At 41.3% G+C, this 144,179-nt stretch overlaps 3 protein-coding genes across 7 annotated transcripts in view; 2 read left to right on the top strand and 1 right to left on the bottom strand.

The window, feature by feature from the left end:
• The first annotated feature begins 37,438 nt into the window (after positions 1–37,438).
• Positions 37,439–52,450, top strand: LOC135448634 (probable inactive 1-aminocyclopropane-1-carboxylate synthase-like protein 2). The gene is made up of 15 exons (XM_064714833.1): positions 37,439–38,281; positions 39,359–39,972; positions 41,483–41,542; positions 44,142–44,212; positions 44,745–44,814; positions 45,906–45,972; positions 46,494–46,591; positions 47,166–47,243; positions 48,252–48,352; positions 48,989–49,078; positions 50,051–50,096; positions 50,224–50,365; positions 50,975–51,117; positions 51,500–51,653; positions 51,856–52,450. Exons 1-15 carry the CDS (start codon positions 37,645–37,647, stop codon positions 52,152–52,154), a joined length of 2,670 nt encoding a protein of 889 aa, XP_064570903.1. The 5' UTR covers positions 37,439–37,644; the 3' UTR covers positions 52,155–52,450.
• A 6,347-nt stretch (positions 52,451–58,797) lies between these two features.
• Positions 58,798–134,405, top strand: EXT2 (exostosin glycosyltransferase 2). 4 transcript variants are annotated; one of them, XM_064714641.1, is made up of 15 exons: positions 58,798–58,900; positions 59,632–59,766; positions 61,900–62,459; positions 62,630–62,719; positions 67,469–67,585; positions 70,983–71,178; positions 74,489–74,628; positions 75,544–75,637; positions 93,866–93,997; positions 102,793–102,982; positions 115,887–116,053; positions 122,992–123,135; positions 123,656–123,784; positions 124,968–125,050; positions 131,641–134,405. In XM_064714641.1, exons 3-15 carry the CDS (start codon positions 61,924–61,926, stop codon positions 131,777–131,779), a joined length of 2,157 nt encoding a protein of 718 aa, XP_064570711.1. In that variant the 5' UTR covers positions 58,798–58,900; positions 59,632–59,766; positions 61,900–61,923; the 3' UTR covers positions 131,780–134,405. The 4 variants fall into 4 exon arrangements, with proteins under 4 accessions (XP_064570711.1, XP_064570713.1, XP_064570709.1 ...); XM_064714640.1 differs by lacking the exons at positions 58,798–58,900; positions 59,632–59,766 and adding exons at positions 59,963–60,036; positions 60,583–60,718; XM_064714643.1 differs by lacking the exon at positions 59,632–59,766 and having other exon boundaries at positions 58,886–58,900.
• Positions 134,406–143,113: 8,708 nt separating this feature from the next.
• ALX4 (ALX homeobox 4) overlaps positions 143,114–144,179 on the bottom strand; it is a 40,310-nt gene continuing 39,244 nt past the window's right edge. For both annotated transcript variants that reach the window (XM_064715453.1, XM_064715454.1), the window contains one exon: positions 143,114–144,179. This exon is cut by the window's right edge and continues 816 nt beyond it. The gene's annotated coding sequence lies outside the window, so the exon portion shown is untranslated.

Below are 144,179 nucleotides of genomic sequence, written 5' to 3'. Positions count from 1 at the left end.
CAATTCTGTTTCACTCTGTTTCCACAGATGCATTGGCAGTTGAGCAGGGCAGTCTTTAAACAGTGGAAAGAGTAGGGGATGACTCACTGCTGCAGCAAGCTGAGGATGCTTCTGCTCACTGCACTGCCTCCAGACTAATTAATTTATCATGAAAGTGGAGGAGTTTTGCTGAATGTCGCCATGCTCGTTTTGCCTGCCTGGGCTTCCCCCATTATTTCTAGGTGGATCTTTAATGGAAAAATTTGGTCTGCCACCTGTAAGTGCACCCATCTCTTGGATGATGCTGCAGGCCTAAATGGGAAACCCCAGCAGCATTTTTGCTTGCATGACTCCAGGCCCTGCACCATGACAGCATGCCCAGGACATGTCAGAGACCACTCTGCTGAGACTGGGGATAGCACCTGAAGGCCCGTGGAGAAGGCAGCTGCTCCTGGCTCGCTGCCCCACATTCTTGGCTGCTTCCTGCCTTGGTGCCTTACTTGTTGTGCCAGCTGGAGCCTTGGGAGAGCTGCTGCTGATTTAATCGCTCAATAAATTCCCCAGTGCAAATACAGATGAAAGCATCCCCCTCTCAGGGAGGGCTGGTGCCAGCAGGGTCAGACAGCAGTCCAAATAGTTTCATGGAAAGCTGGAAAGGACATTTTATGATCTTACCAACAGGTTTGAGTCACAGATGTCTTTCCACTCATGCACTCCTGAATTCAGAGCCTGAAGTGCCAACTGCCTTGTCACAGCTATTCCTACTCATGACAAAGATGGATTTACCCTGATGCAGATTTTTCATGGAAGTCAGCTTTGATATATGTGTCATGTAGTAAAGCTTGGACATCCTTGTGACTACTAAAAGTTCTACAATGCTTTCAGCTGGGGAATAAACCCACCTTTTTCATCTTGGCTCAGCTGAATTCTCTCCCCTGCATTCTCAGGGATAGGTGCTGCTCCTCACCTAGGGAGGGGGCATTCAAGGGGGCATTGAATTTAAGTAGAGGGTTTAGCATTTAGAATTAAAAGAAAATTTGCATCTCTGAACATCTAAAGTGATAGCTGATGAAATAAAACTGAGTACTTGTGGGGAAATCTTTATAGGCCAAATGAGAAGGGATGATCTCTGACAGTTCATATTTGACTTCACCATCTGCAAAAGGTCACAGGCTCCATTTTACATTGAGGAAATGCTGAGGGTAGACTGTGAGAAGGAAAGAGCAAGCAAGTAGAGGCTTAAGGAATAAAAGGAGAGGAAGCCAGAAATGACACTTGAAGGCTGGTGACTGGTGGACAGTGTCAACTCCTTACACTCACAGTGTTGCAGAAACAAAGGGGAGATCTTACCTGAGCAATGAGGGGAGCAAGGTCTGTGTATCTGGGGGTTGTATTTGTTTAGGTTTTTTGAAAATGCACTTAATGTTTGGTTTTGTCTTTGGATAAACATATAAACACAGGGGTAGAACTTTTCATAAAAGGTTCTCATTGCAGTCTGGTAAGCAAAGATTCCTCCTCGTTTCCCAGAGTTCCCTTAAAGTCAGCTCCCAGGGCAGCAGCAGGACACAGCGTGCGCATATTCCGGGGGTGGCAATACAGAAATGAGTAAGCAAAGGGCTGCCTCTTGCTTGGAGTTCAGAGCACTCGGACATGCTGTCCTGGTGGCAGCACACACCAGAGACAAGGGGCAAAGTTTGCTCTTTTCCCGACAGGCCAGATCTGTCTTTAGCATCTGAGTTCCCACCCTGTTCTCCACCGCCCTCTTGTAAAGGGCATTTGGACAGAACACTTTTTTGGATGGGTTTCCAGAGACCTTTTAAGGCTGCGGGGTTTTTCCTTTGTAGCTGCAATTTACTGGTAAAACTTGTCTGAATTATGCAGGCTTTTTACGGTGAAATGGGCTCAAGAACCTCTATTTTTAGTCCAGCTCTAAACAAGTACAAGAATTACTGCCTGCTAGTCCTGTGTTCCTGTGTGGCCCTTTCCCTCACCAGGGCTGTCAGCTTTCTGTGCCAGGTAGCTGTAAGGTGGCAGGAACAGTCAGAGAAACTGGACTATTTAGTCTGAAAGAAATCTGCTTTTCCAGGACTGCAGAAAGCCCATCAATCCTCTTGATTTGTCACAACAAGCTGATGTGACATTAACTAGCAAGTCCGAGTTGCTCTCCAAACCCGAAAAATGTTCTGGCTTTTGGGAGGTTGTTGGTCAGGAGGGAGCATGAGGTAACTGTAGGGATGTAGTTCTGGAGCAGTGAGGGTGCATGTGCACTGTTGGGATGTAGTTCTGGAGCAATGAACGTGCATGTGCACAGTTGGGATGTAGTTCTGGAGCAGTGAGCGTGCATGTGCACTGTTGGGATGTAGTTCTGGAGTAATGAACGTGCATGTGCACAGTTGGGATGTAGTTCTGGAGCAGTGAGGGTGCATGTGCACTGTTGGCACAGCGATGTGTCTGTGTGCAATGCATTGCCGATATTCCACACGCACATTCCTCGACAGGAAGAGCTGTACTTGAAAAGCCATTTGCAATCATAACAAGGACTTGGGCTGACCTGCAGAAATGTTAACTGTGGCAGAGTTCCTTACTCCAGTATCTGTTTATATAAAGCATGTATGTGCTGTCCCTTTGTTTTATATACAAATTGACATGGAGTCCATCCCAGGAAGTTTATGGTCTAGGCTTAGCACTAAAGGATGCTGACTGTGGCATGGATGGGAATGGCTGGAAAACACACAGGGCCCGCCCTCAGAAGAGACAGTGATTGCCATGAGCCCGCTGTGCTAATCCCCACCCACATTGTTTCTCATTTGAGCCCAGCTACAGCAGGTACCAAGCAAGCTTGCAGCACACCTGCAGCCAGCTGCCCCAGGAAGAGCCCTGGGGAGCAGGAATGCTGGGCCAGACCATTCTGAGGCTGCCTCTGCAGCACACACATGTGTGTCCCATCCCGCACCAAACCAACCTGTTGCCTCCTCCTCAAGGCTCAGCTTGAACTAATCCACCAGTAATTCCTTATATACATCTCCTTGGAGAGAGGATTTTGTAGGCTCTGTAAAAGCCATGAAAATAGCTCCAGCCTTCTGCTTCCCATCTTGGCACAAGGGTGGTCCTTGGCAGCACAGGAAATGTGCAGCCACCTTGCAAAGGCCATTCCCTACCTGCTGGACTCCCACTGCTGGCTTTATGGCTGAAGCTGCCAGGCTGCTGCTGCTCTATCAGGTACACCCCTGTGGCTGAGGGTGGGCTGGTGCTGTGAGAGATGGCAAGCCCCAGGCTGGGGGCTTGACTTTGGATGGCTGGACTGTGTCCCAGGGCTCCTGTGTGTCACTTGATGTAACTTGAATCCTTATGGGCAAACAATTTTGCAGACCAAGCAGAGAGGCTCACAGGGCCTGTGTGGAGTTGGTTTCAAGGGGCTTTCTCACACAGAGTAAGGTGTACATGGAGGGAGGTGACATGCTTCCTGAAAGACTGCGGCCCTCAGCTCTTCTCCCTTGGGTCTAAGTAGTGAAAAACCACGGGGACTTCAGTAGGTAAAACCTGTAACTGGCAGATCATCTTTGCCTTCTGTTGCCAAAAGACCGCTGAGAGCTCAGGACAGGCCCTGTTCTCCCTCCTGGGGACACCTGTTAAAGTCTTGCCTTGTCTGTCCCACCTCTCTTCTTGCGCCTCCCTCCACACTTCCCCAGCTCATGAGCAGTTCTGAGGATGTGAAAGGAAAGGCACACTTTATGCCAGCTCCCAGAGCACATGCCTTGTGATGCACCTAGGGCTGGAAGAGCAACAGCAGTAGTCATTGGCAGGGTGCAGCTCTCAGGCTGTGGGCCAGCTTGGCATGGCACAGCCTCCTGAGTTGTAAATCCCAGGGGTGAGTTCCATGTGGATAACTGCCTCTCTGCTTCCTGCAGAGCAGCACTGCGGCATCTGTTGCTGCTTTTCTGCTCAAAATCTATTCATCTGCAGACCGAAATGAGAACCAGCTGGTGGTTGTTGGGATTTATTTTAGAAAAAAAAAATCTTCTGTAAAGCATGATTCTGTTTTGAGTTCCTGTTTCCTTTCCCATCTGCCCAGGAGCGGGGTTGGTGGGTCTCCCACTGTCTGCACGTCCTCGCTCACGGCACGGCTCCTGTGTGCTGGGCCCCAGTGTGGCTCCAGTGGGAAAGGCCAGGGTTACACTTCTCCCTCAGACTATGCACAGGGGAGCTTGTGCAAACTCTGTTTGTTAGTTGGGTATGTTTTCATCTGCTTATGGTTTCCCTCCTCCCAAGTTTCCTGGATTTGAGCAAACCCAGAAATCTCAAAGCAAAACACCACTGAAGCACCATCTGGTTTCACATCAAAACAGCACTTGCCAGGCAATCCTGTGCCAGAGCTTGAGTCTCCCTTGCAGCCTGCAACTGCACATTGTCACTGGCACCAGCACACAGGGGTGGTTTGGTGGTATTCTGCAACCACAATTCCTCTGCAAATATACAAAAGCATGAGGCACAAGGCCAGCTTTCAAAAACTGGGGAGAGCAAACTGAAAACATGGAGCAATCTCTGGACTGTAATTTTTACACCTTCCTTTGTTTTCTGTGTTTGATTTTATGAGAGTACAAAACTCTTTCTTATTTGTTTAAAGTAGTAGGCCAGGTGTTGCTCTAAGTTGCACCAAAATTATTCTACACTTACACTCAGGTTTTGCAGAGAAGGAATACTTCTGTGACCTCTTTTTTGTTTTCTACAGACGTCCTTCCTTTTTCTTCAGTTGTTGGCAGCTACGTGAAGGATTTACTCACTGGATTTTTAATATTTATTAAAGAAATTGTGGCTTTCAAAAAGATTTCATGTTCTTTTGCAACTTCTAATAGTAATTAAAATCTCTTTCATAACACAGCACAATTTGTTCAGATACAGTTCAGTGCTTTCAGAGGTCTTTTCTGTTCTTCCTGGGCACTTTTCATATTTTTAAGACCAGAGGGACCTTTACGATTATCTGTTCTGACAATAAATCTCACCCAATAATTTCTGCTCCAACATTTCTTGAGATGCATTGTATCTTTGAAAAAAGGCTGTTTTGTCTTCAGTTCAAGGTCTCAAACTGTGGCAGCTTATCCCATTCCTATGCAAATGGTTCTAATCGGTAATGGCCTTCGTTAAACAGTGCTCCCTATGGTTCCTCTGAATTTGCTTGTCTTCTAACCACTCATCAAATTATATTCTTGGGTTTTTTTCTCTACCTAATTAGAAAACCTTATTTATTATAATTTCTTCTGGTGCTGGTAATTACAAATAATCTTATGACCTTCTGTTGGGTAAACTTGGGTTGACCTTCTTAAGATTGTTGCTAGAAGTATGTTTTCCAGATGTGTCTTTCTTGAAGCTCTTCCCTGAACTCTTGACCATTTGTGTTGTTTTTAGACTGTGAACACTGACATAAAACTACACATTCTCTTTTGATACAGTGGAGTAGTTTCTGCTGCTGCTTCAACAGCAATGTATACTAAGATAATGCCACATCTCTGCTATTGCAGGACTATTTGTGCTTTTATGTGCAAGAATCACATTTGTTCTAGCAATAGGATCATGTTTTACTATGTACCATGACTCTTGGGTAGAGTCAGATTTTAAACATCCCTTATGGACATGCTATTTTGTGAGGAACTGCCTTCCACTGTATCCATGTAACCCTCACCATCCTTTCCTACCATATGATTGATCCAAATTTGGATGCATTAACTACCTTAATGTGCAATTTAATTTGTCATGTTGGACAGGCTTTTAGTTACATCTGAGCATGCTCCTTGTCTTTCCAAGCTCACCATTTTTGTGTCATAGTTAATGCTACCTGCTTTCCTTGAGCAATACTAATGCTTTGGATTGCTGTTTTCATATGGTAGTGTCAAGGGAGGCTGTAAAATTACTCCTGGCATAAATGTACTCAGAGAGTTAGTTAGCTACATAAAATAAACTAGTGATGTCACCAAATATGGGACTGTGTTTTAATAAGACTGGATCCCATAAAAAGATAAGCACCTTTCCTAGAGAGAAAGTGGAATTTTTGTCTCTACAGATACTAAAATTGAAGCAGACAAGTCCTCAAACAACCTCACCACCTAATCACACCTGTTTGTGCAGAAGCTTAGATGAGGTGACTTCCATAAGTCCCTCCCAACTCCAATTTTTCTGTAATTATGTAATTGTGACTAATTAGGTCACTATTTTTAATAACTGTCACTGTTCTCTACAGTCACCTTTCTGCATTTCACCCTGTTCAAAAGACAGGTTAACTGGAATAGGCCCTTCAGATTTAAATATCTTTTCTATCAAATCTACTTAAAGAATGTGCTTATGGATGAAATAGAGAGCACTTCATGAGCAGGTAATCCTGCTCATGCCAAATACAAAACAGAGGTGCTTTCCAAGGATGTGTTTCTCTTCAGGCTGACAATGTTGTGGTGGGTGTCCTCTGTGAGTGTGACTTGGGTGCCTGCAGAGGTTTGTCAGGGGCCTCTCTCCTGCCCTCTGGCCAAACAGAGGCAACCACAGCCTGTGGCTGGGCTCCAGCCTCCAGGAGAGGTCACTCCTGCCTGCCAGAACCTGCACTGCCTCTGCAGAACCCTGCTCTCACCTCCGCAATGTGGAAAGCATGGTGGGCAGCAAAGACATCTCTTGGAGGTGGAGAAAGACTTTCTCCTCACTCTGGCTTTCTCATTCTGCATGCATCCAGCAAAATCAGGAATGTCAGGCATGTGACTGGCCTGTGATTTCAATAAAACCTATTTGATCAAGTTCATTTTAATAGCAGAATACTTACAAATCATTCTGCATTTGGTTTGTCCCCCTGATCGCCGTTCTCTTCCTAAGGACTGTGAATAGCCACTCTCAAGCTCCTGTTTGATTCCAATTCTTAAGGGTAGCTTTTGATCAAACACCACTGTTCTAATTTGGACTGGAAGATATCTCTGAAGATCACCTGGTCCTTCCATCCACTCAAAGCAAGACCAACTGCAAAGCCACTTGGGGTCATGTTTGGCTGATTGCTGAATATCTTCAATAATGGTGAATTCACATCTTCTCCAGGAGTCTCTTGCACTGCTTGACCAGCTTCATCAGGGTTTGTTTTGTGTCTTAATAGCCAAGGAAAATGCCCTTACTCTGTCCTTTGTTGAGTCTATGTAATCCCATTGTTGTGCTCTTTACTGAGATATTCTGAAGTATTTCCCTATCAGCTTTCCCTTCCATTTCCCATATTGATCTTGCTGCCCTTCTTGAAGTATCTGAACTAACAGGGGCCAAGGATGTACTTACTGTGCTTGGGGAGGTGTGGGGCACTACAGCTCTGCAAATGTGCTTCATATGGAGAAATATGCTCTGGTGCTAGAGCAGGAGGGAGCTGGAACTCCTGGGAGCTCCAGAGGGGCCTCTGGGGTGACACGGGGGACCACATGCCCAGGGCTGTGTTTGTGCAGCCATCTACCCACCTCTGTGAAACAGCTGCTGCTTGGTTGCTGCTGCCTGAGCCAGGCATTGTGCTCTGGCTGCCTCCCCTGTTTGTTTTCTTCCTTGTGGGTTCAGTTGTTTTGCATCTGTAAGGCTGAGTGGGTGGTGTGTAGTTTCTGTACACTCTGTTCTTTTAGTGGGCTTGGTTTAGTCTGTGTTTTTAAAAGCAGGTAGTGCTTCTCAGTAGGAACATTACTGTCATTGAATGGCATCATCCATCCAAATACCTGGTTTAGATTTTACACCAGAAAATCTGATGAGATACAAGCTGACATCTTCTTTTCTTCATCTGGTTAGAGGAAGTCACGATGTTTTTTCAGGGAAATCTTTATTCAAAGACCTCAGAATATATAAACAAGTAGATAGTTCCTCTGCTTTCCTTTGTCAGGCTGTCAGAATTTTCTCAGGCCACACTGCTTTGTGTTTTTCACTTGTTATTCCTTCTTTTGGATGACAACAGAGAAATGAGTTGACAGGCAGTGGTATCTGAGGCAGAGATATGCTCTGGGGAGACAAGCACTCAGCTTTAAAGAAAACTTTGCTGTACTTTTGTCAAGGCTGGATCAGTGACCCTGCCACAGAGCAATGATGACTTTTGTCCAAGGGTATTCACATTGCTAAAATGTACAAAATGCCTGAAAGAGCTGGTCCCTGCGACTGTCCTTTGTGGATGGGAAGGTGTGCATGGCTTTTTTCCAAGGGATATAGGCAAGGCTCAAACCTGAAAACAAAAGCATAGGCTGACTTATACAGCCAATCTCCTGCCAACAATACAAATAGTATATTGCTTTCCAGACTCCTGAGTGTAGGTCCTTACCTTTCTTCTGCTCTCACTTACACTTTTATTCCATCAATATGAAGTGCTGAACCAGTAAAAGGGCAGGCTCAAGCCATAGGCTCCTCACCAGTTTGTTTTGTTTGGACCCAGTCAGGAGCTGGAAGGCTGAGTGCAGAGAAACAACTGGGACAGCTGATGTCTCTCTGGTCTTTGACTTTCAGTAGACCTTAGCAAATCACAGCATCTGACTCTTGTTAGATTGGAGCAGGAAGGGATGACTCAAACTTGCATGGTTATATTGTGTTGCTTTGAGCTTAAAACAGCAAAGGATGGGGAGCAGTGGCTGGTAGGGTTGTGCTACTGTGTAACATGCTCGTGTTGACTGGAGAGAGCAGGCATTGGGGAAAGGGACTTTGTGGGCTCACGAGAGAGGAGCAGGCAGAGGAGAGCTTTAGCCATTGGATGGAAAGGGCTTGACTCAGGTGTAATGTGTCTTGTGTTCTAGAAGCCCATGTGATGAGTTGGAAGAGTTGCAGGCTGTGAAAAGAGAGAAGGGTGAGAAGTAGAATGTGAGGGCAGAGAAAATGAGATGGGAAAGAAAGTAGAGAAAAGACGGACTGGTACAAACCCCTTGAAAAGGGAGTGGTCAGGCAGGTGAAAGATTTTGTTTTGTTTGTTGAAATTTGTGATGTCATCCAAATCTGTGCAGTCAGACATAAGTGACATGCAGGGAAGCTCAGGTCTCAGGACTGTGACTTGTCCACTTGCCTTGTCTCTTCTACTTGTTCTTCCTTCATCTGTCAGCTCACACTATGGCTGAACAAAGCTGGAAGTCTCTAACCTTCTGCACACGAGTCCTCTGCAGAGGGCAGGGCTGGCTTCTTCCCCTCCTTGCTCCAGGGAAGGACTCATCATTGCTGTGAGGCACACTGGAGCGTGTCAGGCATCTTCTGAGCCTGGCAACATCCAATCAGTTATGTCCATGAGAAACTAGTGACCAACAAAGGGCGGGGAGTTATGGGGATGAACATGAAGAGTGTGGGGAGGGAGGGATGCACTCTGTGGCTTTTGTTGCTTGAGGTCGTCAGGGAAGTACCCAGCAAGGTGTTGTGTACTCAACCGTCTTTTTGGCAAGGTGCCTTGCCAAAATCCACAACAGATGCCAGTGTTGCCTGGGCCATTGGCATGGCAATAGGCATGGCCATTCCTCTGTTAACCTTCAGCATCCCTTATGGGACTATGTGTAGGAGGGAATAAAAGCCAAAGGCACACACAGTGGTTCTCCCACAGTGGGTGTGAAGCCACAGAAAAATGTTCTCTAGCCCCATACAGAGGTTACTTGGCAGCTGTCTGACAGAATTTTGTTCCTGTTAGAGGTGGGTGTTGTTGAAAAGTCAGAGCAGAGTAATGCACCTCCCCAGAGAGCTGCCTTGCCTGTTCTGGAGGTCCTGGGTGTGCTCTGCTGAGCCCATGCTGCATGCTGTGGGAGTCAAATGTGCCATGCCTCATGTCCTGGACTGAGAGCACAGAGTTGGACCACAGGCATAGCAGCAGCTGTGTGGCAGGGCAGGGGCACCCTGGCTCCCTGGGCCCACCACTGGACAGTGGTGCCTTCCTGTAATGCCCAGGTCCATCTTTCATGGGCTTCATTATTTGCAGGCATGAAGAGACACCTCCCTGATGTAGACTCACAGCTGGCTGTGGTTCATGGCATGCATCAGCCTGTTATTGTTATGACACTGATCATGTATTTCCTTCTCTCACCCACTGCCTGTCCAAGGGGAAGCTGTGATAATGACAGGTCTACTTGTTCTTTGTCACAGAAATTGGGTATAATTGCTCCATTTTGGCGGCTTTAAAATGTGCAGCAAGGGAACAGGCAGGGTTCTTTCTGGAGGCATCAGTCATCTGAAGCATTTGGTAGATGGCACATCAGAGCTGGGAAATGACTCAGCCATCTTTGTTAAAAGCAATCATTCAGCTCTGGGAATAAAATTAGAGGAAGAGAGCTGAGGGAGGTGCAGGAGGGGAAAGGACACTTGAGCAACAAAAACAGCGATGCTGCATTCTGTGTCACTGTCACAGCACAAGAGTTTCTTCTTGCTAGAGCTGTATCTGAATCATCCTTTCAGTCAAGGAGCTGTTCATCAGCCAGCCTACCCAGAGCACAAAAGGGTGAGGTGTCCAGAGGGCAGAGGAGGTTGGTGGGTGCGGCTGGGCCCAGCACAGCCATGCTGCCTCTGTTAGCAGCATGAGGATGCAGGGCTGAAGCTCCTTCAAGAGTGACTGCAATAGTGTAATTTCTGTGAGGGCATTGGGGTGAGCTCAAACCTCTCTCCTAAACCTCTGGAATCCCTTAGAGAGGTGTGTGGAAGTGAGTGCTCTGATGTCTGCCTAAATCTTGTATATCTCTTGTTTTCAGCTTAGTGTTGAGATCCCAGCAGAAGAACTCCAGCTTCCCACCACTGTCTGAGCCAAGATGGGCTGTTATTAGTGGAAAACCTCTTTAAGGGAAGTGGGGATTGCCAGGGAATTACATGGTCTGATTAAACTGGCTTCCTGTTCTCAACTGACGTGGTGTGTTGGAATCAGGGCAGCCTCCAGGTTCGCCCCCTGCCCAGGGAGCCTCTAGCTGCTGGGGTGCTGCTGGGAGCCATTCCTCCTCCTGTCTGGCCTCACAGAAACCTAGATGGGCTGCTCTTGCCTGTCAGTGAGTCTTTGCAGACCTTGTGTGACAAACTGTTCATGGCAAAACAAGCTGCTTCTCAGTGGGTGTAGCAAGGACTGGCTTGGTTTGTTTTTCCTGCTGCCAAGGCCTTGCTTATCTAACCTCCATTTCAGTTCTGTTTTGAGTGGAAATATTCTTATTTATGCAGCTGGGGCAGAGGTTCTTTTTGTTTTAACTCTTCTAAGTTTGAACTTGTGGAAGAGAAAATCTGTCTTTGTGGCTCTGCCTTCTTCTGGATGAAATGTGGCACCTGATAGAGTTGTAGAGATAAGCACAGGTCAGTAAATATTCCCCTGGTCTGTAATGAGCCACAGTTATTTCTTCAGTGCATTTATGCATCTATTTAATTGGATCTAGTAGAAATTAATTTGGGCCTTCTTGGTCTAGGTGACCCCCATGTCAGTAACATCCAGAGGCTTCAGGCCTGGTACAAGTTATACATAGGAAACAATCCTTGCTCCAAACAGAACTCAGAGGTGTGCCACCATAGCTGAGGGATTCCTTGCAGAGCACCCTGATGTCATCTCAGTGTGGGTTTGGAGTCCATCTCCTGGGATGTTCTGTGCTTGGGCACATCCATTTAGGCTGTTCTGCAGCTGGGCTGGGGGCTGCTCATGAGGAGGCAGGTCGCTGAGCACACTGTGCCTGTAGCCACCCATACCGTATGAGAAGGTGTAACCATATATCTAGGAGACCTTATCCCTTTGTCCCACTGTTTCTGTCCTTACTCTGGGTACCAGCATCCCTGGTGGATGGCCAACAGTGACTTGGCAAGGACTGTTGTGACAGTGGGGACCTGATGGTCTTTGCACACCTGTTTGATTGTGGGAACCAAAGTGACTGGGTTTTCTGTTATACAGAAGGAACTCTATTTTTTCTAATAAAAAATTCAGTAATTTGCAGAGTATCCGATGCCTCCTGCATGGCCTGCTGCCGTGTGAGAGCTCCATGTCCCCAGCATTGAGGCTGTACCCAGTACTGTGCATTCCTAGGTGATACTGTGAAAATATGCAGAAACGTGATTTCTTATAGATTGCTTCCTTTTACGGTCTCTCAATGCACTGCTTTGTGTTTTTGTTTAAATACTTCAAGATCTAGGTTTGCTTTGTTCAGCACAGTCTGTTCAACACAAAGGAAAGTCAGTCATTAGTGATTAATTGGAGCAGGCTTTCCTTCCTTAGCTGGGCTTTTATGGACCATGCAGGTGCCTATTTCCAAAACAAAGTTTGTCTCTGTGGCTCCACTCTGAAAAGCACCTTCCTGTGCTAGGTTATGATTCCACAGTAATTAATGAAGTGTTGCAGAGCTGGTCATTGCTGTCTATTTAGTGTGGCCAGTGTGTTTCTAAGTACTGTGACAAATTGGTTAAGGGAGCACATGTACGCCATTTGCTACAGCTGAGGAATGACAGTAACATAATTACCCTGTCCATTTGCATGCCCAAAGGATCTTGATAAGGCCTTAATGACACCTCTCCTGTTGCTTGTATGAGAAGAAATTGTAATTTTGGGAGCAAGCAGAACTAAGTAGAGCTTGTTTGTGCAAGCTGAGTAGGACCTGCGTAGGAATGTTTCACCAAAGCTGATGCAGTTAGAAAATGTGTATGTGCTGAAGTAGAAATGTTGCATGGAAACACATGTGGTTTGACAAATTTTAATTGTCAGTTTCATGTTGGATAACTTGCCTGTTGTATCACATGCTTGATCTGAGAACTGCACAGAAACAAAGCTGCTGAGGTTTGCCCAGGAATTGCTGCCCTGTAGTCAGTCCTGCATCCTCTGGCTGGCAGAAGTGGGACTTCTTTTGCTCCTTAGAACCTGGAAATTTGATTCTTGCGTGAGGCTGATGTGAGTCTCCAGTTTTGTTGCTCCACGCTCCCAAATACATTTGCCATTGTTATTCAGTGCTGCACAGCCGTGACATTGGAAAAACACCCAGATATGGTCATTTTGCTCAACAGCTACTGAAGTCCTGGCCTGCATCTAATATTTTGTATGTATTAGCATTTCTGAAATAACATGTCAACGGATTTTAGCTTTATAGAAAACTTGTAAACTTTTTAAATGCTTATTTGAAATTACATTTCAAGTTATTGAAAATGTCTACAGAAAGGAAATCCTATTAGTCAGCTAGCTTGAGACCTGATTTTCACCTTATTGTTGCTGAAATTTTGAGCAGATATGCCTGGAAGTGTTGTGACAACCACTATACTCTTAGATATAAGTTGCTTTTATTGCTATTTAAAATATAATTTACACTGAAGTTTACTTGCACACAGGCTCCAGAGGCTCATCCAGTGGAGACTGAGGGCAGAACAAGTCTGCCCATTTTTAAAATTCTTTGCAAGAAAGAAAATTGTTTTACAGGTTCTGATAAGATATAGGTCAGTTCTGTCTCTACAGAATGAGTTTGAAGCTCAACAGAACCAAGAAAAAATAGTGTTAGTATTTTCTATATTCAGGAGATGTTCCTTTCTTTGGAATTTGGTCACAGGTATATTTAGGGCTTGAATAAAACTCCACTTCAGAGAGCCAAAACCTCTAGGGAAGTTTAATTGTTGGCTAAAGAGATCCTATGACCCAATTCTATGTAGTCATCTCAAATCTGAAATATTGTGCCTCTAAAGCCTTGGCACGCCTACTGCTTCATTTCCAAGTGGCTTCACAGGATATTGACATTGTACTATCTGTGGGATGCTTGAGTTTCTCTGTGTGCAATTTTGCTGCCCATAAGTACACAGAGACTGAGATCTTAATGAAGTAAATTCCAAGAACTGCAGTTCTGTAAGAAAAATGAAAAGCTCACCCAGAGCCATCAGTATTTACCTTCTAGATCAAATCTCAGGTCAGGCTTGGGATAAGCTGTTAAGAATTAAAGTCCTGACCGAGGGACAGGACAACTAGTTTTGGGTCAGCTGTTCTGTCATCAGTTTTATGTGATAATTTGGGCAAACAGTTACATTTCACCTGTTCTTGGCTCCTCATTTTCAACGCGGGGGCAGTAATATCTTTCTGTCTCGCAGGCGTGGGAACACAGTACAGCTTGTGAGGCTTGGTCATTACTGGTTTGGAAGTAGGACAAATCCACCTGTTCTCCTGATTTTACAGATGGCAAAGGCAACGTGGGGAGCTGGCTTTGTCAGAGGCTGTGCTAGAAATGATGGACTAATCAGTGTAGTCTGGGAATAGCATGTTCTGATGCCAGATCCCTGCTTTGGCCATCCTGCTGCTGTCTCTGCTATGCTTGGCTTTGCATCTGAGGTGCAGAGGAGTTTCACCTGGGGGAGTAAATGGATATAAAAACCTCTAGTTTCTCTCCTTTACCAGATGCATTTTTTTTCCTGGAACAGTTTAAGATTAGCTCAGTCATTAGACTCTCTAATTCCTTTAAAAATGGTTTGTTTTTGCTTTCACATGCTGACAACATGCTGATGCTTGTCACTTGACTTGGCTGCGTAGCACTTCCCATGACCCCAGTGAGATATTTTGGAAAGGATAATAAAACAAGCATAAATTGGCCCTGAAGAAGAGCATGTTCAGTAAGTGTGTGTTGCAAGCACTTACGTCAAAGAAGCTAGAAATCTGTGCAGAACTTTTCTGTCCCTGCAAACCTTGTCATGAGGTAATTTTCTGAGGTGCTGACTGCTGACACAAAAAGACCTTGATGTTGTTTATGGAAAATCTGGTTATCTTTCCCTCTAGTATTTACAGCACCCTCATAGATCCCAAATAACCTTGTTGATCCCACATATCAGTGGAACATAGGAGGCTTTGCTCACGTATCTGTTGGAGCAGTGCACATCTGCCTGGTACCACACAATTTGGGTTCTGCCACATAGTTGGTTTGCCTGTTCAAATGTTACTGACAGAGCTGCATGTGGTCAAAAAAATTGTGTCCATTTTCATCACTGACAAAAGCCAGTGAAAGAATAATTAATGCAAAGATACAAGAAAAATTAAATCCAGAAATATGTCCATATTACATTTTTTTGCTCCACCTTACCAGATTTTGTTTTAATTTTGCCAAAGACTGCAGTACCCAATTGCTCAAAATGATTGACTAGTTTATGTAAAAATAAGCAGATTGTTTTGTCTATCTATGCCTGAATGTAGACTGATCCATTTTTTGATGTTTCTGTAACAGGATGTTTCATGTTTTGCAGACTGGGTTTCCTATGCAGAACTGGCTAGAAGTTACTGCTGGATTTCCCAGTCCACCCACTAGGGCAGAAGATATTTTGGTGTGAGACCCACATCCAAGCCTCCTTTGGCAAAGGCTGATGCCCAAGTGCTTTGGTCACCAGGGGGTCTGCATTAGGTTTGATTGTACAAATGGGGGATGGCTTCAGGAGAAAGCCTGAAATACACAGGGAGATATCTGATGTTTCCTTGATTGGGAGCTCTAAGAGAAAGGGTGATTAGGGCAGATAGAAGTCCATGAACCTGGATGCTCTCCTACATGATGAACAACCACTGCCAGGGTTGCTCTGCCTTCTGTCTCTGCTGAAGCTGCTCCTCTTCATTTCCAATAACTTCTGAGGTCAAAGGGGGTTCCTTAGCCAGGTGCTTCATTCAGCCCAAGTGCTACCATCTCTCTTCTGTAGCCCAGGAACAGTTTCTGTCCTTTTGGGAATCCAGCCATTCTGGCTGATTCTTTAGGCTTTTGTAGAAAATGCCTCCCAAGGGAAATTACTTGATTTCCACCTAATAAAACATTTCACTTAATCTGAAGCCAAATGTTTTCAATTTACCAGATATTCCAAAATAAGTAATTCTCAGGGGGACCCACAACAACATTTCCTTTTTTTTCTCCTCCTGTTCCATGACAGAACAGAATTAAGTAACTGGTGCCTCACCTCCTCTCATGCTAAAGGTGAGGTGGCAAAAGCAGCAGCACTATCTGCCCTTGCCTTGCAAAATGTGCTCAGGCTGAGGGAACCTCTGGGGGCAGTGACAAGGGGGCACTCTCCAACCCTGAGGTCGAGCTCATAATTGAGTGAGTCACTCCTGCCTGTTTGCTTCCCAGTGAAAAAGCAGCCCTGCATTAGAGAGGTAAGTGGTTCGGAGGTTCAGGGCTGTCCTCTGACAAACAGATGAGCTTCTCAACACCATCTGTCCTTTGGGCACCTTCATCTCTACCCACTGACAGCTGAGCTGCTCCTTTCACATGTCCTGGGGCCACTGAAGTGCTCCTTCTTTTGAGTTGTCTGTCTTGCTTGAACAGTATGGAGGACTGAAGTTCCTGCTGCCATGAGAGTGACCTTCCTCCAGGCACCACAGAAAGTGTGCAAGGAAGGATTGTGAGCTCAGTTACATTCCTCCCCTGCAGCTGCTGCCTCTGGCTCTCTTGTTTCGCAGCTACTCTGCCTGCAGGCACGATGCCTGTCTGTGTTATGGGGATGCCTTCACCTCAGCCTCCAATGTCAAATCTGTGATTTCACTCATCAGTCTTTTCTCTCCTGATCTGTCATTTGGGCTGTGATAACCCCCTATGCTCCTCAGGAGGGCTAAATGAGGGAGAGGAGGGACAAACTGTCTTCCAGCAAGGCAGGAACATAAAGCTAGAGTTGCAATTGCAGTTAGAGAGCACATAAAAGCCATAATTTCTTTGCTAGTGCACAGCCCAGAGACAAAGCCTCTGCAAACCCTGCTGGCAACCACCCCAGACAGAGACATCTGTGTGGCACATCCCTACGGGGGTGCAGAGCAGAGGGGATGAAATGTCTCTACTCTGCAATTAAGGCTCTCATTTTGTCACTTTTATTCCCTTCTTGTGGAAGTGGGTAAAATGCTCTGCTTTTCCCAGCTCCCACCCTCAGTGCAGAGCTTCATGGTGCTTGGGTGCTACCTCCCCGCTCCACAGAGCAGCTGCCACCACATCCACCTGTCCCCACTGCCCTGGCAGAGCTGGGTGACCTGCCCCTCTGCCTGCCTGCCTTCAGCTGAGTGATGGTGTTCCAGTGTTCCTGAGCACCGCTGCAAGGCACTGACCAGCACAGGACCCTGCCTCTGGGAAGCCACTGCACACAGCCTTGCTCTGAGGCACACTGCAAAGGCTTTCATTAGGTGTGCTTCTTTCGTGTGGCTGACCAGGCCTTTCCCCGTTTCTTGTTATTTTTTAGAGAATTTTTTGGGTGAATCCTCTGTTTCTATGTCTGTGATTTAAAGCACCGGGCTATAACCACTTGCTTGTGCAGCTCTCCTGTTCCGCCTGGCGCTGTGCTGCCAGGGCACACCAAAGCGCTGAACTCTGAGTAGATGGGCTGCACTGATCAGCTGCTCAGATGCACAACAGCTGCTTCTGGGATGTTATTGATCTGTTGTGATCATGATTTCACAGAGACTGAAATCTGGACAGACTCTGGGAAGGAATCAGGTCTGCTGCACTTCACTGTCCCAATGCACCATCATGAGTTGCAGGTTTTCTCTCTTCTCACCTGCAAGATGATGTTGTACATCCTTTATCCATCATCTTTGTACCCTCACATACAAAGATCACCTCCAAGCAGAGCTGTATTTCTCAGCATTCTAAATGAGGAGTCACCAGGCAGAATGAGTCACTAGTGCAATTTTCCATAGCCTGATCTAAACTTTTAGGGCCTGATTTCATTATTATTGCTTACTTTAAGTGGTTTCTTCCTTTGTGCTGAAATCAGCAGGATTTCTTGTTCACTTGGGTGGAAAGTTTTTAAAAAACACACAGGTTGTTTCAGGTCAAGGTTCAGTTGGGGGGTGAAGAACAGGAAAAATGCTGGGCACGTAAACAGCTGGTGATGAAAGCTGGCTTCAGGTAACCTTCCCTCTGCTGCATGTTCTTTTGTGTTAAACACTTGAGTGATTTTGTAACTTCTGTGAGCTCCAGGCTGATGGGCTGGCATGCAGTAGGGTAGAGAGATAGCGTTCAGTGGACAGCTAAGAAATGCCCACTGAAAATGGTAAGAATTTCCACATCTCTTGTGGAAATGTGAAGATTTCAGAGAGCAGGGAGTTAGATGCAGTACTGTTCTTCACGTCTCCTTTTCCAATAAATCCTCACTTGGGAAATGGAATAACCATCTGACCTTCAGAACTGAGTACTCCAGAAAAAGCATTTAGGTCTTTGAAGGAACCCAAGGACCTGATGCCCTTTCCTCACACATCACAAAATGCATCTCTGAGTTCTCAGGATGTGTACAGGGATGCCATTATGTCATGTAGAAAGAAAATTAGAAAAGCAAAAGCTCAGCTAGAACTCCATCTGACCACTGCTGTGAAAGATAATAATTGTAAGTGTTTTTCTGAGTACATTGGATGGAAGGCAGGAGGAAACAGTCCCCAAGGATGAGGAAAAAGCCAAGGTACTTAATGCCTTCTGTGCCTCAGTCTTTAAAGGTGGTTATCCTCAGGGCAACTGGCTCCCTGAGCAGGTAGACAGTGACAGGGAGCAGAACAGGCCTCCTGTGATGCTCACAAGTCTTTGGGACTGAATGTGCTACATCCAAGGGTGTTGAGGGAGCAGCAGCAGGGTTTGCTGAGCCACTCTGCATCATTTATTAACTGCCCTGGCTGACTGGGAGGGGCCCAGATTATTGGAGGTTGGCCAGTGTGATGCCCACCCACAAGACCGTCCAGAGGATCCAGGGAACTACAGGCCTGCCAGCCTCACCTTGCTGCATGAGCAGGTTATGGGATGATTTTGAGGACAGATAATTTTGAGTGAGATCACATGGCAGACACAGGAAAACCAATAGTTCAGGCCCATCCAGTGTGGGTTTGAGAAAGGCAGTCCTGCCTGACCAACCTGATTGACTTTTATGACCAGGTGACCTGCCCAGTGAATGAGGGAAAGGCTTTGGGTGCAGCTAGCAACCAGACAAGAGGACATAGTCTTAGCTGCTCCAGGGAAAGTTCAAATTGAACATCAGGAGGATTTTCTTCAGAGAAAGGGTTGTTAAACGTTGGAATGGACTGCCCAAGGAGGTGGTGCAGTTGCTGTCCCTGCAGGTGTTCAAGAAAAGACTAGTGCCATGACCTAGTTGAGAAGGTGGTGATTGGTAAAAGGTTGGACTCAATGATCTCAGAGGTCTTTTTCAACCTAATTTATTCTGATTTCCCAGCATCACAGATTGTTACTTTCCCCTCCTGTCCTTTCTGCTAAAACAAACTCAGTTCCTCTGCAGGATTTCTTAGTATCATGGCCAGTCTGATTTGAAAAATACTCTAGAATTGAATCTTTCAGACCTACTGTATTACATTACCTTCACCCTACTCACATCTTTCTCTTTTTTTCAGGTAAAGTCCTTTCCACATGCATCAAAAAAATCTTTCGCTTATTTTTGCCATATCTGCAGACTTAGGAGTATACCTGGGGTGGGGGTTTTTTTTGGTTTTTTGGGTTTTTTTCAGCCAAACAGCAGATAGAGCTCAATTCTGAGAGTGGCAAGAGTTTATTTTTCCTCTCTGAATTTGTGCTTTCATAACGTCTTACTAGCAATGTGCTATACACTGGTAAGTGAAAGTATCCCAGAGAACATCACCCACAGATCTTATCCAGAAGGATAGTTCCTTCTGTCCTTCAGGGCAGGATATGTTTTCTCGGATTCTGTCAAGAAAACTTTTGCAGAATAACTTTCCCCCACTACCACAGACAGACTTGACTTTTTCAGGTTTAGCTGAGGAAGACTTTGACCCTGCCAGATCTAGGGCAAGAGACCCCTGGGGATACCAAACCAGGTCGTGGACCCCCACTGCACTTGTGCCAGAGTACTGGTGAGTCAGGTTGGTTACTGTGTTCCCCAGTGAGCTCTGCCCTACTTTCTTTCCTTTCTTTATCCCTTTTTCTCTGTTCCTTTTCTCATGGCAGAAGAAATTCAGCCCCTATTTCTTCAGTTAGTAACTTATTTTTATTTTTTTTTTAATTCAGTCCAAACTTCCCACACTGCAGAGATTTTTTTCATGCTGGCCATGATATCATTCTGTATGTAGACTCATCTATTTCTGTAACCCTTGAAAGTGTGGCTGAAAATAGTAGAGTACATTCAAATATTTTGAGAAAGCATATAATAATAAAAAGCTAACAAATGATTAGCAGAAAATTCAATGTTCTAACTCTCAAAATGATTAGATAATAGAGTAGGTCAAAACTATGCCTGCCCCACCTTTTTTTTTTCTCTGCTCTTTCCTTATGTCCTATTTCCATAGCTTTTAATCCTTATAATAGCTAATCCTTTGGGAGTAAGGATGAATCCCTTGATACTAGTGGACTTGGAAGGCCTGTAACTTTTCCTTTTCCTGAAGCAAATACTAACTTTACCAAGCTGCGTAATCCCTGAGAATAGTCTCTCTGGCAGCCTATATAACCCATAGGATCTTCCAGGTTGTTATTTGCAGTCAAAATTGGTTAAGAGCAAAGGCTGTGTTTCAGATGGAGTGAGCCCTGGTTTTTAAGCTTAGGCACATGGGTGATGAGTAAGAATTGCCCTTGCACATTATCCCAGGAAAGTGCATGCACTCTTTGATATTTTTTGTGAAGGAGTAGCATCTCTGTCCTAGTTTTGGCCATGAGACAGTTGTTAGTCTGTACCACCTCACATGGTTGTTGAGGGTAGAGGAAAGGAACTCTCTGGGTTAGTAAAAGAAGGGTGTGGCTTCTGGCCAAAAAAATGTGGTGGGCAGGAGGGGAGGATAAGCTGTCCACCATTCTTCATTGTCTTGGGGTCTGTGGTGAGCATTTTTGCATGTGAATCACCCTCTCTTTTGTGTACTTTTGTAATAAACATTGTTGCTGTTACTGTTTTTTTCTTATATCATTGCTGTTTCCAGTAAATTGTTCTTATCTCATCCCATGATCTTCATCTTTTGTGTCTCAATTCTCCATTCCATTCCACCAGAGCAGGAACAGGGAGGAGAAGGGAGAGCAAGAGAGTACCATGTGATTTGAGAGTCTCAGTAGGGGCACTGAACTGGGGAGTAGCATTCCTAAGCCATGACAAACACATAGGTGAAATCCAAACCGAAGGAGAAGGGGACTAGAAGTCGGGCAGAAGGCAGGCTGGTTTATGAATAGAGTAGAAAAGGGAAAGCTTTTCCTGGTTTAGCAGAAAGTAAATGAGGAGTGATGAGGGGGATGATCAGAGCCAGACCTGAGCTCTTCCCAGATTTGCAGGTGATACCTGGGGGTCCAGCAGGACCCCATGGGACAGCAGCTGTTATGGCTTCCCCTTTGGCTCTGTGCAGCCTCACAGCTGGAAAAGTCTCACGGGCTCCTGAGGCTCCACCTGCTCCCTGTTTGTACTGCGATACGCGCCGCGGGGCCGTGCGCAAGGGACCTGCTGAAACACGGAGTCTCTGCAGATAAAACATCCCTTGTGACTCGGTGTACTTCTGCTGTACAGAACAGGCATAAAGCTGCTCCCTCTTGCCAAAACCTCCACTGGCTCAGACCTCCTCTGAAAAGACAAAATGCCCAAGTGTTTGTTTGTTACAGCTGTAGGTTTGAAAAATACCTGTGTGTGTTGTCTTTTGGGATCTGACACAGAGGTGTGAGTCTGTATACATGGTGTACCACCTTCTACAATATTTACCAGGATCTAAAAAGCTAAAACCCTTAGAGGAAAAGTTGTACTTCCAGAGAGACTTTCCAGACCAGGCAGCTCTCAGAGATGGGGCTGAACTTGCTAAGTTAAATCTCTCATACAGGTCTTTGTTATTGCTCCAACACAGTTGTATCTGGAAGGGGGTTTTGGGCAAGTTCTGCTTTGCTCATTCTTATTGAGATCAAAATTTTCACATGCCTGTCCAAACTGTGGCCTGAAATTCCAGCTCAGAGCCTGGCTCACAACCCAGCCCACCCAGGGAAATGGGAGTGAAATTCTCAAATTCTCAACAACTGTGGCTGCCCTGAGCTGCCAGGATATTAATTGAGCTCTCACACACGAAGCGGATTTCTTCTCAGAGGGGAAAAAAAAAAACAAACCCAACAAAAAAACCTTCAAAACAAAACTAAAAAAAAACCCAAAAAACTTTCTTGATCTCTCCACACTGCACATTTTTTCGTCTCAAAACAGTCAGATGTGATTAAAGCATGACCTGGTTTGTCAAAGCATTGGTGAACTTGAGCAGACCTGGCCTTCACTTGCAGTGAAACCCTGAAGCAGGAGCTCATAGCCTGGTTCCAGCCTGGGCTTCACTCAACAGCTGGGATCAGGGCAGCCCCAGCCAATTGGGTTTAATTGCTGCAGACGCCGTACGCTGTGCAGTGGGATGCAAAGTGGAAAACAGGCTTTCAACCCCTCGTGTTCTCAACAGACAAACACGAAAGGGATCCATGGCTTCAAAGGACAGAGGGTTTGGATGGGAGTTCCAGGGAATTTGCAGGGGGAATTCTGGTGGAGCTAGGTTTGCACAGGGGCCAAGAGCATTCCTGGAGCAACACTGTTGATGTCAGTGCCTCGTGCGTTCGGTGTCGGATCCTCATTTGTATTTCCTCCTGAGCTCACAGGGCCTGGCATCTAGTTTGTGCTTTTGTTTCAGCAGCTGTTACTGGTCTGGCTGCCCCAGTAATTTCCCCAGTCCCTGGAAAACCCACCCATGAGTCCATTCTAGAGCTCTGTGATTGCTCTCTTAGGCATGCGGTTCCCAGATTGACTCCCTCTCCACAGACTAATTCATCTGACTAATTTCCCCCTTCTTGGTGCTAGTTTGTTTTGAATGCAGAAATTTGGCCATTGCAATTTATTCTATTCTTTAAAATTCCAAAGTCATTGAACAACGAAGAATAGAAAAATCCTTAATTCAAATTCAGCAGAGAACAGAGGCAGCCTCTCTCATTGACCTGGCACGTGAGGCTGTCTTTCCTGAAAAGGTGAGGCTGTGGCCCCAGAAATTCAGCTGCTTCAGACAAGTCAGACAGGAGGCTCCTCTTGTCCAGTACTGCAGCAAGCACTGCTTGCAGGCACTTTCTTGAGCAATAAACAGACAAATTATTGGGAGATTTTTTTCAGTGGGAAACATGAAGCAAAACCAGTGACTCCTGGAAAGGAAAAATGGATTTCCCTTAGTGGATTAGAACAAAAAATATATATCAGCACCTTATCAGTGCAGCACTCTAGCACAGGAATTGGCACAGTGGCTTACACAAAAGTTTTGTCATCGAGCCCATCTCTTATTGCTTCAGAGGACAGCACAAAATACCACTAAAACAGGCATTGGGTAGCACCATGTTAACAACCATGTTTGACTATGAAGAGTACTTCTGCTGTCCATAAATCTCTGCTGGGTACTTTTGCATTCCTGTGAGCACTATTTCTCAAGCAAGATCTCAAGACAAGGGCCATATCTTTCAAATTCCTGTGGAGCTATGTTTTAATTTGAGGTCATTAGGGATGCCCAAATGATCTCTTACATGGGTGTGCTTATGTCTGCCTTCTTCTATTCTTGCTCATCTGCTTTCTTTTGCTTGTAAAAGAATCTTTTCTCTAGATCCCTCTCTATGTTTTTATATGGATTTTCAAATCTTTCTAGTTGCCTCTCTACAAATTTCAATTTAATTTTGATATTTCTTCTGAAAAAGGATAATGAACACTGTTATTTCAGTGGTTAATTTTGTTCTTAAAACACCAGCAAAGGCAATTTGCCCAGGTCTCCTAATAAGTTATGACCTTCTGAAAATCTTACTTTTTCTTAATGTCAGGGGTAAATGATGTGCTTCCCAGTTCAGATACCTCTATGCCAAAAATGACTGCTTATGCCAGATTTCCACCTGCTGCATTTTTGCTTAAATGAGTATTTTGAAATTATCCGGATGAGCATTCTTATCCCAATCTACTTTCAGGGAACCCTGGTTATGCCCCTCTGAAAGTAACTCGCAGACATTCCTGCTTTCTAGGACTATGACTACAATGATGTTTTAGTTTCATGGAAAGTAAGTTAAAGCTAAAATTCCCTGAAGGAGCACAACAGATTGAGTCAAAGTCCATGAAAATCTTGTTATCTCAAGGCAGCCCTGGAATGAAGGATGATCTTTTTGCTTCTGTCCCCTTCTTGACTCTTTCTTGAGGTCATAGCAGTCAGGCTCTCACCTGGTGTTGTTTAGCGGCATGTCTCAGTCATGTTCCCTGGGGCAGTACTGTTCAGACAGAAACCACCACAGCTTCTGTCTCATAGATCACATCAGAAAGTGAAGTTTTGGGGAGAAATGGAGTTTGTTGCTTTCTGATCTGTAGATGAAAGATTGCATCCCTTTCCACTTACCTTAAACATGCTGGTTTAAAAGAGATTGTTTTATTATTAAAGTAAATTATTAGCTCAGGAGGTTGCCTTGGTAGGTCTCTCTCAGGTTTCTTCTCCAAAACTCTGTAAAATGTAAAGTGACTTGTACACAAAATACTTGCTGTGGTTAACTGTAGAGAGGACCTGTGAAGCCAGAATCAGAAAATGGTGGGGGAAAAAGAGCAGTGAGATATGGTCATGGAGAAATGAAGAGAATTCCTATGAATGGAAGACTTCCTATAAAAGGCCACACAGTACTACCTGCTTATCCCCATTTGTCTCCCTGGAAAGTTTTAGATTGTGATGGAATACAACTTTTTCACATTCTTTTCTGTCTACCAAGTTATCTGCTTCCTCTGTTCCCTTTCCCCCATCTCTAATATTTGTGTTTGAGTTAAAGCTGGACATAAGGGGAGTGATATTTGGGTTCCCCACTCCTCTTCCCCCATGATCTCTTATTTATTTGTGTAAATGTTTTGTTTTATTGATGCACATTTGCCAGAGAAATGCTGGGCTCAGCTCCAGGCAGTCTCATTTCCCTCTTCCATCTTGAGACATTCCAGACCCAAACAGCATAAGCTTGCACAGCTAAATATTTTGGAGAAAGCAACAAATCTGTGTGACCAAGAAGCTCTAAATATCCCTCATAATTTAGTATGTGCAGAAGAAGAAATAACACACCATTTCTATGGAAAATCTTGGATCAAATTAGGAAAGGTTTATATTTAAACCACGAATCATTGTAATCAGCATAGCATCTCACTTCAGTCTGATATCAGATGTAAAACACCACCATACTCAACTCACTTCTAACACCAGAGCACTGAATTACCAGTGTACTGGAGACTCTTTCACTGAAGATCAGCATCTTTATGCTGTTTCCTCTCATTCTTCTTTTAATCTTTCAGTACTTTCTATGAACACGGAGAGGAATTATGGACCAGCACACTTTGTTTGGAGCAAAGGCATTGTACTGCTCACCTTTGTTGAGACAAACATAACCTACTGCTATGGGTGCTGGACCTGACACCAGCAACTTGGTCTGCAAAGGTTTCTGAAATTCCCAAACTTCTCTTAGAAGTTGGTGCAAAGTTTGCCCTAGGTTGCCACAACCCATAGGAGTGGTGAACTTCAGCAGGAAAGTGAAGAATACAGACTGTCTGCCTTGCTTATACTGTTGCAGCTAATTTTGACAGAGGCTGTGAACCAAAGCAAAAAGTCTGAAAAAAGTACCAGAGGTTTGGAGTATCTTCTTTGGACTTTAGTGCTTCTATGAATCAAGCCTTCAGACTGGACATGTCCTTGACTGCCACATGGCCTGGACGTGAAGGCAGTAGAGGAAATGGAAAGCAAATGGGATTCTGGAGAATGAGGTCCAATTTATCCTCAGTGATGCTGGAGTAACCCAAAATGGAGGATCCTTCATGTCCAAATGCATGAGAGAGACAGTGTCTGGCTGCCTGGCTGTGCTTGCTCTGCCTGGTAGTGACTGGAGCATGCTCCAGTTGCCTCCTGTCCACGGTAAAGGTTTTTAGAGCTTCTCTCATCAAGTAAGAGCAACACCATATTTAATCATTTTCCTGTCAGCTGGCACAATGCCTTGAAATAGTTTGGAGAGGAGGGAATGCAAACATTGCATGCCTGCTTCCAGCCTCTGCCCAAAATGCACTCAATCACACCAGCGCTATCATTGGGTTTGATTCTGGGCTACAACCAAGTGTTGAGACAGCGCTACATGTTACACAGATGTGCAGTATCTCTGCATCAGCCCAGGCACAGCAATGCCCTCAGTTTAGCTCCTCAGCTCGTGGCAAACATCTAAAGCTGGTCACATGCAAATAAATATTCCCAGTGGATAAGAGGGAGGAAAAAGAGAGAGAAAGAGGGAAGAGCTAAGGCGATTGTTTTTGCTTTCCTTAATGCCCAAGCTTTATGGAGATCAATGTTTATTTATTATTATTATTTAAATAATTTTAAAATATTTTCTAACACTATTTTGATGGAAAATAGATGCTGGTTTAATTTCTAATTTTTTATTGGAATAGGGATACACAAATACTGAGAAATTACACATTTTTGTGTCTATTAATATATGTATTTTTCTTTTAGCTGAGCACCTGATGGAGAAAAAACCCAAAATCTGAAAGATGTAAATAAAAATTCTTTTCTTCTTCCCTTCTTGCAAATTGTTCTGTAAATAACTATGATTGGTTTTAGACCGGAGGCCAGACCTTGACCACCTAATCAGTGGATCAGCTGTGCCTTTTCCCCAGCATCACTTGTGAGCATCTGGCATATTCTCTCTGTGGGACAGGCATGTGGCTTGCACCTGGGTTTGGAAGTGAGACAGCGATAATCTTGCTCTTCCCCCAGTGGATTGGAGCACAAGAGAGTGAAACAACACGGCTAAGGTGGCTCCAGCTTGGGCACCCGAGGTCTTCCATGCCTTCCACTCCTGGAGATATGTAAGTGACAGTGCTGCCTCTGGGGTACTGAGTGACCACTGCCATTCAGCAAAGTCCCTGTGGCAAGGGTCAGTAATGCAGCGGAAATGGGGAGTGGTTTGAAACTAGCTGCTGTTATTAAAGGAGATAATATTAGCTTAAACAGATGCTGGTGCTTTCTGAAAGGTGTATCCTTCTGTTTGCAGACAAAGAAGTCCAAAGTATCCTAATGAGGGGGGCTGGTTTGGAAATTTGTGATGTCTTTCAGAACATAACTATACTCTGGTTTCTCTCATTTTGTATATTTGAATTGAGTGAAGTTTAAGGAGTTTGATGAAGATAGAATAAATGAAATCCCATCAGACTGAAGGAGCCTGGGTACAGGCAGAACACATTTCAATGTATGCTGCCTTTGCTTGCCAAGGAAGCATACATTGAAGAAAACTAATTGGAAGAAAGCAAGTTCCCTCATGGGACAGACAGCCTGCTTGAGTCATGACCTCTGGGCCAACAACAGACTTAATGTTTTTTCTATTACGTATTCATCATTCCTAAATAACTGACTCGAAGTGCAACTAATTTCCTTCATAAAGGTTTCTGTAATTTTGGTCATTTCTAAATGAAAGCAGCGTCACTCAAACAGGAAAAAACAGGAAAGCAGAAAGCAGAAAGATGGCCATAATGCATACATTCCAAATTGAAAGTAAATGTGTGTATTCCTTCATAATTCCTTCCTATTCAGCTGCTATGGTGGCAAAACTGCAGAGAAGAAGGGGTGAAGGCACATGAACTAAATGTGATCAGTAAGATAACTTTAGGGTAGTCTCAAGTTTGGGTTCAGTTTAAACAAAATCTCTTTAGGGTGAGGATACTCAAGGAGTGCACAGTCAGATGACTGGACAGACTGAAAGGACAAGAAATTGGGGAAATGATGTGAAGACTCTTTGTAAGTCTTTGACAGTACTGCAGGTGAGATCATGTTCCCTCTCTCTCACCTGTTCTTGATTTACAGCAGGTGAAAGCTGCCACTACAGTCTGGGTTATAGGCATCTGACTCAAATTCAAGCCAAGCAGCTCACATCTTTAATACTGGTGAACTCTATTTCCTTCTGTCTGTCAGCAAGGGTGGTGATGGTCCTGGACATGTTCCAGCAGTCTGGAGGGGAGATTTAGGTGGAACTGGCCCCTGCTCAGTTTTCACTGCGCAACTCCCATGACACAAAAGCAGCTCCCTTTCTGAAGTCTTGCCAGATGCTTTGAAGGCTTAAATAGAAAAAAACCTATTTTATCTCTGGCAGTCACCCACCAGTTTTAAGCTGTGCAGTGGTGGCAAGTTGCACAGGGAAATCTTCCTTTGTTGGCTGAACATGACATGCCCTTTCTGGCTGCACTCAGGGTATGATACCCCGACACAGATCACTGCACTTACCTACTATTTTAAGAAACAGCTTACTAAACCAGAGGAAATTCTTTTGCTCCTACAGTGTATCACATTTGGAAAGTGACCTCAACATGTGAGCAGCAGAGACCCGGTAGGCTTGAGACACACACCTGCAAAGGGTGCTGGGCCTCAGCTTGACAAAGCTTGATCAGCTTTGCAAAGAGGGGTTTCAAGTATTCCCTCAGGCTCTGGGGTGGGGATTTGCTGTGACAGTCTTGGGTTAGGAGATGATCTCTGCAGAAGCCCTCTTTGCAATTCTGAAGTGAGAGGCTGAAAACCAGTAAGCATTGGCATTCTTCAAGGCACCAATCTGATTGTTATTAACATCTCAACAAGTGAGTAGATGAACACCTGTCATTTGTTGACCTAGAAGTACTTTCTTATATGTTTCTAGAACCTTTTATGAAGTCCCCTAGAATTAATCACTGTTTGAAAACAGTTTAGTAAACATCTTAGAGTTAAAATGATTTGAACATAACACAGTTCAAACTAAGATTGAGTTTTCAAAGAAAAGGTTTGCCAGAAACTGCAAAACAAACTTTTCTTTTTCCTAATGTAATAAAACACCAGTCAGCCTCCAAAGAACCAGATTTTCAGAAGTTTCTAGCAATAGCTGTGAATTCTGCATGTTCCCTTCCACCCTAGAAGGCACACACCTGATGATTGATAACCTGCACGCATTCTGCTCTTTAAGTACTGCAAGGAAGCCATCTGACTCAAACCAAGGCTACAAGGACATGGCCTCTGATTGGGAAAACCATCCAAGGGGGGGTGTGATTCTCACACATGCTTTTCTGGGAGCTCTTTGATGCAATCTGTTGAACGTACCTGACAAAGTAAATAAACATCAAAGAGAGCATTTCCTCAGCCTTTTTCCAGAGTTATAACTGCACCTGTATGCGAGATCATAAGGCAAAATCTGACTGTCAGTCCATTTCCTCTTCCAGTAAAGTCTACAGGTAAGAGCAAACTATTATTATCTTCCTCCAGTTGTGTTTTGCTTCAACTGTAAGGTATGGAGAATTATTTTTTTGTTTGCTTTAGACAATGGGTAGAGTTAATTTCTGGGGCATTCTAGTTCTGGATAAATGAAACTGTTATTATCATGAGGCACTGAACTCTGAAAAGACATCCAGCATCTTTTGTTGGTACTTTTCCACAAGAAAAATTTTTGCTTAGTATTTCTTTTAACCTGTGACAAGTCACTGAATTGCCTCTCTTTGTAAAGTGGAAACAAGCTGTATGACTCTGTTGTAATGCTGCAGTCATAAACACACAAGGCATTTGCCTATTCTATAGTAGACAATGAGATTGGGGCGACCACAAACTGTATTTTTAAGAGTAATTATTTGCATCTGCTAACCTTTTTGGAATTGGACCAATGTGGTGGGATGCATGTTGGTCAACTCACCATTGTTTGGTACGTAGCGAAGAATATGCTGTTTATTGGGATGGAGAAGCTGCATGTCGAACCAAACCAGACTCAGGACCAGCAGATCTAAGCAGCTTTGTAGCAGTCTCCTGGATGGATCTGCACCCCTGCAATGTGCACTAGTGAGAAGAAATAGTGGGGTCTGGCAGAGATAAGGAGGTCAGACTCAACATGCCCACATGTGGTTGTTGTGCTTTAAGAACTGGGTTGGCTCATGATCAGTGTCAGTGGGAATGGGCCTCTAAGAGACTGGAACTGGATTTGTGTAGTTCCACATAACCCTAGATTGTTCAGGCCCTGCTCAGATACACGTCTTCATGCACACTTGATAAGTCCAGCATTAAGGGAACTGACTGAGAAATATTAGGAAATATCTCTGAGCTATCAGAGATAATGCTTATCAGATGTGATGGTGGTGTCATGCTGACGAGCATACAAGCACATGGGAGAGCAGGGTCAGAATTCAAAGGTGTCTTCAGGTGTTGGAGGATCAAATGAAATAATATTCAATATGGAGAGGTACAAAATAGGAATTAATAATCTACTGCACAAATACAAAGTCGGTGACAGCTTGCAGGACAGCAAGAAGGTTTTAGTGATTTTAAGTGATCACAAAGTGAATGTTTCAAGTGCTTTGCTACTACTGTTAAGAGACCATTCTTGTCCTGAGACAAACAGACATGAATAGAGTCTCTGAAACAGCCTCCTTTCTCTGCTTCACACTGGTGGGGTTTTGGATTGAGTGTTGTGCCTAACTGTGGATTGCAGGTTTCACAAAAGCCATGGATTAGTTTAGGTGTGTTGAGACAAGAAAAAAAAATCAGATGTCTAGAGAAGATTTTCTCTACATTTTTTCAATTTGTTGACAAGGCTGTACACTAACCTCTCAGCTTGTTGTGAAAGAAGAAAAGCAATTTTCTGAGTCAGTGCTAGATTGGATAAGAACTCTCCCTTACAACTTACATTGTAAGTTGGGAGAGAGAGTTTGGGAGTCTTTTAAGTGAAATTTCAAAAACACTGTATCTTCCAGGAATTGTCATGGTAGTGCTGCCACAGGTAGAGATGTAAATAACAAGAGAACAACAGGGAACCCAGACAGGGTAGCTGTGCAAACACAAGAAGCCTTTGGGCAAGCAAGTTTGTTTTCCAGTCTCAAGCCATTGATAATCTTACTGTGGAACAGACCAGACAGAGTCCCTGCCAAGGGACTCTGTCTAGGCCAAGGGTAGGAGAAATTACTCAGTAAGAAAAGAGGTGTTTGTCAGCCTGCTTACAAACAAAGTTAGCAGCACCACCTGCACACTTCTGTTGACTGTTTCTGTCTTATTTTAGTCTGCAAATACTAATGACAGGTTGTACAACTGTTGGAACAAGGAGGATCTTCTCCCCAGCTTAAATTTAAGTATCCAGGGGCCACTGGTTTTAAAGGGATTTCAAGTTCTGGTTCTGGATCCATGTGAGAAATTGGAAAGATTTCCAGTCTTGGGAGACTTGACTTCCATCCCAACCACTTCTACATTTCTTTTCCTGACCAATTTTTTTCATCCATGCGCTGCTTTGAAGGGAAGATAAGCTCTTAGAAGCATTGGCAAATATCTACTTACAGCTATCAAAACCTTGTGCTAATCCCACTTCTGGTTGTCTCTTCTTTCCAGACAGAAATCAATCCAGTGTGGTTATTTTAATATAAATATTAGCACAAAATTTCTGCTAGCCTTACATAAAAAGTTATTTCAGGCAGCTCAAAAACCTCCCTCTCATTCACTCCCTTTCACAGCTGGACAGTGGTGGTTCTCCCAGCCTGTTCTCAAGAAGTTTACATTAAAACAATTTTTAAAAACAGGACTTTATTTTTGGTCCACATCAAGTTCAGATAATGATAGCATAGCTGGATGAGACACCAAAGAGTTGTGCAGATCAGGCAGTTGCCATTACACCAGGCAGTGTTGACCCACAGGGTCTCAGGCTGTTTCCTGAGATACTGCTAATTACACAAGGACAATAATGTTCCTGGGAGCAATTGCTGACTTTTTAAGGGCAACATCATTGAGGCTCTTGCAAAAGATAGGGAGAATGAGGGAAGGAGAATAGAAAGGTTTCTATCTCTCATGAACTGACTCCAAAGAAAAGTTTAAAAAGACAAAAATAATTAAAGAGTATTTAGTAATAGTTGCTAAGAAAGCATGGCAATATGTGAGGGGACCATTCCTTTTTGGGGAGTATATTTGGCTCAGGAAAGCAGAAGCTGAGCTGTCTCTGTAGCTCTCTCTGTGCAGTTACAAGTTTTGTGGCTCAGCCTCAGACACAAGGCTACCAGTAAGTGTCAGCACCATTTGTTATTCTCAGGGCTGGCAGAGCAGAAAAGAAGGCCAGGGTGAGGACGATGATCTGCTGTCAGTGCAGCGAGGCTGGAGCAGAAAAGCTGTGGGGCTCTGGCAGAACTGAGCTGCACTGGCAGAGCCCTGTAAAAGCCAAGGACACCTGTAGCAGTGGCTGGCCTCAAAAAACTGCACTGATACCATCAGCCCTCCCTAGAAAAGGCTCTGTGTGAATGAACAGGTCATTTTGGGGGTCATTAGAAGTATCCTGCTTGGCTTTTAGTTATGCTACAGGAAACAAGATCCCAGTTTCAGCTCCCAGTTAACTCAGGCAAAAGCAGTATAAGCTCCTCACTATTATAAATTAAAATACAGAAGAATTCTCACCCACGGTTTTATATAGGAATTGAATTCCAACTGTTTATTGTATAAGACCAAACATGGAGGTCTCTGTGTCTATCTTTAGCATCAGATAAGGGCAGTTAGCCTGCTCTTCCTTGAGTCTGGCTTTTCTCTTTTAAGGCAAATACAACAGATCCTGAATATGCCTTACGTAAAACTAGAGAGACCAAATCATGGCACCTGAAGGGTACAGGGGAGATAAACAGGATGACACCTGATTTTGTTGTGTTGTTACTTAAGGAATTTTATCTCTTGTATTTACCTTAGTGTTCAGTGAATCTGAGTTTGGAGGCCACAAAAAGGAGGGGTTTTTGGCTTGGTATCTGTGGGTTCTGAAATGACCCTCGTTGTTTTCTGGCAGTAGAGAGGGAGAAAATATTTGCAAAGAACTCCCAGACCAGAGTCAGCCCAAGAAGCAGCGATGGCCAAAAAAGAAAGAAACCAGACAAAAATGCATGCCTGACTAATACAAACAATATGTTAAGAGGGAAGCAACTTCTAGTGCCCATTTTCTAGATAGAGCCAGTAGCTCTTCTTTACCTCTACTCCCTTGAACGTGGTTTTTCCTTGCAGTCCTCTTTCCCTATCAGTGACTATGAAGAAATTGCAAACAGAAGTCTCTTTGTCGGATGCCACACCATGTCTTTCATGGTGAAGCCTCACAGGGTTTTTTTTCTCTAGAGTAATGCAAAATTTCTGTTGTTTAGAAAACGACAATTTCAATGACCCCTGCAAGGAACTTAAATGTATGTGTGAATGTGCAAGTGCTGAGTTGCCTATGCTTGCCTTGGCCTTGAGTGCCTGGCAAGGCTTAGTGGTGAGCATGAAGCACTGCAAGAGCTTTCTCTGCATATAGGATGACAAATATCAGTGTCATATGGAAAGTTAAATTTATTTGCCCTAACAGATATATTTGGTTTGATTTCTTGCCTGTGGCATCAGTGTTACTTCACCCTGAAGAAGAAAAGGCCCTGTCACTCACTAGTGGTGTGCTTATAAGTTTAGCAGAAGTGTAATCTGCTCCGGCCCTGAAATTTGCCACCATTTAATCTGTACCATAAGCACTTATTCAGTCACAACTTACAGAAATCATATTATGGCAGCTAAATCTACAGAAATTTAGATATCTTGAAGAAGAGAATGGTTTATAGGAATCTATATCAATTTTTTCTCTTCAATCCCTCTAAAAAATTACTTTAGACCTTAGATTCCCTTTATCTCTGTTTGGTTTTAGTCACAGGGTTAGCCAGTACTTGGAACACCCCCAGTCTAACCACCACTTCCTGCTCCAGGGAATACCATTAAATATTTGCATGGGATGAGTAAGCAGACTTATCAAAGTAATTTCCACAGAAGGTGTATAAACCACAAATCCTTAATTGTTTGTGTAGCTGTTACACTGACTTTGAGGGTGGAAAACACTCAGCACTTCCAATAGCTCCCTCTGCTTGCAGTGGGACAGGTCCCGTGGGTCTGCTCAGGATTTCACTGGAAATGCAATGTGCTGTTTAATCGTGTACAAAACTGACACTTGGGAAAACAAGAAGAATCAGTCCCATAAAACCTAGGAGCTGAACAGCTTGTCTCTTCTTTTCTTCTGCAGTTTTCTTTTCTCTTTCTTTTTTCTTTGTCCAACTCCACTTAACAAAGTATCTTTGAAGACCGTCCTACTGCCCTCTGTGGGCTTTACTGTGAAGTACCTTAAATAACCCTGGGGGCATGTGTTGGGATATGACTCCCGCAGAAACTTTTGCTTCTCTTCTGTCATGCCCATGCCCTGCAGCTGCTTATTGAAGTGATACCTTAATTTAGCAAAGCAATTGTACACTCCCCACCCCTTCATGTGCCTGCCAATGCAATAAGAAGCCTAAGAAAGGCAACTGTAATGGCTGTTTGGTCTTGCTGGTTCTGAAAGGCAAGGAGATATAATAAACTCGTCTCCAAATAAACATACAGAAATAGAAGAATTAGTAATAACTTTGGAGGGAAGATCCTGGTACGTATGAGATCCTGCCTTAGTTTTGGTTGAGGTGCTTTGTTTCAATCAGTATTTTGTGGTACTCAGAGGCCGGCCTGAAAGGTTTTGCAGGAAATCAAGTGGATAATGAACATTACTAATAAGCTTTACAACTAGGAAGTCTGTGAAGCAGAAAGGGTGTTTTCCATTTCTTTACAATGGTCAGTTTTTAAAGAATGTAAAAATAAAAGCTGCTTTGGCTTCAGCTGTGTAGTGCCTCTTGGCAATCTGGGGAATCAGATGCAGAACAGAGAGTGCCTGGGAGTGCACTTCTGTGCCATCCCTGGCCAGAGCAGTAGCTCAGATCCAGACGAACTGGCAGAATTAAGAGAGTTTAAACTTGTTCCCATTTGCTTGATAACATTGCAAAATATTATATTTATTTATTTAAACTATCTACCAAACTAGGGAGATGCATGAAGTTTTATGCCTCAGTGGTTGACTTGGACTTTAATTTGTAAACTGCAATTATGGCAATGAATTTTTGTTAGAGTCACCTCTTGAGAAATAGCCCTCAGTCTGCTCAACTTGTCTGGTTCCAAGGCAGTATGTGAATGGGCATCAGGTGGTTGTGGTTTTGGTCACAGTGTTTCTGGGCTTTGCTTAAGTGCTGCCAGCAGCCACTACACATCCTGGGAAGTAACCTTCCTGTGATCTAGAGCATTGTAAGAGCCAACCCAGCCCCTTTCCCGTGCCAGACACTCCTGTGTTTCACTTGGCTGCAGCAGAAACTTCCCTTTCCACCCAGCCATGGAGAGCCATGTACTGAACTTTTGGAAAACGAGCCTGCTGGGCAACTGGCCCTCCTGTAAAATCTCTTGCTAACGCACTCTCAGCCTGCCAGAGCCCTCCGCATGTTCCTTCCCACCCGCAGGTTTCCACGCACACCCACCGTGGCAGGCAGAGGAAGGTAGCTGGGGCTGGAGCACCCTCTGCAGGGACCTTCCTCCCGTCTGCCTGGAAGGGACAGCCCAGCCCCAGCCCACCGCGCTGCCACGGTGGATGGAGCCGAAAGGTCAGAGAGGTCCTGCTGTGCTCAGCCTTGGCCTCTCCGCTGGCAGGCCATGCCAAGAGCATTCTTTGGGAGAGGGAAGCAGCGTGACAGCGGAGATGCTAACCCACACGCTGCTTGTATGAGCCATCCTCTTTGCAGCACGAAGGCATTTATGGTTTTAAGGCTTCATCGTCATCCTCATTATTATTATTATTATTATTATTATTATTATTATTATTATTATTTCCTATGTAATAACAAAATAATTTATTGTTTTATCAGTGAAAACAACAGAGCCATGAAAACTAGTTCAAGATTTATTGTATTTTTTAATATAGTGAATCTAAGTTCCATTCCTTTCAATGTTTGCATTTTGAAACTGTGGCTTTTCCTGATGCCACGATCTATGACAAGTTACTTTTGAGAATACTCTGCTGATGCCTGGCTAAGTTATGGCCCTCAGGTATAACAGGCTCTAGCCAAGCTCTCAGGCTTATTTGAAAAGCTTTTTAAAAAGGCTATTTCATGCTGCCTTTAATCTATATTTACTACTTAACTTCTGTCATCAATGACTCTACTCATGGTTGCCCTGGTCTTTGTGTACTCCAGTATACAATCTATATAAAAGTCCTTATGTAATTAAGTATGTACTTGTAGAGCATAGAGTGCCATTCCCATGAAAAAAAGCCAGGAAAGTAAAAGCACATCTTATGGACATGTGGAAATACAAACTCTAGTTCAGCAGATCACTAAAAAATCCAAACTACTCTCTTTGGTCATCACACCATATTAAGAAAGATAGTGTGATTTTTAAAACTAAGTCTTTTTTTGTTTTTAGTCTTTTTGCCTCTTTTTTTTTATTGCCCCTGCCCCCAAGACAAAGTATTTAATGAAATTTAGCCAAGATCAAGTTTTCTGTTTCCTTTTCACAGACTGAGAAATGGAATCATAGAGGCTGTGAATGATTTATTAAAATCCAGAATGAAGGTATTACAGTTGGATAAAAACCCTAGTGCTGCAATGAAGTTGATCTCTTGGTCTAAGAGGAAAATTAGAAACTTAGTGTGTGCTTCACCACCTGTACGTTGGCCACAGGTGATACAGGGTATGGACACACTGTATCATTCTGGTTTCCTCATTAATTACTGGTTTGTGTTTGTACTTGGTGCCTCAGGGCACCTTAGATCCTCATCCTGCCGGACTGGGGTCTGGACTGAGATTTCGGCAGCGATGTAGCACGGTGCTGCCAGCTCTGTCCTGCAGTGTGCCTCGAGGCCACCTTCATGGCTGATGCGGCAGGAAAGCTCCGTGAAGTCGAGTTCCGCAATCACAGATCCCTGCAGGGAATTCCAGCTGGTGTGGAGGAAAAGGAAGAAATCTTGCATTCACTCTCTGCACTCCTTCAGCCCAGTTAGAGATGTGGTTGAGGACGGAGTGCGTACTCGATCTGACGGTGGCGTGTAAACAAAGGACCGAACTGGTGCAATGCCTGGTCGCTCGGGACGGCCAGGCTGGAGGCACAGATCCTCCGCTGGTGTCCAGGAGCGCTGGGCAGTGCCCCAGCGCGTGTCCCCGAGCGCTGCTGTCCCCGAGGGACACGGGGGCAGGGGGAACAGCCGCTGTCAGGGGCCGCCGCCGACCCCCGCAGCTCTCGCCAGGCCAGGCCCGCCCCCGGCAAAGGCGCGGTCAGTGACCCGGGCCCGGGGGCGCGGTGGGAGCGCGGCCGGCCGCTCCACCGCCGGCATTCGGCGGCACCGCTCCCGATGTCTCCGCCCGCCGGGGCCGGAGCCGGGGGTGTTGCGGGCGAAGCCGTGCCGGGCCGTGCCTGGCAGCGCCGGGCGGGGCGGGGCGGGGCTGCGGTGCCGAGCGCCGTGAGGGGGGGCGCGGCTATGGCGCGGCCGTGGCTCGGCACGGCCCGGCACGGGGTGATGCGGCACGGCACGGCCGGTGCTGCCTCCTCCCGGGCCGGGGCGTGCGGAGGGACGGACGGCAGGAGGCAGGGAGGCAGGAAAAGAGGCAGGGTGGGAGGGACCCCACGGCGCCGCTCGGAGCCCGGCCCGGCCCCGGGAGAGCGACAAGCGCCTGGCACGGGATAAAGTTATCCCGGAATAAGGCTGCACGCATGTGCGTCACCCCGGATGTGAACATGCCGGCCCGGCTCCCCGCTAGCTCGCTCCGCCTGGCTCCAGCGGATGGGCTGAGCCGTGCCGTGCCGAGCCGAGCCGTGCCGAGCCGTGCCCGAGGCCCTGCAGCCCGGTAGGGGCTGGGGGAGGCCGGGCCGCCCGGGCGCCCTCGAGGGCCGAGGTGCGAAAGCCCCTCCCGGCGGGCCCGGGGCAGGTGCGCAGCCGGGGGCGAGCGGCGGGCGCGGCCCCGGGAGCGATGGATTTTCGTGGGAAAAAGTACGAGCGCGGCAGTAACTGGTCGGACCCCGAGGTGGTGGAGCTGCTGCAGCTCTGGGCCGACGAGTCGGTGCAGATAGAGCTGGAGAGCTGCTTGCGCAACCAGCACGTCTTCAACCGCATCGCCGAGGTGCTGCGGGAGAAGGGCATCCACCGCACGGGAGACCAGTGCCGGGAGAAGATCAAGAAGATGAAGCTGGAGTACCGGCGGATCAAGGACAATAGCAAGGCCCCGCGGGGCGGGCGGACGTGGAAGTTCTACGAGGTGATGGACCGGGTGCTGACCAGCCGGCCGGCCCTGGCCTATGGCTCCCTGAGCGGCAGCATGATGGCTCAGCAGGTGCTGCAGGGCAGCATGGTGGAGAGCTACCACCATCAGTTCACCTCCTCCGCCCTGCCCTTCGGACACTCCCAGCACCCTGAGCTGATGGAAATCAAATGTGAGGAGGTGAACTCTGATGACCACAGCTTGACCCCAGAGCCCCCACAAGCCATGCCTTACCAGCAGGGCTCCCCTGAAGAACAGGAGATGGAGAGAGCCTTCTTGGAGAGGGCCCAAAACGACTCTCCCATCTCCAGGGTGGAGATTCCCATTGAAACCAGTGTTTCACCTTCAGGTAGGGATAGCCTTTTACATTCCAGCATAAGGTTTCTGCCCTTTTTCCCAGAAAGAGAAGATTAATTCTGGTGCAGAGATAGACACCTGGTTTTCTCAATGACATTTGGATCCTTGCTTTTCCACATCCCAGAAAGCTTTAAAGTAGAAGGCTGATATCTGAATTTATGGTGTTTTCACCATTCCCAAAATGCAGGTATCTCACTGCAGGTAAATATAATCTAGAATTACTGAGCTAGGTGAAATACTGTGTATGAAATCCAAAGAGCTCCATAAGTTGGGCTAGTTAGATTTTGTATATAATGCTGACAGTAAAAAACTCATTTGCATGCTCCTATGGTAACACTTGAACATAACCAGAGCTGTCTGCTGTCCTCATGCTGAATTGTATCATGACACCCTCTTCTGCCACGGTTGCACTGTAAACTGTCCTTGCTTTGTTTTAAAATAATGTTCCAGATCTTACATTTTAGCCCACTCAACACTGAAGAATACTTGGGAGTAATCATTGCCTGACTTTCTAAGCTATTTGGTGGGACTTGCACAGAAGGTGTTTGTGCAAGTCACTGGCAGAAACCGTGTTTGTTTACAGGTGATGTGTTTCCTGCACTGAAAATGCAGCTGGCATTACTTAGCTACCAGGAAGGGTATAGTCTGGGAATCCTGGGGATTTCAAACCAGTCTAGGACAGGCTGATGGAAGACCATGAATTGTTGGAGAAGAAGAGATGATAACAAATGTGAGGTTCATGTCTGAGTTCAGGAAGAAGTTGTATGTCCTCTTGGCTGTGGTGCTTACAAAGTTAGCCTAGTGGAGGGAACTGATGATTATTCAGGTTATTGCGGAGACCATGTAAGGGGCTGGGGCCGGCATCATCATGGTGTGCCCAATGTGTGATGTTAAAAACAAACTTCAAAACTGTTTGCAAACCTCAGGATGTATCTGATAGGTTTTACTTTGTTTGTTCTATAAACTCTACGGTAGATAAAAGGTTGTTCTTATGACAGGCAGGAGAAGGAAGCGAGGTGTGCCACTATGCTTGCTGCACTTTTTCTTCGTTGCTTTTGTGTATTCACAGGTTTCAGTGAGCCAAACATGGCAAACTCATCACGGATCCAGAACGTTGTTCCCCGGCCTGGCTTCTCTGCCTTGCATCGGCTGAGAAAGAAGCGGAAAGGGCAGCGCATGAGGGACCCACTGGATGATCTGCTGCTGAAGACTCTGACATCCCAGCGCGCCATGGAGGAGCGCTTCCTGCAAATGGAAGAGCGCCGCTTCCAGCGAGATCTGGATGTGGAGGAGCGCCGGATGCAGCTGGAGCAGCGCCGCTTTGAACTGGAGAGGGAACATGAGTTTCGCATGTTCAATGTCTTTGCTCAGATGCTCAGCATCCTAAAGCAGAGCCATAGCGGCTCCTCCTCCTCTGTTGCCATGCCTCAGGGTTTGGACTTCAGCCAGGCACTCTCTGAAATTGAGGGAATGGGAGGAAGAGGGAGCAACCTGCAGGAGATGAGGCTTCGACCGCTTGCCAAGAGGAGGGTTGACCTGCACAGCTTCTGTAACCCCAGCGGCTTCCAGAGAAGCCCCTACCTCTCTGCTCGTGGCAACTTTGCCTGCGCTTTTCAGGGCTCCACTGAGGAAGGGTACAATGCCTATCATGCTGACAAGTATGATGAAGACAAGAACCCCAACGTGAGTAAGAGCCTCAAAGTGTTTTCCTGGCTTCCTTGCTAGGAAAAAAAGTTTCTTAGAAGTTTGCTGGCAGATGTGCTAAAAGTGTGGGGTTTTTTTTTTGATCTTAGTAATACAAGTTGAATAAAACTGCTTGTTTGAGGAAAAGAAATTAAAAGTAGCTTTGTGGATCATCTAGATACCAAGGATGAATGCTTGTGTTCAGCTCAGGTTTGCACACTCTGATTTTTTAATCAGGGTAGTAATAGCAGTAGCAGACCTTGAAAAATGTAAGCAATCTGCAGGAGGAGAGCTCATGTTGCTCCTTCCACCTCATGACCTCTATTGCCCACTGAGGACTGTCTCTGATTATCTGATTATATCTGATTATTCCACGTCATGGGTGCAGGAAGCAGAACTACTAAGTAGTAGCCTTTTTTTTTAATTACTGTTAATAACACTCAGCACTTTCTGCCCATTTACACTCAGCTGCTTGGTTTTAAGTAGCTCATCATAGCCCTCTTGTGGCACAAAGGCTGTGTTAATAGTTCATGGCAAACTATTACTGAGTAACAAATATAGTAAATGTAAATAATTTATATGTGGATTACTTTTATTTGGATCCTTCATTCACATACTGAACTAACTTCTTGAAACATTAAAAATATTCTATTACCAGCCCTGACTTAAGTTGCGCTGTGTTGCAGGGATGAAAATTAGATTGTTAAACTAGAAATACACTGGGAAGTTTTTGTTACAAGGTGTATTATGAGGTACAGGATTCTGCTTCTGCAAACTGTTGTCTGTGTAGGAGGTAGGTTTTTTAAACAAATACCTAAAATTAGACTTGTACTTTAATAACATCAGAAGTGTATAGTTGTTTCAATTTTCTTTCACATAATAAAATTTTATTTACCCAAACTCTTCTAATAATGAGAATGTACTAGTAAATTTGAACTCTTCAGGATCTAATGCCATATTATATATGGCCAAATCATAAACCTGGAACTGTAGGGTCATCTCTCCAGAGGGGAAAATTCAGTATTTTAACTACTTATCATGACTACATGTTTATATGTTTCTTGAGCAAATCAGTAGAGTGGGATAGTAATTAATGGTAAACAAATGCTTTTAAGATAAAGAAACATATCCAAAACCTTGTTTAAAACTGCTGTTGAAGTGTTAACCTTGTTTTTTTCAGAGTTGTTTTAGGGTTTCTTTTTTTAGTTACATATCATAGTGAGTGAATTCAAGATAAGGTTAAATGTGTTCTGTAAAGAAGTATAAACTATTAGTACATGTTCATTTACAGACAGTTTATTATTATTGACTAAGAAGCCAAGTGCTTGGAATATATATGGAAATGTACACACGTAGATGCATGTCTTGAGTTTTACATGGTGAAGTTTATGAGAACTCTGTTTTGACTTTTCCTTGGTAAGCTTTTTGGAGGCAGTTTAGTGAGGTGATAGCTAAGGTGATGTACTCACATGTTTTATGTGTCTATAAACAATACTGTTTCTATTTCTAGGGTATAATAAACTTTGGCACCAGTGAGAATAAGCTCTGCTTTGACCTGATGTCCAAGCGGGTAAGTTCTATTCCAAAATAAAGCACTGAATTTGCTGTGCAGTCCCTCTTCAAAGCTTGCACTTTCCTAGAGTTACTGCTGTTACTCAGGTTTCTCTGGTGAAGTTTTTCATTGCGGATTTTAAATTTGGTGGAAGTCACTTTTGAATACAACTACTTGTACATTTATTTATTTTATTTTTCCAGGAGAATAGGAACATGAGTGTTTTTCTCTTCCTCTTCATGATGGGTTTTCCTCTGGGGATGTACTTATTAAGGAAAACTAGATTAAAATAAGATGAATTTTATTTTCCCTTGCTCACAGTGGTTATTTAATACATATATTTTGAAATTACTTTTGAAATCTATTTAATTTTGAATATCTTTACACCTGTCCATTATAAAGTCACACAACTTGGACACCTGGTTGTGAACTCACCTGAAATGTGCAAGTGTGGCAGCAGTGAAATCTGTCAAAATCAGAGTGGGTCAGCTGCTACCTGCTGGCTTTGCATCAGGCAGAGAAGTGCAACACATAGCAGAACTGAAAAAGTAGAAAAAGCTGAAAGGAAACAAGAGAACTATGCTGTAGAGGAATGCTTCTAGATTTCCATTAAAATCACTGCCCGTGGCAAGCAGCCTTTGAGGTGGGCAGGTAGCACTTTTCCTACCTGTGGTTGTGTGGGGGGAGGAAAGGTGCCTCAGGGTTGGACAGTTGGACAGTCTCTGCAGTTTGAAGTTCATGGTTTCTCCCATTGCACCACTTTCCACCCTCAAAGTGTTCCCTGTTTTATTTCTCCCTGCTACTCCACTGGCTCGGGGGATGCTACCCCACCACTCCTCCTTCCAGCTAAAAAAACAGATAAGGCAGAGCTGCTGCCTGCACAGAAAGGTCTTCTAGGCTGTGTAGGTGGTGCCTTCCTTCCTTCCTTCACTGTCCCTTCTCCTTTAAACTAACACCATGTCTGCAGTAAGTAGTGCAGAGGGAGACAGTAGTCAGCTGCATCTTAATTAGCCCTTCTATGAAAGTGAGTTGAGACTTTGTCAGGTACAGTGTTCATGCTTGTGGCAACAAGCAGAACAAAAATGTTGTTGCCAGCTTCTCAGTCCTTGCAGCCTTGAGTAACAGTATGGATTCACTGAAGCTGGTGCAGCATCAGCTGGGATTGTAGGCAAATTTTTTTTTTGCTATTTGGGATTAAAAATACTTACTGCTGCCAGTGAATAATGCATCCAGTTTCTGTTTTCAACTTTGGACCCTTGAATTAGAGAACACTTAACACATTGCTTTTAGGGTTCTCCTCTTATTAATTCAGAGTCATTTTTGGCCAAGTCTGCTGGTATGTTTGGTGTTTCATTCTCTAGATAAGTTTAGGAGAGAGATGTAAGGAAGCACAGTTCTTGAAGCTACATAGACTCCAAGAACATCTACAGCAGAATGAAGGAACTTTTATCCTATACTATCAGGTTGTAATTCTGCATGGGATAAGGACATTGTCTTTAATCTCCAGAGCTTGGCACCAGTTATTAAAATACCTCTAGAAAATGTTATCAAGTGTGAAACTTTCACACTGCATGTGGAATTTCCCTCCTCCTTTGCACTATCACCTACTTGTGTCACCTCCACCTTTACTTTTTTTAGTGTTAACTCATAGATTTGGTTGCCATTAAATGTTTGGAAGAGGCATTGTATATAATACTTGTTTATTGCCTTTTGTTTATCTGAAATGTTCCCTCAGCCTGTATCAATGCTGTGCTTTCCCTTACAACTTCACAGAACTGGATTATGTGAAACTCTGATATTTAAAACCTTGAAAATATTTAGGTAAAAGCAGTGTGCACACTTTATCTAATTATAAATATTGAGAAGGACCTCCACAGTTCAGGTCAATCTGTCTTTGGGATCAGAATGAGCTTCTTATAAGGAACAAAGTGCCTGCCCTGGGGAATAATTATTAGGAAGATAATTTCAATCTTCTTGTGTGTTTTGAAAGCTCCTGTTACACTTCAGCATTTACCAAACTGATCAGAAAAATAAATCTGAAGAATCTGCCATAACTTTGAACTGAGACATAAATGAAAGCTGTAATTCCTTAAAAAATTAATAGATTGAAAGTTAATTAAGGAAAATGCCTATCTGACTCCAATTCAAATTACTTTCTAACTCTTTCTGACAGTTTGGACCTGAGCTTTCACAACTGCCACTTATTTTTCCAGCCAAAACCTGTTGTCCTCAAAGCTTGGTTTGGGCAAGTTTGGGCAAAACATTCTTGGTTTTCCTTCATTTGCTGAGAAAGTCTTTTGTAGAAACCTTGGTTATGGGCATCGTATGTTGCCTGTTCTGCATCCTTTTTGTAGATTTCTGTGCAGAGAACTTTTGGCTGCAGTAGCTTAGCAGAAATCTGTAGTTCATACAACCTGAAGGTATCACAGATCAGTTTGCTAGTTCTTGCTTCTCCAAGGTGCATTAATTTTGATGGTCAGTAGCTTTCCCAATCCAGTTTTACAACTGAAATTGCACAAGTGTCTGTGCAGATGTGTGCCTGTGCAAGGATCCTGTCTATCTCCATATTTCCCTTACCAGTAACTGGGCTTTTAATGATTCTTCTCATTTTTCCCAGCTGACACAGGCTGATATGAATCTGATGGACCCTTCACTGCTTCAGTATCCTGACTGGAAAGGACATCTGTTGTAAGTCAGAACACTTCTCTTTTTGACTACTTGTTTAATAAACAGAATGGATGAATACAAACCTTTTCTGCTACATCCTCGAGTTAAAATATTTCTAGGTCACTTAAATAGTCTTTTTCTTTGCAAAACTTTACATTAGCTGTCCTATCAGCTCATCCAGTTAAAATCCTTTTATGTGAGAGAAGATGCAAATTTTCTAAACCAGAGTTTTAAGAACACTTGGATACATTAACAAATTGGATAACTCCAAACAATTCTTTGAAACATAGTGAGCAATTGGGGTTGTTAATCCTTTTCTGTGCCAGATTAAAGCTCATCAGAAATGTGCCATTGTATGTGCCATTATAGACATTATCTGCGGCACCTCTGCTGGGTATAAAAATCATGTCTGTTCCAGGGGCCAGAGCTATCCTGTTTTCTAGCTATTTTCACCAGACTGTACTATCCCTGACTTGACTTTCCTAGGATGTGAACCTGGTTTGGAAGCCTCTTGGAGAATATTTCAATCAGTATTTGCTTTTGTGTTTTTCAGTTTACGGGAAGAAGTGGCTCGATTTTTGACCTATTACTGCAAGGCCCCTGCACCTCTCAAAGCAGAGAATGTAGGTGACCCTGTGCTGGTTGGTGTCTGATCTAATGTGTTGCCATTTGTTGGGAAAAAGTTTCAAATTCTGTTTTTTTTAAACAAATGATTTGGTAAGAATGCAAGGTGTTATCATGTAAATGAGGTTGATTCTGCATTTCAGTAGCTTTTGATGCACACTTCCGCCAGAACACTTCAGGCCTACTGCATATTTGCCTCATGTTTCACTTCTGTGTGCCAGCTCCTCCTGCTGGTACTCTCAATGGGGCTTTACATTTTGATCTCCCTATTTAGCTCAGGGACCTATCTGCCTGTATCCCTCAGCCTTGACAAAGAGTGCCCACTGTTTCAGTTGAGTTCCATGTCATCACATTCCTCTGTTACCTCAAGACAGAGATTTGTAATTGAACCAGGAGTTAGTTTTAGCCTGTGAAATTTGTGGCAGTGTTGCTAGAAAGACATCAGGACCTGAATCTCTGCGGTACTTACTGACTTGTGAGAGATACAACCTGGATAAAGGGGCCTATGCAGGTCAGGAGCTCCTGTCTGTGCTGAGTGCTGAAGGCAGCAGGAGCTGGTGCAGCCATTGCTTTTCTGGCTGCAGTAATTCAGCAGAACCCCACACTTCCTGTGAACTGAGGTTAACACTGATCAGATTGCTGATCACTTCCTCTTCAAGGCACCAGATTTGTCCTGATACTTGGAATGAAACTCATGGTACCTGTGAGCATTTGTCCAAGACAGTAGTTTCCACTTTTGCACAAATTTGGCAGGACATCAGAACTGCTGTTACCATGAAGAAATGATGATACATTAACTGTTGAAAAGTATTTTGATTTACTAGCATCTCAGAACTACTCCCCAGCTTTTTCACTACTTTAAGCCTATTCTTTTTCTAAATTGCTTATTAGTATGAAAAATAGCACTAGAACAAAGTGTCTATGAAAGAACAGGATTAAAGTTATTCTGGTAGAAGTGGGATTTCAGCAGGAAAATTCTAATGGAGAATTAGAGAGGAAATTTATTTCAGTGATATTGTCAGGGATACTGCTTTATAGTGTTGACTTTCTATGTATGGATTTATCACTAGCATTTCTCTTTCTTCTGTAGGTGATTGTTTTAAATGGTTGTGGCTCTTTATTTTCTGCATTAGCTACAGTCCTTTGTGATCCAGGGGGTAAGTGGATGGTTGGAACATAGTTTTGTTTTGGTTTGGTTTTTTTCTGCTGGGAAATAATGTTACTTTGTTTAAATACTGTTAGACAGTAGTGAAGTAGTGGAATTGGCATTGGCCTGCTGCAAAGTTCTTGTTTCCTGCAAAGTTGTGCTGTGAAATTCTTCATTTCTGTGGTCTGCAGATGTCATGCACGCACACTTGGTGCCTGCCCTGTCTGCCTTCACTGTTTTTGTGGTACACTTTTTTAGCTTGCCAGACTACACATGGGCTATACTTACAGTGTATATGAGTATGTATATATATATATATATATATATATATATATATATATATGAGGCTATATCTGGGCACTTGCAGAAGATTAAAGAATTAATTAATGTAAACATAAAGTGAAGAAAGAGCAGTAGAATTGCAGTGTTTCCAAGGGACACAGCTGTAAAAATGCTTTCATGTTTAGCTAAAGCACATTAGGAGAGAAGACTGTGACCTGTTGGTAACTAACTTTGTTTTCTTGGTTCCAGAAGCTATACTGATTGCTACTCCCTGTTATGGTGGTATTATCCAGAGTATCTTCCTCTATGGTAATGTCAAGCTGGTGTATGTCTATTTAGACAGTAAGGTAAGATCTGGGAGAAGAGAATAACAACCTCTGCAGTTAAACTGGAAAGCTGAGCTTTGGGAATGTGTGCAAGCAGTTCTCAGAACAAGGGTACACCACAGCCCGTGGACATTTACACAGTTTATTGCTGGGAAAATGGACACATGGTTTACAAGAAAGTCACTTGAGACCATGAATCTGGATTCCAGTTTTGTAGTTTTCTTGTATCTTACTCCCAATAAAAGTCCTTGAAAGGAAAAAAATTACCGTTTTGAACCTTGGAGAGAGAAGTTATCCTACGTGTCCTGGGACTGAAGGTGGTCCCAGGGTGCAAGAGCAGATGGAGATCTTGCATTGCTTTAGTTATTCAAGGATAGCAAGAAAATTCTGGTTTTGGCCAGCCTGTGATGGACTTTACTTTGATTTTACTTATTGATTTATTTATTCTCTCTGTATATAGGAGGATAAGAAGATGGTTGCTAGGTCATTATTGTTGGGAATTTATTTTCTTTCAGGGAACATTTGTCAGTGGATTGGCCCAAGGCAGTCTCTATTGAAACAACTTTGCCTTTTCAATCTTTTCTATGTCTTTCAGATTACTGGAACAAGTACTCGACCCTTTCAGCTTACAGTGGAAAAACTGGAAAAAGCCTTGCAGGATGCCTGGGCAGAGGTGAGTTTAGCTAAGCTTCACATTACCAGCTAAGTTTACAATATATTGGAGATGTCACATCCCACACTTGGCCTAAAGATCAAAGCATTTTCAAAACCTCGCACCTGGCTTTCTGGTTGTCCTTGTAGACCATCTGAGATGATGGCTTGTGAACTCAGGGGCACTTCTAGGGGGAATGTCTCAGTGTTGTGTCTGTCCAGTTTTGGTCACAGCACAAGAGGATAAACCAGACAATTCACAAAGCACTGGAAGCTATTCATATAACCAAAAATAATGTACTTGGGCATGCACTAAAATTTGGGACTACCCAGGATTTCCCCTCAGAAAGGCAGCTGAGTTACCTGAAAACTGTTTGCTCTACACAGCAGGGCAGATGAATACACTAAGAATGCCGAAAATTTTTGCAGGAGAGAGCTCTAGAGAATAAAATGCAAGTGAATATCACTTTTCTGAAGAGTTAGTCTGTAAGTTTGGCATTGTCCTAAATCCCATATATGTTAAGCTGCATCTTTGAGTTACCAGCTCTGACATCTCCAGCCAAGTGTGCTTTAGATGAGTACACTTTGCATTCACCTAACTCAAATTCTCATCTTTCTTGCCACTTTCATGGGCAGTCTTCAGTAATTTATTATTTCCCAATTACTAATGAAACTCAGAAAAAGTACTTCCATACTGAGAAAATGTGAGACCATCTTTGTCATTAATTGGTTGACCAGATGGCAACCAATTACTTGGTAGTGGCAATTCCCTCTTTTCAAAATCATAGATTAATTCTATAATATTTTGCTCATTTCACTTTGCAAATGAATTAATTGTAAACAAAAAAAAAATTTCTTATTTGTGGCTGAAAGTTTTCTCATACATATTTAACTTTGAGGTGAAAAGTCATAGTGGAAGCTTCAGGGGAATCCTGTGTCACACTCAAGTGAGGGACTGCTCAAGTAGAGGGACTGAAAATTTATCCCATGGTAGGCACTCTCTTAATACTATGGTATTTGTATTCTGTAGGGTGTCACTGTAAGGGCCTTAATTCTTTTGAATCCCCAAAATCCTCTTGGGGACATCTACTCCTTGTCAGAGCTACGGGATTACCTGGAATTTGCTAAAAGGTATGTCACTTTGGAAAGCTGAGATATCCTGAGTCAGATACAGCTTTCACACTCTGATGGACTACTTGCTGTCCCTGAATTTATCTGTGAATATCTTTTAAGTCTGTTCTTCATACACATTGGTGGACTTAGGAAAGGAGAGGGGAATGCTGGGATCATGGACCCTGCAGTCATCTGGGCTGGCAAAGCAGCTTGTATCAAGGAATGCAAGTTTTATTTTTCAGTGATCTGAGGAAACACTATGGCACTGGGCTTCCCTGGTAGAAAGCTGTGTTCTTTTCCTCCCAGTTTCTCAGTACCTGTAAAGACAAAGAAGTGTATGAATATGGTTTCATCATGGATCATAATACTGTTTGAGATTCGGATTCTATGAGATGCTGAGTGGATGGAATTAATTTTCACATTGGCAATTATAGGATCTTTGTCTTGTTACACGGTTACAGTGGGTGACAAGTGGATATACCTCAAATCATTTCAATGTACACAAAGTAGATCTAAATTGAGAAAAGTTTCTTTAGTTCTGCAAAATTTGGCATCCCCTCTTCTTTGTATAAAGCAAGTATTTGGAGGTCTGAATTTATCTCTATTAAACCAGAAGCAGCCTTCTTTTGTAATCTCCATTTTGTCCTTTTGCAGACATGAATTGCATGTGATAGTAGATGAGATCTACATGCTGTCAGTTTTTGATGAATCAGCCACGTTTCACAGTGTCCTAGGCATGGACAGGTAAAAGCAGCTCCTACTTCCCTGGCCATCTTCCAGTGACAGTTCAACATGATGCCTTGCTGAGAACTTGTGACTGGAAGTTAAGTCATGAGCTAGTAAATTCTGAATCCACCTTACATTGATTTATGCCCTTTTTTCTTTTTCAGTAGTTACTGAATGGCAAATGCATTTTGTCAAGTACAATCTAGCAAGTAAAAAATGGTAGCTAGCTTTTCATTGTGGTATACTTCTCAATGTGTGCATCAGTATTTGGTTATGACAGTCCCCAAAACAGAAAACAGATTTTTCTTTTGTTGAAGATGATGCTCTTCTTCCTACCTAAACATCTTTTTCCCATGTTTCTGTTGATGCTTGTAAACACTTTCAATTGGTGTTTACTTCCTAATTTTCCATAGAGTAGTCCCAGATCACAGTAGTATTACAGACTGGATAATGGCTTTTATTAGGTATTGTTTTAATGAGATGAAGAACTTTAAAAATATTTTTAAAAACATGGTGTGTTGTTGAGTTGTTTGGTTTTTTTTTTTTAATTTTTAGTCTTCACCAGTGCTGCTAGCTATCTTTTTGTGCTCAGTTGCAAGGAAATTAAATATACTTGGTTAAGTGTTAGCTCAGTCTTGCTGGGCTTAGATGTAAAGGAACATCACTTTTGATTCTTGACAAAATACATTGGCAGAAGCCTGATTTCTAGCATTAAATGTATGAACTTCAGGAAATCTGCATGTAAAATGTAGCACTTGTAAGCACCTGTGTCTTTGAAATATTTGAAAACTGTGTCTAAAGCTACTTCCAAGGGGTTCCTAGCTTCTAAAGTTAGGTCACATTTGAATTTTCCCTGCTTGACTGCTGTTCAGTGGTGCACTGTCTGTCATTGTGTAATGCTGCCTCTCTGTTTCTGCAATGCTGCACTGGTGATCCAAAAGCTTCAGCACCTATGACACTAACTGCCCATCTGCATCCTTCTACATACAGATTGCCTGATCCACAGCGGACTCACGTGATGTGGGGCATAACCAAGGTGAGTGCTGGTTGTTATCATGCTCTGCCTTTGTGGCTGCTGTTCCTCATGCTGGAAAGATCAAGTTAGTAGTAATAGGATCCCAGTTGTTCTGTGTAATAAAGTAGTCTCTCTGTGCCTTCTGCAGGATTTTGCTGTTTCTGGGATTCGTTTTGGTACTTTATATACAGAGAACCAAGATGTTGTTAATGCAGTGGCTTCTTTGTGTTATTTCCATGGGGTTTGTGGACCTGTCCAGCACAAGGTTGCACAGCTGCTTAGAGACAGAGGTGAGTCAGTAGCTCCATGTACAATCTTCTGCCATTCTGTGTGTCTTAGTACTTGGAAGATCTTCCCTTCCCTTACGTTCCCTAGTGGTCTCCTCTTTGTACACCTTAACTGACAGTCTTCCATTACCCTGAAGCTGCCCATGCAACACAAGGCTGACAGCTCTGCAGAAAAGCACCGTTTATGCAGAGCTTCTGATCAGCAGAGTTAGAGGAGCAGCTTGGAGGAAGCATGGTAGCTATTTATACAGAAATTGCAAGAGTTACCTAGAACCAGATGAGCAGAAACAAAGAATACAGGCTTGTAGGACAAGGGAAATGGAAATGGGCTTCATACTCTGCTCAGGGTGGAATGCTAACAGTCCATGATGACTAAGAACTATAAATGTAGGGAAACTTCCTCAGGAAGGTCAGGGAGATACACTTCTGCACAGACATGAAACTGCAAAATACTTCTTGGCTGTCCTTTTATTATTTGAGGAAACAGAAAACAAAAGAAGGAGGTAAAGTGTGAAGCAGAAAAAGACTACTGGGCGTTTTCAAAGATTCAACAGATCTGAATGCTTCCTCAGTTTGTGATTCTTTTCTTTATCTTCTTCTTCTTCTGGTCAGACTGGATCAACCAGGTGTACCTGAGGGCCAACCATGCCCGCCTAAAAGCTGCCCACACGTATGTGACAGATGAGCTGAAGACACTCGGGGTTCCTTTTCTCAACCGCAACGCAGGCTTCTTTGTCTGGATGGACTTCCGAAAGGTTGGTACTTTTGGGAAGTGAGGCTTCTTCTGGGGTGAGGGCAGGCATGTAGTGCAACTGCGTCTAGAGGAAGAGTTAATATTGTGACAAGCATTTTGTTTCAACAAATCTGTCATCTGATGAGGAGAGGGAAGTACTGCCAGGTGTTTCAGTCTGATCTTTTCCTTTTGTCAATCTGTGAACTTCCCTCCTTGCAGGAATCTTACTGCTCTCAAGCCACTTCCCTCCCCATTTCTTCCTTTGTATCACAACTGATGTACTTCTGAGGTAAAAGGTGTCTCCCTTGGCCTTTGCAGACTTTATGGGAATCACAAATTCATGAGGATCTCAGTGATGTAGTCTATATGGTACTAACCTCTGGCCCTTCTGATGACTCTCCTAGTACCTTAAGACAGGCACATTTGAGGAGGAGTTGCTGCTCTGGAAGCGTTTTCTGGATAATAAGGTCCTCCTGTCCTGTGGAAAAGCCTTTGAGTGCAGTGAACCTGGATGGTTCCGCATCATCTTTTCTGACAAGACCCACCGGCTGCAGTTAGGTGAGTAATGTTCTTTTCCCTCCCACCACAATTTCTGCAGCACTATTCCCATCTCTTCTCAATCCTAAACTTAGGCTATTATTATCCTCTTGTCTTCTCTGGTTTTTTCTCCCTTACTCCATTATCCTTTCCTGGATCTGATGGATTTGGAGATGCTTGTGGCTTAAATCCACCAGTGTTTGTCCTCCTTGTTCCACTGCAGGCATGCAACGGATACGCAAGGTTTTGGAAGAGCGCGAGCAGGAGTTACTGGCTGAGGAGAAGGAGCAGCCTTGTCAGTCAGATCAGGATGGCAAAGCAGATAGCACAGATGAAGTCATTTTTGTATCCCGCCACCAGGACCCTCTCTGTGCCAGTAGCTCCAGCCTTGGTGACCTCATTGGCCTCCTGCAGCAACAGATGCGTTCATCTGACTGGCTACAGAAAAACACAGCTGAGCAGTTTGCCCAGGAAAAGCCAGAGATCTATGATGTGTTCAGCAAACTGGTGGGGAAGCAATAGGGGTCAGTGTGCCTCCAGGGGCTTTCCTGAACACTAACTGACCCCTAACAACTCAGTAGTGACTTCCAGCAAATAATATATTTTCTGTATAGCAAGAAAATTACTTTGTAGGCCCCCTCCTCTCCCCTCTGTTTAAGATCTCTGATTTGTACTATATACTTGTGTTTCCTTGGATTGGGGTGAGGGTAGGGAAGGGGGGGTGTCTTGTTTGTGTGCTGCTCTCTGTTCTGCAGCATCATTGTATTTTATATTTAATTAATTTCTAATGAATATGCTCTTAACTCTCTTATAAGGTCCTGTGGTGTAATTTTTTATTCTTCTTCACACTTTCCAAAAACAGATTCTAGATTAAGTTATGTGAGGTGGGGGCCAGCTGTCTCAAAGAGGTGTTTTTGGGAGATAGAATCTAGTGTCAGCCCTAACTTAGCCCTAGCTAAGGGTAAATAAACATGTACATAGATTCATCTTCATGACTGAGGCTCTTAGGACCATAGTCATCTAGACTGAGTTCTGTAAATCATTTTGTTTGGAGTTGGTTTCCAGTTTGACCTCAGATCAGACAGTATCCACTACCCTTGGCTGGTGAAATGCCTGGTTTTGTTTCTATTCTTCTTTTTTGTATTCCTATAAATAAAATGCACTCATTGGCCTCTTGGCAAAATGTCCAGAAAAGAGCTACAAATGGAGAGGCAATAGAAAGTAGATGTTGTTTTTGCATTTTTCTATTCCTGGAAGTCCATCCCTTGTGGTTAACAACAACATATATTGGCAAAAGAGTGCAGAGAATGCTTCTGCCCATGCTAGGTGTACCTGCAGGTACAGCTGCTTCTGTCACCTACCACAGGCATCCAAGGATGCACCTTCCACCATTGTCACAATATTGAATGCAATTTTTTCTGTGTTTCTCAGTTTGCAGGGTAATTTTTTTTTTTACTAAATGGTATTCTTCTGTCTCCTCCTCTTTCCCATTTTAAGAAACTGTTTTCTGTATGCTGGTGATAGAGTATTTCAACTGGAAGGCCTCTTTCACAGATAAAAAACTATTTAACTTCTGGTGCTATAAAATTTAGGTATCCTAAAGGAATTGGAGCTTGTTTTTCTGCATACATATTAATCAAGAGTTGAAGGAAAAATGAATAGAAGTGCATAATTTTCCTCCTCATAGATTTTGGCAGATGGGCATGAGTGACAAAAGCACATCTGCATCATAAACCAAATTACCAAAGCATAGGCAATTAATGCAACCACAGTTTGCTGTGTGGTGATGGCAGAGAACTGCTTGGACAGGGGAAGGAAAGTCTGAGCAGTGGCTGAAGAGAAGATGGTGCTGCTTGTGACTGCTGTGAGCAGTAACCAGCTCCCCCCTCAGCACTGAGACCAGGCTGGTGAGGTGACAGGTAAGATCAGTGTAAGGGACAGTTATAAACAGAGTATTTGCTAACTAGTTTGGCATTTGTCCATGGACAGTATTTCTAAGTCCACAAAGAAAGCTATAGCAGAAGACAGATGTCGTTAATGGAATGGGAAGTGCGATGTACAGCCAAATCACAAATGGACTTCCTGGTTTTCCCCCCTTATTTATGTACCCCAAGAAGGACATGAGCAACAAAACTTTAGGAATTGAGCTCTTTGAAATCAAGAACAAGGTAAGGCATTAGTTAACGTGATATTTTAGGGAATCCCTGTAGCAAATTCAACCCATTAATTACTCCTCATTTTCTTTTGTTCTAGTCATTCTTTCTGTTGGAGTATATGAATATATAAAAGTAACAATTTATATAATATTTTTCACCCATATATATTTACTGCTCAGGAAGCAGGTTTATTGTACTGTTTCTGTGTGGATTCAGCTAGTAAAGCACACCTCTGCAGGAAAGAGGGTATGATGTGCTTTCAGAATCCTCACAGCTAGTACAGTATGGCTGACAGTCACATCTGAGCTTGCTGTAACTCAACAGAACACACACATAGAGTATTTTCTATGTTATTTTGAATTTTAACACCTGCCTTAGGATCTGTCCACTGAGGAATGTTAGTTTGGTCACAGAAAATATAAATATAACTGGAAATGAGGCAAGAAAGAAACATGGTCATGAGATTGCTGTTGGAAAAAAAATGGGGTTTTTTGATTGTGCAAACCCCATAAATTTTGTAAATGGCCTTAACTGGTTTACAAAAAGTGGTAAACATGTAGAAAGTCCTGTGCATATGTGTATAGAAACTAAATCAATTCCTATTTGCTCTAAGATTTGCTCTAAGATTACCCCTAGAGGAAAAACACAGGTTCTGCCTGTACAAATTGTTTGTTCTTTCTGCTACCTTCATGTTAGATGTTTTCTCTACTTGATGTATCTCATAGTTCTCCTTAATGGCCTTTTCTTTTTCTTTATGGCAAACCTCTACTGACAAAAAACATCGCAAAAAGATTAAAGATTCTTCCATGCTGTCCCTGCCCTCACTTTTTTTTTTTTTTTACCTGTTTGTCAAGTGATAGCCAAAGAGAGCAGCACTTCAAATGTAGCCAGTCAGATCTATGTTTTTAAAACTTCTGCATTTCATCTAAAACAAGAAATGCCATCAAAATGAGTATAACACTGTGCCTTCATTTCTTGTATTCATTGTAATCATACAAGGGGATAAAATCCACTTTGCATACAATATTTACATTCCAGTTATCATTCATTTTAGCACAGAAAGGATGCTAGATGATTTCAAGGTCCTTGCCATGTTCCAGTCACTCTCTCTGTCCCCCTCCTTCTCTGTCCCCCTCCTTTGCCCCCTCGCCCATTCTGTCTCTCTTCTCCAGGGAAGTATTCAATACTTTTAGGGTAGAGGTGGGAATTTCCTGTCCAGGACTGCTCTCTGTCATAGAAACTTCCACAGCATACATTTCAGGTATACACTTGACATTTCATGTTTCTGGGAAGGAAAAGATCTGTAAATCTCGAAATTATTAACCTGTGTTACATTGCAGTTAAGCAGGCAACATAAGTGGACCCCATTCAAAATAAGTATTTATGAAAAATCATGCATACTTACAGAAAGAATCTGTGAAAGTAAGTTTTCCCTTACAGAAATTTAATAGGTCCTAAGCAAAATACCTGTAAGGGAAAATATTCACTGATAATTTAAGAGTTTTCCACCTTAACTGAAGAAAGGAAGTTGCTCAAATGTACTGTGTGATAAACTATATTTTTTTTTAAATAAATGTTAATCCTTTAATTGTTGCCTTTCTATCGTGGAACATCCAACAGGTCATACAGTTGGGCTGACTGCTGTGTGTTTCCCCCAGCCCCATAATGACTCAGTTTCTTGAAACCTGCCTTGGGGTCAAACTATCATTTATACTGACAATTTCTCTGCAGTCCTCTTCCAGTTACTTGGTTACAGAATCCCTCTGTTGCTCTCATCCTGCTGGCAGAGTGGTGATTTCATTTCATCAGAGAGATAGTGGCACACAGGGGCTCTATGCTAAAAAACCTCTCATGGAGGAAGCCATGTGAATCGCACCCCTGAAAATTTCTGCATCTGAAGTATCAGGCATAGAAAACTGCTTTTGCTCTTTAATTACTTATGCAGCTATTTTTGTAAGATTGGCTGACCTAACAAGAAGTTGTTTTGGTTATTTCTGACCACATAATGAAGAATAGGGCAAGGTAACCTACAAGGATTATATGCAGAATGATATGTGTTCCATCTGAGAAAATCAGAGTGGCAAGATATACTCATTTTCCATTCCAATTAATGCTTTATTTATTACTGACTTACATAAAACACTGGCAACTGACTGATGACAAGATCCTAGATTATTTGCAGCCAGCAAATGTACTAAAGAGTCTGAGGAGGTTATAAATACTTTTTGTCCTCAGTTTGCCGGGATTGGTTATTTTTAGCAAATAGCCAGTCGACCTTATCAAAATGAAGAATCAAAAATAGTCTGGAAAAACACTGCAAGGAAAGGCTATTTTTAGCTCTCTGTCTATTCCCTGCTGCTATCCAGCAAGGTCTGATGGCACAGCTCATGCACGACTGCTTAGTTATTCTAGGCGAGTGCTTGTTATGACCTGTCCTTTCCCTGGATGCCTCTCTGCAGAAGGCATTCAATTGATTAAAGATTAATGCCTCTGCAGACCGTGACAGCTGAAATCTTTAGGGAGGGGGGAACACACACTGGCAGATTGTTTCTATCTGCATCTTTCTGCCACATTAATAGTTTCTTTAAGGGAACTCTTTCCTAACTGAATTTCCTTGTGTCTCTTATCCCTCAGTGGGAGCTATTGCAGCACCCCTTCTAAGTATATTTGCACCTCTTTTTCCTTTCAGTTCAGGAAGGGAGTAAGGAAAGTAAGAGTTAAAACATAAATCAAATCACTGTTTTGACCAGTGTCATCCATCACAAACCAGTAGCACTGGAGGTGTATGATGGACTGGATCAAGACAGAAAACCATATAATTGGCTGCTAGATAGTTTATTGATCAGACTAGTTAAAAACTGATACAAATAAGGGTACCATTTTGTTGTAAGACTTTAACCAGAACAGTGAACCAAAGCAAGGACCTGGCTGCTACAATATTTCTTTCTCTTATAATAGAAACTCTTTAATTTAGTTCAGTACCCTATGTATTGGCAATAGCCAATAACAAAATTTTCAGAAGAATGAACTGAATGATGAGTTTTTAGTTGTTATGCCATAGGTAGAAAATAAGGTTGAAAAGATGTCCTCAAACCATTAGATTTCCTCTTCATATTTGCCTTTTAAAATTACCTCCTTGTACTCATTGTAATCATACAAGATGGAGGCAGAATGTGCTGCTTCCATCACTGCACAAGGTGCACCACAATCTCACATGCAGCTTCTTTACACATGGAGACACAGTAGCTAGCAAAAGGTTCTCTTCTGTACACTGATCATCCCAGCAGAAAATGCAGGATGCTGTATGCGACAGCAGGCAAATGTATGGTGACACGGTAAAGCCCTTAAATTCTAAATGATCCCAAAGAACCACATAAGGCAGAACATAAAAGGGCAAAACAAAGAGAAGTGAAATATCTGATTTCTCCTGTTCTTTTATAAAAATTGATAGCTGGTTATCCACATGCTGATGAATATTTTCACAAGCTATAAATGGCAACCTGGAGTCTAAAAATAGATGCTGTGCCGCAGACTTGTCTGGCTTAGCTACATCACTAGAATATAAACAGGCTCCCTGGTGTGGTTTCAGGGAAATCTCTAGCAAGACAGACTACATCCTCCATTTTTCTTGCTACATAGCTGATGCCTCTTGAATGTGTTTAATATAGCTTTTAATAAAATTGCATCGATTTTCAAATTTTCCTACAGGGATAAAAGGATCATCAAGTCTCCGTGAATATTTCAGCCGCAATTGATTCGATGCACTTTCTTCTCCCCGGCGGAGCCGGGATGCGGAGGAGGCGCCCGCGGGCGCTGCGTGGGCTGGCGCAGGCTGGCTCGGTGACCCCCTCCCTCCTCCCGCCGCTGCACGTGGCCCAGCCAGTGTCCCTGTCACAGCGCTGGGATCCCCTCTCCTTGGCTCCGGCACATCCAGGCACCGCTCATGCTGCTGAGTCCCATCACTGCAGGGATCCAGCGCTCATCCGAGCGACCCCAACGTGTGAATGGGGCACCTTCCAATTCACAAAACCAGACACAGAACCATCCTCCCGAAGGAGGGCTCCTGCCTCTGGTTTATGAATGGGGCAGCTTGCGGCAATTGGAAACTGATGGGTTACGCCCAGAAACATTAAGTGCCGTAACAAACCCGGGTAACTTGTATTTGAGGGGAAGAAACAAGCCTGTGCCAGAGGAAAAAGCCAGTACCAGGGCTCGGAAAGGTGCTTTGAGATCTGTGAATGCTGTCTGTTGTTGGTTTGAATGTCACATTCATAAAAAGAAGAAGGTAGCAGTGAGTCTGAGGAGAATGCTACATCACCTGCAATGCCACGTGTGTGAGGAGAAGTTGAAAGGAGGAGGAGAAAGCACTGCAGTGACAGTGTTCTGCCTTTTTTGTGGGAGCACCGAGCTCTCTGTGCGTGCATGTGGATGGCTTTGCAGAAAGCAGTTTTCCCAAGGGCAGGTGAAGTGAAAGAGAACTAATCTGTTGCTGCCAGTCAAGGCTGTTTAAGGACACTGTACTGTGTGTGTGACAGAGAGATTCAGTTTAGAGGCTTAGAGCAGGGATAGGTGCAAACCCCCATCCTTTCACAAACACATTATAGGACAGCACATCATCACATCACCATTGTACATAAGATACAAATCTATAAAAATGGCTACAATAACAGTTGAAAAGGGGAAAAATACAAAAGCTGACACTGACATGAGATACTCATGGTAAGAGTCTTTTAAAGCACCAAGGATTACAAGATAGAAGCAGAGCTGCTCTGCATTTTATCCCAGGGGGCAGAGAGACTGGAAATGCTTCTGGCTCAAGGATCAGGGGGCTGAAGGGGCTGCAGCAGGAGAACTTTTTGAGGCAGGACATAATTGTTGAAAACTTAATGGTTAAACTGTAACAGTTGAAACAGTTACAGTCCTAACAGCTGAAAGTTGTTTACAGGTGAGAGATACAGAGTCAGCCTTGGGTCTGCTGTTCGAGCCCAGAGAGCAGAGAGGGATGAAGGACACGGTGTCACAGGCAGGGACACCAGGCTGCTGCTGCTGGAACGTCTCCATTGCACCACTGCCCTGTGCACGGTTCAGCTGCAGCATTTGGGGATTGCTCAGGTGGGGAAGAGAACGCTCTGGGGGGGCCTCAGAGCAGCCTGAAGGGAGCCTACAAGAAAGCTCGAGAGGGCTTTTTGCAAAGGCATGTAGTGAAGGGGTAAGGGAGAATGGCTTCAAACCGAGAGAGGCTTTAGATCAGGTATGAGGAAGAAATTCTACACTGTGAGGGTGGTGAGGCACAGGTGGCACAGAGAAGCTGGGAATGCACCATCCCTGGAAGTGTTCAAGGCCAGGTTGGAGGGGCTTTGAGCAAACTGGTCTGGTGGAAGTGTCCCAGCCTATGGAAGAGAGGTTGGAAATAGATGATCTTTAAGATGGCCTCTTTCAACTAAAACCATTCTGTGATCTTACCTACTTGAGTGGGGTTTTTTGTTTGTTTGTTCTTGTTGCTTTCTTTTCTGCCTGTTTTTTGGGGGGAGGAGGCGGTTGTTGTTTTTGTTTTTGTTGGTGGTTGGTTGGCTTTTTAAAATTTTTTTTTGGGTTTTTTCATTTGTTTAGCTTTGTTTTCGTTTTTTGTTTGTTTTGGGTTTTATTTGGCTTACAGACCAGGTCAGCTCCCATTTTTGGGAATGAAACCAATGTCTCTGATTCCCACACAGCTGGAGTTTTGTGCAACAAATTTTCCTTCTCTATCTTCTGTTTGAAGAAGATACTTCCAGTTACTTTTATGAAGGGTTTGGGGAAGGTGTAGATTTGAGATATTTCCTTACTGAAGTAGTGTGATCCAGCAGAAAGTGGCACATGACCCAAACGTCCTCTGTCAACGAGAAAGCCCAGTAAGGTTTTGAAAAGGCACACGGGACTGGAGAACGCGGATGTGTTGGAAAGCAGGCTGGCGGCGGCTCATGGGAACAAGTGTTGCACAGGTAGATGATGGCTCAGGTGCTCCCCATGCCCTCTCCGCCGGGAGAAGCTCCAGTCCCGTCCCGTTCCGTCCCATGCCATCTCTGTGGGGAGACCCCCGCTGACCGGGTCCCGCTGCACGCCCGCCCTCCCGCCGCGAGGGGGCGCTGGGTGGGCGGGGCCGCTGGGCGGGCGGGGCCGCGCGTGCGCACCGGCGGAGCCGGGCCGGGGGCGGCGGTGCGGGCGGGCCCCGCACGGAGCGGCCGGGACGGCCCCGGCAACTGTGGGCGGCGGTGAGTGCGGGCGGCGGGGGCGGTCTGTGCGGTTCCGGCGGGCGTGCGGGAGAGCAGGGGCTGCGGGAGCCACAGCGGGGTGGCGGCGCGGCTGCTGCCGGCCGGGTTCCGTACTGGCTTGGGCCCGCCCGCCGCGTCGCTCGGAAGGCGGCCCGGCTCGCTCCGTCCCGTCCCGTTCAGTCCCTCGGCCCTTGCGGCCCGTCACGCTGTTGCCGCCTCTGTGTGTGCTACGTCTTGCTCCCGTTACTTCCCGCACCCCAAGCCCGTACGGCTTGTGCCGTGCTTGCAGCTGCCCAGGGGGATTGTTGCTGTGTGAGAGGGAAGGTTTCCGTGCATGGAGGGGTACCTTCCATTGAGGGCTCTTCCAGCCGGGCTCCGGGCTGGACAGGTTTGAAATGCTCGCTGCAGAGTGTCAGCACATAGCTGGTTCTGGTGCTGTGGCAGAATGAGGAATAAAGAACGTGGTTAACAGTCGGAAGCATATGGGAAGTTTTTAGTTGTAAAGCTGACTGTAATGTAGCATTCTGGCTTCTGTCCTGATAACAGCATGACACGTGGATTGCCTTGTACAGGAGATTTTAGAGGCTTCCTCCAGAATCAGATTGTGGACATAAAGTGATGAGAAGAGCCGTTAAAAGTGGAATATTTATTAGCATCTGAGATTATTTTAGTGCTACTGTGTGTAAGTACAGTCAAGTCATGCATTAGCCACCCCATCCTAACAGTCTTTTATTAAGAACACAAAATAAACATAATTCAGTTTGTTGCATCTTTTGATTAATAATGAAATTAATGCTTCTTTTGTTCATTTATACTTATTTTATTCATATTTGATGTCTACTGGATAGTTGACATGTCAGACTTTCTTTTTAGCTTACAGAGCAAGAAAACATCCCATTTTTTCAAAAGAAAAACACATAATTATACCGTTCACATTCTTTTTCTGGAAAACGTGCTTACTACTCTTACAAAGTTCTCATTACGGAGAATTCAGGTTGAATTTACTTATTGAAAGTTTTAGCTGAAAACCTAACCAAGTTGTTGCTTGCTGATTTTTCAGTCTGTAGTAAATGTAAATTGTCTTTTGCAAGAACCACAATTCTTTGTGCAGGAGCTTGTAAGAAATATCAAAGATGACAGTAGTTTGTGATACTTTATATTACATCATGTTTTTCATTTCAGCTGTAGTTCAGGCTGTAGTGAACTGATTAAATGCTTTTCTCAATGTGGCTGCAATGGCAGCTCGTAGAACAATTTTGTGCCCCACAAGGCACATTTACAAAGATGACAAATCAATTCGTTTTTCTTGCCAGAAGTAGTTTGCCATCATTTTAATCAGATATGGTGGGACTCCTATGAAATTCTGTTTAGAAGCACCTTTACCTTAGAAACAGCATCATGGTCCTAAGTTGTGTGTGATGCCCCGTTATAAGCCCTTTGTAGGTATCCAGGCTGTTTCTCCTGTAGATGAGCATTTTGTTTTTTTATTAGCGTTCCTTCTGACTATGCTTTGTTGTAGGTGTAGCGGGACTTATGAGGCATCACCACTTCTGCAGTGTCTGAGATTTCCTCTCCCTCTCTCTGCCCAAGCTGTGCCTTTTTCTGGCCAGTGGTTGTTGACTGGCCCACATCATTTCATTCCAGCCAGGCCCAGCAGATCAGCCTCAGCTGGTGCCTGCCAAGTGGCAGACCCGGTTGGCATCCTGTTTTCCAGTGGGACTCATGGGCATCTGAAGAAAGCCTACTTCAATCTGCTGAGGCAAAGACCTTTTCCTGAAAGGAGTAACTGCATCTTTCTCTGCATTGTGATAACTGTGTCTCTTTTGTAGAGTTCCTCCTAAAACCTCTCTCTCTGTTTTGTAGTGACAAGAGATAATCGATGCCATTATGTGTGCCTCGGCCAAATACAACACCCGGGGTCCAGCCCTCATCCCAAGGATGAAAACCAAGCACCGCATCTATTACATCACTCTCTTTTCCATAGTTCTGCTTGGCCTCATTGCCACAGGAATGTTCCAGTTCTGGCCTCACTCCATTGAATCATCCAGTGACTGGACCGTTGAAAAGCGCAGTGTCCATGATGTGCCTGTGGTCAAGCTTCCTGCCGATAGCCCCATTCCTGAGCGGGGAGACCTCAGCTGCAGGATGCACACCTGCTTCGATGTCTACAGGTGTGGCTTCAATCCCAAGAACAAAATCAAAGTGTACATCTATTCACTGAAAAAGTATGTGGATGAATATGGGACGTTGGTGAGCAACACCATTTCCAGGGAGTACAATGAGCTGCTGACGGCCATCTCTGACAGCGAATTCTACACAGACGATGTCAACCGGGCCTGCCTTTTTGTGCCATCCATAGATGTCCTCAATCAGAACGCCCTCCGGATCAAAGAGACAGCTCAGGCTTTGGCACAATTATCCAGGTATGTGCTGAAACTTCAGTGTGTGAATGTGAAGAACACAAAGTGAAAAAATTGAGTCTAATGCAGAAGGGGAGAATGCAGTGAGTTAATGCAGTGAGTAGGCTTTGACAGAACTTGTCTCTATGTAGAGAACGCCTTTCTAACTGCAGTTTGTTTCTTTTTTGCTGCAGGTGGGATCGAGGCACAAATCATTTGCTCTTCAATATGCTGCCTGGAGGGCCACCAGATTATAACACTGCCCTAGATGTTCCTAGAGATAGGTATGTGTTGTGCTGTGTGATGGATAGATCTGGGTTTAAGTGCCGCTGAAGAAGCAGCAAGTTCAGAAGGGCAATTGGTAGCAAAGGACGTGCTCCTTAAACTTTGCAAAGATAGACTATTACTTGCTTGCTTCTCAATAAAAGAAAGTAAAGCCTTGTATAGAAGAGGTATTTACTTTTGAAATTTGATAGTTTAGCCCCATCCTTAAATTTATAAGGATTGTGGCTGATAGTTTGCTTTTAACTCTTGGACTTGCTATAAAGTTGGAGAACCTTGATCTGGTGTGTAACTGATTATGAATGCTTTACAGAATGTCCCATTTGATGCAAATTAGAAATTCAAAGATGACTGTAGCAGCAGCTTTCTAATAGAAGTCAGGTGCTTCAAGGACATTTTAAAGCAGCTGCTCTGCTTGACAAAACTATGCTGAATTTCAATAGTTTTTGTTATCTTAATAATTAGACTATATTAGTAATTGGACAAATGCTGTTAGTTGTTCTCTGGCAAGTGTGCTTTAAAAATATTTGTCAGGAACTTAAAAGGCATACATTCTGAGCTCAATTTTCACTTGCCGGATAGTTTAGTTTTGGAAGAGGAAAGGAGGTTGCAAGGCAAAGAAAATTGGAATTAGAGCAAGGCGATACTGTTGCTGAAGATGTTTCTAATATGTCAGCCTGTGTGTGCTTAGTTCTGCTGAGTTAGGTCCGTTGTAACCAGTGCTTTTCCTGAAGGTCAAAGTTAACTTTCTTCTGCCAAATGTTAATAAAATCTTGCCTGAGATGTGGGACCTTTGCTAAGATGGTGGTCTGTGAAGTGTATCTTGATTTCTTTTCAGCAAAGACAATTTAAAACATCCTCCAGTACCAGAACAGATTTTTTTCCTGCACATGTTTAAACAGTAAATTTCCTCATTGTAATTACATCACTGTAAAATATGTGTAAGTTTTTTCCTCCTCTGTATGAAACATGTTATATGTATGGATTAGCCTGGAGAGGGCAGTCGAGCATCAGTCTCCTGCAGACAAGTCCGTTAATCTGTTAATAAATACTTGAATTTGTTACCTTAGATTTATACTTAAGGAGAATTTTCATTTGACAATGGCATGGACTGCATGCTTATGGATACATGTGTCTATCAAGGAATTGAATATATTAACTGAAAGTAGTAGATATGCAACAAAGCTTTTTATTTTTACTTTTTGATCTCAAATCTCTGTTTACATTTGGCCTTGCATGCCTTGGCTTAGCAGGCAGGAAGCCTATTCTTTTGGTAGGTGTTTCTCCAAACTGTTTGTCATGCTAACATGGAAAACTGAGTAATTTAAGTAAAAAACTGAAGTCTTTTTTGGCATTCAGCTGATGTAGTTTGCCAGTCTGACTCAGTCCACAGCAGTATGATCATGAGCTGTAATACATTAGAGAGGCAATAAGAGTGCTTGGGATGGAAGAAAAAGAGGATATTCCTTTTTGTAGGCAGTCAGCAGTTGGGCTGTTTGATGTACAGAACCTATTCTACAGGTCACAGGTGTGAAGACAAGGGGCCTGTGAAAGAAGCTGGGAGTGTGGACCTAGTCCTGGAGAGGCCTGAGGGTGCAGTGTGAGCTTTCAGTATGATTTTGGAGACCTTTGGAGTTCTTAGTTCATGTCTAACAGAACAAGCAATGTGGGTGTGTTTTCTTAATTTGAGAATATTTAAAGGTGTTAGGAATGGGTACACCTATGAAAGACAATTGTTTGTAGCATCACAGGGTGAGAAGCTGCTGGCCAAAATAAAGGCATGCTGGCAAAGTTCAGTTGGTTTTGAATGACTTCTCTGAACTGCACCATGACAACTCTAGAAGGACTGCATTTGTGGGAGTTTGTGGATCACTTGTGAAATCCACAGGTAATATTTGTGTAGTTTGCACAGGAGTGTGGCCTGCCTTCTAATCAACATGTCTGAGACATCATGCACAGTTGAACTGTAGTGGATCATGAAGTTTAATAGACTTGTGTTCCAATCATTTGCTGCAGAATGTTGATCCAGATAAAGTAAGACCTTATACACAGGGGGGCACTTGAGTTATATAATAATTTTACATCTGGAAAAGTTCTTGGCTAAGATACTTCACTAAGGTTGTTTGTTTATTAAATCTTTAAATCCAATTTCCAAGGGCAGTGTAAAAGTGCTTTATTCCATAATTTCAAAGGTGAAAGTTTGCCTTGTGGGCATGGAGTTTATGTTGCTAGTATTAGCTGCCGTAACATTTCTATCTCCTGCCATAAAACTTAAAAGATAAGCTCTATATTGTCTGTTAATTAGTGCTGTTGGATTCAGTACAATGATTAGGTTGAAAGGATTTCTTTTGCAGAGAAATTCTGGTGCTGTAGAATTGAATTTATGAACTAAGATACTTTTTATTTATTTCTGTTTCAGTCCGTGAATTGGGTTCAGTGCCTTGTGAAGTGTGGCAGAAAGCTACTGCAGGTGGCAGTTGGACAGAAACATTTAGAGTACAGGCCAGCTGGAGCACTTCATAGAGAGAAAGAAGGATCAATATTTGAAAAGTGGTGAAAAGTTGCTCAGGGACAGTCATTCCTTGCTGATCAGTGCAATTTAAAGATTATTTGTCTTGAGTACATTAGGAGTTAATATCCCTACTCTCTTAATGCACTGTACAATGAAAATCCAAGTGGAGTTACTTAACTGGTGTTGGTTCCCTGTGGATTTATTTAGGTAAAAGTCTGCATGACGCACACCTGCTTTCTCAAGGCTGATGAGGTGCTGTCGTGTTTTCACTGGATCCTATTAAAACAATCTGGTTCTGGTTTCCCAGTTTGGGGGGAGGGGGTGTAAAAAAGAGAAGGGAGATATAAACTGCAAGAACAGTAACACTCAAGCCAATTTTTTTTCTCTCTTCTTGTAACTGAATTAATATGGAAAAGATATAGAACATGCAGCTTCCACTGTGAGACCTAGTCATAGCAGTGTTGTACATGTCACCAAAAGCAGGGGGATGGGGGACATTGGAAAGGAATTAGAAATTATTTGGAACCTAAACTCAGCATGTACTTAATTTATCATCTGGTTCTCTAGTTGTTTTTTGTTCCTATCATAGTTTGTGTTCTGAATGAAGAGTCACATTTATGGCCAAGTGTGATCGTGGTGTTTGAGCACTGAACAATTGTGCTGCAGGTCAGAACAGGAGGTGAAGTATCTGTGGGCCATCTGATGGGGATTAGAACAGGCACAACATACTGGTGTTCATCCTGAGTGTCTTGTTCTGATGGGAAAAATCTTGGGTGATAATTCGGTATAATGGTTATCTCTTGTATAACGTTTGTGGAAAACTGCTTTTCCAAACACCTTACCAAGGATGTCATTCAGTGATATCTGAAAACAAGAATAGTAGCTAATGGATTGTTGGTGCCTCTTCCAGTCTCATGTTGACATTTTGTTCCTGTGTGTGTCCTGATTACTGAGACCTGTGCCTGCTGTGACCTGAGCTGTGACAGTAAGGCTTCTCACTGCAATCATAGCTGCAACAATGGGTACAGCTCCTCGAGATCCTTTCTTTAGTGCCTTGTCTAGTAATGTATTTGTGTCCTGCTCCTTTCCACAGGGAAGGAGACAAACTGGAATTGAGAAATATGGTACCTCAAGCAGAACCAGTATCCCAGAAGCAGCTAAAAGTATAGCACACCCTCCTGTTGAGTGGCAAAGGACTGAAAGTTTGATCAGCTCTTTGAGAAGTCTCACAAAAGAAGCTGAATCTGGGCTTCTTTTGGAGCTAGGATGATGTGTTCCTGATGCCACCTGGTCACTGGACATGAAATGACAATGGAAAAACTGTTGTCCTGTTCTAGCATATTTTAAAGAGGCTTGGTTTGTGATAGGAGATAGTAGCAAACCTTTTTTTTTTCTGGAATTCTGCATGATATATTGCTTTCTTCTATATGTATTGTTCTCTTCTGTTTCTTAAAGCACTTCTGTGTGGCAAAAGGTTGTCCCATCTAGGAAAAGGCACTATGCAGGTCATCCTTTTGGAAGGTTGAATTGCATTTTAATTTATCAGTCCTTGATTTTTGCCTTGCTCTCTAGAATATAGTGTCACAAGCAACCTCTCCTGTTGGAACTTAGTGTCATAACATACAGATTTCTTGTTTTCATGTTTTCTGTTTATAGAATTTTTGTGTAATATAAAAATGAAATAAATTTCACTAGTATGATAACTTTGAAAATACAGTTGCAAATAATTTCCATCCTGAGACATCCAAAGTCACTATAAGATACTAAAATACTCTACTGTGATTTGTATCTGAAATACAGCTTGTCTCAAACAATTTAAGAGTTGTGCTATACTCAATTTTAGTACAGGCATCAAGGAATATCTTAACTAGTATAAATAATTCAGAATGTGTTTCTTCAGATTAAAATTGTCTTAGGATATGGAACTTGGAAATTGCAACAATAACAGCAATATATTAATTTCCCTATATTAATGCAAAAATGGTCCATTCCTCAGTGATCCTACACAATTGTAAGCACTCTGTTAGAATGCTTACAATTACTCGACCCGATTTAGCAGTAAACCAAGATGACAAAAACTAAAGTCAGCCTAAAACCAGCATGAAAACATGCCACTGACAATGCTGAGGGAAAAGCTTATCTCAGAGCACGTGCCTTCTTGTTCTGGTAATGACAAGCAGTGAATCACTGGAATTTGAATGTTATACATTGTCAGTTTAAACTTTCTTGTATTTTCCAGAGCTCTGTTGGCTGGTGGAGGCTTCTCCACCTGGACCTACCGGCAAGGCTACGACGTCAGCATTCCTGTTTACAGCCCATTGTCAGCAGAAGTGGATCTGCCAGAAAGAGGACCAGGGTAAAATAATTCCCATGAATTGTGCAAAGTATATTCAGTATTATATTCAATTCAATATCATATTTCATATTGATGATTATGAAATATAAATATAGCTAATAACTTTATGGTGAGCTTGGGCAATTTTGTAAGTGTTGTTTTTAACAGCTCTTGCTATTAAAATAGATGATGCTTTCAATGCTGATGGTTCCAGTGGTGATGGTTCAGTTGGCAACTGCTCCCTCTAATAACTTTATACTTTTCTTATATTGTGGTGCCCAAAACTGTGCAGAGGACTCAGAGTGGAGCAGTCCCCTCCTTTGGCCAGCTGCCTGATGCACCCCAGGACATGGCTGGCCCCCCTGGCTGCCAGGGCACTGCTGACTCATATTCAGCTAGCCATTGACCAGGACCCCCAGGTCTCTTTCCACAGGGCTGCTCTCCAGCCTCTCGTTTCCCAGTCTGTCCATACATCCAGGTTTGCCCTGTCCCAGGTACAGCCTGGCATTTGCCTTTGTTAAACTTCATACTGTCGGTGATTGCCCAGCCCTTTGATTTGTTACAATCTCTCTGCAGGGCTTCTCTGCCTTCAAGAGAGCCAAGAGGTCCTCCCAATTTTTTGTTGTTGACAAACTTACTTAGTATCCCTTCCAGTCCTGTGTCCAAGTTGTTTATGAGGATGTGGAAGAGCTCAGGCCCTAGGCTGGAGCCCTGAGGAGCCCCACTGTGACTGGTTGGCTGCCTGATGTAACGCCCACCATTTGCACCTGACCTGTCATTAGGCTCATAAAAAAGGAGGATGAAAACTTGTATGTGTGATTAAGGGAATACATACATCTGGAGCTTAGAAAACTGATTTGATTTGTTTCTTTTTTTAAAGTAATGGAGTAAGAGATAAACACAAACAACACAACCCTCCCCTACCTGAACCTTGTAGTTGGAAATAAAGCAAGACAGTTGGGAAATAAAGCACTGATTTTCTAAGAACATGTAATTAGCCATTGAAATTAACTATCCTGGCAATGGTGGCTTCTCTAATCTGTTCATGTCTTCAGAATAAGAGGAGGTAGAAGTTTGGAAGACATGCTTTAACTGGTTATGGAAGGTTCTTTTAATATTTCATAAATCTTCTAATTACACAGCTGGAAAAGTTCCACTGTAACAAGGTCTTACTCTATTATGGTTTAAAAGATGAGCAGACAGAGGCAATGGGGATCAGTGATCTGTCTGCTATTGTCAACATCAAGTTGACAAATGTAGAAGCTTTAGGTCCTTTTCTTCTTACAGTGTTCTGAAGAGAATATAAATTTTCAAAGTGGAAAACTGATTGAAATGATGCATCCTGTGTTGGACACAAAAGTTATCAGTCTTTGGGCTCAGTTGTCTTTTCTGGTAAGGGCAGTGCTCTTGCTGTTGCTCTTGGCTGCTCCAAGTACAGTAATGCAGTCAGTTGGGACAAACTTGTGCAGCAGTGGTTTACTTTGCTCACACCCTTTGTGTCCCTGCTTTGTGATGCCTTGGACCAGGCCAGTGAGTGGCATCTGGCTGCATCCCAGCTGATTGTTCGTAGGTCTCAGGTGTTACTGCATTGTGACACAGACTGAAAGCAAGCTTTGTGTTTCTGTCTGGGGAGCAGGAATGTGATGATAGGCTCCAGCATGTATAGAGCCAGTTGTAAAGAGAGAAGCAGTCATATTGTTCATGTCCATATAGTCAAATACTGTGTCTCGTTCTGGGTCGAATAAGAGAAGTAGGTCTTGTGTTCAGTAAAGGTGTTGGAGATTCCGTTTCTCAAAACTGTTTTTTTTTTTTAAATTGTGTTGGGCAGCCTGGTGTCCGGAGTGCCATCCAGTGGCCAGTCAGCGTTACTAGTGAGACGGGTTCCCAGCCTCGACTGCTTTTTGCAGGAGGGATGGGATGGGGACGCACTGCCCAGAATCCAGGCTTGCTTGGGATAAACCTTTTCATCACACTGTGTTAGTGTGTTGTTTCTTGGGAGATGGCCTGTTCTTTCCTTTCTAGCAATGTTTGATAAGCTAGATTTTGAGTGTCATAGTGTGATGACAGTTTCAAGGCAAAATTTGCTTTTAAATGTGTACACAAACAAACCTAATTTTTTTTTTAGCTGGTTATATGCATTTATTATCACTCATCTGTATCATTATTTCCTTTTTTTAAGGCCTCTTACAGAGCTGAACTGAGGGGGTTTGATTTACTTGCCTTTTTAATTGGATTGCTTAAAATCCACTTCTGCTGGTAGCAAGTTGGTAGCAGCTGGAGACTTGTGAAAAAGAATGTTTAAAAAAAAATACTATGCATCTGTTAATTGGAACAACTAAAGTGACCAGCATGAAAATGAGTAGAAGAGGTGAGAAGAGCAGCAGGAGAGGTCTGACTTTATAAAGTGTGTATGTTTGTGTGTTTTCAGAGCTGTAAATTAAAGATAGCATCACATGGAGTAGAACTGGAACCCTAAGTACAGGCCTCGTGCTTCCTGTGTTCTTTTGGCAGCATGAGGGCACTCACTCACTATGTGTGTTCCTTTCACTGGGGAGTGGTTGGAGCAGTCTGACTTCAGCTGACCTGTTTTAAAAGGAAACCCAAGTATAACAATTATATGACATGCTATTTTCCAGTATTAGTATAACTTTTTTAAGCAGCAAGCACCTAATTTGAGCTTGTATTCCTGTATGGTTTACCTCCAGTGTTTTTAAACATGTCAGTATTTAAAATGTTCAGCACATTTTAAATATTCATGGTTTTAGAGCATGGTAGGAGTTGAGAGTGTATGAGATAACATACACCATATGGACCTTCAACTTTTCATTGGAAATGTTGCCTCTATATTGCCCCAAGGGACAGAACTGAATCACAGTTAAAAAGATGAGCTTGTGCTATTGATGCTGTCACCATATCAAGACTAAATAAGCTAAATACTAAATACTGAGTTGTTAGTTCAGCATCTTTTCTCAATTAAAAATCATGAGAACATATATGGGAGGAGAAACTAGAAGCACTCAGCACTCAGTGTCCTATCTACTTTATTTTAGTACACAAACACCAAACAAAAGTACACACAATCCTGGCATCAGTAGCAGGCTGTTTTAAAATGCAGCTAAATAATGTTTCTCTAAGTTTGTGATAGAAGTTATAATGCAGGTGCCTATTCTAATGTAATCAGCACTCTTACCAAGTACAAATAAATTCAGAATTGTAAATGATGTTGAGCCACTTGCTATCCCAGACTTAATTATATTTCATCATTACCCTTTCCAGTGTTGTCTGAAAGTCTGGTCTTGGCACCATGTCCACATTTAGTAAATCTTGTTCTGCTTCTCCAGAATGGAGGGAAATGTGTTCTTGAGATCTTGGAAGTAAACTTGCAGTGCAGTCAGGTGACCTGGCTATGTGTTTTCAGCCCTCGCAGGTATTTCATTCTCTCATCTCAGATGGCTCTGCACCCAGAGTACCGCCTGGAGCTGGAGGCTCTTCAGGCTGAGAATGGGGAGTCAGTGCTGGTCCTGGACAAATGCTCAAACCTGTCAGATGGGGTCCCTGCTGTTCGCAAGCGCTGCTACAAGAATCAAGTCTTTGATTATCCTCAGGTGCTTCAGGTAAGGCTGTCTGTCCTGCAGACTCCCCTTCCCAGCAGTGTCTGTCTTAGCTGTGATTCTGTTCCTCTTTAGCAGTGGTAGGGTACTTCCTTGTGTTTAATTAATATGCTCAATATCTTTTAAAACTGCATAATTTGTTATGTTACCTTGAGTATTATATCCTAACTTCATCCTTATTTTTAAGAGGGCCAAAAACGATGTGCTCAAACTTATATGCAGACTATGATTATATGAGACTGGTCATGGTGGTTTAGTAACACAAGACAGTGTTATGTAAACTAAAAAAATTACACAGGGGATGCTGTCAAATCCAGCAGCAATGGGAGGCTAAAATGGAGGAAGGGAAGGAAAAACTTTTAGAGGCAGATAAAGTTGCTCACTTCAAAACTGGAGAGGAACATTGGAATCTACATCTTCCAAAATAGATGGCAAAATGGCTTTCAGCAGGCACGAATTTGGAATTAATTTCTCAGCTGTGACAATCCAGGCCTTGCTAGATGAAGCTTGGAGCTGAAGATGGCTTTGTCAATTGGATAGAAGGTTAAAATGAACTTTAAACGGCAAGAGTGTTACATGTAAGTAGAATTAGTCAGATTACATTTTTTGTATGCAGCTTAGTAGTTAAATTGTACAAAACTATCTGTGTAGATATGACAGACTGAGCTAGAAGGCTTGTCAGCATGCAGCTATGAAAACATCTAGGTGAAATGTGTTTCATGGCCTTGGCCCAACTTCCAGAGGCCTTTTGATGTGTCAGTGAAGATAAAACTAGATAGTGTTCTCAGACCCCTGTGTCTCTTGGCAGTTCACTAGCAGAGGTGCTTTGGCATGCAGTGTGGTGAAGTGAGTTATGCCATAGGCCACTGTGCTCTGTCTGTGGCCACCAGCATATAATCTGTCTTTGAACTTCAGCAAATGATGGTAAAATAACAAACAAGCTGAGGAAAGCCAAAGTTTCCACCCCTCCTGTTATGTTTTGTAGGAAATATGTTTAAAATTCCATGTGGAGGAGGAGGAGGAGAGGGAGGAAAGGGTCATTGTGAGTCCTAAACTTTGAGTAAAAAAAAAACTTGTTTGCTTTATTTCTTTAAATACAGACTGAATTGCTAAAGGATGGCAAGTCAGGGAATCTCTATCTATATCTTGCTATGTATGATTTTATAACTCAGAAGAGAACTGGCACATGCCGAGATTGTTAAAATACTTTCCCCTGCATTTCCCTTTGGAATGTCTGGCTGATAACAGTGGTGATGTGAGGAGATGTATTTATAGTAACCTTTGTCTAGACAGGAAAAATGGTTATCTGGGCAGATGAGCATGTGTGTCCACATCTGGGCTTTTTTTTTTTCTTTTTTGTCTCTCCCAGACCTTACTAGTCTCTTCCACCTGCTGCTGTGTGATCTAGTGAGTCAATGGTTAAAATGTGTGTTCATTTTCTCTGCTCCTTCCATTCCCCACACCCTTCTTTTCCTTCTCTTCCTGTCCAAGAGTGGGGGAAGGGGGACTTGGATCACAGTTCATCCTTTCCAGCACTGCCTTTACAGATGTCTTACTAGACAGACTCTTGGACTTCTGGGTTGTTAATGCTTCCTGTTTGCAGTCTTCTCTTGGATGAGATTTTCAAGGCTTTTAGTGCTCTATGGGTAGGAACACAGGTCTTATGATTGCATCAGGAGACAAGTGAAGAGCCAGCAAAACCCCTTGTATGTCCTAGTTCCATCTTGATGTTTTGCTGCCCTGCTGAGCATTCTGGCTCCTTTTCTTCAGGCCATGGAACACAAGCGGGAAAGATGTTTTCTTATCTGTGGGAATCTCTGTATCAACTTCATAATTTTTCTTTCCTAAACTTAGGGATAATACTGACTTGGGATTTTCCCTGTTGTGTAGCTGAACTCTACTAGCATTTATTTTGAGATCTTGAATCTGTAGCAAGATTCCTCAGTGGCAGTGAGAACCAAAGTCCCTAAATGCAGGGTGAGGGCAGCATAGTCAAGAAGTCTTCTCTGCTGGAGGTTTAACTCAGTGCACTTTGTCTTGTGTGTTGTGGACATGAGTAAATGGATTATACTCTTCTCTGTGACAACTTTTATATCTTTGAAGCTCCCTTCCTTCTGCCCTCATTCCTTCAGAATAAGTAGCATTGATAGAGTCAGTCTTTCCTTTCAAAGTAAGTAATCATTCTTTATTTACTACTGGAAGTGCACTACCCAAGACTGAACTCTGCTCTGTCTGAGGTCTTTTGTTACTGTGAAGAGTAAGTGAATCCTTCAGATTTCTTCAATTGTACATCTTTTTGGACTGTAATATTACCTGTGGATGGAGTGGTTTGTTTTCTCAACAGTACCACATTTCTATCCCATGAATACCTTTTATTTGCCTGTTCTTTTGTAGGAAATGTCCTCTTCTGCAAAGTGCAAATCTTAGCCAGTTACTTCATGTTTTATATTTGTGCAGTTTGCTATTTTTCTCTAGGTGTTGAATTCTATATATATCAGTATTTCTTAGTTGATTTATGCATATGATGTCAAAGTCTAATCCTGGTATCCATTATACCTGCTAATCCCACAATATCATAGGTATTGTGAGCTCTAATAAGTATGGCCTTAATTCTGCTACTCGGTTAACTGAGAGACACATTGAATGCTGTTGTACTTAAAAAAGATTATTTGGTCCATCACTGTTTATTTCTGAGCCACTGCTAGCTACTTTATACTTGGAGTTCTGTAACTGGAGTTTTTGTAACTGTGGAGCCTGTAAGGGCTTTATCTAGCCCTGATTTCTTAATTTGCATGTGAAAATGCTGCCAAACATGTCAAGTGACTTGAGATATGAAATCTGATACTTCCTCACTATCCATAGAGCTGCACTGCCTTATAACAGAAGAAAATTAAGTTGGCTCCATACTGTTTATACTCAAATAAATTTATCTTAATTGTTGCTCATCTTGTTGTGCCAGACCTTTGAAATGTTTGAAACTTGATTTTCTCCTTGAGTTTTCTCAACTGAATTTTAAAGTTTGGCCATTAAAATAAAGCACAGAATTGTCCTACCAATCCATTTCTCATTCCTCCACTTGTGATATTTTTCCTAGCCCCTGGAAGATAAAGTTGTAAAATTATTTTGAATTAGATAATAATTCAGAATATATTGATTGCACAGAGCAACTTGATTTTCCTTTTGACTTGTTTTTTTTTTTTTTTTTTTTTTTTGAAGAGAAGGGCAGGAAAACATAATGCATATATACATACACACACATAGTGCAAATGTAACATTTCCTTTTTTTCCTCATCTGTGTGTAATTTGTTGACAGGAGTCTACATTCTGTGTTGTTCTACGTGGAGCCCGCCTGGGACAGGCAGTGCTGAGTGATGTTCTTCAAGCTGGCTGTGTCCCAGTCATCATTGCTGACTCCTACATTTTACCTTTCTCTGAGGTTCTGGACTGGAAGAGGTCTGTGCCCTCACTGTTGTACATTGAACCACTGCCTGGGATACTTGACTGCCTCAGTGATTTGAATCAAATCTGTGTGATAAGTTGAGTGTACTGTGGGTTACAGGAAATGAAATACAGAGGAAGATGCACACTGTCTTTGCTCTTGATCTATTATGTATCAAAAATAGGAGAGGAAAATAAATGAGGCTGATATGACAGAGCATTTGAATAGCCTGTAGCCTATTTTTTCTTCTGTCATTTTTTCTTCTAAAACAGATTTGCTGTATAATCTTGTGCTTGAATTCAATGAGGACTGGTTTTCATTCGAGATCTTTTAAGGAAAATATATACTAAATATTGCATCACAGAAATGCAAAGTCTCTGTATTGCACCATGATTCCCAAGTTTATCTGAAATGGAAAGATATCATTACTTTGTGACTGAGTACCCTGTTAGGAGTTTAGATTATTTTTCCATGCACTGTGCCCAGTTACATGGTCTTGGGATAGGGATAATATGTACAAAAGTTATTTGTTTTATGTGTAACACTGTATATGCTATTACTGTTTGATTATTCCAAAAATCTCTGCTGGTGGCAAGTCAGTGGCAATCCATAGATGAGAATTCAGGATTTCTGAATCTCTGTGCCTTCCGTAGTTATTTGATTGTCTGGACAGATCAGTCTACAGACTTTGGTGGCATTATCTATGGGCAGACTGGCTGGTGTTGGGAAGGAACTGCTGTGGAGTATTTTGTTACAGTGAAAGAAGACTGCTTCTTTTTGCTTGTGTTTTTTGAATATGTCTTGCTAAAATAGGACAAGCTTATGTGTTAGAAAAGCAGTCTTTTAATGAAAACTTCTCTTGGAAAACTTCTTTCAGTGTAGAATTTCTTTCTTCTCACCTTGACATGTTTTCTTTCCTTTGCTTGTAGGGCCTCTGTTGTCATCCCTGAAGAGAAGATGCCTGAAATGTACAGTATTCTGCAAAGCATCCCCCAGCGACAGATTGAAGAGATGCAAAGACAGGTAAAGCAATGTACCATGGTCACATTATTGTCAAATTATTATTGCTTTACTCTTGGGGGTGTAGGTTCATACACCTGCCTAGCTCTGAAAGCTTTTGGAATGCAGAAACAGCCACTGTACTCTCATGTTAATATTTTTATTATTTGACCCTGTTCTTTCTTTGTGCTAAGCATCTGCATTTGCCATCACTTTTCAGTGGGATGGAAGCTCTCCCTGAGTGTACTGCCTACTGACCTCTATTAACATATTTCTGATGAAATCACGGTGTATATTTGTTTTTCTACATGGTATTTAAATTGTAGTAAAGAAGTTCAAGAGTCTGTTTCAAAGGAAGCTTTGGTTTGTAGAAAAATTTTAGTCACTTAAAATGTGAGAGGGGCATTAAGTCCAAAATATTTTAAATATTTTATCTACATTGACAATTCCTCTGAGAGAGAGATTTTTCTTACTTGGTGCAAGAGCTCAGAGCATGAACTATCAGGCCAGCAAAGAGGATATTAACATGTAATGTGCACTTGTATCTAGGATATTTCATCCTTGACTTCTTACTGTACCTGAGCATGTCTTGTTTTAAGGTAAGATGGTACTCTTATCATTGCCTCAGTTCCTCATCAGGAAAATCATAGAGGAAGTAAGAGTTAGGTATTTAAGGAAAAAGTAAACCATCTGATTTCAAGTGACTTTTCAAGGTGCATGGAATTTCTGTAGTCAAATTTCTGCAAGAATTGTGAAGTCATGTGTCTGAAATCCCTTACACAGCCTTAGTGACAAAGTGGTGCTTTGCATGGTCCTTGTAAAAAGTGACCCAAGACATTTTTTCAGAATGTAGCCTACAACACTCTAGTTATTTTTACTTAGGCAGTGTTGAAAACTGCACAGTGTATTATTAATATAATACATGGGGAGAAAATAGATTCTCAAATTTAGATGCAAATATCTTTCATTCCTGAATTTTGTTGCCAGCTTCACTTCATTCTGTTCTGAGTCTGCAAATACCACAGCAGCCATCAGGGGTCTCCTTTCTCTTTAGTGCCTTCACACAAATGAACCATTTTGGTGGGGCCTGCTGGCAGTACCAATGTGCCACCAAAACCAGGAGGTGAGAAAGTAACCTTGGTGTTACAACTCCTAGAGATGTGATTTTTGGTTTAGAGATGTCAGCACTAAGGACTTTTGCCTAATAAACCTTTAAAACTGATATTAATAGTCTGTCAAAATGTGCAATAACTTTCTTGTTGACTATTTCACTGATAATGTAAAATAATAATTTCAGGATAGTGTTCTCCAGCTATGGACAATGCACATGACATTATTGACACCTTAAACACTAAAGTATGTAATCAGGCAACTCATTTGTAAAAAAAAAAAAAGCCAACAAAATAAAGACAAAGGAGCAAACCCCCTAAGCATTCACCAACAATAACCCCCTTAATTTGGGTTATATATACATTATCTATATTACCTGTAACTCTATAAAATTAACCTAAAGTAGATGATATTTTAGTGCTCACAGTGCAGATATAGTCTCTGTTCAGAGGGAATTTTTGTTGGACTATACATGGTTTGCAATAGTCATTGTCACTGGGTTAAAACATCACTGAACATCATTGGAAAGTGTGATTCTATTGACTGAAGGTGTGATGTGTTTTTCTAAAGCTTCTTCTCACATCTTGTTGCTTTTATTGTGTGTTTTGATAGTGAAAGAAACAGGATGAAATCACAAGGAATTCATCTTTGTAATTTTATCTCTGTCTATTGAGGATACTTAAACATGTTATCCATACATTTCATGTCCTGTCAGCTTTATCTACAAGGCAAAATCCCTGTGTGTCTCTGAAATTCCCTTGCTGATAGGTGTTCTGTGTTCTAGCCACCTAGAATGGTGAAAAGTACTAAATGACTGAAACTCTGTGGACTACCAGTAACCTGACATGTATGGTTGAGATAATTTTTTCTAGGCAAATAGAACAAATCCTTGCTCTGAGTTTCTCCTTGCTGAAACATGCATTTATTGTGTCAGACTTTTTGAGTCTGATAACCTTTGTGGGATTGGAGCCTTGCTGTCCAACTGCATTGGTTTCAGTTGTTATCTTATGATATAATTTTTATCCTTATTTGGAAAACATCAAAATTAAAACAAATATTACTGTAAATGTTAGCTTGCCTGTTTTCTTTGTTGATTACTTTGTACTTTTTCCAGAGTTTTATCACAGGAGATTCTCTGGAGATCATACATCAAGCTTAAAATGTAGACATAAACATATAAGCACACCTGTATATAATTTTTTCAAGTTGAATATATACCTGTATAGAATTTTTTCTAGGTGTGTGCTTGTAAACATATAAGCACACACTTACATATACCTGTATATAATTTTTTTCAGCTTGTCTTCTTTTAATGAGTAAAATTTTCTCTATGCATATTTTTTTCTTTGTTTCTGGAGGTACTTCTAGCTATACATCAGCTGGGTATAGAAGGGAAGTTTTGTAGAGAGAAGTCATTACATTTAAGTTATATAAGAACTCATATTTGAAAGTGTGTTCTTCCAGTTTGCACACTTGTCATGGACATCACACAATACTGTCATGAAGAGGATAACATACAGGAGTTTCACTTTTGGAGACATCTGCTAGGATCAAGGGCTGGTATGAACTCAGCTGTGATTTCCTACAACACAATTCTGTTTTGCTCAACTTTTTATCAGACAGTACGTGGTATAAACTGGGAAAGAGATTAATTGGTTTGAGCAGAGCTTGAGTGTGGGAAATCAAAATTAATTCTACTGTCCTACATCATCCCTGATTGCACTGAGGTCTCTGGAGATCAGCTATATTAACTTATGCTTTTATTGCAGAACGGTTTGCACTCGACAATTACCAGTCCAGTTTCCTGTCTGTCCTCACAAAAGGGAATAGTTTCTATGCTTGTAGCCTGATCTGCACAGTTGTAAAAAATTGATACATATTTTCAATACTGCAGGTACTGTCCCTGAAAACCAGATTCTCACATATAATAATATATAATAAATATAATAATAATAGTTCTTATTGTTATTTTGACCATCAAAACCAGCCTCTGCTGATTGAGCTGCTAAAATTAATAGCAGTCTGGATAAAACTTATGTATCTCTGGGATTGCTGTCTTATCTGTTTTCTACCCTAACGTTGTCACTCTCATTTTCTTTGAAGCTTCCTTGATCCATCCCCCTCTCACAAATAGTTCCATATGGAGTCTGAAACACTGGCAGAAGTGCCCAGGGGCAAGTTGATAAGCAGCTTAGCTGCACAGGCTTGGTGCTGCATCCTATGCTTTCATTTTATCTGCACCTCTAACCAGCATCCAGGTAATAGCAAAGTTCTAGAAGTGGAGGTGAAGAAGTAGATGTAATTGGCCTGTATGATAGAGAGTAAAATTTGAACTTTTCTCTTGCTCCTGCAGAGTGAAATAGCTAAAAAAAAAAAAGCTAAACAAAACTTTGCTGGTATTACCTTGTCTCACGTCTTGTACTATTTCCCTTGCAACAGGTTTTTTGTTGTTTTTTTTTTTTTTTTAAGGTTTTGCTCTCGAAACCTTTTAGTCTCTGCAAACATGTTTCAGCACTGTAGCTGATGCATAAATGTCTTTGCAAGTGTGAAAGTCTTCCTCAGCTTATATCTCAGCCACTGTGCTTTTTTCACCCTCTGTTTGTGAGGTGAATCTGTCTATAAAATAGACAGGCATTTGTAAGTATTTTTCTTCACTTAATGCCAACATACTTAGAACTCTTTTAGCATGGATAGACTCATTAAGGCACAGAATCAGAAGTCCTATATAGTGGGAATAGAAGACTCATTCTTCTGTGTATTTAGGTATTCTTATTCTCTGCAGAGATTTTAGGAAAGGAGTTTATTTTCAAAAGGTGGCTTTGTGTGCCTGTTCCTTTTTGATGTTGTAACACTCCCCATCTCCCAGAAGTAAAACTTCTGAATTCGTATCTGTTCTGGAAGATTGGATGACTGTGTGTGCTCTGATGGCACAAGGATGATGAGCTGGTGTTCTCAAGTGTGGGAATTATCATCCTGGTTTTCTAGGGAAATGTGTATGATCACATACAGTGTGTGTGCTGATTTCTCTTCTGATTTCTGTTAGTGCCCAATTTCAACTAAAGTTACAGAGAAGCGGAGAGGTTGGAGATAAGAAATTCCCTGAATTTCTTATCTGGGCACCTGTGTAGGAGTTAAGTACCCCAGAATAGCATGGCCTTTTAAGAGAAACTTTGCGGCTTGAGCTAACAGTTATAGAAGACCATTTGCATTTATCCATTATGAATTGTCTGCTTTGGGAAAGGTTTTATTTGGAACTGGCACACCTTAGGCCACAGAAATTCAGGTACAAAATGGCCAAATGATAGAGTGGTAAATTAAATTCAGAATACGAAGGGGTATATGCAATTTAAAACAGCCTTCTCATAGGTAGTTTTGGCCTCTTAACTAGCTGCAATCACTTGGAAAAGAATTCTTAAGAGCTGTAATAAATAGTTATGTGAAAGTATAAATTCCATAGTCAGTTATGTTAAAAAAATACAGAGAATTTTTAGCAAAGAGAGAACAAGATGGAAAATACTGTGCCACCATGTAAATCTGTTGTATGTCTGCACCATGAATACAGTCTGTAGTTATGGTACTCCCATCTTGAAAGTTATGTAATAGAACAAATGTGATCAAAAGTTTCAAGAGGAGACTGATGAAATAGTGTAACACTCTTCATCTTTAAAATAAATGATTGGTGATGATGAAGCAGGAATATAATACAGAACTAAAAAATAAGAAGGTAATGAAAAAGTGACTGGATATGACTGTACATTGTTGGATACAATTTCATTTGATGTCTCACAATACTTTTATTATTTGGAATCTCGTCTGAAAAAAAGGAGATGATCTCACAAAACTAAAAAGTAGTCTATGAGAATCTCTGCATCATAATTTTGTGTGAGTGAAGGGTTTTTATTGACATAAAAGGCAGAATGAAGAAATCCAGAGAAGGAAAATCTGTCAGAGATGAATGCAGAGATATACCCTCTGACTTAAAAGTTCCTGCATTGCAGACTTCTGAAAGCTGGAGAGTACTTTGAGGAAGTGGTGGCTTATGCCTGCTGTGTCTGTGGGAGGGGGATTCCTGAGGTACCTGCTGTGGAGCTTGGTCAGAGGGAGAATATGGGAACACAAGGCCATTTGGTCAGACCTGGCAGCTTCAGGACTCATGTTTACAAAAGACTTGAGTATTATATTGCCTTGTGTAATAACGTTGTCAGATAATCAGTGGGTTTTAAAATGCATCTTCACTAGCTGCCAAACACTTCAGTGGGACACTATTGAAACTGATGTATAGTTTCCTTCTTTGGGTGAGTGTGTAATTCACTTTCCTGAAGCCCCACAAGGTACCCTCTCAAATAGTTGGCCACGTACCATTCTTGCTTTACACTAATTAAAGTTTTAGATAATCACAACCTCTTGTGTTTTTTAGCCTGAGTGGACAATTGAAGGCTAAAACAGGATGTAAATTCAGGGTAAAATTTGTCGATAGAAAACATGTAGTTTGCAGTGTTTGTTCCCACAGTTAGAATACCTGGACAAGCTGTTGTGGTTTTTCTTGGGCAGATCCCATGTGCCTCGGCCCTGAACTGAGGAGAAGTTCAGACTCCAGGTCAAACAGAGCTGAAGACACAAGCATAAATCAATGACTTGTTTTAGTGCCACGTTAAAACAACATGAGTGGCTGGCTTTTCTGACCCTCCTCCCTTTCATTTAATGTGCTTCTTTGGCTCTTCTTTAAAGAGGGCTCTGTAGAGTAATTTCAACTCTTATCAGCTTGCTGACAGCTATATGAGCCTTTCTGCTGGCTCCAGGCAATCACTGCCAGCGTGTGAAACATCCCATTCTTGCAGTGAAATGGTCTTGGATAGAGTTAAAGCAAATGGGTGGTGGAGTTTTCCTGTGGGTGGTGCAGCTTACATGAAAGAGATGGGATTTAGTTCTTGTTAACCAATTAAACAGAAATTCATTTCAATATCTGGACACTAGATGCTCTTTGAGCATACTTAGGCTTTTACAAGTCCTTTTAATGAGAATATTAAATGTACAGCTGCAGTTCTTTCCCTGACAGGGGACAGCTTCTGTCTCTGGGTTCTGTAGAATCATCATTATCAAATTTAAGAAAACTTTCATCTGTCTGCCATTTGTAGCATTTTAAGGAGTGTGACTGCAGAGCCTAACCCTGCTTTAATCCTCCCAGAGTGCTTCAGTGAAGCTCTGGGTCCCCCATAAATGTCAGGCCTGGACAATTTGCCATCTTATCAGATGCAGTGAAGTTAGTTCCAGCCCTCTCACCCCTCCCCCAGAGGAAAGATTTGTTGCTGCAAACAGCAAAGGAAAGAAAAAAACTTTTTCCTGGCTTACTGCCAGGATCACCATGGGAGTTGTAGAATCCTTGGCATTTATATATGAGACCTTCATTGCTCCCCTCTCCCTTCAGTTGTTGCAGAGAGTATCCTTATCCTAGATTTTTTTTCTTCTTGTCTGTCCTGCCTTGTTGTTTTTCAGAATGAAGAAAACTGTCTTCGTGGCATCTTTTAGAAAGAGCTCTGAAATTTGAGACCAATCAGCACCTCTGTGTATCATTTTTAAAGGATACATTTGGGTTGCTTTTGTATCTACATTGGCAACTTCTAAACAGTAAAAGGTTAAACTTTACTGTAAGAGGAAAATTATGCTATTCTGAGACACTTTTATTTTCGTTTTCTGATTAGATTTTAAGAATCTGTGCTTTGAGAGTCTGTATCACGTTGCACAGTGGATTTTTGGATACCCTTTGCAGATTGCTATACCCAACTTGAATAGACTACCGATAAACCAGATGATTCAGAAATTGGAAAGGCATGTACTTTTAGAAAGAATATTTGAAAATATTCTGTCATGCACATGAAGCAGTTAGCTGCAGACAAATGGATGATTAAGCATGATCTCCTGGCGCTGGACTCTTTCTTTGTTACTGTGTGCTTTCCCTCTGCTGCTGTATAGTCTGTACCACATCACATTCCTTATCAAAGCTGCTTGCTTTGTTTGCCCCCTTTAATTGTTGAAAGTATTACAACTTTAGCATTTATCTATATAGCATAAATACACTGCATTGCTGTAGTAGTTTGCATGTGAGTATATTAAATAGAATAGTAAATACACCTTGGTCTTGTATCCATTTTACTGCATGTAAATAACTTATACAAGGTCAAATCATAACATTAATAATGGAATTTAGAAATCTAGATCCTCTTTTAATGACTGTATCAAATGTATGCTGCAGTACAGTAGGAACATCTGGCTTTTAAACTAGAAAGGTCTTACATTTTCTATAGAAACAATTGGCTGACAGATAATCTTCAGCCAGCTTTTCCTTTAATCTTTGTCTGTAAATTATGCAGATATATTGAATAGTTTCTTAGATGCCTGCAGGTAGGAAAATTACGTGTCTTTTTTCTTTTTTGCAAACTGAATAGTGGGCTGTGTTAGGAATATACTGTAGTGTCCCTTGGCTTTCAAATGCTGTAATTTGTATCTGGGGTTTCGCTTCTTCATTTTCCTTTTTTTTTTTTTTTTTCATTGGGAACAATTTTGAATGCTCTTTAGAAATTAAAGTGGCAGCTGGCATTAGTTGTCATTGAATTCTGGTGACTTAGCTCTGTAGAGATGCTATGAGCAGAAGGATTGTAGAGGTTGTGCATATTCCAGGATGCTAATGTTGGTAGGGAATCATGGATAGAAATTTGGCTTCATACAGTAGAGAACAGAATGCTATTCCAGATGTTTACCAAGAAGAAACAAGAATAAATAAATAACTGTTTTTGAGGTCTTTCAATGATTTTTTTCATGTTAATTTATTTTCAATCCTGTTTCATTGTGGTGTGACTACCACATACTATTATCACGACCTGCAGTTAATATTCACCTTTCCCATTTCATCAGACAGCCATACAGCCATGTGCACTTTGAGCCATGAAGGATGAGGTATTTTTATATAGCGCAAGCTAAGATCAGTTATTTTTAAGATGTGGAGAAGAAAGCAGTGCGATGTTCTAAATGGAATTTTTCCAGTAGATGTGGAAAAACCCTCATGACTGCCAGTCCTTCAGATTTACCCTCTGAGAAGTCAGTAAGATGTATTTGTATTCAAGCAACGCTGGCAGTAATGTCTGTGGTTAAAGTTGTCCAGTGTTGAGAACTGTGTGTATGGGGATATGTGTGTTGTGTTTGTGCTTATATAAAACAGAGCTGTATAGCTTACAGGAAACTGAGCAAAACATGCCTTCATCAAAAGGGCAAGCTCTTCCTGGTATGGAGCTTAAGCTCTGAAATTGAGGTATGTGCTGATTTTTGACAGCTATAATATAGTGGTAACCTTACCTAGATTTTTTTTTTTCATCCTTCAAAACGCTGTCCTTTCATGTGTGTGATTGGCACTGGGCTTGCTTTGTGTTTAGCTTCTCTAATCAAGGGAATTTAAGCTTCTATTCTCCCAGCATTAGTACAGCAGTCATGGGAAATCTCAAACAAGCCAGATCTTATTGCAGCAGTTGACACAAATAAAAGCAGTTGTGCTTTTATTTATTTATTTTTGGTGCTGGATGCTGATTAAAAGTTTCCAAGCATCCTTTAGCTATGCCATAAAGCCAACCAACAGAGAGCAGGGCAGCTGCCGAGGAAGGGAGATGCTGGTGGACACAGGACAAGATCACAGTGGGAAGCATCAGTGTGTGTAACTCAGAAAGCTGGGAAAGGTGTAAACAGATCCCCAATTTATCTATAGGGTGGGCTCTCCAAACACTGTTTTATTGGCCAGTGGCTCCTGCTTTACTAACCTCTAACCTCAGCAGTACTCAGAGGTGCTGCCCACCAGCCAGCCTTGTCTTTGAACCTCCCTTGGCTCCTGCCACCTCAAAGACTTGCAGTCAGATTCCTGTGTTTTGCTTGGGACCTCACCTCTCAGCAGGATGCCTGCAGCAGGGAAAACTGATCTACCCTGAGAACATAGACATATTTGAAGGCAATACCCCTAGGACTAGAAACCTATTGCTTTCAGTTTCAGGAGCTGTCTGTCACTTGTCAAGAAATGTGGATAAAACATCTTCCCACCCCCCAACTTCTGGGCATGCAGTAGTTGAATGTTCCCTGCAATTATATACATATATATTTGTTTTCTGTTGTTTTCCTGACTGCTTTTGAGTCAGTGATAGCACAATTCTAGCTCACTGTAGGTCTGGTTTTATGTTGAGTGTGTTGAGAACAAACATCTTAATAAGGAGGATACTGATTCCAGTTTTTGACTACTCCCCATGTTAGGTGCGCCTGCCACTTCCTTTACAGTAATGGCCTGGTGAAATTGGAGTAATTACAGAGCCATGCAAACTCCTGGAAACTGGAGGGATCAGAGTGGGCTATTTTTTGTGTTTTTACATCATTATTGATGACTATGTAGATATAATTAATGGCTTATCTGGAAGCTAGAGTAGTATCTATTTCTCTTTTTCAGCTGTGTTATTTCTATGGTGTCAATACATGCCATTTGTTTGTAAATAGCAAGACAAACTGAAAGCTCTTTGGGAGCAAAGGGAATTCAGAAAATGGTAGTAATATTTTAATATCACCTTTTAAAACTCTAAATGCATAAAATTTTGGGATTTTGTTTGGTTGTGGGTTGTTTTTTTGAGTTTTGTTGTTTTTTCCTCTCATCCTGCTGCTTTCTTTGCTGGCTCTGTCTCCACACTTTGTAACAGTATTCCCAGCCACAGCTGAGAATGGGGTGGGTTCCTTGCTGCTCATAGTGCTGGTAGCTGTTTGTTGGCTCCATAACTGAAAAGTATTTTGACCATGGATTTGTAGGGTGCCAGGACAGTAAGTCAGGTTTCGTGGCTGGTGCAGTGTTGCCTTCTGCACAAGAGTTGCTAAGTTGACATACTCATTAATCAAAGAAACAAGTTTGAGGTGCAGAAATATATGGAGGGAGGAGAGAGCACCAGTGCCAGGTGATATTTTTATCTATTCAAGTGTTGTGTTCTCGCTGTTTTTAGAATTGAGTTGCTATTACTAGGACAAGGAATAGCGGAAATCTGTATTTTAAGGGTAAAGATAATGCAGGATTTCAAAACTATATAAAAGTTGCCATTTAGTGAGAGAGAATGAGAGCTCTTTTATTGAAAGTACCTTCTTTTGTGTCATGTATTTAAGGAGAAGGGTCTTTATGAGAAGATTAAAACCTTAGAAACACCAAAGCAAGAAAGCTTCCAAAACCCATCACCCCTAAAACAATTCAAAAAACTCCTCAAACTCCCAAAGTTATGTGAAAGTGTGGAAGCAAGAGTGAAAATGTTAACTTTAACAGATAAGCTACTAAGAACTGTTCTTGTATATGCACGGTATGTGTTGTATGTATGGATTACTACAATTGATGTGATTCTTTTCAAAGCACCAAAGAGGAGAATCTGAGGAAGGCTGCAGTGCAAGAAGCCTAGTTTTAATATCTGAGCTTGCACTCAGATTTTCTTTTAACTTTTTCTTTTAACTCTTCTAAGAGTCAGCAAGTAGTCTCCAGCAATAAAACTGAGAGTGAGTAGAAATGAGTTATTCCCAAGTGGCTGCTATCTGAAGGGCAAGATTAGCATTTCGAACTCTGACCTCTGTCCCCTTATGATATGGCAGCTTCAAAAAGAAAAAGGAAAAAAAGAAATCTGGATAATGGAAATATTCAGTTTTCACTCTGTTGTATCTGAAGGAGGCAAATGTACTTGTTTCATGGCTAAAATTACTGCAGTAGAGAATATTGAGCCAAAGAATTAAATCGACTTACTGCTTCACTTTTGAAGACATTGTTTTTGAAGCTGAATTACAATAAAAAACAGCACCATGAAAAGTCTGTCTAGAATCTCTTTCTTAAAATATTTAACTGTAATGATACAAATTACTGATTTGTTTGCTCATACTGCTGAAGTGTCTTGTAATTAGGGAATATTCCTCTATAGACTACTCATATAATTTGTATAAGTTAAATAGAAGAATTGAGTGCTCTCAGGGCTTTACATGAGAATTGTGCATAAGTCAGTAACATGGAATGAAAGTTCAGAAATAATATTGAAATAATGATGTCAGATTACATTAGGAGCAAACCTTAGTTAACTGGAAACAACAGTATGTGACCTGCATTCCAGTTCATTCCTCTTTTTTCCCTTGCAGAGGAGCCTCTGGTTTGAGGTTCAGATAACCCCGATGCTGAATTATGGATTAGTCTTTATCTGAAGTGATCATGGGCCTCCAAAACTTCAATTCCTTGCTTATCTCCATTTTTAGCTTTAGAGGTGACATGTTGTTACTCTGAACACTCTTTATATACTGTCTGCACTACTGCTTTTCTTGGATAGGTCTGCAGTGAGAAACAGATGCAACACAGCCAGTTTAGGTTGAATTTGAAAGATGCTTTTAATCTGATATTCTATAAAAATGTAAAAATCAGAAAACTTTTCAGTTTCAGGCAAGTTAGCATGATTTTACCAGTATTTAATTGATTTAATGGATTAGCTTTTAAAATTCTTACATAATCCATGTATGGGAACAAGAAACTAATTTTTACTTGCAATTTCTAAAGAGTTTACCTGCAGTTTCATGTAATTGTGCTGGCACCCTAAAAATAAGATAACTTTTCAGAGCACAGCTCTCTTACTGTTTTTCATGGGCTGAGAGTTGTTTTTGAAAAATGTAACCTATTTTTGTGTAGCCTAGATTTGCATTTCAAGTCCTCATCCCTCTCTAGGAAAAATGAGACTACTTCAGGTCACTATTGAAAACAGAGCTTTAAGGGGAAGAAGGACCATGGCCTACAGCTAGTCACTTATTTTGTCCTCTCCTGATCCATTGCTAAGAGAGGAATGGATTTATTGGAAGTTATTTTAAGGTACCAGAGGTCTAAATTTCTGTCTGAATAACCCTATTTTTTCCAGCACTGATTACCAAGAATAAGCCAACCTGCCTTAGGTTGAATGTGATCGAGTGATATCACCAAGGGTCCTAAACCATCAAGCATTTTTTGTAAATCCCAAAATCTTACCATATTTTAGAAACAACAAAATACTGTTTAATTCTTACTAGTATAAAGTCTTATGAGGCTTTCTTTTAAGCCTGTATAAAAAACCTAAACATATCACTGGTTTTAGCTGATACCAGCTGGTATCATCTCTGCTGGAGACCTGCATACTAAAAGTAGTATGTGTGATCAGCAAGGAAACTGTTGGAACAGGGAACCAGAGGTAGGAACAATGAAACAGTACAGAAAGAGGGTGCAAATTACAATTCATAAGCAGAAAAAGGTGGGAACTTGGGGCTATAAGTTCCTCAGTCTAAACCCAAAATTTATCTTGAGAAACTTTTTCTAAAATGCATATTGCTCCAAAAAAAGTAACTTACCTTCAGTGCCCTTTTGCACAGGATGTCAGTAGGGCTCTTGAAGCTCAGGTTTACTATTGGACTATTATATAACATCAGCTATATTCATATGCATCTTGAGTATAGGGCAAACATACAAAAATTCAATTTATCTTGAACCTCAGTAGCCCATTTAATTCTACTGCCCCATGGCAATAGTTTGGGGCCAGGGGAGGTTGCCTGGGACCAGTCTGAGTAGTTTACTTGATATAATAATGTGCTATGTCTCAGTAACTTAAAATATGTTTGGTTATATTACAATATGACATAAAACTTTAGCAGGCCTTGTGGATGCACTTCCATGTCCAGAGCTGTCAGATGCACAGCTGAGCTGTAAATATTTACTGTAATATCTTTTGTATCTCTGTTGAGGGTACACGTTTTAGCAAAGGGTTACTGCAGTCAGTTACTTCAGTTACTTAGCTAAATATTTTATTAGTTTAAAGTTTCTATTTAAAAATAATAAGAGAAGATAAAGTTAATGGAGTGTTTTCTATTCTTCTATCCATCCCAAAGTTTGAAAGGTTTAGAATGGTTAAGTCTCATCTCTTTGAGGTCAATATTACGCATACTGCTGAGATGCTGAAGTAGAAGCAAGAAATCTAATAAATGCCAAACTTTTATCTGTAAATAAGTAACAGAACCAGGATTAAAAATAAGATCACCAAGTTTCCAGGCCTGTGCTGTTGCAGCAGGTAGGCCACACTCTTTTGCTTGCATAGACTTCTCCAATCCAGCTGGGAGTAAAAGTCAGGAACCCCAAGAGCCATTAAGAAGTGAAAGCATTTAAGTAGAGTCACCATAGGTGGTGTGAAAACGGTTGTATTTCAAGGCCTTGTAAACCCTTTCAAGGCATTTTGGAAGCACTGAACTGTTGCAGTGGGGCAAAATCTCACAGCATCATGGCGCCTGACCTAAAAGTTGAGAAAAGTGGTGGTTTATGGGCAGTTAAATTTTACTACTCTTTTGCGAATTTTTTCCCCCTCTTGCTACTTTTATGAACTCCCACCAAATCATGGGCTGTGAAAAGCCAGAAGGCTAGAAAGTTCCTTTCATGGACTGTTTTGCCCTTGATCTAAATGTTAAAGAAGGTAGTCCTTTCCTTACCTTATGCCCAGTGTTTTTTTTTGTCAAAAACCAATCGAAAGATTTACATTGATCTGTCTTGCACTCCACACCAGAGCACCATTAATGGCATTAAAATTAGAACTTATAAACATTATATGAATGAACTCTGTAACCTGATGCTATGTTGGCTTGTAAAGAGCTTATAAAGAGATGCTAGTCCCCCAAGTGTGTTTATTTCTAAGGAAAATAACACCTTACCTAAATAAATGTTACTTTCTATGAGTAGGCTGCCCTGTTGCTGCATGCTGCTGCCTGTTGTTTGGTATGAAAATAAGTTCTAATGCTCCCTTCCCAAGCTCTTGCCTCTCCTGCTATGTACTGAATATTGGCAGTTTAGTTTCTTCATAGTCTGAACTAAATCCTGGAACTGAAAACAAGTGGAATTGAACTTTTGGGTTGGATGCTTGCTTGCTTGGTTTAAGGAACATCTGTCTTGCAGATATGGCTGATCTTTCTCAAGGTGTGCATGTGTATTTGTAGAGATAAATTGATAACACTATATTATGTTAAGAAATTTTGGCCTTCACAGAAAGTGGTGGGTTTTCATGGCTGATTTGATGAGGATGTAGCAGTTGGAAGTGGGCAGGAAGAAAGAAGAAAGGAAGGGCAACAACTTAGAACTGCTTAGTGGCATGCCCATGTTTGTGAACTTAGTCTGCAGTGCTCACTGCTTGGCGAGAGAAGAGAATTTGGTCTCCGATTCCTTCAGTCTTTGGCTTCCATAATGAAGTTGTCATGGCTTTGTTAAATTTACTGCAGAAAGTGAATTCAAATGAACTAATTTCATGGGCAATCTATTGTGTAATGAGAACTTCCAGTCACTTCCACTGGGCAACCCGATAATATAATGTATTTCTCATTGTCAGTCAAGTCAATACGGTATGCTTGATTTGACTCTTCAAAGCATTGGTAAAACTGTTTTCAAAAGTAATGCTTTTCTGTCTTTCATTTTGGATGTATCCTAGATTTTCTATTTATCCAGAAATTTAGAAGGAGAAGAGAAATTGGATTTCTTCTTTCAGTTTTCAATTCCTTGTAAGCCATAATGGTTAATGTACATTCATCTGTGTTGTCTTGGCAAACAGAGTACAAAGTAGATGTTTGATCTCTGTTAACCATGTAGGTTGCCCATGGCCTAAGCAATATTTAGGCGTGTACAAAGTTAGCTTTCTCTATAAGTCTATGGTCTTAGAAAAATCTGGAAACCTCATCAAACAGGGTTTTAGGGTGCTAGAAGCTAATTTCAGTTCAAGTTGAAAGGAGGCGTCTGACTTCATCATAGTTGTAGTCCGTGTGTGTGTGAAAGCCAAGGTCTGGACTTACAGATTGTTTATTGCAGGATCCTGAAAGGAGTTCAGGTAGCTCCAATTAGTGCATTGCAATTACCATACCTTAAAAACATTGCTTAGCGTATTAAAGTTACTGCTGAGTTTCCTGGATTCATAGATACAAAAAAGAGAAACAGAGAGCTCATTAAAGCTATGTAAGAACAATAAGAAAGTTGGTATAAGAGTCTGGAACAGAAACCTTTCCTTTTGTTGTTGTTACTCTCTCCCATATCACAAATGTGTTCATGGGATTTCTATCCCCTCTATTTCTTACATTCCAACATAAGCTTTTTAACCCCACCAAGCAGAGTAGAAAATAGATTTCAAATGGAATCAACATATATCTTCCCAATAGAAAACTTTCCCAAAATATTTAGTAACTCAGCATGTGGAGCAGCAGACACTAGCAAGCCATGTTAATCAGTTCTGCTTTATAAAAGCAAACAAGGTGGGGAGGAAGTAATGAGACCCTGAAACATCTGTTTGGGGACTTCAAATCCCCTTAGAAGGTTTTGAGTTCTGCCTTAAAGAAACACAACTCCAAAAATATTACAACCAACTGTGGGAACATTCTATGGCTCTTTACAAAAAATTAATTACATAAATATTAGTCTATAAAACATAAATTCCCTCTGCCCCCTTCTCCAGATTTGCTTCTGGTATAAAGGTGTAATCTTCCCTGACATTACAAGCATTCTTTAACTAAAGAGAAGCTAGATCAGAGCCATCCTACTTTTGCTGAAGAAAGAAAACCATATTTGATTTTTATGAAGCTAGATAATAATAGATATTATGGTATTAATAAACAGTCTTATAACATTATAGGAAAGCTGTCATTTAATGACAATGGAATACATAATCCTGTATTTCACACTATTAATAGTTACTCAATTGCTTATAAAGTTGTATGCTAAAAGGCTACATAGTTTCTCCTTCCTACTTAATGCTGCTTGCAGCAATTGTTCTAAACTGTTGTCTATCATGAAAATAAAATTTAGAATCCTTTTTGTTTAGCATACTGGAACAGGGAAGTTAGCTGTTGTGGTCCATTTTAATTCTTGATCTGCTTCTGGTTTTCTTTTTAGATAGTTTGCTGTTTTGATAATATATTTTTCTTAAGGGATAGGATATGGGGAAAGAAATACTAATGCTTTTGCTTAGCATGTGGTACTTGCTTTATTGTCTTTTTACTTATTCTTACCCTTTTATGTAATTCTTCTGCTTTTACACTTGAATGTGGAAGTAATTTTGTTCCGTGTTCCTGGTAATCAGCCTGTTATCCAGCTGTTAAGTCCTATCAGGAAGAGAAATAAGGAGAGGGAAGTGATTCTATTCTAAACTGAAGTTGCTTTGCACTCTCTCTGAATGACAATCTCCAGAGTAGTATCATTTTGGACATACCCATCACTCTATGCATGGGTGTCCAAACTCTATGCATGGGTGTCATGGGTGAGTTAAAATTTAACTCTATGCAGTTAAATTTTGAAATAGTCACACTTACGGCTGTTTGCACAGTAAATGTAGTATTTAAGAGAGCAAAGACCTCTTTCCTGGTTTATTTTTAAATTGTAACATGGATTTTTTTCATCTTAAATATTTGCAGAAATATTCTACTGAATCTGTTTTACGAATTTAATTTTTTTTACTCACAGAGTAGAGTTCTAGGGCTGGTGGTTCAGCAGCAAGACTGTAGTTCTAAACCCCATAGCTTACACTCTGAGTAAAGTGCAGGGTAGCATAAACATGAATATGTGCAAGGTTGTGCTTATAATCTTTCCTCTATAATGTTATTTAGTCTAGAAATATCCAAAAGGAAGTGTAAATGCAGGAATCACTGTGTGTCTTCTGTTAAAAAGTACTGACCTTCATAGTGAGATCTGTTGGTATTTGTTAAAAACAGATAAACAAAAGTTATTTTTGGTTCATCTTAAGATCTGTACCTCCAGAAACTTGGTATTCCTTCAGTAATTGAATACAGTAAATAATATGGTAACTTTATAAGGCAAATAATATTATTTAATATTTTCATGCATGCTATTTAAACTGCTAAACTCTAGACCCTTTTTTGCTATTTAAGAAATCTGTAGCAAGAGTAAAATAGCACATGCCCAAATTTGTGTATTGTCTTCAGCTGTGTCCTGACTCTGAAAACTTCTGAAGGTTCCAATTAAAGAAAAAGTGCATTTATTTTAATTGCTCTACCTTCTAGAAGCAAACACATGCTCTTATAGCTGATAATTCACCATAGGGAGATTGCAAATGAAATTAATTTCTGGAGACTTCAGTGTGCTGCAGTTTCCTGAAGAAAAGTAAGGTTGAAAAAAATCATATCTTTTGGGCCAGAACTCCTGACCTACGTGGTTTGGTTAAGCATGTTTCCTTCTGGGTTGGATAGGGACCTACAGGATCATTTGATAGTTCTAGGGATTGAAAAAGTATGTTTATATCTCTTAACAGAGAGTCGGATAAGTCAGCATTTTCATTTGCAAACCTCTGCTTTTCTTCTGTAATTTCTGTCATACACAGAAACTGGGACAAGATGAAAACTTGTATGGGGCCTTAGTTTTGGAGCAACTCATCTGTGAAATTCGGAGCACCTGTGTATAACAATGTCAGGCTTCATTTCAGCAGCTTTACACTGTGCTAGAAATTAGCCTGGACTAACAATTGTAATAAATTGGCATGTACATGTATATTTCTATGTAAAAATAATGATCATTTACTTGTATAAATAATATTAGGTCTCTTAGAAGCTATTAGTCTGGTAGGTTTTGTGAATATGGAAATTCTCTATCTGATCAAGTGTTTTAACATCTAATATTGATGTTAAAAAGAGACTTTCAAGTTCTGCCTTTCAGGCAGAGTGCTTTTATTTGACTATTTAACTGTACTGTGGATTCCTTTACCTTAGAAAAAATGGAGTATAGGTAATTTATTTTCTTCTATGGTCAAAATGCTTTTGACATTTTTCAGAATGAAAATGTATGATCTAAGTGTGAAAGTACTTGATTCCTTCAAATATTTTCATTCTGTTTAATCTCTTGCAAAATAATGCTGCTGCTTCTTTTTATTGGCTGTGAGTCCTTTTAAGGGGTGGAGTTGAGTTTAAAGCCTTCAGGCATTATGGAAATACTCTATCGACAATAAACATGCCTCCTAATTTAATTTCCACCTGACATGTAGACTGCATGGAACAGATTGTGCATGGCAAGCCAAAATGGATTATTAAGCACTGGATCTGGCAGTGTGAAAGTGAATTTTATTTTCTTTACAGGCAAGGTGGTTCTGGGAAGCATATTTTCGATCGATGAAAGCAATTGCTCTCGCTACTCTTCAGATTATCAATGATAGAATTTACCCATATGCTGCCATTTCTTATGAAGAGTGGAATGATCCCCCAGCTGTGGTAAGCAAATTCATTTGATTTACTCATAAAACAAATTGTGGTTTTGGGGTTTTCTTCCTTGTATAAAAGGTATGTGCTATGAAACTTGGTTATAATTCTGTGTCTGAGTTTGTGTGTGTATGTGTTGTGCTGGTAACTTGCACAGATGAAGCTAATATATTTTATGACAACTGGCAAAATAACTAGCAGTTTTATGTCCTGGCACAAAGATGAGAACTTTTAACTTTTGCTATTGCACACGTTAAATTGTCTTCCTTGTTTAGATTTTTTTTTTCCTTGATGCGCGCACACACACACACACACACACACACGCTTTATTTCTGTTTAATTCACAGAGTTTGGAGCACTGTATATATTTGGACATAGTCTGTATGATGCAGAGAAAATAGTGGAAATGCTGAAGATCTCAAAAAATCTGGGGGAGTCTTTCATATAATTCTGTTGAAATAGCTAATTTTTCTTATGCCTAAAATTTTCTCTATGTTACTTCTTAACAATTTCTCTAATACAGAAACTGATGATCAAAGTTTTACTGGATTTTTTTTTTTGCCTGTTCTTGGTTTAATTTAAAGTTTCACTGGTTGAACTCACTTCTGTTAAGAAAAAACAGTGCAGTATTAATTAACCTCCTGCACCAAGCAGCTGGTTCTGATTTTTTACTATATAAAAGCCTGTAGATAATTTTCACTCGTAATCAGTTAATTTTCTCTGTGTCAAAATATAAAAAATAGTTTTGTTTTACTAATAAAACCAAACTTGTTAACTGTCTTGCTTTATGATAGTTTAGAAAAAGAAAGCTGGGTAGGAGTATTGGGTAGGAGTAAAGTGGGTTTTACTTGAAACTCTTCAGACCTGTGGAGTGTGAACAGTTGCTGATGAAGAGTTAGAAGCTCATTGCTGTGTTTTAGAAGTTCTGTTTCCATTGCTGAGCCAAAGGCATTAATAATCTCCTCTTGTCCTTTCTCAGAGAGGAAATGTGGCCCTGATCAGTATTTAAGGAAAATTAATCTGCACAAGTGTGTACTCGACAAGAAGGGAATCAGAATATCTTAACACCTTTACAATTATAGTAGCAGAGCCAAGCACCTTTAAACATGCTTAGTGAAATGAAGAAAATGCTTTAAGGATTACTGAGAGAACCTAAAAACATATCCTGGATTCTCACTGTCTCAAAATTGTCTTCTTGTTGGGCAGTAATAATGTGCTTGATCCTGTGTCTCATCTAGCTCCTGCCTAATATCCTCTTAGCACTGTTACAATTTCTAGTCAGCCTGGATGAAACATTATAGTTGGAAGGTCTTAAATATGTACATTTGAGGTAGCAGAAAATGGCAGCTCTATCCTCTTACTTTGATAAGAAGGTAAAGTAAATAATGTCCTTTTTTTTTTACAAGAAAATTGCGGTATTCTTTTCTCAATAAACTCATGACTGAAGTTTTTAAAGAAAATTATTTCAATCTCGGGGCTAGGATATAGCTAATTTTTAAAATAACTCACAGGATTTTGCATAAGCAAAATAATGTGAGTTAACATTAATACCACAGTGAAAATTGTGAGTAACTTTCATAAATTCTTATGTTACTGGCCAGAACTGACTTGCAGAACTTGCCATTGTATTCTGCCTTCAAGCTCACCTGAGTGCAGCCAGTTCCTTTAGCTCTGCCTGTTGCTCCATGTGGTGTTGTGGTCAGTAGGGATTAGGTACAATACTCTTCTGTACGCTTTTGTTCCTGTTACCTGATTTCCATAGGAACACAAAGGTGCAGGGTGTGTAGAAGAGGTGCAGAGGTGCAATCACTGTTTTAAGGGCTTACTGAAATTAGCCAGACATTACTTTCATCAGTACAAGGCTGTTCATAGAGCTCAGATCCCTGTGCTCTGGATAGGGAGGTTTTGAAAATGAGAGCACAGATTTGCCTATGGAATATCTATACAGGAGAATGCCTGCTTTAAGGAATTTGTGCATTTCATTGCTAGGACAAATTCAGCTGTATAACAGAAAGAAGAGCTTGCTGTTCAAGATCATTATGCAGAGAAGGATACTTAGAAAGAACTCTTGGCCATGGTTTCTTACCTGCCCTCTTCCTTGGTTTGAGGTGGAGTTTTTTGTGTGTAATTTTGCTTAATGGTTCACAGAATCCTGAGAAGTAACAGAAGAAGTTTGGTAAAATGTCCTGGTTCCTAATTGTTGTGCTGTTCAATTGTTACAACTGCTTTGTGTGTTAGACAAAGCAGTATAACCATTATTTCTACTTAGACAATTAGAATGGCTCGTAACTTTCCAAGGTGCACATTATACTTTGCATTTTGTTGAAGTGTTGTAGCTTCATGTGTTTGCTTCCAGAACACCCAAAGTAGTCCTGCACTCTTCTACAGTTGGGTCACAGTTTCCTTTTTCATGTGCAACCTTTTTTTTTTTGATATTTCTATTTCCCTTGTGGTGAACTAACCAAAATAATATTCCTTATATAAAACTTAGCAGGCAAGAAAAAAAAGAAAGAGTGGTGGTGTGTGCAAGGGAGGGACTGGATGGCTTGAAGGCTGCTTAACTTGGCATTACTTTGACTTATATTGGCTCAAAATATTAGTAGGACTGTTGCCTGAGTATCTTCACCAGAGTGTCCATGCAGCAGTGGTACAGGAGGGTGTTTTTCCAGGAGGGAGTTTGCAGTATGCAGAAGATAAATGCATATACAGTTAATTCCATACTTAGTACATTGCACGGGGGAAGTGATCCAAGCAGTTTTATGTGTTTTTATGGGCTGACTGAAGACTGTTGGCCTTTCTCAAGCAAAAAAAAAGTAATAAAGTGGATTATTTTGCTACTTATTCACTGTCCTATTGAGGAAATGGAAGACTAGTAGCATATAACATGCTAATATGTTATGGAATAATACTTCGAATAAAAATGCATTATGACGTATTTCTTCCTTTTAATGAAGAGGAGCAAATGATACTTTTGGGGCCTGAAATTCATTCCTGTACTACTGGAGCCCTTTATATCCCAGACAGTCTTTTGATGCAGGCATGGAAGTTTAATGTCTTTTATATTTTTTGGCCCAACCATTATCCATTAGGCAGAGGCAATCAGTTACATCCAAGTAAGCCAGAAAATGAGTGATTCTACAGTGTGCATTTTGATGGTTACCAGTTTGGGCTGGATTAGAAATAATGACTTGGGCTTGAGATGTGATCTGTTACCTTCAATTAAGTACTTTGTTATGCTCTAATAGAGGTAAATTACTTCCTCACTTATGTTTCGTTGTAGATTGCTGAAATTCTGCTCTTTGCCTTATACCTCACTAATACGTATGGGTTTCTGAAAAATGAGTAAGACAGGTTTTTTCAGAATTCTTCAGCTGCTTTTGCTGAAATTCTTTCAAGCCTGTTTATAATGTAGACCTATGAAACATTAGATGGTTTTTTTTGTCAGGGGCTGCTTTTGAACTCTGACCTTGGATGATACAGACCAGAGCTTAATAATCACTTGAGAATATCAGTATGTGAACAATAAACATACCAGATTTCATTTCTTCCAGTGAGGCAGAAAACAGCACCATCATTTGGTGTAAGCTAAAATAGCAGAGTTGTCTTAGTGCCCAGAATGCCATTCATTAACAAAGCCTAAGAAGAATGTTAATTTACAGAATACTTTGTAGGTCCTGCCAATTACTAGGAACTTGACACTTGTTAAAAAAATAAACTATTCCTAACTTCTTTGACTAATATTTTATAGTCCTCAGTCTACAGACAGTGCTGCTGTTATAACTATGCTTCCTTCCTAGTACTGTTTGTCATCTCCAAAGCATTAAGCAAATATTAGCATACACTTTTTTATCTACCTGTAAATGAGAGCAAGCTAGCACATTTCTGGGCAGTGCATATTTGGTATTTTTTCCATTGAACAATATTAGATTTCTGTTTCTGCTGTATTTTCTAGCTACTTGTGTGATGGTTTCAATCAGCTGGATCAAATATTGCTTTATTTATTATATTAGAAAATATGTATTTTTTAAAAATATTAAATAAAATTCAGTTTATTGATGGCTTTTTTTGGTGTTGGTATTATGGGCTGGTTGAACATCCCACACGTATTCAGATGTAAACGCTGGTATTTTTATGTGAGCGTGAAACATGATTTAACAGTTAGTTCTTTAATTTACCTGCCCAGAGTTAGGGTACTTTTCTTACACAGTGGATTATTCTACACTAGGTAGAAATTCCTGTATATCTTGTGGCTAATTTTTTATGTGAGGAGGGTTTAAGATCTTCATTGAAACATGAAATGATGGCCACTCAACTTTGTAATGCTGTTGGGTGTAAGAACTTTGGTTGGCTCTGGACAAATAGGGAGGGTTAATTCCTTTGGGTTTGCCCTGTGACCACTTGAGGATGGGAAGCATGATGAAATACTTTCTCAAAATATTGAACAGAAACTTACCATAAATAATTGGAGGAAAATAGAATAAATCAAGGCTTTTTTTGGTCTGGTAATTCATAATTGAAACCATGTTGAGGTTAGATTGATTTTAAGAACAACCCAGCTGAAAAAGCCTTAACCACAGTGGCAGGGGATATATCTCTGTTTTGCTTAGATGTGTAGGACTGCTCAGCTACTAAGTTCAGCACACTGCTGTCCTTACCTCTGTGTTTTTAAAAGACGGTGAATTGTTGTTCAGACTATACGGTTTTTGTAATAGGTAGTTTACAACAAGCAGGCTAGATGTTGAAAATAAGATAGGTGGGAAAGCTCACTGTCTTGTTCATGGGAGCAGTGAAATTTTATTTTTCTTAAATGCTGTTGCTGAGTTTTCCCACTAAATGATAGTTGGGGGGTTCTTGATTCTTCTTTTATATGGAACATCTTACACAGCCTTGTTTTTCCAAAGACCATTCTGCAATGTAGTTCCTAATGTCTACTGTACCCTTCCTCAAGTCTCTTTCAATGGTGAACAACCAGTTAGGAAGTTTTGGGACAGGATGGAGTCTTTGTTACCTGTGATGTTTTACCAGTGTCTCTGAGGCTCCATAGAATTTAATTATTATTATTTATGTAATATAAATATTAATATATAAATATATTTATATTTATATATTTATACTTTATATAAATATAAATCTTAATATTTCTCAGTCCAGCTGTATGTGTTCATTGATGCTGTGGAGCTCCCACATCTCTCCCTTCTGTATCCTGCTAAGAAAGGTCTGTTATAACCTTCCTGCTAAGTTGAACCTGAAGACTCTACCTCAAATCCAGCCTGAAGCCTCCCATGTCATGAGAATTCAGCTCCCTTAGTGCATCATGTTTAATATATTTATTTTTCCTAAAGTAGCATCAGGTTGTTTTTGATGACCAAAAGGGAGGACAGTATTTGATCGAGCTACAGTAAAGGAAGGTGCCTTGTTTCTAAGGCATTATCACACATGCACACTTGTAGAAAGCAAGAACAGGACAGCTGCAGCAGTCTGAATCCTTATGTATATACAGAACCCTTCCTGAATTCTCCCCTCTTCCATCTTCAGGCTATTCCCAAGCTCTCACTGTCACCCACATTCCAGTACTCTGGATTTTCATATGAACTGCAAAGAGCTGTCAGACAACTGAGACTGCAAGACTTAAGTGACATGAAATTACTCTTAGGAAACTAACATTTCAATTTGATCCTTTTTGCCCATAAAAATGATTCACAGCAAGTAACCTATTAATCTTGGATTAATTATCCTGGCTCTTCTAATGATATTAGCTGGGAGGGTGATAGTGAAGGGTTGTCTTATCTATAGCTGAGTGTCAGCACTTTGTCAAAGAAAGGTGATGGATGATCAATCTACTGTTGCTGTTTGCTCTGCTCTCTGAGAGTGAAAGTTCCTGTGAATTTCCATCAAGAATGTTAATAAAGATGGGAATATAGCTAATGTGCCTTCATCACTTGGTTGCTTGAGCAGTGACTGGGAGAACCCATCCCTGTGTCATTGGCCATTTCATGCTTTGCTGCCATAATGGAGATTTAATTAGGTTGCTGTTGTATTAATTGCCTGTATGGTTTTCTTTTCCCAAGCAGAAATCTGGAAGACTTTAGCAAATTATGGAGGCTTGAATTTGCCTGATTTCCTGCAGAAAGTGGGGTCAATAGGTCTCAGACTGTAGACACACTCTTCAGGCAGGCAGCAGGGGGTTGGCTCTTAATGGCACTTGAGAGATGCTTAATTGCCTTTTTGAAATGTTTTTCTCAAATGAGAGGCATGGTTCTCCCATCCATTAGTGTGTGTCTACAGGCTTTTCCCTCCCTCCACCATCCTTTAGTAAGTGCAGAAGCAAAGCCTCCTTTAAAGTTGCTTTATTTTCCTAAGTTATGACCAGCAGGGGAGAATTTTCATGCCTTTCTGAAAGTAGTAGAAGTTGGGATTTAAGGAATGTACCTAAAATTTAGCTTTAAAAGAGGAATTCATTTTAGATACATGTGCACATGCTTGCACACAAATGCATGATATATTTCTTTCTGTAAGTACCTAAAATAGTCTTAGATTATGGAAAAGGAATAATGCTTTTCAAAATATATGATAGCAAGCAATTTGTTAGGAAGTGCTGTGGACAAAGAGAAAACATTTCTAGAAAAACTTCAAATGGGAGCCATCAATCTAGGTAGCAATTCTCACCCGTAAGTAATAAATAGAACATTGTCTGCAGATGGCTCTACCAGTTATTTCTTCTTGTAGGACAGAAACATAATATTTTCTTGGCACTCTGATTATGATGTTAAACCTCTGTTTCAAGTATTAATGAAAAAGAGGTTTCTGAGAGTTGTGTTAAGAAGCTGCTTGACATTACCAAGGTCATTCAGATAATAACAGTCTTGGGGAGGGGGTTGTGTAAAAACAAGTCTGTAGTCAAGCTTTAATGAGGTGGATTATGCTCTGGTAACATTTAGATTGTGAATTGCTGTAGGAATTATTGGAGCTACAGCAAAACCAGAGGGCTGTCCCCATCTGCCACTAGTCATCTTGTACAACTAGCAAAGTATGTACAAAAGCTTTAATTTTAGAAAATGTAATAATCTGAAAGCAGATTTTTCTCTGCACATATCAGTTGCTGAAGTAATGGATGTATATTTTCCAAATTACTGAGTTTGATTTCACAGGTAGCCATGTCCCTTTCAAGAACCAAAGTTCCATATTGTACTGTTACTGTTTTTACATTATGCTATTACTCTTCTTGAGTAAAAACTCAAACTTTGTGTTTTCCATTAGGATCCTCCCAAAGAGTTTAAGATGAATGCTGCTTTTACCAGACCTGATAAAGTGTGTGTAGCTGAAGACCAGTCTGTCTTTTCAACTACTTCAGGAAGTCTACTAAAACATATTACTCCTACTGACAGGTCCTTGCCTGGAGCATACTCTTAGAGTATCCTGGAGAAAAGAGTGTGCCAATGCTGTGCTTAACTTTTCTGCCTCACATATTTATCCCCTCTTCAGTTTTGATTTGTTCATAGAAGGAAATCATGTTCACATAATTTTTTTTTCTCCTTTACCAAAATGTTGTGATGTCTTTCAGTAAATAGGCTCTTTATCCTCCTCACCCTTGAAGTCAATGTAGTTAGAGATGTCTAACCATTTAACACGAGGAATGTGATTGTTGAGTGTATAAAGTTAACCAAAGACTAAATAGGAAAACAGAAAATTTCAAAGTTTGCTTCCTACAAATGTGACCTTGTAACTCTGAGTCTGTAAAACTTGCTTTCCTCCTGATACAAGCAGGCCTATGGTATGAGTTTAGCTGGAGAATTTCACAGTATTTCTGTAAACTGCTGGCACTTGCTAACCTCTTACGAGTCTTCATAGTTTTTACAGGCTAGGATTCAAAACTTCCTTGCAAAACAGCATCATTCAGTTAATGCTTTCCCAACTCCCCTTTTCACCTTGTCCCTTTGCTTCTCTGTCCAACCCCTGATTGGAACATCAGTTGGAATGGAAAATTTGAGACTAAAATGCTGGTGTTTTCATTCTTGTCAAATGGTCCCTTCACTGCTTCCTCTCCCATGTTGTCAGCTCCAAAGGGGGTTGGCACATTCAGTGAGAATGTAGTTGTCTTGTCTCTTGCCATCTGGGCCGACTTTCCTATGCTGTGTATTGAAGTAAGATCTTTAAAGTCTCAAAAGGGATGCTCTAGTTAAAATTCACAAGGAGCAGATAACTCTGGAATTCATCTCTGAATCTCATGTCTTTTAATTTTTTTTTTAATGTAATAGGTGGGATTTTTCCACTGTTGAGCAAACTTTGTGGAAACTCGTACGTTGCTCCTCTTTGTACGTACTTTTTCCCTTTTTGCTTGGGTGCACATTTTATACCAAGCTTACGGGTTTGTTCCTTTGCTTTTGTGGTTGTTAACACTTTTTCACTCTGAAATTGTAGTGCTGATTAAGTTTATATTTTTTTATTGAGTCCTGACTATAAATATAAATGTCTTGAAATAATGATTAGTAAATGAGAATTGAACCATGCTAGCTGAGCTCAATTCCCCTTGGTTTTCCTTCTCCACAAATCTATCTACCTCTTCCACTTTAGTTTTTGCCTTAATCTCTATCTGGTTGCAACATTACAGTCAGACATAAATGAAAGTTGAAATAAGAAAGAGATTAGAATAAAGGTTTTGAGAAATTGCCAAAGTCAGAATTGGAGAATTGCCTGATCTGAGCAAATTACAAATCTAATGGTTAGGCTCTGGCTATATGAATTAGTCCCTGTTGTGGTAATTTACCTTAAACAAATTGCTTTTGCTGTTTTCTTGTCTTCCTTCACAGAAATGGAGCAGTGTGAGCAACCCACTCTTCCTTCCACTGATCCCACCTCAGTCCCAAGGTTTCACAGCCGTGGTTCTGACCTATGACCGAGTGGAGAGCCTTTTCCGAGTTATCACCGAGGTGTCCAAAGTGCCCAGTCTGTCCAAATTGTTGGTAGTCTGGAACAACCAGAATAAGAATCCACCAGAAGGTAAAACCTGTGGGAGGGGTGGTGGAGGAAGGTGAAACTGGGCATAGCATATCTATTGACACCTGTTACAGAATGACCTCTCTTCTACATCATTTATATTCAAGAAGTATTTCATGGTTCTTTCAAAATAATTGGTTGGGATTTTTTGTGACAAAGTGTTTGAAAGTAAAGTCAGAGAAGCCAAAGTAGATAACAAGAACAAAAGCATACCAGGGTTGTGCTGCTAACTTCTGAATCAAAAGTTATAAATATATGATTGCAGAAACATTTCTGTCCTTAACATTTTTAGAGGGAGTAGTAAGGAGAAACTTATTTTTGACCTGTCAATACTTGCTTTTATTTCTTTGTAGACAGACTTTTGTCACAGTGTATATATACTGCTGCTACTGAACTGTTTCTAGTGCAAATATGGTTCAAAGCAAAGTAGTTTGAATGCTTGGAGCTGTAAAATAAGTGAATATATTGATTGATTGATGAAATGAAATGAAAATTTGGGTCATTTCAGGTGTCCAGATTGGAGTCTCCATACCACTAGAATATCATGTGAAAATGCTAATGCTTGCCCAGTAAGACAATACATAAGTGCCTATTTTAAACTATTTCTGTTTCCAATACATTCAGTATACTGTGCTGCTCTCTGTAGTATGTGAATGAGTCTGGTGTCATCTGCATGGTTTTTAAATTGTTTTTAATACGTGGTTATTTTAAAATGAGGACTCATTCACAGGGATTTTCCCAAGTTATTTATATGTGCAGATTTTTGGAATGAGATTTGGTTTCAAAGGTATATTAATTACTCCAGTGTGAATTCAGTGCTGTAAATCTCTCAATTATTTTGTTTTCAGTATCTGAGGTGTACTTTGCCAGCCTGGCATACTGCTGTACTCTATCCCCTTGTACCAGGACTCAATCTCAGTCTGTCCAGTCCTCACAGTTTGCTGCCTACATTTTCAAACCAAAGATCTCTATCCCATGTTTTTTTGTCTCCTTCTATGCAATGTCATTGTACACTCCATGGGCTGCTCTGTGTCCGGCCAACTCCCTTCTTTCCCATCTCAGGCTGCCTGCCTCCTGACACTGTACTGCTCCTAATCTGTTCCCAGGTCCTCAGCTGGAAACACATGTCCTGACATTGTGAATTCCATTATGAAATCACCATGGAATAAATGGGAGGTCTTGCCCCATGTAAGGGAAAATAGCTAGGCTTGGCCTTTGGTAATCCTCCCCAGTGCTAGACAGATTCTCCAACACTGCTCATTTTATTTCTGTGCTTACTGTGCTTACCTTCCCTAGGGTGACTTTCTCCAAGGTCTGAACACCAGTACTAAAATCCTGAGCATTGTGCTGGGCAATTAAAGCCTCCTCATTCTGGATTAAATACTGTAGCTATAGTAGCTGAAATGAACCTGGTTCCCACGTGCTGTGCATATGGATCTGTCATTCTCATCTGAAAATGTGGTGATTTTGTGGGACAAGAAATGTTGCCTTCTAGGAATATGTGTTCAAAAGAAGTGTTGTATTGTGGATTCTTCTGAAGCAAATGAAGCGTGTTGTTAGGACTCTTCACTTTATAATTCTCTTTCCAGAGGCTTCAACTGCTGCTTTGTTCTACTCTTCAAGGTTAGTTATTCTTCATAGCAGCAAGATGCAACATAGAAATTAATCCCTGACTACTTGTCTCAATTTACCATCTCCTAAGAGCTGCTTAGAGCCAAGCTGTTGCTACCATTCACTTGGCTCCTTTGCCATTTTGGCAACTTGCTACAGTTGGAAGCAGAATAACTTTATTGCTTACTTTAAAAAGTGTTCTTTATTACTTCTGAGCTAAATACCTCAAGTTTAGTCATATTTTAAATGTTTTGCAACCTTTAGAGTAAAAATTGTTGTGTATAAATTGATAGCAACAGGAATTTTTGCAGTAAGCAGTTATTTTCTAAAAGCAAAAAAGCTTAGTGATATATACATTTATGTGATCACTGAGTGTGGGTGGATTCAACCCAGATGAATTGTTTTCACATTTCCTTCAAGTGAGTCTGAGATATAGGAGAGCTGAAGCAAATAGATCATTAAAATGACCTTTTCTTTTCAATCATTGTTTTCATCCTGAAAATCAAAATGTGTTTAATTTTTTTCTGCCTCTATTACCCCTAAGTCATAAACTAGTTAAAAACAACCCAACCTGTAGAACTTAAAATTGTGGACTTGAGAGCACAGTTGAAAGCATAAGCAGTTTTGTCCTTGCATTAGCCTAAGCATTGCATTGAAGCGAATAACTATTTGTTTTTAGTGTCCTTTTTCCCTTTATTGCTGTTACAATCATTGTAATCTCTTGGCCCATGGCTAGAGAGAGGTCAGTTTGATTAAATGAACTTGTTTTATTCCAGATCCATGCAGGGCATTCCACTTGGCTCTTCAGCCAGTCTCTCATTCAGTCTGTCTATTAGTGATCCTAATCCTCGGACTTCAAAGCTTCTGCTGTTTATAGCCTGTTAAAGCCAGGAAGTTTCTGATGGATTAGAACAAGGAATGAGTTTGAAGTTTGTAATGTGCACCACTGTCACAGATAAAGTCTAGTTTATTACCCTACAGTAGTATCTGCACTTTTATGGCTATTCATTTTTAATTGGTTGTAGTAAAGCAGAGGTGCTTAACCTTCTAGAGCATCAAGTGCTTTATTTCGTGGTCCTTTCCACATAAGAGACATGTTTCAGTACAGAAGCAGATCTTGGCATTTGTCATTGCAGCTCTTCATGTCTTCGTTTTGTTTTGCATGTGTAAGTGGGAGGGCTGAGTGAAGAACATCCAAATTGCCTTCCTTAGTGAGTATGTGTGCTAAATTGCAAATTGGGCTTAGGTTTCCTGGGATGCAGCTGGCAAAGTGCCACACAAGTGACATGTGGCCTTTCCTTTCTTTCCTCTGTCAACACCAGAAAACTATTATAACTGAAAATACCATTATTATCAAAACAATATGATATGCATTTGCAATAGTGCCTTTATGTAATGATACGACTTAGGAGGAAAACTGGGTGAAAATTATATACTCTAAAAATTGTACAAAATTTAAGATCATGGAGTTACAGGTGGTCACTGCCATCAGTAGTGCTGAGCATCCCAACTAAGAGGTTGTAGCTGATTTCAGCTGCTGTGCAGTGGTAACAAGTGTGGGGAGTGTGCAAGGTGTCTGGAAACAAACTCTTTTCAAACCTAAACCTCTCAGGGCAGATGCAGCCCTGATGCAACAGAATTTTTTTGTTATGTTGGCTGGTAAAAAGGTAAAAGGGCAATGGATTAATTAAGCGCTTGACTGGAAAGTTTTCAACCAAGTAATGTGTAAAAATATAAAATTGGAGAACTACATGTATGTGGGCGGGTTAGATATCAGTAGTAATTTTAAGATTGTTTTTTGCTTAGCCTTAAGAGTTTGCAAGGATGATTTTTTTTAACCTAATGTCTGAGAGGTGTCTTTGGAAGTCTGAACTGATGGTTCTGTGTTTTCTTTAGAATCAGTGAAAAGAAACAAGATGAACTATGAGAAACACAGATGTCTTGTGCAAAGACAACAAAGTTTGAAGTTTACGCAACGTTTTTGATGGTAAAAATATTGAATCTTATATGTGAAATAGCAGAAAGAAAATATCACAGTGATGATTCTACTTTGGAAGCTTAAAATATTATAGAATCAGCTTATTATCTTAAGTACTCAATGAATTTAGGGACATGATCTCTGTTCAGTGTCTTTGGCTGAGTTTTGCTTATTTTCTGTGCCGTGAATTGTATGCAAGAAGCCCATCAATGCAGCAGTAATGTCAATAGGCCCATAACTATGTGTATAATACTAATAAAAATAGTAAAAGCCTTGAAATACTACAGGAAAAAAATCTATTTTTTCCCCTCACAATGGATCAATTAAAATAAACATTGTGGTCTAAGTGCCTGCTGCTGGGAATATTTTGCAGAAATTATGATTTTCTCCATCAGCCAAACATTTTTTTTTCCATTCATTTGTGTTTTTTCTAAATTGCTAGTTCTGAAATTCAAAAAAATAGTCTGTAATAGAAATTCCCACCAATATTTGTTTCAGACAAGTGAAGAAACCACTTTGTCTACCACATAAATATTATAATGTAAAAATCTGTTACTGTTAGTAAACATGCAACAAGCTAGAAATCATGTGTGATAGACTGATTCCTTTGGTTATATTATAAAAATGAAAAATGTATTTTAAAGAGTGTGTATTTTCTGTTTAGCTGTGGATCCTGGAGCTAAGTTGCTATAAACTTCTTATGGTATTACTGAAATAATAATCTTTGTATTTCTATTTGATGCTGTTAATGGACAACATTGATATAAACTGTTGGGGCTAAAGAAAGTGAGTATCCTTTGAATTGTTGCTGTACCTTAAGGAGGTATTATCTAAAAACAAATTAAAAAAAACAACTGCAGTGACAGGTTTGGGATTTTTTTGAGTACTGTGCCTTTGGAACTCAGCACTGGTTTTTTAACCCAGGAATTAATTTTTTAACTTCTAAGTTTTTAATTAATTTGGCTTCTTGATGATGGACTTAATGTCATTTTCCTTGATTAGCTAGAGAATTAATTCATGGTGATTTTAGTCTTCCATAAGGCATATTGCAAGCATTTTGCAATACTACTTCCTAGGGAAATCTGGAAAGTTAGCCAGTCAAACCCATCTTAACACACTGGGCTCTTGTGTCCTAGAATCAAATGTTCTGTTTTGTTATATACAAGAATAATTCTGTGGATTTCTGTAGAACAATATAAACACTTTAATGTGAGTAGAAAGCACCTGTTTTGAGCTCTAAACAGACTTTTCACTCAGCCATAATGGAAGGAATTCTGATAGTAAGTAGATCTGCCATGCTTCTGACAATTTTTTTAAATTTCAGACTCCAGCAAAATTCTGCCATTCTGTACAGAGACTGAAAAAGTGTTAATTAGGTTTCATCAGCAATGTTCAATTAGCTGCATTCATGCAAGCTACTATGGACTATTGGAATAGGTATCCCAATATTACCAGTTAGATTGTGCCTGGGTCAGTGTGACCCTCGCTGCTGAGCCAAAGGCGGCTTCTGTGGTGTTTACCCCAGAGATACCTTGGCTGCTGGAGATTGCAGCAGGGCACTGGTGCAAGTCCAGGCTTGTCAAGAACTCCGTTTACCTCAGGAGAGAGAGCTTCTGGCGATGGTGAAGAGGAGAAGGAGAGGATTCTGCTGGAGGGTTGCCAGATGTTTATTCCATGGTTACAGAGGTCTGAACCAGAGCAACTTCTCCAACAGAATACGGCCGCATGGTCTCATTAACCTTTTAAGCTCGGGGACAGGGGAAGGGGAGGGGACAGGTGAGCTACCAACCAGGTGAAAGGGGCAGGGTCTCAAGGGACTAGGGACACCTATCCAATGTCCCCCAGGCCTGAGGGACAAACCACACGACGCCTTGCTGGTATGTTAGCCTGATTGACAGGGCACACTCAGCAAGGGGCGAGGGGGAAGGGAGAAGGTATAGGCACACGTGGGAAGGGACCGGAAGTTTAAAACAGGACATTGCAACACACCGCAACAATGGACCAGCTAGAATAAGTATCAGATGAGAGCTTGTACAAAAGTTCAGGTATGAGGATTGGTTATGCTGTATGGGATTCTGTGCAACTACAGGTACAAACACAGCATGTTTAGAGGTTTTCTGCCAGTTTTTATCGGTCTTTGTTTACCTTGCAAAACTTCTGGAAGGGTTTTTCCTTTTTATATTTCCAAATGGACTCCACAGAAGTTTTGGGAAGTGAAAGCATTATATGAATTAATATTCTGGACCCAGATTATCACTAGTCATGAGATATTCTTAGCGGTTATTGAGGCAGTAAAGCAGAAAAAAAAAATGTTTGTACAAATGTCTTTGTATGTGTCATCAAAATGCCTTGATTTTAGCCAATAAGTGGATTTTAAAAAATTTGTTATATTGGTTTTCATACTGACAGGCATTCAGTTCTTGCCATCAGGAGTCTATGCTGTGTTTCCAGTTCCTCATTATCCTTACCTGCTGCTTCCAATTGCAAATGCAACAAACCATCTGCATTCAAGTATTACTTGCTATTTTTTGAACTTGATACTACTTAGAAGAAGAATAGTGGTTAGCTCTGTACAGCTGCTGTACTGATTCTCATTTTTCCTACGCTGAGTGTTGAAACTGGGAATGGATGATAAGTATGCAGAGCAAGTAATTCCCTTTGTAAATACACTTCTGTCTGCTGACAAGATCAGCAATAATGTTTGGGCTGCAAAAGGACTTGCTGAGATGTTATTAGCTTCCCAGTTTCTCAGAAGCAGGGATACAGAGAATGGTGCTATTTAACAACATGATGGTGTGTCCTGGCTCTGGCTGGGAGAGGGTTAATTTTTGCAGCCTGTACCACCTCACTATTCTGTACTACCTCACTCAGTTCGAGGGAAAGGGAGTCTCTTCCAAGGAGAAGAGCTTTCTTCTGGTGGAAAAAACTTGCTGGGAGGAGCTGTCTGGTATTGTCTGTTGTTGGGTTTTCTTCCATGAGAATCGTTTCTTTTCCTGTACCCTGTTGTTAGCAGTTGCCACTACTGTTCATTTTATCTCAATGCTGTTTGCAGTAAGTTGTTTTTACCTCAACTTGTGATCTTTGCCTTTTGTGCCTCCAATTCTCCTCCTCTCCATCCTCCTGCAGCAGGTAGAGGGAAGGGAAAGAGTGAGAGAAGTGTGTGGTTTGGAGAGTCTTGGTGGGGCACTGAACTGGGGAGCACCATTCCCAAACCATGGCACAGTGCCATTTCTCTTTGAAAAGAAATAATACATTCCATGGAAATATTGCGCTCTATTATTTTTAATGATCCCCCTTTTATGTATGATGTAACAGTTCATTCAGTACTGAAAACAGGGCTGGATTTCAGACTAAGAAATCATTTTTTATATATGAACAGTGTGCAAGCTTAGTTACATTTTCATTACAAACATCTGATCACAAGCCTAGGGAGGTGTGGAAAGTGAGAGAGGTTTTTGTGTGAGAGGGTATTCCTTTAGGTTATAATGAAATTGCCTCTTTCTCATGAGCGTCCTCCCTTCTCTTACCTGCATGTCTCATGTGATTCACTGGCAGCTGTAGCTGAGAAACACATAATTAGAGGATGGGATTTTTTGCTGCTCTTTTATATGGGAGTGTTTTAACTGCGAATGTAACTATGGCACCTTTTTATCCTACAGTTTAAATCATCTTGAAATCATGCTTGAAAATTTTGCTGTGAGATTTGGACTTGCAGGACTTAAAGGTGGAATTGTGGGCTGGCCAGAATCACCACCATGCATTGGTTATTAGGGTCTGTAAGCCCATTAGAAGAGGGAGCTGCATTGGACAGAGTTGGGAAACTGGTGATTTTGTGTTGAGAGGACCACACACTGTTTCTATGGGCTTCTCTAGCAATCAGTGCATCAGTAGTCCTAAATAGCAGATAATTCCAATCGTGACCTGAGTCATTACCAGAGAGCAAGTGTAAGTGTTATTCACTCTTTACTCCTGATTGTTTCAGTATGACACACAATAGGAGATGCCTGTCATTCTCTTCAGAATCCTTACATACATAGACTTGTATTCACTCCAGAGAGCTCTAATTCCATAATTTGCTTCTATTTTCAGCTGCATCACAGAGTCCTCACTGATTCTTAAAAAGTAAGAGTAGTCCCCTGTCCAAACATGCATTTTTATTTTTGTACACCTAAAGGATCTTCTGCCATGATGTAAGATTCTTAAGCTTCTTTTGTGTTTGTCATACTCTATTAAAGGTCTGTCTTACTGTAAGAATAAATCCTGTGCTTTTACCTTGGTTATAACAAAATCCTGTAAACTGAGAATTTCCTCCATATATGTTTTGCTAGTGTTGAAGTTTCTCAGAACTTTCCAAGCAATTTCTGTAAATTCAAAGTCTGATATTACAGAAGTGGCAAACCTTTTTCTACTTGCTCTTTAAATACAAATACTTTTCTTTTGTGGTCCTTTAAAATAAATATTGGCAATTTTAACCTTCCTGATGGATTCTAAAACTTTGACTTCTGAAGTGACTGTTGTCTTTTTTATATATGTATTTCTTTTGGAGTTCCTGTGGCAGAGCTAATTTGTAATGCTTGGATCTCTCACTGGAGCCTGCTGTCCTTTATGACAGCAAATTTTGCCAGGGTTGCCAGTTGTTACCCAGGTGCCATTGTGTGCTAACATCTCCCATGTGCTTCCACCTCTGTAGGGGCAGCAACATCCAGTATCAAGTCAGCCTCTAGGCAGCAAGTAGCCTTGTGCATTTCGCATGCTGCAGAGTAACTGGTACCCTGATGTCTTATTCAGAGTTTCTCCAAAATGCTTGTATTTTCTTTTCATTAATCTAAGGCTAAATTCAGAAACTTTATATTATGTTTCTCAAAGCACAAATATTTGACAGTAACATACCCGTTGTTGAGAACTGGTTATTTTGAGAGACTTTCCAAGACCTTAGTAAATCATGTGGATTTAAGAGGATTTGCTGACATCTGAGATGCGTGCTGATTATAATTAGATTACATCTTCATTTTTCATACACTTTTCATTTTTTTTCCTTCTCTAACCATTTTTTATGCAAGTGACATGTCTGTTAGTAAGCTATTAAATAGTTGATTTTTCAGAAGAGCTGGAAGTTTAATACTTACATACATGCTTGTTTTTCCAAATTATTATTTTTTGATCCTAGTGATTTTTCAGTTTCAATTTCTGTTTCAATCTATTCCTGCACTTTGTTGCAATTTGGTTGTCATTTTTTTTCAAAATGTAGCAGACACAAAAAGAAGAAAAGGGTGAATAAAAGAATGCTTAACATGTATCAAATGTAAACTTTGATGCTACACATAAATATACATTTACAAATACATGCCTACATATGACAATTCTGATTGCACCTGAAACACTTGTAACAGTATTTTTGGGATCATTCAGGCTGCATAAACTTATTTTATACTAATTCTGGGGTTACATTTGGATAATTATAGGCAATTATCCAAAGGTCTTTAAGAATCTTGCAAACATTACACAGTCTGTAGTTCTTATGAGGCAATGACATCTGTCTTTGTGAGGTACCTGTAAGTGTCTGTTACCATTTATAAAATGGCACTTGCACGTTGTATGCTAAACCAGTAAGAAAGCAGTGAGTGAAATCAAGAGTACTAATTTGCAATAATCACTTCCAGTCATTCAATGTTACTGCCTCCTAAGGTTACAATGACTAGGAAGCTGAAAATTTCAGAATGTCAGTGGTCTCCTACTGGAATCATCATTTCAGATTGTGATTCCTGCTGGGCTTTTAAAGACCTTATGGTGGGTGCTGAGAATAAAGTGAGCTTGTAATGCTGTAACTGGAATCAATGCTGCATTTCTGTAGTGGCCCCAAGGAGCTTGCTGAATGTCCCCAGCTGGTGGCTGACTGTGACTCCCCTGGAGTCCATCAGTGATGGGATTGAATCCTTCCAGCTGACTGCTGGTCAATATCACAAACCACTCAAACGTGCTAGGGCTAATGCCTTGTGCCTTCTAGTAGAAGGACAAGGGTTGAGTGAAACAGGACAAGAACGTGCATACGTGTCAAATAAAGGCCATGGTCTACAAGACCACACAGATAAAAGTAGATTTTACAGACATGGTTTCAAACTTACAGGAAAAACCTAGGAAACTGAATACTGAATACAGATTTGGCCAGTAAATATCACTCCGTGTTTCTTCTTTTTTTTTTCTTTTTTTTTTTTTTTGGCCACTCATACCTGCCAATCCTTTCTAAAATACAGCTCCAAGAAAAACTGACTTTTGAAGATTTGCTGTGGTTTGGAAATACTGCTTTGTTTTCCTGAGTGAAGTAGTGTTCAGACTCTGGTGTCTTTTAGCAGTGTGCAGATTAGCGAGTTTATTGAGTATTGTGTGAGCTGTTAAGTCTGAGAGGCCCAGTGGTGATGGGGATGGACACTTCTTCCTGAGAGCAAATTTTACTTGTACATGTGGGAATGAAGCAACTTCTCCTCTTCTCTGGTACTCTCTTCCTAGTGCAACAGACAGTGGAAAGAGTGCAGAATTGTCTTGGAGGCAGACCTGATTCAAGGTCATAATGGAAGTGAAAGTGTGTGCACATAATTGTATCCTATTATTTTTGGGTTTGTCAGCTAGCATTCCTCAGATCCTTCTGCTGAGAACAATTCCAGAATATGACCATATATTGTTGTTTAAAAACTTAAACCATTTCCTTAGGTTAGGACTTCTCTTTATTTTTGTCCTTACAGTGGCTTTTTGCATTGACACCTGTTTTAACTTCCACTTTTTATTCTCAGAACACAAAAACAAGGATCTTATTTCCTTATGCTCTTTTCTGAATTTCTGTATTTGCTCCCCATGTCCTAGTAGTTTGATTCAGACTTCCTATTTTTTTCCTGGTGACAGTCAACCATCTTACTGTTCATGGAGTTTGAGGCAGAAGGTGCAGTAAGACCATCTGGGTTGACCTGTGTGTCGTAAGTCCCCACATTGCCTTTCATTTCAGTCCAGTGACTTCAAACTTGACTGCATCCTCTATAATAATACCCAGCCTTGTTGAAAGACAAGATGTACAGAACCAATTGCTATCCTTTTAAACTTTTGCCAGAGGTTAACCACTGTTGCTATTAAAAATGTCTGCCTTATTTATGCTTTGAATTTGTCTGGCTTTAGATTCCAGTCATTGTTTTTTGTTATGTCTTTCTCCAATTTGTTGGAGATACATGGCATTTTTCTTCTTGTGTAGGTGCTTGTTAAACTTGTTAAGCAAATCTACTTTTTGTTCATTCTCTTAGTAAACTAAACAGATTGATCTCCATGTTCTACTAAAAGGCATTTTCTCCTGACCTCACATAACTCATGTGATTCTTTCTGTACCATTTTCAGTGTTTTAACATGGTTTGAAATATAAAAGCGCCAGAATGAAACAGTATTTTAGCTCTGTCTGTCTGTGTCTGCATATAGGTAAAATTGTCCTGCCCTTTGCCCTGACTTCTTACTACATACCCATCTATACATACAAAAATTATATAAATCCATTCTGCTGCAGCAGCATGCTGAGAACTAGTGTCTGCTCTATCCTGTTAATCCTTTTCAGAAGCTGTTTTTAGGGAGAAAGTTGCCTTGGTCCTAGTGTTTAATTGTGTCTCAAAAGTGTCAGTGTGTTTTTTGTTCAAATGCACCTAGTTTACTAAGCAGTCCTGTCATATAGAGTTCAGTAAGCTCTGTATGACTTTATTGTGCTCACTGTTTTTCATGTCTCCAGGCTTTGTGTCACTTGCAAACTGCACTGAAAATTTATATATATTTCAGACATGAAAATGCCAGTGCCTTCAGGCCCAGTATCAGTTCCTCTAGACTCCACTTACCACAGAATCAGAGAATGGCTAAGCTTGGAAAGGACTTCTGGAGATCAGCTGTCCAATCCCCCTCTCAAGCAGGAACGTGCCCTCTTCAAGAGCAGAGATTTCATTACGTCATTGGGCAACCGGTGTTAGTGCTCAGTCACACTCACTCTGGCAGGGTCTCCCCTGATGTTTGGAGGGAGCCTCCAGTGTTTCAGTTTGTGCCATTGCCTCTGGTCCTTTCACTGGCCACCAGTGAAGGGAGTCTGGTTCTCTCTTCTTTGCCTCTTCCCTTCAGGTATTTGTTCATAGTGGTGAGACCTTCCTTGAGCCTTCTCTAGACTAAATAGCCACAGCAGTTTCAGCTTTTTTTTCTGTGGGGAAGATGCTCCACTGCCATCATTACCTTTGTGGTTCTTTCCTGAACTCTCTCCAGTTTGCCCATGTCTCTCTTGCTTTTAATTAAAATACTTTTCACAAACAGTTGCTTTTGGGATGCATCATACTGTAATAGTGACTACTGTTAACCTTTGTGCTAGAAATTGTGCATGGTTATATGCATTTAGAATGAATGTTTAATATTCAGACCTTCCGTTTCCTTTAGCTTGGTGCTCTGTATTTACACCTATATAGTTATTCTTTTGTAGGAATAGAATGGGGTTTTGAAAGTTTTTGAATAAATGCAGAAGCTGTTAACATGACACTTAAGGTGCTACATGTTAAACACATAGGAAAAAATAGAAATTATACCATAGTATTAATTGGTAGGGTGAATTTGATCCAGTTTTGTATCTACGGAGGGCTCTGTTGCTATTTAAATCCTCATCTGACTTGTGAATTTAATGGTTGTGTACTCCAGTGCTCTATTCTACTTGGATGAATGCTGTAGGGCACAAGTTAGAATCCATTTGTATTTATCTAGTTTTAAATTATCACTGTAACTTAGGACTTTGAAGATGGAAGAAATTGCTGAGACACAGAATCTACTCCTTAGCAATAGTCAGTAGTGCTAAACATTTAATTGATATAATAATTTCTTTTTTTGCCTGGCCATTGATAGAACTAACATTCTTAATTAAATTATTTATGATCCTAGACTTGCAGTCAGTGATTGTATACTGCAGCTTCAAATTTTTTTAGTTGCAGTTGAGTGAAGTGTCTTTTCACACTGTGTGCCCTGAACCAATATGTATTATCCCTGCGCTTGCTCTGGGAGTGTTGCAAGTTGCTGTTTTGGGCAAGCTGTCCTCTGTGTAGCTGCCCATGGAGCTCTTTGTTGAGAGATACAGAGGGAAATGCAGCTGAACTTCTGTCTCTTGCCTTCGTTGCTCTCATGTTTGCCAAACCGAAACTGCTGTAAATTCACCGTTAAGAAGCATTTGTTTAGGAGCAAGGAAGAAAAGAGTAAAAAGCAGCTAAGATGGATATGCATATTCAGAAGTAAAGTATAACATTCAATTCTATTTCTTTCAATTTTTCTCTCTAGATTCCCTCTGGCCAAAGATTCGTGTTCCCCTGAAAGTTGTTAGGACTGCAGAAAACAAACTTAGCAACCGCTTCTTCCCTTATGACGAGATTGAAACAGAAGCAGTGCTGGCTATTGATGATGATATCATTATGCTAACCTCAGATGAACTCCAGTTTGGCTATGAGGTAAGAGAATTGGTTTTCCCCTGTCTCCTAGGCCATCCACTTCAACATTGCATATAAAGTGGAGGAAGCACTGTACAGTCTGTTGATTCAGATTGTTGCATCTCTCTTTACTACAAGAGTTCAATGCTGACTGAAACAGTTTTCCAGATAGTCATGTCTTTATTGAAAAACCTGCCAGCTAAGAGGTTTTCAGTAACTGGCACAGGAGTGCCAAAAGACTCCAGAAAATGTAATGGAATAAGTGTAAGGGAAACAGTCTGAAGACTGAGCTGCATTCTTCTTAACTTCAGATAAATCAGAAATGCTATCCAAGGGAACATGTCTTGATGGGCAAGACAAGTTTCAGAGATTAAGTGTTGGGAACAGAGGAGGCCTCCTGGGGACGTGCTGAAGCAAGGTGAAGTGCAGTGAAAGGAAGAACTGAAGAATTTCAAGGAGGTGACACATGGATCATGTGCTTGAAATGGCAAAGCTTCAGCAGCTGCTCTTGTGATGAGGGTATGGACAAAAAGAGAGCTTGTCCAAATCAGTTACCCATGGCAGTACAAAGAAGTGACAGTCTTCCTAGCTACTTGAATTGTTTGTTAAAAGTACACTTGAAGCAACACTGTTGTCTTCCTTCTAAAACTGTATTTTGCATTAGGTAATTTTTTGTCTTCCATTTGTATTTGAGTGTATAACTGTCCATAATCTAAGTCCACAGTCCATAATCACTACTGTTATATGTGCATATTTAAGATAAAGATGCTCTATTTGTAAACAAATCAGAAACATTAGAAAATGTAATACCATATTTTAAGAAAACTTTGAATTATTTAGTCACACCTGTACATGCATTGTCAACAGCAAAACAACACTGGGCTTCTTAAGTGAGAGCTAGAACATGATCCTGTTACCCAAGTTGAATGAAATCATGAAAACTGCTTCTCTGAGGTGGAGAAAGCTAGTGAAATGTGATAGTTGTCCAATTTTTAGCAATCTTAAGTGCAGTTAATACAAGATGATATTTTTAAAAAACATGTTGAATTTATTTCTTTAGCATATGTACATGTGGGGTGAAATATTGCTCTTTCTCCCTCTTGATTAAAAGAGACTGTTAGCAAGTAAAAAGCTTTTGGACTCCAGAAATGTCTTGTGATGATGTAGGTATGCTGAAGTAATAACAAAGATGTTAAGTAGTGGAGACAGAGGTTTCATCTATCATGTGTGTTTCCAGAAAGGAAATACTTTCCTTGCCAGGTTAAGAGTAGTGAGTTAATACATGAAGTGTGAAAGATGGAAGGAAGAGAAGACATCTGAAGGAAGGGGATTTTGGCTACACAGACCTTCTCTATACTTTGTTGTCTACACTGAATGTTTTAAGCACTGTACTGCAATAGCAGAGCTTACTTTTGCCTGTGTTGGTGCTTATAACTACTAGTTCTGAGAGTGATCTGATGGGATGAAAGATAGCAGATCCATAATGTGCATGCTGCATAAACCCTTGCCCCATTTGCAATTTGACTTCCATTTTCATAAAGCTGTGTCAAAGTGCCTAACAGTAAGGAGTGACTTACCAAAGTCACCTAAATGACTGTGTAAGTAGTTCTGCTGTTGGCAGAGCAGGCTTGAAGGGCTTTGAAGCAAAGATTCAAACTGCAGCTGAGTTCCAGCTGTGTCAGCCAGAAGTCATGTGAAGCAGAACCCTGTTTTTTTGTGTGTCTGAACTGTTAATTTTAACACCCTTGGTGGATAATATTTGTAACATCACATGTATTGAGTCTGGTCACACCAGAAAGGAATTATCCTCATGAAAAACAAAAATAAGGCAAAGAAAACTTGATGTGAATTCCCCTGTGGTCAGTGTAACTAGGGGATAGTCAGGATCTGCAACTGTTTGTGTCCAAGGATTAAGTCCAACAGGTCTAGCAATTGGATTGTGCTGGCTCATTTATTGGCCTTATGGCCATGTGCCTTGGTTGCAGGGACTATTTGAGTAACAGTCCTTATATTCTGTGTGTGAATGTAACTGTTTGGACATGAGATTGTTTAGTTTGGCAGACTGGAAACTATTTCTTTTGCAGTTTTTTGCATTTTATTATAAATCCTATTCCTTTTTAATTCTGGGAAGTCAGCTTACTGCACAGTAACATTGATGGAAAATTGAAGTGCTGTATTGAGAAGATAGCTGAGACAAACCTATGAGTGATTTGAATCCTTGTATTTTGAGTTTGGCTTCACCACCCCCACTCCCTCAGTAAATTAAATGAATAGAAGTGTCTTTGAATACAGAAACAGAGCAAATTATTCTAGAAATACACAGTTTTCCTCGTATAGGGAGTGGGTGATGTAGCTCCTACTCTCTGGCACAGAAATCAGGGGCTGAAGATTGATCTTTCCTGTCCTTGAGTGTCTGTGACTTGCTTGACAGGCCTGAGCTGGCTCCCAGATGTTTAAATTGTCCTCAGCCTGTGATAATTTATTTATCTGTTTATGTGTGTTACCAGAAAAGTATCTCTCAAACTCTTGACTCATTTGCAGGGGAATCCAGAGGGAACAGTAGCAGCATATAAGGTTACTAGAAAGTTTTCTTTTAAAAATAGGTCTGCTTCTGCTTTGGTCATATGAAGGGCTGGAAACGTGACATTCAGTAATTTTCTTTTCTCTCCGGACATCCTTGAGACTTTGCATTTAAACATGTGGCAAAACCCTCTCTGTCACACACTTCTCTGAATGTATAGAGCAAGCCTAAAAAAAAAATCCAGAAAACTTTGATCTCTGTACACTTTCAGCCATAAAAAAATATAGTAACACTCAAAGTGTCAGACATTTTTTACTTGTTAAAAGTGAACTATTATGGTACAGTGATTTATGACCTTGCATAAATCTATTGGAGCAAGCAGAAAAATAGTCTCTGTGTGCTGCTGTATGAAGGTAGCAGAAGAATACTCATGACATTCTGACTTGGAAAAAAGTAGTTCTGTTAAGTTATATGACTTTGGATACTGCAAAAAAAACTTATGTCTTGATAATTTTTTTCCCACTTACTGAACTTTGTTGTTCACAGAGAGAGCATCAAAGAGACCCAAGAAGTGGAACAAGTATTTAGATTATCATAATCTTAAAAAGTTAAAGCAGAACCATTGGCCACCTCTGAAGAGTTTGGTGTTTAAATGCATGACTGAAATCGAGCATTGTAGCATTCTCACCTCTGTGTCTCAGCTCGCCTCGAGGCAGATGTCGTAGTATTAAGTAATTTCTTATCCCGTGCTTATGTAGCACTTTGTCCTTACAGAGACAAAATATTTCTATTAGAACAATAATAGAACTAGTCTAAATGGGTATTATTGTTCTGGGCCTATATTTTTCACTCATTAAATGTGCAGTTTGGTGCATTGCTAAATCTGCATTTATTCTGTTGAAAACTTTTGGCATTCTGTTGTTAGATGATCTTATTCTGTTTCAGAATTGTTTTTCAGTGCTTCATGTCTCTGTCACTCTTTAAAAAAATGTATTCTCTATTGCATTGCATACATTTTGCTAGGCTGAAATTTTCATGAAGTTTGAATGACTTCTTCAGAGGAATTCTTCCTTGCTCATTTTGACTTTAAAAGTTTAGTTTTCAGGATTCCTTTGTAGAACAAGTACTATAACTCTGCTTAACAAAGGAATTCTTCACTGCTGGCCACATTCAAAGCTCTTCCTCAAACTGATGATATTTTACAAAATGTGTGTGTGCAAAGCATCTTGCATCTTTTAATGGACTCTGTGTTTACATTTTACTTAATTTTTTTAGTAACAGCACAAGCCATTCCTTTGAGGACTGGGAAAGAATTAAGAGTGGATGGGGCTCTGGAAGACAGAAGGAGTATGATGGGTTGAGTCTGTTTTCATTTGTAGAGAATAATCAGTGTTTCATTCTTAAAATGCCATGGTAGCTTTGGAAATGCTGACTATTTTTCTATTCATTAAGTTGTTGGAATTGCATATGACTTAATATAGTTTACTGAATTTAATGCATAAATGTTTGAGAATGTTCTGTAGAAGGATATGCTTCCCTGTCCTTCTGGCTACATAGAGAGCTTGCTGTTCTGATGGCACAGCAAATTGCACAGAATAGCTGAGGCTGTGAGGCAGAAAGAGCTCTGGGGAGATGAGGCTGGAGGGTGTTTTAGCTATACTGTTTATGTCACTTGAGAACTTGACTTGGAAACAAAATTACTACATTTCCTTTTGGTTTTCCTTTACAAGACTTTTAGTAAAACTACTAAGTCAGAACTTCTTTTTGACATTTCATCTGGGAGATGCTTCATCCAAAAATATTTATCCTTAGGGTTGACTACCAGAGTCTTTGGAATGACTTGTCTGCAAATAAGCATACCTCCTCTTCACTTGGCAATAGGATTTTCCTTGGATGTGTCCCTTACCAGTATTAAAGCAGGCCATCCTTCTTAGTCTGAGAAAGCTAATAAGATCACTGGCTAAAATGAAATGTACTCCTAACAGACTAATAAATTATAGGCAACCATCAAACAAGGAAATGGACAGTAATACAAAATAGAGAGTAGTATTAGAATCATTACCACTATTTTTATTCTGAAAGCTTCCTTATATGCAGTAGCTGTATATATTAATTTTGGCACAAAGCATATGTATGGATTTGGGTAATGAGCTGGATGGAGCCATTGGGAGCCTTTCCAGAATTACCATTGAATGAGCTAGTGGTGAATGTTGTGAAAAAGCCAAGCTTTTCCACTGACTTCAAAAGCATTACTTTTAAAGGGAATCTTTGTTCAAAACACCAAAGTTATTTTTTAGATGCATCAAACTGACAATTTTCAGAGGCCAGGACATTTTTTTACAGGGTAGAGTTGATATTTAGAGTGACACAAGAACATCTGTATGAGTAATGTGCATTATAGTTGGCTTTTATTTTATGTCATTTAGACTCTTGAAGATGACACCAAGGGCAAAAACTATAAGGGCTATGAATCCAGGGTTCTGTGTTGAGAAGGCACTGCACTCCCGTGGGAAGCAGTAGCTGACTTTAATCTTTCTTTCAGCTGCTGTTAATATGCATGCCATTTCCTCTACAAGAATTCTTAGCCCAGTACGGTGCAGATCTATGGTGTTCCATTAAATCCTTTGTTGAGCCTCAGCAGCTTATGTGGTGGTGCCTTCCAACAGCTGGGAGATAGACATTTTAATATTCAGGTTTAAAACTAAATCATTAAATTTTTGAGTCCTGGAGAGTGAGGAATAAATTTTTGAGTGTCGTACATTTAGTTTTGTGTTCTTTATTAAGGTTTTCTACATCATGTCAAAATAGATATCTCAAGGCCTCACTGGCTTGCCTGCCAGAAGTCTGTATTGTTTTAATTAGCTTATGGCACCAACTTGTAAGTGTCCTATGAATTCTCTTCCTTCAGTTCCAAGTTATCTCTGCTTTCAAGAACCCTCTGTGTTGGAGCGTTGTCATATCTAAATACTATCCCAGTACTTGCACCCTAGAGCTGTCTAGAAAGATTGATTTCTGGATAAAATAGAAGTTGAGGAGTCAGAAGATCTGGTTCCCATTCTTGTTTCCTGTATGATTTTGGCAGGTTCCCTCATCTGGACGTTTGAAATAATAACTGCTCTCATCATGGGATTCTGAAGCTGTATTAACTGACAGCAATAAAATGTGTTGAGATGTATAGGTGAAAAGGTATATAGTAATGAAAAATCACAGAAATGTAGATGCAGAAGCAGTAACTTAAAACTGATTCTTTTATCATATTTACTATGATAAAATACTTGCATAGAGTCCTTATAGTCCAGGCCTCCCAACTGAAATGCACTGACACATAGGAAGTGGCCAAAGTGAACTGCTGGTGGGGTGACATTTGCAGGATGGTGGAATTCCGGATAACACTTCCTTTACTGTGCATTCAACTGTAGGGTTCCCTTGTCTTTTGTACAGATGAAAGAATTTGTGAAGGGATCCTTGGGGATTTTTGAGGTACTTTGTTCTTGTTGTTGTTCTTGCATACAAAAATTTCGTTATATATGCATCTGTTGTTTATACATTACCAACCTAAACCAGAAACTCTTGTAACCTAACTGTATGTTAGAAAGTCAAGACTCGTTCTTCCAAACAAGCCTAGCAGTTATTTGGATTAGGCGACAGATTTGGAATAATTTGTCTGCAAATAATGCAGACAAATTGTATCTAGCAAACAAATAGCATTCAGACCCATCTAAACAATTATAATCCTTCCTCTCTTTTTCTCTAATGCAAAAATTGTCCATTATTTAATGTGGCCAGCAGTGTGGAGAACCGGGGTTGCATTAATGATGCCCTTCTCCTTGTTCTTGTCTACTGTATTTGATCCTGTAGTCAGCTATAAAATAATGTATGGAGTGTCAAGGATGGTATCTTGATTGTATCCAGCTGTCTGGAACAAGTCAAGGGCAAAGCAGCCTTCCATGTAGCCAAGCACCCACTAAAGAATACCAGAAATATTAAAATTTAAGCCAGTTCCTGACAAAGGAAGCAGGTTGGTTAGATCCAAAGCCAGCTGTAAAAGTAGTTAGGTTGTAGTCATATCTACTGAAGTTAACAGCAAAAGTTTCATTTTAATTATGCTTGGGTTTAGTTAGAGTTAAAATCTTTTTGAATAGTCATTTGTGTGTTTCTGTAACAATTATTTTAGTAGTCCATTAGTGGCCTTTTGCTCTGGGACATGGTTTCTCTGAGTTGTAGGGTCCTTCCACAGCAAGCTTATTCTTTTTTGTACTCCTTCTTGGCAACTCTTTGTTCCAAGAATTTGGACTTAGAAGAATTTAAGTGATCTTTGCCCCACTGAAACTCTACCCTTCCAGATGTGTTGCATTTGCTACCCTTCCAGAAAGCAGATGTGTTGCATTTGCTTTCTGTGCAGGCCTGGTTAACAGCATGTCATGTTTTTTCTCTTCAGGTCTGGCGTGAGTTCCCTGACAGGTTGGTTGGATACCCAGGTCGCCTGCATCTTTGGGACCACGAGATGAACAAATGGAAATATGAATCAGAATGGACCAATGAAGTCTCAATGGTGCTCACTGGGGCAGCCTTTTATCACAAGGTGATATACAACTTTCTCTGCACTAATGTACAATGTGTACATTAAAAAAGATCTATATGTGCTTCTGTCATTGTTCCATCAGTTTTTGTGGTGCTATGATTATGGTCTTTAAAACAGTTGTAGAACTGATTTTAAACTTTCCCTAGACCTCTTTCAGTTGCTGTGAAAACCACTGATTTGTCTCTGACAGTGAAATAAAACCAGTTCTTACCTTTATGAACTTAGAAAACTCCTGCCAGTTTGCATGACCTGAAAGTACATAGCAAATTTTGCAGGGAATGTATCTTTGTAGCTGATAGGTTCAGAAAAGAGAACCAATTTTAATGAAATTTCTGTGGTGGTCAGGAAAGGAATAATAAGCAGTTTAGCACCCAAAAATTATTTTCTATCTGCTGAAGTAGTTCTTGTCTGAAGGCACTATCACCTAGTTGCCTGCTGTTCCATGACTGAAATATTTAGTCTTATAGTTACTGTATCTGTATTTAAAATTATCTTCTTTCTTTTGCTCTCTTCTCTGCAGTATTTCAACTATCTTTACACTTATAAGATGCCTGGAGACATCAAGAATTGGGTGGATGCTCATATGAATTGTGAAGATATTGCCATGAATTTTCTAGTAGCAAATGTCACTGGAAAATCAGTCATTAAGGTGGGGCTTTTCTGCTGTTTATCTTTATGAAATTAAAAAATATCAGATACATACCTAAGTTTATTCAGTAGGCTTTCATATGTTACTTAATCCTCCATTTTTCTCTAATTGTCTCCCAGTATGGTGTCTTGGTCTCTTTCTCACGATAGAAAAGCCCTTCTGGTAAAGTTTTTGTGTTAACTGAGAACAGAGAATTATTTTTTACCAGTTGTTTCTGGTGGTTATTTTAACCATCTAGATGAGCTATAAAAGAAGATAATTTAAATGACAGCTGTACTTATGTGTGTGTATATGTACAGGCCCACAGACATATATTTTAACTATTTGAGATCGCTAGAGGAAAGAAATTGCCAACTGTCCACAGCTCGCTCTATTGTGGCCTGACAACAGCTGATTTATAGGAATGTTAATTGCAAGAACATTAATTGCAAGATCAGCTTTAAATGAACTTTTTATCCCTGAATTAATTTCCTGACATGTTTCGACACGTTTTCAGGTCTAGACATTCACTCCGTACATTCATTTCAAAGTGTGTCAGCTTGGAATGAGATTTAGAGGCCACCAGGCATTACTTCAATTAGCAGGGTCCATTCTCCCTTCTGTCCATCATCATTTACTGGGACTGGTGGCTGCATTTCCTAGAAAAGTCTTTAGAAGATAAAGCGTGTGCTTTTGCTGAAAAAGTTTCTGAGCTGTATGAGGGCAGAGCAGAGTAATTTGGCATCTCTGCAATTCGGAGAGTCCTGCAGGGTTTGCCAGTCAGCTCTTAACTGGAGAGAGCGAAAGAGCGCCTGTTGGATTAACGTTACGGTGAAGTATGGGAAGCTGTATTTCATCGCTGTTATGGCTGCAAGAACAAATGGTGTTTATACAGGGACCTTGGCAGTGAGAAAACAGTCATTAAACAGGAATTAAGGAGCTTGTCATCGCCACTTCTTTTCAGTTACAGAAGGAAAAAAACCCTCCAAGCCGTTTTTATTAGGCCCCTGTGAATTTTGCAGTCAGCCGGGCCAGATGGAGCTGAATGGAGGAATAGAGTGGCTTTTTTTTTGTACACCCCCTCTTTTTGAGACAGCTCAGCTTACACTGCAGGCATGTTCAGAGGTATTGCACTGCTCTCTGTGCAAGGAGATTAATGTCCCTTCTGTTGATATTTGATAATATCTGGCGTGCCTTTCTGCAGGTGACCCCACGAAAGAAGTTCAAATGTCCAGAATGCACAGCAATCGATGGGTTATCACTGGACCAGACACACATGGTGGAAAGGTGAGTGACCACTCTCTATTTCTCTGATTGCCTTGTTCTGATCCCTAAAATCTTATCCTGTGTCTCATTAAATTAGGACCAAAAATTATAATGTTTTTATAAATTACTAATTTTGAAAGAATGTTACATGGATTCGATCAACTTAAGTTATTCCTATGATGGGTGATGTGTCACTGAAAGGTAGACTACTACAAAAAAGGACTTTGGAAGTGTACAATTTTTAGCAGCTTTGCTGTAAATCTTTAGGACAGATATATGAAGTTCAGGTTCTTGGTTGGCAGTACTGTCAGTAATACCACATTTCTATTTGCTGTGGAATATCAACTGTAATAAGTATGAATTCTTTTTTTAAACTAGACAGTTGGTAGCTTACCTAAGAGCAGAAAATATAAATTATTAATAAAATAATTTGAAGTGATATTTGTACATTGTCTTCTTTCTAAGGATTGTGAAGCACATTGCTTCCACTAGTGAAGGGCATTTGCTGCACAATTCCATGTTGTGTTTTTTAACAATGTCAGCATTAATTCCAGCAGTTATTAGGTGGAATTAACCTGAGATTTAGGACCAATGAAGGCATCTCACTTTACGCTTCTTGGTCTGTTGCATTTCTCCTGCAAACTTTGGGGAAAATTATTTCCAACAATAGAATAAGATGAGGTAGATAAGCAGGAGGAAGAAGTCACCAGGAGATACAGATGGTTAGACTTGATGATCTTAAAGGTCTCTTCCAACATTTTTGATTCGAAGAGGTGACAAAAAAATCTGACTTGCATTTAAAACAGGCCATTTTAGATTTGCATGGAGAGGTATAACATGGTTGTCTTACTAGTCATTAGTAAGACACTTATCATTTTAACAGTCAACTTTTTTCTGTCCTCTGTAGAAATCAGAAAATTTTAAGTGTTGTATGGGCTTTAATAAGACTGAATTAAAAAAAAAGGAGTATGCAACTCAGAAGTAAAACATACCCCATTAAGTTGGTAAAAATTACTCTGCAGGAAAATACTTGAGAAAGGGGTGGGAAATTTTGTAGATCTTAAATGTTAGCTAAAAGGGAAGCACAAAAGGTTCCCCCATACCTAACGATTCTGACTTGGCTTACAGGATGGGCTACCAAGCCAGGTGAGCTTTCCTGTGGTCACAGCAGTAGTGCTACAACAACACATGGGAATTTTAGTTATGAACTAGGTTCTCATTAAGGTAAATGCTATAAAAACAGAAGATGAAAAAATTGCTCTTTGCCTTGAAGTGCATTATGATGCTGGGTAAAGGTCATGTTTCCATGTCTATAGCAGTTCTTGTATCCTCAGAGTAAAGTGTCATTGACAGTTTATTGAGAATATGTTTAAACTGTTATTTTGCTTGTCTGCAATTTTGAAAAGTGGGGAATACTGTGTTGTGGGAAGTGTTAGATGGACTGCAAATCCACATACTTTTATTTGCCCAGCCAAAGAAGTACATGCTGAGGTAGAGTCTGAATGCAGGAGAATATGGAGAGATAGACAGTTTAGGTATATTCAGGCTTGATTTTGAAAATACTTAATATCATACTGAAACTGCTTGCTAGACCTATTGCCTTCTTGCCCTGTGTTACCATCTACCTAAATATAAGGGAGTTATTTGAGAACCTGAAAGGGTTTATTTTTTTTTAAAGTTTTATGCTAGATATTAATTTAAAGTGGATAATAAATGGTAACAGCTCCTAGAGCATATTTTCCTAACTTAGTAGTGAGTAAGGCTCTCATATCCATCCATCCATCCATCCACTATTTTCAGGGTCAGGAGAGAAGCTGAATGAAAAAAAGTGCATGCATCAGGGAATATTTGTCATTATAAAAGAATAACTTTGTACTGATAACTTTACAGTGTTGGGTATCAGAAACAATACCTCAGGTGTCAGGCAAAGAGCCATTTTCAGCTTTACTTGCAGCTTCCCCAAGTGCCTGACTCCTTGCTTTCTAGCATTCAGAGATAACAAACAGGTAGTCTGAGCTAATTACTTGCCCGGATATCCAGGGATCAACCTACTGTTTGTGAAACAAACAGTTTATTAAGGTTGCCAGGTACATGCACAACATTTAGTGTTAGGTTTCTGGTTCAGAAATAGCAGAGGGATGCCCAGCAACTGCCTGTTGGTTTTTGTAAATGGAAAAGGTTTGAGAATTCAGTTGTGGAGATCTGTCCAGGAAAGATATGTAACTAGTTGGTTTTCTTGGGCCTTTTGACTCATTCAGAGGAGACAAAGGAAGATGGTGTAGTTGAACTCTGTCTCTTATTAAGAAATTTTATTATTTTAGCAATACACTGAATCAAGGGAAAGCCAACTTTGTTATTCTTCCTGCTGTCCAATTTATTTTAGATAATTAGAAGATGTTAGTCCCCAAGGTTATCAAGCTCCATCATTAAAATACCTTAACTGAAGAAAACTTTGAACCAAGAATTCCCTTCTTGTCCTAGGTTAGCCTTTACATCAGGTTACAGAAGAAACTGCAGGAAGGTCTTATAATCCCTATATTTACAGGTGTTTAAGTAGCAACAAGTTTACTGCCTTTAACATCTTTACATCTGGCTCTCAAAAATGGACAACGATTTAAAATGCAATCTGGAGGGCAACTGCCAGTACAGTAAATATAGGAAAGGGCTGAGCTGCTTCTGCAGACACAATAACAGCAGTGTTTTATTTAGGAAATGCAAGTATTTGTCAGAGTCAAAGTAGGAAGCCATTTCCTTAAGAGGCAAACTGCCCAGGTCACAGTTGGCCAAAGGTTGCAGGTACAGGGTTACCCTGTTAGGTTAGGGGTGGTCTCAAGGAAAAGCTGTGGTGGCAGCCATGTTGTGGCAGTTTTGCGCTCCCCTTGGGATATCTTTTGCAGCCACAGTGTGCCTGGAGCTCGGGGATTCCTGGTTTAAAAAATCCTAACCCTAGGCGTAACCCTAACCCTTACCCTAATCAGGTAAATCAGACTAGGTTTAGAGATGGTCCCAAGGAAAAGCTGTGGAGGCAGCAATGTTGTGGTACTTTTGCACTCTCCTTGGAATGTCTTTTGCAGCCGCAGTGTGCCTGGAGCTCTGATTTTCCTGGTTTAGAAAACCGAAACCCCAGTCGTAACCCTAACTCTAACCCTTGTCACCTAAATCAGCCTAGGGTTTGGGATGGTCCTAAGGAAAAATCTGTGGTGGCAGCCATGTTGTGGCACACTTTCGCTCCCTTTGGGATGCCTTTCGCAGCCGCAGTGTGCCTGGAGCTCAGGGCTTCTTGGTTTAAAAAACCCTAACCCTAGGCATAACCCTAACCCTAACCCTAGTCAGGTAAATCGGCCTAGGGCTTGGGATGGTCCCAAGGAATAATTTGTGGTGGCAGCCATGTTGTGGTACTTTTGCGCTCCGCTTGGAATGCCTTTTGCAGCTGCAGTGTGTCGACCTCGGGGCTTCCCAGTTTTCAAAACAGTAACCCTTGTCACAACCCTAACCAAAACCCCATATAATAAAGAAAGACTTAGGCTATGGCTAGCTCCAAGGAAAAATCTGTGGTGGCAGCCATGTTGTGGCAGTTTTGCGCTCCTCTTGGGATGTCTTGCCGCAGGCGCAGTGTGCCTGGAGCTGTGGGCTTCCTGGTTTAAAAAACCCTAACCCTAGGCGTAACCCTAACTATATTCAGGTAAATCAGCCTAAAGATGGTTGGATTTTAGCAGTGATGAACCTGATTAAGAGAGACCTTAACAAATATGAAGTTCATCCAGGGGTAACGGGGCTCTCAATTTCCAAATTTACACAATGTCTTATTGAGCTGAGTAGAACTGCATGTTGTCAGCAATGCAAGAAAAAAAAATAATACTTCGAAGCAAACATGCCTCTGTGAGTTTGAAAAACTATTGGCACAACTAAGGGACACACCTTCCCTCCATTTTGAGATGACATTACATTCTCTTGGCTACCTAGCTTTCAGTGTTTAATGTTCTAGATATCCCTTCTGGTTTATATTGTCCTAAAGTGGCAAGGACTTCAGCATTCAAGTGATTTAGTTCAGTGCTAGAGATGAAATTTTTGGAAAGTGTCTTTCTTTCAAAGACATTTTCTGGCTTGTGCATGACATCTATTTCCTTTTAAAAAGTCTGTGTCTGATCTTTGAATTTGATATTTATTTGTGGAGGGCTAACTTCTGCTTCAGCCAGAGTGTTTAGAACATACTAATTTTTCCATTTTTAATTTTTGCCATTTCTTTAACAATGAAATGGTTTTCTGGTGGTTAAAGATATTGTATAGGCAGGCTTAAATGGACTTTACACCAAAATAAGTTCAGCTGTAGAAGGATCCCATTTTGATATTTTGTCATAATACCTCACTTTTGATTTGGGAGTATAACCTCTGGAGGGAAGAGGTCAATTTTGTCTGCCCTATCCATTTAGTTTTGTCTTTTGCTCTGAGGGTGCCACTTAGTTCTGGTTGTGACAATGGCTGCTCTGATGTGGACACCTGCCTGCCAGGCAGTAGGCTGAGATAACTAATTCATTTCACACCAGCCACCAAGCAGCTGTTACATTACAATGTCTTTCAGTCATTACTGGCAAAGGCAGGATTTGAACCAGTAGACTAAAAGTATTCTTGTATTCCAGAAACCAGTGAAGGCCAGCAGCTGTGCAAACCTCTCACATGCACATCTCCCAGTGCATTTACCTCCTTGCCTGTGAAGTTTGTGGGTTTCCTGCCATAAGGCTTCCCCAATACACATCCACATCATGGATTAGTTAACCACATTTCTTACAATTATTTGAAAGTCTGAATTTATCTGAAAATCAGATGTTTTAAGATATCCTATGGTGGGCATCCTGTGGAAGTGACAGAAGCTGCTTAATGTTCTTGGAGAAAACACTCAGTTCCTGCTGTCTGCAGGAACTACTTCAGTGAACCTTTCAGTGCTTGTGGTCCAAATCTCATTCTCTTGATGGTTCACCTTGTTACTTTAAATTATTGAACATCTACCTGGATCTTCACTTAAGTCCTCATTGGTGGCTCCTTTGCTATTTCAGATCTGTGCTACACTGGATCAGATAGTGCTTGTCACAGGAGTAGAGACTGTCCCACTGTACATGGTTTTCTCTTACACTCTGAATTTCTTTTCATTTGTTTGTGGTCCCTATGATTTGGATCTGATGATAGAAAGGTATGAGGTAGGATGAAGTATGAGAAGATGGGAAGGTAGCAGAAGGTGAAGTGTCTGCATTTACCTGTAGTAATATTTTATTCAAGTATCACTTCATATGAAGTAGTTTTCTGACACTTTTCTCAGGACAGAAAATGATCTGAATGATGACCATTATAGCTTGAAACAGCTTTGTCATTGAGGAAATAATTTTGAAAACTTCTCTTGCTGTCCCGTCTACTTCAAAAGAGTGTTTGGGGCAGCGTTGAGCAGTCCCCATCACAGAACTGTCACATTCAGTTGGTGTGATTGACCAGGTCCTGATGAGGAAAATTATCCTGGAGCCGTAGTGACCCCCTAACCCTCCAAAGGGGTCGGGAGAGGGTGCAGTGGTTGGAGAGCGAGAGACCTGCTCTGCCACCGCCTGCAGCACTTCAGTCTCTAGCTGAGTCAAAGTTCTCACTTCTTTGTTTGTTTTCCCCTTTGAGTGGCAAAAGAAATGTCACCTGTTTTCTTGTAACTCTCTGTTAATGTGCAGGGAACTGTTGTCATGATTCTTGGTATCTGAATTCCTTAAAAGCTGTTTTATGTAGCAGGCAGCTAAAGTTAGCTGAGCATTGGCTGAGGTGAGATGAGCCAGGTTTTCTCTGCCTTGCTTCCACAGGTATAGCGCCCATCAGTGAAAAAGTTAAAGGAGCAATGTCATGGTTAAACATCTGCTTGCTTGTTTTTTGAAGAACGTGGCTGTTCCTTTCCACATTACTGACACTGAGATTATTAAAACTGAAAGAGTCATCAGTGGTCCAGTTTTTTTGTGCTAATGTGATGTCTTATTGCTCAATATATCTTTATTTAGACAAGGAAAAGAAACTAGTTACTTCGTTTCATTTTATAGTTTTAATTCAGCTTCACCTTTAAATTACAGTTCAATCAGCTCTGCCTATTCTCTGAGGCATGTTTATTTTTTTGTGGGAAAAGATAGAGCTTCTGAAGAAGCCTGAAAAAAGACAGACTTTTTGTTTTTAGAACTCTGTTTTCACAAAGCCTTGGTTTTTGCAAAACCTTCGTTATAAACGAAATTGACCCAACAGTGGCCCTTTAAGAGACATGTTGGCAGTTAATCTGTTCTGGTTTACAGCATGTACATTGCTTTAAGAATGACTGGAATTCTAGGGGGAGGGAGAAGGGAAGCTTTGACCTCCATGTGCACATGTGCTGCTGCCAGCATCCCTTTGCTCGTCTCCGTGATTAAATGGATAAATCAAAGAACACCAGCTTCTTTTCTGTTCTCTCTGCAGTGAGGCTCTCTTTTTATTTATTAGTAGCCAGCGTGGCTGAAATACTTCCAAGTGCAAGAGGGAAGGTTTCTACCAGTTATTTTGGTGTGGGAGTTGGTAGCCAGCCCAGTTGTTGGAGTTCTTAATTATACTGCTTTCCTTTTCCCCAGATCTGAATGCATCAATAAGTTTGCCTCTGTCTTTGGGACCATGCCTCTCAAAGTGGTGGAGCATCGTGCTGACCCCGTCCTGTACAAAGATGACTTTCCTGAGAAACTGAAGAGCTTTCCTAATATCGGCAGCTTGTAAAGAGTGAGACAAACCTCCATGAGGAAAACAACAGCCGAAAAGGTGCTATGAGGAATATAAGGCCCTGAAGACAAAACTTTATAGAGAGTGGGTTTGCATCTGAGAGAGATGAGGATCAATGTTGTTGTCTTCCTTTTACATTGCACAAAGTTGTATTTGAAATCTGGACAGCTGCTTCTCAGTTGCTCACAGAGAGTTGAATCTATTTGTGGGTTCTCCAAAAAATGTCACACTTTTGTCCAGAGGAGGCTATGCATCTGGAAGAATAAAACAGAATCTTGCTCTCTGTGGTCTGACTGGCATGACTGACCTCTTCTATCAAATGTGCTGCAAGGCTCTCTGGTTAGTGAGCATCCATCCATTCAAAGCAACTGTCTGCCATGTAGAGCTGTTCTCTTTTGGGAGGAGTTTATTTCCTGTGTGGCTGGTGGGCCTCTGTCTTTTGAGCTTTAACTGTTGTCTTAAGTAACTGTAACAAATATTTTCTTCTGTAATATGAGACAAATGTTTATTTTTTTACAACATCAAAAACAAAAATCTGTCTGTTTTCACCTAGTTTACAGAACAAAGCAATTTGTGTTACTTAAATTATTTTGATGGAGATGGAGACACAGCAGCTGGGACGATAGTCTCCTTCAAAGCAGAAACCTGCAGGACAGAACTGCAATTACTGCACTTCCTGTGTAAATCTCAGGTTTTCTGCTGCACTCATACAAAAGACTCTGACTCTCTATCAGAAATAGTTGTATTATACAGAAAAAGATTTGTCTTTAGTCTTCCTATATTTTTATCTGAATTATAAAACCAGCAATCAGGTTACACTTTTACTTTGTAGCCATCCATAGGGAAATAAGTTTTTTATGTCTGAATCCTCTTCAACAAGCAGTGTACTAATTTGTAAAACACCTTCTATATTTGCAGAAATTCCCAGTTCCAGCTTCAATGTACAGGCACGTGTATGTGTAAGACACTCTTAACGCACACTTACAAACTCCTGTAAGTTACCATTGTTGGAAAAACTATTGTGTCTTCGGCTGTAATTTAAGGAACCCATTGCCACAGGCTGAAACATATAGCTTAAGAAGTCTTTTGGAGAAGATTTACATTTCTTAGGAACATTTGAATTGTTTCTCCATACTGAAATGAACCTGAATGAGAAAACAAAATGCAACAAAATTAGAAATAAAGTTGCTTGGACTGTTACGCTTGCCCTTCAGTATTGAGGGTCCCAAGTTGGGCTGAGAAAGCAATCTCTTTTCTAGCTCCACTGATAAAATGCTTGCTACTAGATAAGTGTGATTTCACTGTCTTTTGAAACCTCTGTTGCTGCTGGTTACAGACACATCCTACTTGACGGGCTGTTTTTCTGTGACAGTGCAAGCAACCTTATTCCTCAGATTTGCCAAACCCCAAACAATAGGACAAGTGTTAGACATCATGGTTCACCCCCTCTCCTAAACTGGATACGCAGCAATGACAGAAACCAAATGAAAGTCAGGCTAGAAACAGGAAACATCTGCTCCTATTTGTCTCACCCCCACTAAGACTTATCTTATTGCCCAATGCAGTGGATGTGCTGTGAATAAAACTCATATTGGAACAATAGCTTTGAGGGGATGCTTCACTTCATAACCTCCCTGGGATGTGCCTGTAAACTGTATCATCTGACTCTCTGGGAGTGTTTAATTACTAGTAAATGTTTTTTGCTGCACTCTTTGTTTCATTCCTGAGTTGCTATGGGAGCTAAAAGGATAGCTGTTGCAGTGACAACTGCTGTCTGCACAGTGGCTATCACAAGAGAGAGGAAGGTTTGTTACTCATTATATCTCCTTTGCAGCCTTTCAGGTTTATTAACATGAACCTTCTTTTTGAATCTTCCCATTGATTTATGTGCTGGTGCTTGAGCATCAGGAGATACCAGCATATTTCCCTTGAGAAGTTTCTTTTAAAAGGGTACCTGTAACAGTGCAGTAGTCAGTTTTAGCTGTCATTTTGGAGCAGATCTCAGCTTGGCAGGCCTTATCAGCTTAACTGAGTTATAACACCTTCCTTACAGAGTTGTGAAGCTTCTGTGATTTTTTGATTCTTTCTCAGTAAGCCAGTAAAAGGTTTGTTTTGCACAGAGTCATTTAAGACACTGAGGATTTGAAACACTTGGTTGAATATTTTTAGATATAGACAGCCAAACCAGTCCTGCTAAGCTGAGGTATAATCTCCAGTCAGTAAAAAGGTAACATATCCTTGTGTCTGCATCCAGGAGCATCTGAGTAGTTTCCCCTTGCACAAAATGTCCACTGACCCCTAACAATAATGCTTTATCCTTTGGCCTTTTACAGTTGCTTTTATAGGGCTAGCTCATTTACAGTCCTATTTGTCTCTGTTTAATGCCATGGAGAAAATTGGGCAATTGACCATAAAGAAAAATTGTAAAATTGCCTTCTTACTTGCTCTCTGCATTTATTATTGTGATGTTCTTGATGCAAATTCTGTAAAGGTAAGATTTAATTGTATGTCTGATTTACAGCGGGGGTTTTGTCAATCTTTAAATTAAGATAATTTTTAACTTTTCATTGTATATATGATATCCAAAAAAGCTTGATAATTGTATATTAAAAATTAAATCACATGAGTGTTTATTGTATTTCACTTCAGGAATGGCACAAGGAAACATTAATTAATTCAGAAGGGAGAATTAAAGTGACAAGCTCTTTTACTACATAAATCTGTGTTAAACTTGAATATTCACAATGCATTTCAGAAAGGTCTGTCAATATTTTGTCTTTCCCATAACTGCAGTTTGACGGCTGTCTTGAAAATAGAAGTTTGGTCTGCACCCCAGTCACCTTTTGGGGAGAGTAGTTGTTACTCTAATTTTCTGCCAAGATTTGACAATAGCATTTATCTTGGAGAAATATAGAACAGGTTGGGGTTTTTTTGGTTTTTTTTTCTTGCAAAGAGATACAGCAGATGTTAAATAACTGTGCCTTTGAGAATAGATTTTTGGCTGAGTCACTGAGATTATGGAATCCAATGTGGTGGCAGCTTTTTGTTTCCAGAAGCCCTGTGGATCATGCTGCAAAAGGGCAGTGTGTGCATGGCACACCTCGCTGCTTGTGCATAGCAAGGGGAATGTGCTGCAGGGGCTGCTCTGCCAGTCATGGGGAGTCCTAAGGATGCCTTTTTAGCATCACTAACTCTTCCTATAATGCAAGAGTTTTTTCTTCCTCACCGCTCCACTGTCTTATTACAGGATGTGAAGATTCAGGCCCTAATGTTTTGAATGACTCTGTCCTTCCATCTCTAATTCCTGCTCTGGAGCCTCCTACCATCCATCATGCTTCTGCTGATGTGGTTCAAATATGCTGTAGCAACAAGTTTATCCCTCTTAATTATCCATTCAAGGGTCTTTTAAACTCAAGGACTTTGGAGACACATTTCAAAATAATTGTGAGGTGGGATTTAAGTGATGCTCAGTACTTCTGACTCATTTTGATTTTAGGCTGTATTGGTGAGTATTGAAGCGTTCTAAAAAGATGCTATAATGAGACACATGAAAATGGATTTAGAAGGGCAATTTTAATGTTAAATATGTCTCCAAGATTTGATATGAATGCCCTCCATAACAAATGTCTGATACATTGGGTGCTTCTCACAGGTAGAGCATCTTTTGATCAGGAAAGTTCTCAGAATGGTTAATGAGTACTGCATAAATCTGTCCAGCCCTCTTACATGGAAGCTGCTCTCACAACCAAAGCATGATGCATGGAAGAAATCTAAATCGATGGTGCTGATGAAGAAATGGAATCAGACAGAGTGAGTATGAATCTTTTCATTTTCCTCTTTGAAGATTTGCATACTTAAATTTTACTATGACTGCTGCAAAACATGTCCTTTTGTAAACTAAAATGTAAACTGTGTAGTTCTTGTTGTCAGGGGTAGTCTCATCCACGTACTTGAATCACAAAAAAAAATTGGTAAACTTATGTTTGATTAAATCTGTGCTAGAAAATGAGCAATTTCCCAATTCCAAATGGTCCAGTTGCTAACTTCAATCTGATCCTAAAGAGCTGAGAAGAGCAGAGTAAATCCTGACAAGTATTTTGCCTGTACTGCCTTTTCATTTCAATTTTTAGGCTGAAAATAATAATTTCTGTGAAAACCTGCCAGAAAATACCAAACACAATACTCCATGAGATCTGCAGGTTATCCCATGAGCAGGTGGTCACTTCAAACCTCTTGCTGACTTTGGCATATGACAGAGGTAGCACTTGCTTAGCAGAAAATTCATGTACAACACGTTTTCTTTGCTATTGAGTCACGGGTCCTTAAGTTGTGTCTCATGCTGTTGGGAGTGCCTGTAGGACAGTGTAAGTTCTTCTTATGATGCCTGCCACTGCTGTATTTAAGTGCAAGAAATTGATCTTTATGGTCCTCCTGCATGGGTAAGATCAGCCTCGTACTTTTAGCTGCAGATAAGGAAACAGAGAGAGACAGTCGGATTCTCTTTGGAGATGTGTGGGTAAAAACAAGATTGAACACCAGTATCCCGAGCCTGGGATTTAGCAGAACAGCTACACTTTTGTCTGAATTGTTGTTTGTCTGGAGTTTTGGGTTCCTCACTACCAAGGCAGAGGACTGTTAGCCTTGACTTTAAGAATCAGCAGGCTTCAGCGGGCCCTGGCTTGAAGCCATTTAGAGACATTCCTGGTGCACTCTGTGTAATTTCAGCCTGATGGAAATGGCTGTAATGCAGTCCCACCTCTGCTGATCTTCAGGATTCCCCTGTCTGCAGCTTCTTGTGGTTGCTTTGAAAGTGAGTTATGTTTCCCATTAAAGGATAACAGGGACAATTGAGGCAATTACGTGGACTGGCTTGGAGCTAGCAGCACGAAGGGAGTTTTCCAACTGAAAGCAGTGCAGCTAAAAGGTTCTTCCTGCAAGGTTGCCTGTTTGCTGTCTTCATTTGTCTGGAAAAGGATCCCATAATTGTCCTTCAAATTTCCTTTAGTCATGCTAAATGCCAGTTTACTTGCATAAACAGGAAGTGCTCCTGCTCCAGACAAGCATACCAACTCTGACCATGGACAGAGATCAGTGCAACTTAGTTATGATTTTATTAGGTCTATAAACTTGTGTCAGTGCTCAGTACCAGACTCTGTGCAGGGGGGATGTTGTGACTAAGAAAATACCAGCATAATTATTAAGTCACATTTAGTAGATTTTTTAACCTAAATTTCAGTTGAGGGGGTCTGGACAAAGGTCAAAGCTGGATCATTTGACAAATGAAGGCATGAAGAACTTGAGATATGCAGACCCACCTGAGGTTTTCCATGTGTCATTACAAGGTGTGGTTTCTGTTGCATCCTTTGCTTTTAAGGATGAAGCTTATCTCTTTTAGCCCCTACCGTCATTCTGTGCAGTGATGGGAACTTGTAAAACAAAAAAGCTTGGGACTGACTGAACAAAATGCCACTTACAGATATCCAGCTGCCCAGTGTGAACACCTCATGCTCATCCAGGAGATAAGCCCATAATGCTCTGGAAAGATACCTGAGCTTTTCAAGCCACCAGCTGTGTTCCCTCCCATGTGCCCATGTGTATATGTGCCACACACTCAAGAAAAGCATTGTTTCTCACCTGCTTGGCTGGCTGTTTGTAAACTTACAGGTCCTTCTTTTGTGAAACTTCTCTTTGAAGGTGAGAGGCAGGTCTCAGCTGGGTGCTGACCACAGTTAGTGCTGGGTGCCTTCAGCTGCAGACTGATGGGAACAATAACTGCTTTGCCACACTTCATACAAACAGGAGGGGAAAAGGTTTTAAGGAGAAAGGACCGTAAAATGAGATCCAGGAATTCAGTAAGGCTACAGCAAAAGGAGCAGATTGCTAACTCAGAGCATCTGTTGTTGCCCTGTGAGTAAGTTACGAACTGCAAAGCAAGAGAAAGTGGAAGATCCTTTCACAAATAATAAACACTTGTTTGTCTCAGATTAAATGCAACACCTTTACATGTGGGCTCCAGCTGGCCATAAGTAGATGCACCTTGCATGGCTGTTACCTTCCTTGCCAATAAGATTATTGAACATCCATCTGCTTAAAGGTTAATAACCTGCTTTTAAAAAGAGGAAGAAAAAAAGGCAAATCTGTTTAGTTTACAGGAATAAAAAATTGTTTTTCATTTAAACTGGCCGAACTTTGCCCTGCCTCAAAGTCATATTCTCCAGCAGAGAAGGAACGCGTTAACCTAGGAGCTGTAGCCACATCTCCCAGAGAGAAATTTTTCCATGTGTTTTAAATAACTCCTGTAACTCCACTAAGAAGGTGCAGCTTCAAGAGGAAAATGCACATTTCTAATCTGGGTTCTGCCACTATCTAGTTTAGAGAAAGACTTTTTAGTTCTTTGGCATCATTTAGGCCAGGAGCAATTTCTGATGTAAACCCATACAAGCAGTATGTTACTGAAACTGGCTTTAGGCTCTCAACACTCTGAACTCTGCCAACATCTGGAGAATCTGGCTTTGAGTGCTTGGGGAGGGAAGGATTTTTTCTCCTACAAGTGAGAGGAATGGATAAGCTTGCAAAAGCACCTGCATTATCCATTTCTTTGTGAGACAGAAAACAGCCATGCACCATCTGAAGCAAGCTGATGCTCCCAGACAAGTGATGGAAAGGCCAGAGGGGCTCTGTGGGTCTTGGTGGGTTGTTGGCAGCTGCTGGGCACCTTCTCAGCTTTGCCTGGGCAAGACAGGCCCTTTCCAGTCCACCCAGCATCTGGGTACAGGGACTTGGGTCCTACTGGGCCCAGTGCTGGTGGGTCTGTGCAGTCTGAAGGAAACAGCTTTGCAGCTGAGTTTATTGATGGAGTGCAAGCCACAGAAAGAGCCCTCACAGAATGCAGATTTCCCTGCAGTGGGACAAGATCTGTGCCCTGTGAACTTGTGGGGCCCAGACAAACCCTTCCCTTTGTGTGGGGACAAGTGAAACCCAGAGGGCTCAGTCTGCCCCCCAGCCCACTGAGCAGCTTCTGGCTGCAGGCAGACACCTCTGGGAAACCCTGCAGACCCACAGAGTTCGAGAAGAGGGTGGGTGAGGCTTGGATGCCTCTGCTAAGGTGGAGAGGAGAGGGAGTGTGATGGCCTGTGGGAATATGGGAAACACCACCAGCCCCAGGTGTCTTCTCCTAGGGCTTCAAGAGACCTTGTGCTTGGTACCCCGAGCATGACTGTCCTGTGTAAAAGGGGTGGTGCCACAACATGGGGACCTGAGGGTCCCCAGCTCTGCGGCCTCTTGCTGCCAAGTCAGCTTCTCCCTGTGTCAGCTGGGATTACCGGCTGCCTCATTAAGGACTGCTTGAGAAGGGCTGGGAGACCTGCAGGAGCCCTGTGAGGCTTAAGCTCTGCGGAGCAGCAAGCCAAGAGGACCATCCTGCTCTCCAGCCCGTGGCCAGGGTGCCGAGCCGTGCCGAGCGGTGCCGAGGCGCTCCCGGCGGCGGCGGGGCCCGGTGAGGCGGGAGCGGCCGCTGGGCACTCCGGGCCCGCCCGCTGGCTCCTGCCCAGCGCTTTGTACGGCAGAGGCGGCAGCCCGTGAGCTGCCACCTGTTGTTAATCTACCCCCGGCTAATCCATTCTGGACTGCGTCAGCAGTTCAAAAGGGCACTGTTAGTATTTTTTGCCAGCTTCAATTAACGTGAGATTTTGGAGGCCCCTCTGATCACATTTCATCTGTCATGAGTCAGGAACAAACCAGCCAGATTGCAGTTGAGAGGAGAGAAGAGAAGGAGTTTATTGCAAACCAAAACAACAACAGTGTTTGTGCCCCCTTGGCCAGGGTGGCTGGGAAGCAGGGACCTTCTCACTCCCTTCAAAACCTGGAAAAATAAAAACTGATGACTGGAAATTCCAGCCCTTCACCTCCAAAAAAAAAAAAAAAAAAAAAAAAGCTGCAAGTGCAATAATTTACTTCAAAAAAAGTTAAAAAGAATCAAGCTGCAAGACTGTTTGTTCTTTTTTAATATTCCACTGTAATGAACTGGTAATACATGGTTGCATAGGCAATAACATTGCATGGCACAAACCTCATGTGGCAACATTTAAAATTATTTTTTTATTCTTTTTTTTCCTGAACATTTTTAAAACTTTTTACTTTTTTATTTTTTCATATGTTCTACCCCAGGCCGTTAAGCTAAAGAGAAGAAAAAAAAAAAGGTAGCATTTATACAAGGTTACAATATTTTACAACAAAAAACCAATAATATTGATTGAGGTTTGTTTTCTTTCTTTCTCCCAGTCTCTCTTTCAAGCACTGCACACCTAAACTGATATATTATTATACATTGAAAACTGTCCTTCAAAATCAGTAGTATAAAAGTCCTAGCTCTACCTACCTATCTAGCTATGTGGGGGGAGTGGAGAAACATGTTACCAGCAAAGAGTTAAGGGGGTGTAAGGCTGCTCCCTCGCCTCCTCCCAGCTCCCTTCGGGAAGCTGCAAAGGGCTGAATGACTTTCCATCCGATTCCACCCCCTTCCCGTTTGGGTTTAATTTCTCCCTCGGTCTGTTTGCTTTTTGCTGTGTCAGTCAGAGCAGCAAAATAAACACGGGGCTCTGCCTCTACTTGATTATTTTTCAATCCTTTCCCAAGAAACTACCTTTTTGCCTTAGTTTGTTTGGAGAGTGTTTTACAATGTGCTGCCCGGTCTGAGTGTACTCTGGGATTCAGGGGAACGCGCCTCCCACCCCAAAACACCTCCAGTGCAGGAGGAAAGCAGCAGGCAGCCCTGCTGGGCAGCACACGGGGTACTCCTGGGCCAGGCTGGTGATGCATCCCCTTGGCTGATGGGGCTGATGGGGCAGGAGAAGCCATGGGTGCTGCAGCTCTGAGACCTCACATGTGATGCCTTGTCACTGCGTGTGGCCTTTCCCTAACACCCTACTCATGCCATGGCTCAGGCCAGGTGTGGTCCAGCAAGGACGTGTCACCCGGCAGGGATGTGCATTCTGGCAGAGACAGATGCTCGGTCACACCCTGCCACAGCCTTTAGAGGAGAGGGAGGGTGGTTCTCTTTTTATTTTGCTTGGTCTTCCTCCCTGTAGGCTCTACCCAGGTAGGGGCTGGGGCAGTGGGACCTGAACCGGGTGGCATATTCTGGAGGGGGCAACTGGAGCCTGGCTGGAGAGCCTGCTGGGAGTGCAGGTGGGTGGCACTGCTGGCAGTAGGTGACGTGCCAGGGGCTGACCTGGCCCTTCTCCAGGAGCTTGTTGAGGCACAGCAGCCCTAAGAGTCTGGACCCCGCAGGGCCCAGCAAGCCCAAGCCTAGTTCCCCACTGGTTTCAATTGCTACCAAAGCACTAACTACTGCTTGTAGGCAAGAAGTGCCTCTAAGTGCTTGGCAGGGAGCGGTACCCAACCACTTTTAAGCCAGTGCCAGGAACCCATGCTGCTCTTGCTATTTGCATCTTCCTGGTCTCAAAGCTGTGGGACATCTCTTGGGTTCCCAGCCACCTTGTAGGATACCTGCTGCATAGCCAGGACCAGGACTGCTTGGGAGAAATGTTTTTCTCCTCCCTCCATGAGGCTGGAGGGAGCATCTGGGTGAGCTCTGTGGGCTGCACCCACAGAGGATGCCACCATGGGCATGGCAGGTGTTGGGACAGCTGACGCTTGTGAGACATTTTGGTGGTGGATGGGGATAAAGCTTGCAGCTTTGAAGGCAAGTCCAAGCCAGAGAATTGTGATTCAATGTATAGACAGGAGTAAAATACTAAATAAGAAATAAATAGAGAAGAAAGTCATAAATAGAATTGAAAAGTATTAAAATAACAACAATAATAATAATTAAAAAAGGTATCATCAAGGTAACGTGGGATTGCAAGAACAGCACTGACCCTGTGACCTTTAAGAAATGCAGTAGCTGTAGGCTGGCTAGGTTAAGATACACACACACACATATATATATATACATATATATAAGTATATATATATATATTTATACAGTTTTTAATGTTAATTTAACAGCTAGTTTTAAAACCCTTTTAAATTAATTTTAAAAATGTGTTTTAAGTACAGATGCATGTAGCTTAAAAACTACCAGAACAACTGCTTTTGAAGGTTTGGGATTATCCAGCATTATCCAGAAGTGTGGGTGCAAGGGACTGTGCCTGAATGGCAGCAGCACCCAGGGAGATGAGGAGAGCCTGATGAGCAGTGGGGCTGCCTGCAGCTGGAGGTGGGAAGGGAGCCCTGCACAAGGGGGTCCAGGGAACAACATTCCCCTTGCCTCGTGGTGTTTGCAGGCAGGCTGAGGGCTGGGCACGCACCGTGGTGTTTAAATTAGACTGAGTCCAACATGTGCTTTCCACATGAATTTTAAGGTGAGAGAAAGTGGGGGCCAAGCTTCTCTAAATGCCAAGTCTGCTGCCAGAAGACTGTCCTCTCTCTCTCTCTCTAACAAGACAGGGATACAGCACTTAATCCTCTGGGCTGTTAAACAGCTCAGATGAAATACTGGCCCTGTGGAAGTCTGTGAGGAAAAGCTACCTTTTAACTTCAGTAGGGAATGTAGCTAAGCTCTTGAATAGATACAGCCCTCCACTGGAGCTGCCTTCAGAGCTTGCAGGCTAAGTGAGACCTGTCCCCATATGCCTGCCTGCCCCACTGCCCTCTCCTTAGCTCTGCTTGTTGCTAATTTGCTTTGTCAGCAGTGGTACTGGACTGTTCAGGCAGCAGCCCTCCCCTGATTGCCTGCTGACATTGGGAAGCATCAAGATCCCCAGTGTACCTGGGAAAAAGCTCAACACCGTGCTCAGCTGCCTGCACAAATCTGGACAAATTGCCTCCTGTCACCAGTCCTTGGGTAGCTGTAAAGCTCAGTGGCTTCTGGGGTACTCAGTGAGAATGTACACGCCTCCAACTGGTCAGCATGATCCTGCCTGGTCCGGTGATCAGCATCACTTTCAGCATCTAAGCCACCATGCTTGAGGTCTCAGCTGAATGTTTAGGCTGACATGTAAATCCTGGCTGTTTGTGATGGGAGAGGCCCTGGTTATGCAGATGATGTGGTGAAATGCATGCTGGCTCCCTGTGCATAGCAGGGAATGCATCTCTTAGCATTTCTGAGGAGAGAAAAGAAACACTACTGGTGTTTTCTAATTCCAGTAAATATATTACTTTTCACCCAGGAATATGGTATCATTAAGGTAGTGTATTGACAGTCTAGGCACTATGGAAATACTTGTATGGCTCATTAACCTGAAGCTGGACATTTGGTTGTAGCTTATTTGGAACTTTTTCCAAGACCACTAGATATTCTTGGACCTTAAACCACAAGATCCCCTAACACTGAGCAGAGGAAAGAGGGAAGGGTGACACACCAGTTTTTCTGGGAGTAGTATCCTATAATTCCCTTGTAAATCTTGGAGATGGCTACCCCAGCTCAAGCCCAGCTTGCAAAGCCACACTGTATGGCTGGTAGTGCTCAGCTGACTTTCAGCTTCTCCTTGGCAGTATTTCAGTGCCGCAAAAGGATTCCAAAATTATTCCATGCACTATGATCACTGAAAAACTTGTAAAACATTAAGCCTTGCAAAGGAGATCTTACTGAACAGCTCTGTGCAGGTAAGAGCACTGGGACGGAAAAGCAGAGAGGCATGCTGGTTCACACAAACCAGAGAAGCTCTGGTCTCTTCTACTTCCTCTGCAAATGAAGAGGATCTGAGGTGGCTGGAGATGGGGCAGTATCACCTTGTTCTCCCTTGAGCCCCTTCCCAGCCTGTTCCTTTGCTGTCCCTGGTGCAGAGATGCCCACAGCCATTGTGTGCCCCAGGGCACTGGGGTGGAAGGCTGAGGGAGGGCCTGTCATTGCACATGTCTGACCCCAGCATGAGGTGTATGAGGAATTTGGTGGCCTTGTGCCACTGTGGTGGTGTGCTAGTGCTTGAGCTCTTTCTTAGAGCAGTCTTTCTGGGGACTTGCAGATTTACATAGCAGTTGTGCTTCCCTGCCAGAGCTGATGTCTCTAAACTGAAGTTAATAATTCCCAACCCAGTGAAAGACAGAGGGAATCTTTTCCTGTACCACCATACTTGTGAGGCTCAACAGAGAGCTCAACCAGGAAAAGCAAAGCCCAGGGGCATTGAGCCATGCTGGAAAGCTTTTGTTTGCTGGGGTGTATCTCCATCTGGGTCACCAGAGGGCTGGCAAAGACTCTCAGCGTGATAACACCATGCTATGGTGGGTAGAGGGGCATCCCCTTCACAGGCCTCTACAATTCTGCTTCATCTCAGAGTACAAGATGGAGTGGGAGCGGGGAAGAAGGAGATGGCTTCTCCTGGCTTTGGTTATCTTCCCAGCCCTGTTCCCCACTCGGCTGTGGGAAGTTGCAGCTCCCACTAAAATGATGTTGGCA

This window comes from Zonotrichia leucophrys, chromosome 5, assembly GCF_028769735.1.
Source record: "Zonotrichia leucophrys gambelii isolate GWCS_2022_RI chromosome 5, RI_Zleu_2.0, whole genome shotgun sequence".
Taxonomy (NCBI): domain Eukaryota; kingdom Metazoa; phylum Chordata; class Aves; order Passeriformes; family Passerellidae; genus Zonotrichia; species Zonotrichia leucophrys.
Note: the sequence above shows the minus strand (reverse complement) of the source record. Positions and strands in the feature narration are given on the sequence as shown.

Bases quoted from the DNA above. Each gene is read 5' to 3' on its own strand.
- EXT2 (XM_064714641.1), top strand. From the start codon at position 61,924: ATGTGTGCCTCGGCCAAATACAACACCCGGGGTCCAGCCCTCATCCCA. The intron at 74,629-75,543 runs GTCTGTGCCCTC...CTTTGCTTGTAG, and splicing joins GAGGTTCTGGACTGGAAGAG to GGCCTCTGTTGTCATCCCTG. The intron at 102,983-115,886 runs GTAAAACCTGTG...TTTTCTCTCTAG, and splicing joins GAATAAGAATCCACCAGAAG to ATTCCCTCTGGCCAAAGATT.
- LOC135448634 (XM_064714833.1), top strand. From the start codon at position 37,645: ATGGATTTTCGTGGGAAAAAGTACGAGCGCGGCAGTAACTGGTCGGAC. The intron at 44,213-44,744 runs GTAAGTCAGAAC...TGTGTTTTTCAG, and splicing joins GACTGGAAAGGACATCTGTT to TTTACGGGAAGAAGTGGCTC. The intron at 51,118-51,499 runs GTTGGTACTTTT...TGACTCTCCTAG, and splicing joins TCTGGATGGACTTCCGAAAG to TACCTTAAGACAGGCACATT.